Raw genomic sequence first — 107,423 nt, 5'->3', positions numbered from 1 at the left:
CCCATCCCCCTATTTTTTAGCTTAAAACATAAAAAATTCACATTTAAGTTAGATTTCTTAACGCTTCTCGTTAAGCTTCTTTAACGCTTTCTTTCATTATAGCCCTAGAGAGCAGTATTGAACCACATTTTTCGTATAGCCTATTGTTTGAAATACCAATCATAGATTCCGGACAACACACACCTACGACAGGCTAAGAAACCTAGGACAGAAAAGTGCGAAATAGTAAACCAAGCACCCCAAATGATAGGTTTCAGACAACTTACATCTACAAACGTTATAAAATCTAACTTAAATGTTAATTTTTTATGCTTAATTAAAAAAATGGGGGGATAAGCCCAAAGAATCGGAGGTTGGGTAGAGAGGACCTTCGAGGTTGAGGTCCTTGGTGGCTAGGATCATTGGTGGTTGTGGTCCTTGATGGTTCAAATCCTTAGCCATCTCAATAATCTCATATTGTATACTTGTTCATTCTATGACATGTAAAAAAAAGTTGAAATAAAATTATCATGTTAAATAAAATAAACTTCAAAAAAGTATAAAAAAATGGAGGATGGACCCCGAAAATTTGGAGGTAGGGGACCCCTTGGAGGTTGGGGAGAGGAGACCTTGGAGGTTGAGGTCCTTGGTGGATAGGGTCATTGGTGGTTGCGGTCCTTGATGGTTCAGTTCCATAATCAACTCACTAATCCCATATTGTGTACGTCATACAAATATAAATGATTTTAATCTTTTTGGTGGATTGTTTCATTTGACATGGTTAAAAAGTTCTCTAAACAATCTATGGGCATCCTAGAGTTAAACATAACCATGAAACTTAACCATCATAACATAGCCAACATTACCATCAAAAATAACCATCAATCAAAAAACAACCTAACCATCAAATCAAATAACCATCAAATCACATAACCAGCAAACAACATCAAACAACATAACAATCAAATCACATTAACATCATAATATAACCAACTTAACCATCAAATGACAACAAACATAACCATCAAACAACAGTCAACACTCATAACCAAGAAACAGCATATCCATCATACAGTATTATAAGTCCCTGATTGGCCTAGAAATAATATATCTTAATGAATAAAGTCAAACTGTTCTCACTCCTTGAATTCTATTCTCACACTAATAACAACTATAGCAAAAATCCTTCCCTATATTCACAACGATCTCGTCCCGTTCGTATTTCTGACTCCCTGATTGGCCTAGAAACAGATTCGTGATCCTGTCCTGTTGGACACGCTCTTATCTGGCATTGATGTAAACTTCCGTCTGTATCCATTAGGCTCAGAAACATCTATGGAACATCAAATCACATAACAATCAACAAAACATAACTATAAAACAACATCAACATAACATAACATAACCATCAAACTCTTATCTGGCAATTATGTAAACTCCCGTATGTATCCATTAGGCTTAGAAACATCAAACAACATAACCATCAACAAAACATAAACATTAAAATAACCAGCAAACAGGCCTAAAAAGGAACATGTGATCTTGTACAGTTAGACTGGTTATAGATGGCAGTAGACGGTCTTGTTCAAACCAATAGATGCATTTCTACTCCATTTTTAAGTGACCAAAAAATTGAAGGTCAACTTGGCCCTCTCCCGCGCTCATTTCTCCCCACAGTCAACCAATCAAAATTTTTAATAGCCATTTTGTTCAGCAATGTCGAAAGATCTAATACCTACGTCTTTGAGGATGAGTTAGTCCCCCACAGTTCTAAGAAATGGCTGCAAGTTATGAGCCCATTGTTTACATATAGTATTGGTTATTGGGAAGCATACAGACGTTTTCTGGAGGGATTTTTTTTAATGGGGAGGGGATCGGAGGAGGGGTAAAGTGGGAGGATCTTTCCATGGAGGATGTTTCCTTGGGAGAAGGGATATTTCTATGAAGGTGGTGCCAGATTTCCCAGCATTATTTAAAGACGATCAGAAATTAAATAAAAAAAGTTTTTTCAACTGGAGGTAAGGAGCAACATTAAAGCTTAAAACGAATAGAAATGATTACGTTTATGAGGGGATATGCCCCCTAGTCAATACCTCCCTCTTTACGCTAAAGTTTATTTAGTAATTTCAAAAGAGATATATATTCTAAATAAACGGCCTTTGTGATTCGAACAAAATTTAAACTTCAGCATAAACAATAAGGTATTAACTAGGGGGCAAACCTCTCCCTATATGAAACAATTTCTATTCGTTTTCAGATTTATTGTTGCTCCTTACTTTCAGTTTAAAAAAATTGTGTCTTTTTTTATTTAATTTAATAAAGGGATAAAAACCTACAAATACAAACACGAAAAAAACACCTAAAAATGTTCCAAAAATATTAACTATGTTCACAAACTATCAGTAATGGTAAATATGACTATAATAATGCAAAAATTACTAACCAAAATATTAAACGGACAAATTAATTTAGCTTGCTCTTTGTCAGGCTGGAGAAAAATCAACAATTAATGAGTGAACTCTCTTCTTAACACATTCCAAACCACTGTTTAACCTAGAGCCGTAAATAATTCTATGCAATATTGGAAAATCGAAAAAGAAAACTTTGCTCATGATTCATTGTAGAGAAAATCACCGAAAAGAACAAGGAAAAAGAGATATGGTACATAAACATATCCTAAAGTTGTATCAAATTGACCCTTAGTTTTAGCGTATAAATAATGAGATTTTCTTAAATTTTCCCTGTGAAGCGTGAAACTACCACAGATCAGCAGCGATAAATAAATGAAACCCAAAACGAACGGAAATTACAATAATTAACCGGGTCAAACTCCAAACGAGCAAAAATTAATATAAGCTGAGCTCAAAATCCCTATGCCTTCCCAAGGCCAGAACAAAATTTGCACTTTACTGAAAAAGTACAAATGAATGTGCATTGTCAGTTTAATATACATATACTGATATTTAGTAATCAAAATGTTTATATTATTTGATTTATTAAAGTTATAAAAGTAAAAACATTTATTTTTTCAGTAAAGTGCAAATTTTGTTGTGGCCTTGGAAAGGCATAGGGGTTAATAAAAATTAATCAGCATTTTAGGGATGTTTTGGGCAAAACAGTTTGAGACATTTTAGAAGATGATTTGGGTATGAAAAGGCCCCCCTCACCTCTCCCTCTCAGACCCGCAAAGAGCCCCCCACCCCCATTTTTAAATACTTTTTTTTGCGTACTTGAGACACAGAAGGGCCCCCTCCCCCCCCAAACTTTTTGGCACCCCCAAATATATCTTTTCAGAACAAGTTCTTTACGTAATGTCACTCATAAACCAATTTTACAACTTGAAGTACTGATCCTTTTCACCCACCACTTTGCATTATGGCTTTTTGAATACCCCAACACCAAGCAATACTTTTCAAAAGGCTTTATTATATCTTTTCAGAAAAAGTTCTTTTCTTAATATCCCTCCTAAACGTGTTTTACAAGTTGAATTACTCATCCTTTTCATCCACAACTCTACCTTACGGCTTTTTGAATACCCCAACACTAAGCAATACTTTTCAAAAGGCTTTATTATATCTTTTCAGAATAAGTTCCTTTCTTAATATCACTCTTAAACCAATTTTACAAGTTGAAGTACTCATCCTTTTCACCCACAACTTTACCTTAGGGCTTTTTGCATACCCCAACACCAAGCAATACTTTTCAAAGCGCTTTATTATATTATTTCAGAATAAGTTCCTTTCTTAATATCCCTCCTAAACCAATTTTACAAGTTTAAGTACTCATTCTTTTTACACACAAATTTACTTTATGGCTTTTTTTGCATACCCCAACTCCAAGCAATACTTTTCAAAAGGCATTATTATATTATTTCGGAACAAGTTCTTTCCTTAATGTCCCTCCTAAACCAATTTTACAAGTTGAAGTACCCATCCTTCTCACCCACAACTTTACTTTATGGCTTTTTGAATACCCCAACACCAAAATATTCATTTTAGTTTTAGTTAAGTGTCTTTGGACTTGTAGTTTAGTTTTAGCTAAGAGTTTTAGTTTAGAATTTTAGCCTAGAGTCTTAGCTTAGAGTTTTTCGTTACACTTTTAGTTTAGTTTAGTTTTAGTAAAGAGTTTTATTTTAGAGTTGTAGTTTAGTTTTGGTTAAGAGTTTAGAATTTTAGCTTAGAGTCTCGGCTTAGAGTTTTAGTTAGAGTTATAGTTTAGTTTAATTTTAGTTAAGAGTTTTAGTTTAGACTTTAGAGTCTGAGAGATAAATTAATATTCTATTTTTAAATATGGCTTCTCTGGTCTTTAGGTCCTAGAGATAAATATATTTTGCGCGGGAAATGGTTTCCTGGGAATTTCAAATGTGACAGCGCAGGGATGCCGAAACAAAGGAACACGCAGGAATTACTTTTAGGGGATTATTTGGGCGAAACAAATTAATTAACATTTTAGGGATTTTTTGGGCGAAAGAGTTTGAGACATTTTAGAAGATGATTTGGGGTGAAACTCTGTGGTTGTTACAATACACAAGTTCCATTTGAACAGTTTTGCAAGGTCCCCTACCCAAACCAAAAAGGGGCCCCCGCCCCAACTTGTTTGCCCCCCCCCATTTTTTACACTTTTTGGCACGCTTGAGACACAGAAGGGTACCCCTCCCCCCAGACCCCAAAGAGCCCCCCTCAACCCTCCCCCCGGGACCCCAAAGAGCCCCTCTCCCCCCTAGCCCCCTATTTTTTAAATGATTTTTTTGCGCACTTGAGACACAGAAGGTCCCCCCCCCGACTCTTTGGCCCCCCTGAATATATCTTTTCAGAACAAGTTTTTTACGTAGTGTCACTCATAAACCAATTTTACAACTTGAAGTACTCATCCTTTTCACCCACAACTTTACATTATGGCTTTTTGAATACCCCAGCAACAAGTAATACTTTTCAAAAGGCTTTATTATATATTTTCAGCACAAGTTCCTTTCTTAATATCCCTCTTAAACCCATTCTACAAGTTGAAGTACTCATCCTTATCACCCACAACTTTACCTTATGGCTTTTTGAATACCCCAACACCAAGCAATACTTTTCAAAAGGCTTTATTATATCTTTTCAGAATAAGTTCCTTTCTTAATATCACTCTTAAACCGATTTTACAAGTTGAAGTACTCATCCTTTTCACCCACAACTTTACCTTACGGCTTTTTGCATACCTCTACACCAAGCAGTACTTTCCAAAAGGCTTTATTATATTATTTCGGAACAAGGTCCTTTCTTAATATCCCTCCTAAACCAATTTTACAAGTTGAAGTACTCATCCTTTTCACACACAACTTTACTTTATGGCTTTTTTTGCGTACCCCAACACCAAGCAATACTTTTCAAAAGCTTTTTTATATTTTTCAGAACAAGTTCTTTTCTTAATGTCCCTCCTAAACCAATTTTATAAGTTGAAGTACCCATCCTTTTCACCCACAACTTTACTTTATGACTTTTTGAATACTCCAACACCAAGGAATACATTTTAGTTTTAGTTAAGTGTTTTTGGACTTGTAGTTTAGTTTTAGCTAAGTGTTTTAGTTAGAATTTTAGCCTAGAGTCTTAGCTTAGAGTTTTTCGTTGCACTTTTAGTCTAGTTTAGTATTAGTTAAGAATTTTAGTTTAGAGCTGTAATTTAGTTTTAGTAAAGAGTTTTAAATTAGAGTTGTAGTTTAGTTTTAGTTAAGAGTTTTAGTTTAGAGTTTAGAGTTTTAGCTTAGAGTCTTAGCTTAGATTTCTAGTTAGAGTTATAGTTTAGTTTAATTTTAGTTAAGAGTTTTAGTTTAGACTTTAGAGTTTTAGTTTAGAGTTTAGAGTTTTAGTTAGAGTTACAGTTTAGAGTTTAGAGTTTTAGTTAGAGTTATAGTTTAGTTTAGTTTTAGATAAGAGTTTTAGTTTAGAATTTCAGTTTGGTATTAGCTTACAGTTTTAGTTAGAGTTATAGTAGTTAAGCGTTTTAATTTAGAGTTTAGAGTTTTAGTTTAGAGTCTTAGCTTTGAGTTTTAGTTAGAATTATAGTTTAGTTTACTTTAAGTTAAGAGTTTTTGTTTAGAGTTTAGAGTTTTAGTTTAGACTTTAGAATTTTAGTTAGAGTTTTAGTTTAGAGTCTTAGCTTAGAGTTTTTGTTAGAGTTATAGTTTAGTTTAGTTAGGAGCTTTAGTTTAGATCTCTAGTTTAGTTTTACTTAAGGGTTTTAGTTTAGAGTTTATAGTTCTAGTTTACAGTTTTACTTTAGAGTTTTAGTTAGAGTTATAGTTTTAGTTTAGTTTTAGTTAAGAGTTTTAGTTTAGATATTGGAGTTTTAGTTTTGAGTCTTAACTTAGAGTTTTAGTTTAGTGTCTTAGCTTAGAGTTTTAGTTAGAGTTATAGTTTAGTTTAGTTTTAGTTAAGAATTTTATTTTAGAGGTGTTGTTTAGTTTTAGATAAGAGTTTATTCTGAAAATATATAATAAAGGCTTTTGAAAAGTATTGCTTGGTGTTGGTATATTCAAAAAGCCATAATATAAAATTGTGTGTGAAAAGGATGAGTAATTCAACTTGTAAAATTGGTTTAAGAGGGATATTAAGAAAAGAACTTGTTCTGAAAAAATATAATAAAGCCTAAATTCTCAACTTAAACTAAACAAAACTATAAATAGAACTAAAGCTTTTAGCTATAACTCTAAACTAAAACTCTAAACTCAATGGCTTGACAATCCTTTTGCTCCACATTTCCCCAATATTCATACTCTTGAGGAAAATGGACAAGGATGGTTTTTCGAAATTTATATTGAAATATCTGGAACTTCATGACAGTAAAGGACTTTGTTTTCCCCGGCATCAATAGACCGGTGCCTAGGGACTCGGTGAGTCCCTTTAATTTATCATTAGTAGAGAATAAAGGTGTGCATTGGACACCTTCAAAACAAAAGCTTATTACCGACCTGGAGCCGAAACGGAATATTGTCGTACACCACGTTCTTTTGCGGCGGATGCTTGCCAACGGTTTCAACGTCACAAAGATTCATAGAGCCCTCCAATTTTATCCAGAAACCTTACATGAAGATTTTTGGTGATGCTTTAGTCAACAAACGTTCTCAAGCGAAAACAAAGGTCGAAAAAGACATATTTAAGCTCATTTTAAATTCGGCCCTTGGTAAAATGTGTCAGATTGTGCGTAACAGGAGTCATTTTGACGTTGCTGATTGACCCAAAAGAATGTGCCCGAATCCTTTCAGATCCGAACTTCACATCGTTCATGATAATAGACTCGAATATGATCCCATTACATAGAAAAAAAGAAATGTATTCTTAAATAAAAACATTGCCACTGTCAGTGCCATTCTAGAAATTTCAAAGAAACTCATGTTGGAGTTTTATTACAATGTGTGTAAGCGCAAATGGCCGAGGGAGGGATAACTTCAAGTTTACTATGGGGATACGGATTCATTATTGTTAAAAGTTAAGACAGATAATTTAATGGAAGATTTGGAAAATGGAGAGTATATTAGCTCTCGGATGCATTACAAAAACTGGGATGAGTCCCGCTGTCCGGAGCTGGTGAAACGCCAGGCTCAAGATCAGTTGCATAAATTAAAATCAGAGACGGGAAGTGACTTGGTATCGCATGTTGTATTTCCCGGTGCAAAGGTATACTACGTGGAAACGCACAATGAGACTACCAAAAAAGTCTGTAAGGGGGTGCCATCACACTATGTAAAGAAAAATTACAACATGAGTGTTTATAGGAAGTGTGTATAGAGCACGTATGTCAACATGTTGAATATGCTCCAGGAAATCTGAAGGTATGCAATATGATTTGTATTTCGACATATAGGGGTCCATGTTAAATACATCGATTATTTGTTTGGTGTTCATAGCACCAAGTCTAATAAAACTGCTGTCAGGGGTAATTTTCCAATAGGTTTCAAATTGATTTAGCAAGATTAATTCAATGCTTTCCTCCAATAGTTTGGCAAAGGTGCACTCTATCCGCCCATTTCCCATCCAGACAATACTCATATCTTGAGTACCAGACAAATCCAATGCAATGATGTCATGCGTTTTCACAAACATTTCTTCAATTATACCATTCTCGAACAATTGAAAATCTCGATATTGGGATTGCATTGTTAATTCTGAGAGGGTCCCTTACGCTTTATCAGCGGATAAATTATAGAGCGGGATTCCATTTACTTTACATACAAGCGATGAAAGTCCAAACAGCTCAAATTTATGCGGGGAATTCGTCCATGATCCAACAGCGCTAGCACTTTTTACACAAGACAATGCCAATTTTGAAGATATTTCGCCATTCATAAAGGAATAATCGGTATAGGTACGTGTACCTGTAGCAATATGGCGCTGATTTGTGATTGTATGAGGCACGAGCAATTTGATATTATTTCCAGCAGATCTTAATTTTTCAATTGCCAAAGCCACAGAGCTAATAACTTGTTGTTTCCGTACATAAAGTATTGCCGACGTTAGAGACCCTGTTAAATCGGGTGCAGTGTCCAGTGCTTTTCACGTAATATAATTGGACGGTGCGAGTTGTAGTTTTGTATCAATCTTAACATTAGGAGGCAACCATTGAGGTATATTAAATATCTCATGATTTAGTTTCCCGACTAGATGTAAATCTTTAGTTGTCGCCTCTCTCAGAATATTGGTAGTATTAGTATTTGTTTTATATTCATATCCAATAGCCATACCTCTCAGCTGATTGTAGGACATCGGGGTCATTAATATGAATTGCATATAACTTGCATAGTTTGAAAAATTATTGCTCTTGCACACCAATGTTACATTTATATAGACGCTTTATTGTTGAATTAAATTATGTAGTACATAATTTACGTAGGATAGCCCCTTGGCGGCAGTTGGTTTTTCATTATTCGACTTTTAACAATAAAATTTAAATCTATAAATGTTGAATTCAAATCGATAAAGTAGTCTCCATTAGAATAAATTTGAAAATGGACATTTTCAGAGAGCAGTTGTTGCTGGTAAAATTGTTCATAGCATCCATGTTTTACACTGACATCTACATTTTCCGCATAGAAAATGTGGATGAGGTGACTGAAGGGTGAGAATCTTTATGTGCTAGATATGCCATTTTTATAGGAAAATAAATCCTTTTTGGATATTTTTACTTTCTTTAATGATCTACGCTTCCGATCTGACTTGAGACTGATGAGTGATGAGGTCTTTCTCCTCCTTTTTAAACATTTTCCCCGTAGTTTCAATCACTCGTCGAGGGATTGCGCGCTCGACCTGAGATTTTTACGAAACACTTTCTTGAATATCTTTCCCAGAGCCCCAATCATGCAATTTAGAGGACGCAAAATCCACTGCAACCGGTGCAATGTATTTTCTTGCCAAGGGTAGTGCAGAGTGAAAAAGCTTAGCAAACAAACTTTCGAGACCATGCCCGGAAATTGACCAATGACCCCTATAATAGTCCATTCCATGTCCCAACTGCCGTGGTCCAAGAGTAGCAACATAGCAATCAGTTTCAGGACATGCAAACTGGGTTCTATTAGCCATTTCACTGAATGCGTCGAAAATGACATGAAAATACAGCCAAACCTTTTGTTATTGCTAGTGGATCACCCAATTCGCTTCTTAATGTAAACTGGCAGATCTCCAAATACGAAGTGATGACTGGAATGTATTGAAGGTGCTATATATCTTAGTGACAAATATGGTCATTAGAGGTTTTTTGTTCAATAGCACGTAGGAAGGCATATGGGTATTACCAACTCTTTATCGCTCGACAAAGGAAGCGTAAAGAAATATACAACTGTCCGAGGAAAGGCGGGTGGACACTGCGAAAATGACACGATTCATGCCACTAGCGCTTCGTGTACTTTTACCGTTGAGTACATTATGTTTAAAACCAAGCACTTCTCTTAGATTATCATTTAGAATAACATTTTCTTCGTCAATGGGTGAACTAATGTAGATTTTACCCTCTTTCTTTGAATAATTAAATTGAAAGAGACCATTTTTACGATAGATAGATAGATAGATACCTGCCTGGAGAAAGAAACCTGCACAAGAACTATAGCGGGATAAGTTTAGGAAGTTCTATTAGTAAGCTATTTTGTAGAGTCCTTTCTAATAGGATGGATAAATGGTTGCATTATAAAGGTATATTAATTGAATGTCAGGCAGGGTTTAGGGAAAACTATATTACAATTGACCAAATATTTTGTTTACAGGCTTTAGCTAGTAAATATACGAGGCATAGGAAAAATAAGCTATATACGGCGTTTTTGGACACTAGGGGAGCATTTGACGAAGTTTCAAGGAGTTTGTTAAAAGCGGTGTTGGTGAAATTAGGATTGCCAATTAGGCTAGTAGAAGTTATAATGAAAATGTTGGAGGTGGTTAAAGTAGTAGTGAAGGTAGGTATTTCTTATTCTAGGCCAGTTTTAAGTAATATAGGCCTCAAACAGGGATGCACACTATCACCGCGTTTGTTTTCTCTTTTTATTAATGATATTGAGCAGTATTTTAGAAATAGAAATGTCCCCATGTTATAATTAATGTCGCTGGAGCTGTTTTGTTTATTATTTGCAGATGACATGGTATTGCTTGCGAAATCGGCTCCGGATTTGCAAAAGATTTTAGAGATTTTGGATAGTTATCTGGAGCGTAAAAAATTAGTTTTAAATATTGAAAAATCAGTTATATTAGTTTTTGGAAATGATGAAAGGGAAAATAATAAGTTTTATTTTAAAGGGAAAGAGATTGAAGAAGTTAAGGATTTTATTTATATGGGATGTAAGTTCACAAGTTCAGGGAAATGGAGTGATCAGGTGCAAATAGCGAGTTGGAAGGGTCAGAAGGCTTCATGGGTGTTATTGAAGAGTCCCCTTAGGCATCTAGGACCGGCAGATATTAAGCTACAGAAGAGAATTTTTGAGACGAAAGTAGGCCCAGTATTGAGTTACGGTGGGGAAGTTTGGGGTTTTGAAAAAGGGGAAAAAATAGAGAGAATTTATTTAGGACATTTCAGGAGACTTTTAGGGCTAAGCGGGAAATTTAATAATTTTGTGTTAAAGGGTGATCTAGGATTGTTTTCATTGAGGTTAAAAAGATTGGTTAGTATTATAGGATACTGGGAAAAGGTGATTGGTTTACAGAGTAATAGGTTAGTAAATGCAGCTTATCTGAAGGTGTTGCAGGATAGAACGAATTGTTCGTGGGCTTCCCAAGTGAAATCAATCTTAAATAGTTGTGGGTTATCAGGTGTTTGGAATGAAGGGAAGGAGATAGGGCTGGAAGTAGGAAATGTAGAAAAACTAGTAAAGGGAGTGTTTGAAGATCAGGAGATTCAGAAATGGCTGCGTGATGTCGCGGCCTCGGTGTCCCTCGGCGTTTACCGGCAATGGAAGGAGGTCTGGGGATATGATAATTATTTTAAAGCTGGTTTAAATAGTGAAGAAATTAAGTGGTATATATCAGGGAGGGGTAATTTTCTAGCACTTGGAGAAAGGAGGAAATATTTAGGGAGGGTAAGGGTAAAGGACGGTCCTTACTCATGCCCTGTGTGCGGAGAAAATGGTGAGGATCTGCTTCTTTTTATGGCCCTTTGTCCCGAATTACAGGATTTAAGGAAAGAATTATATTTTCTTAATGTGGGGACAAGTGAGTGGTTGGTTTCAGTAATGGGATAAAAAAATTATGGGACAATTAGAATGATAGCAAAGTATATAAAATTGGGTATGTCCCATTGAGATAGATTTTTGTAAAGGGGGTGGGGCGAGAGTGGAATGTATAGTTTTGTGTGTGTAAGTTGATTTCGTGTTTGTTATTTTTGTAGTCATGGCCCTTGATAGATGTAACATACATCCATCTATTTGTGTTAGTTTAATGGTATTGTGTGATTTATTATGTTTATGTAATGTTTTGTAATTTTCCGTTTTTATTGTTAGGTAGGCTACCATACCTTTCAGTGAGTGTTATAATCATCTGCTATTATTTTGTGTGATTTTCCTTTTTTTGCCATGGCCCAAAGAGGCTTTTATTGCAATAAAAATATTTATCTATCTGTCTATCTATTGTGCCAAAGAGGTAATTGATCGTTAACAATTGGCCAAAAATGGGGTGTAATTTTCATGTCATATGTACGACCGTATCTTGAGATATCATATGTATTTTTAAGAATACAATCTACAAGAGCAACTTCATATCTTCCCTCAAATTTAATGACCGGGAAAAGTTTTGTCCAAAAATCGCTCGTTATACTCAAATCGTCATAAAGAGGATCAGAAACATTGGACGTGAATGTCACATAAAAACCTTCAGATATTATGAACGTCTTCAGCGGGTATACACGAATCAAAATCAGAGTTGTATCCTAGCCAGCAAACAAGCAACTGTCGCTTACCCTGCCGAGGATGAGTCTTTAATACCTTTTTAATTTGATAAAATTCACTATTTCCAACTTTTTGTAATTCATAATCATACAAACCGTCAAGAACATCTTCAACTTTCATGTCACGAAGCGGATAGGTTATAGGTTTAGTATCTAGGATTTTTGATACTTTAAAAAGTTCAGTAGACCACGATTAATTGCCCTTTTCGAAAAAATTTCTTGTGTTATTGATTTGAACAGTATCATCAGCGTTATATTTTTTCTTCCCCAACGTTTCATTTGATTATTCTTCAAGAAAATATGCATTGTCACTATGATGAACTTCGTCAGGAATCGCACTGCACAGGGATCAATGAGGACGTTGAATATAAATCATAATGATTTTATCTAAATCATGAATAAATGCAGCCGCATTTTTCAATGTACAATACCTTGAAATTAAAAGTCGAATGGTTCGTAATAAACGTTCAGCCAATGCTACCTTTATAGGACTATGACTAGGATAATGCATTGTATTATATTTCAAAAGTACTTCTTTACATGGGGATTAACAAATTCACTTCCAGGGTCTGCTTGAATTTTTTTTTTATGAATCTAGTTCAAAGATGGATTTAAGGGCGTCAGCAACTTCATTACCTCTCTTTGACTGCAATGAAACTGCATATGCTTACTGACTAAAAACCCTTATTGCAAGTAAAATATACTTGTAGGGTTTATTATGATGTGTTTGAATTGCGTCTAGAGTCAAAACGTCGGCTTGCAATATATGCAGAGGGTAAAAGGCTTTTGTTTTTCGATAGTAATTACCCCTAGTCCTATGATTGCGACTATAAAAGTTTTTACAAAGGGAGTTTTCCCTTTCTAATAAACTTTTATAGTCGCAATCGATTTAGCAAATAGATTCAGCTAAATCTTCAATAATTAACTGTGAGTTTGGGGCAATACAAGTAAACACGTCAAGTCCTTGTATGAAAATTTATGCTTGGACCAATCTTCTTTATTTTAGCATAAGATTCTTGCCATATCCAATGTTCTAAAATATTGTTTCCAATGTTCTAAAATTGAAAGTAATCAAAAAAGAGCAATAAAAATTATAATTGAGACGGCCTATACTACATATGATGAAGGTTTCGCTAGACTTGAACTTACTACATTGGAATCAAGACGTCGCATCCTCACCATGAATTTTGGTCACAAGTGCCTTAGTTCTGACTGTCATCGATATTTTTTCCCTCGCTTTAAAGAGAATCCCTCAATCCTTCCTAATACAAGACTCAATGCTCGTAGATCTCCAAATACCCAACTGGACCTGTATCTCAAATGTTGATCTTGAGGCACAAAAACTCTTTTGTCCCCTATTTTGTTTCCCATTTTAATAATTGATATAACTTTTGTTTTATTTTCATCCCCTAACATCTGTTTTTTTATTCAATTTTTTTTATGTGTATCCCATCTGTTTTGTTATTGTAATTCTGACGTGCTTATGCTAGCTTTTGTGCTAATTTAACCAATAAATCGTATTTTATTCTATTCTATATACTATAGCAATAATTGATATTTTTTGGATTCTCTAAAAACATTTTATCACGGTTTTGAATTATTTTCGTTAAAAGTGCTGTTTTGCCGGACATGGACGGTTCACAAAGAAACGATCTGAAGAAATTCCCCTTGATGAAATTTCTTGGCATAAATGATCATGATTACGGGTTTTCGCAACCCTTTCATTAATTTGTTTCTTACAAACTCAACAAATGTCTTGATTTTTAATAGCCAACTCGTCCTCTGGTGATAGACTCATTGGATAGTGTGTACGGCGCAGGCGTGAACTTGCCTCATTTGCTGTTTTAATGAGAGCAATCATAGCTGTGACAACACAATCTTCTCAACCCAACATCTCACAAAAACTACCAAATGCATGGTGTTACTTGAATCTCTCCTCGCGTTCGCAAAAGAGATCATAATGGATTCATGTTTTTTCACATGATTCAAATTTGACGAATCAGACATATCCATGAGAGCACCTTCAATGTCCAATTATACCTTGTTGCTCTGCAACAGTGTGTTCTGAAAACTTTTGAACCGCAAGGTTCAAAAGCATTGTCCCCTGAAACCGTTTCCACTGACTGGTACCCATGACGCTTGCAGTGTCTCAAATGATTCTTTAATTTTAATTCGCTTCGGAGTCTTGAGAGACAAATTGGGCAGCAATAGAAGGTGACCTTCCCCGCTTTACCTTCACTTAAAACCCTACTAATATTTGGAATAGGAAAGAAATGTCCAGTAGATTCAGGATCTTTGGCAGGCTCGTAGAGAAGCCAAACCCAGTGTTTCACTGGTTCAATGGACGGCGACCTTACGGAATAAATTACCCCTTTCTTATGACTTAGTTCCTCATCTTCGTATTCTTCATCAAACTGTAAAACTGTAACCCCAAGCTTTAAATGTTCATTTGCCCTTTCAAAATTATCATTCCCCTTAAGCGTAACTGGACAATGTCCCTTTAAACAAGTAAAATCTATTTTCGGAAATTCAGAACCCTCCTCACCGCCATTTGCTGCCCAATCGCCCAATATTGTCTTACTAACGCCATCTCTCCGGGGCTAATGTCCTGCCACAAGGACGCAATACTTGAAACACTCCAATCCCGTGTCAAAACAAAAGTGTTGTAAACCTTTAGCGGCTTTTAAATTACTATTATATTTTTAAACTCCCCTCTCCCACCTCTTCGAGCAAATTCCTTTTTATATTTAGTAATATTAAGTTTTAATGTTTCAATAAATAAAACCGATAGCCCACATGGGTATTCCAGTTGGGTATTTGGAGCTCTAAGAGTATTGAGTCTTGAATTAGGAAGGATTGAAGGATTTTTTTTAAAGGGAGGAAAAAAATGTCGATCACAGTCAGAACTAAGGCACTTGTGACCAAAGATCATAGTGAGGATATGACGTCGTGATTCCAATGTAATAAGTTCAAGTCTAGCCAAACCGTCATCATATGTAGTATAGGCCGTCCCAAGTATAATTTTTATTGCTCTTTTTTGAATATTTTAAATTTTAGAATGTTGGCAAGAATATTTTAGAACATTGGATATGCCAAGAATCTTATGATAAAATAAAGAAGATAGATCCAAGCATAAATTTCATATAAGGACTTGACGTGTTTACTAGTATTACCCAAAACTCTCAGTTAATTATTGAGGATTTAGCTGAATCTATTGAACAATGGTCGCAGGAGATGATGCAATTATTCACGATCCGGCCCCATCAGAAAAAAAATTTTGTAACTATTGTTTCCCATAATCATTTTCATCAGAGTAAATGTATGAGAACACTTCCATTGAATTGTACCTACTATATCATCTATAGAGTTGTTTACGTTTCAAGTTCTCTTATTAATATAAAACAACAAAAAAAACCAGGTGAAATTAGATTTTGACTTTCTGAATATAATCAAAGCAACTAGTAAACCTTATGGTTACATATTATTGGACCTGAATCAAAACACGCCCGAAGAATTGCGTGTAGTCACTGATATTTTCGATAATGATTATTGTGTCTTGTGTATTATTGTGTGTTGTGTACGTTCTGTTTATCTTCTTTTCCTTCTAATATTGTATGACGGATTTTCAAATAAATAATAATAATAATTGAATCTGTAAGAAATATTAAGACATAATTAGCTTCCCTGGGCCTTTGATTTTATATTTTAAAGATAGTCTTAAAGTGGATCCACGGATCAATCAATTAGTAGTAACTAACTGTAAGAAGTTAATCTTGCCAACTGTACCGAAAACCTAAAAAATAGAATTTCTAAAAACCAACAGAGATAAATATCCCAGTGGAAAAAAAAACGAAAAAAAAAACAGACTGCGGCCAGTGGAGATAAAAGACGAAAAATTGAAAACAACGCGGATATTTCGCCTTTATTCAAACAAGGCGTCTTCAGCACGAAAGAAACACAAGAAGAACAACATAAAAAACCAAGCTGAAAATAAAATCAATAAAACTAATCCACTTAGGGAAAAAATAGTAGCATCTTATCCCTACGTGGATTAGTTTTATTGGTTTTTAGTTTTAGCTTGGTTTTTAGTCCTAGGGGTGTCCAGGTTTTTTCCCTATGAGTGATCATGTCGAAGTAAATGTCCTAGAACTACAGGAAAAGCCTCGTTAGAGTGGAAGCTGAATATAGCCCTTTTTAAGTTATAAATAAAAAACAAGTTTTTTCAACCAAAAGTAAGGAGAAATACTAAAACTTAAAATGAAGAAAATTATTCCATTTTTCTCCTGAATCCCCTCCTGAATCCCTCGCTCATTGCGCTAAGGGTTTTGGTGCTTTAAAACAGCTTTTTTATTCCAATTCAAAGGCCCTTGTGTTTCATCAGTCGTTCTTAAAAAACTGAGACAAAAGGTAAAACAAGCGTAAAGATCAAGGGATTAAGGTGCGTGCATCCCCCCTCATGTTCAGCATGATTTCTGTTCGTTTTAAGCTTCACCGTTGCTCCTTAATTTCAATTGAAAAACATTTTTTAAAATTTAATTTCTAATCCTTTTTCAAGTAATTATCTTGCCTAACCAAGATGTGATGTGGGCTACCAGCCCCGTAAACCTAAACCCCCTATTTCTTGCTTTCATATTGTATGCATCGGTAACTATAAATTGATTGGTAGCGATTCATCTCTTCAGTTTTTCTTTTTATGATTTAAAATGTTGGTTCATAACTAAAATTTTGAACTAAGTTTGATAGTTTGGTCAAAATTTGCAATCTACAACAGTTTTAGTTCTTATTAAAATTTTACCACAGAATTTAGGGCACACGAAAGGGGCATTATAATTTTTATAGATGGAAATTCTGCTCAACTTTTTATCGGGTACGCGGCTGAAAATATCGTGATCTCTTGAATCTGATGTTTAAATACACTTTGTACATATATTAAAATACATTGAAACATCGTATATAAATAGAAAAAGAGAAATATTATCATTTAAATTCTCTGAAAACGAAGCTCCTGGTTGCAGTTGCCTCCCCTTCTCCCAAAAAATTTCTTGGAAAGGCTCAAGGCCTCATCTTTTCCAGCTCCTTGACGCTAGCGCTAGAAATAAGGGCATACATTAAAATTTTTCCAGGAGTCAAAGAGGGATTAGATATTAATTTCAACCCTTCTCCCCGTCTCCAAAACTCATTCTATGTTTACCTGAAGGCTCATTCAAAATTGTATCTTCAGAGCATTAAAATTCACTCCTTGAGCCGTCTGTCCTCTCCCCCTCACCTACAAAATTACCATCTACCCCTCCTTCATAGTAGCTGATCCGTCCTTGCATATCGCTGTGTACAATCGAAGTTATAAATTTGAATAAAATCAGTTCAGTTAAATGAAGCTTTCAAATAAATCTCAGAAAAATTGTTTTGAAATAAGAAGAGATGTATCACCCCGCAGCATCCTTATTCGGGCTTATTCTAAATGAAAAAAGATAAGAGATCATCCCTCCGTACGCCATTCTGTATTTATCTGAAGGCTCTTGGACAGTTAGAGAATTTGAGTTTTGAAATACGTTATTTTAGGCATCGGACCCCCCCCCTCTCAACCTTAACATTAAACCACCGACCCTCCTTCATAATAGAGGTGGGGCAATTGTACCTCCGTAGACATAATTTCATGGTGAACCAACTAAATCAACTTAATTAAATTAAGTATTAAGATAAATATCCATATTAAGAATTTATCTTGAATAGACTGCATGACTTTTCAGAAACGAATGTGCCACCATGCGGCATGGTGGCAACTTCCTTTGCCACTGGAAGCTGCTCAATACATTGTTTTTTGATACTTTGAAATCGACTGACTATCTCAGAATTGCCAAAGAACGGCAGGAAATGCCACTTTCGCGTGGTACACTCTTTTTAGTCACTTCAAAGGATACTAAAACTTTTAATTCTAATATAAATCAGCCCTCTCCTAATGTTCAAGGACTATTGGTTCGATTCGATAACCCCTTGAAAAAAAAACATCCGTGATTTTTCTTCTGGCAAAAAAAATTTAAAAAGATCCACATTTTTGTAGAAAGGAACAAGAGACCTCTACAGTAAGGTTCTCTGATATGCTAAATTTCACGATCACTTGACTTTTTTGGTGGTGTTTCACCTGTTTTTCGAAAATCAGACAAATTGTCTCAGCTTTGTAGCTTTTGATGAGTAAAATCCTTATGAATCTTATGTATCTGGAATCAGCGTAAAGAGCCAATTTTTTCATGCATCAATTGTTATTAAAATTCATTTTTTAGAGTTTTGGTTACTATTGGACCGAGTCACTTCATACATACAGTTCGTTACCACGCAATATTTGATTAAAAAAGATTATACGACAGCATCGTAGCATTTTTTACCATCTTGTGGCTAAAACAATAATTTTTGCCCAAAACTCAAGTAAAAATTAGAGTATAGAGGCAGGGTATAGAGGCAGTAATGCCCCATGTTTGTGCTTTTGTTCCTATAGATGCAAATAGTCCACACAAAATAAATGATAAATATTGCCATTTATTTTAAAGCTTCAATTTACCAAGTTGATTAATTTGAGCCTCAATAAAATCGTGTTAAATGCTCTATGATTTTGCATTAGCTATTATAGAGGAGGACAGGTGAACCTTTGTGTAGATGGGGAGGGGGTTTTGGCCTAAACATTTAGAAAGTGCGTTTTACGCCCAGATTCTTTAAATCTCCGCGAGCCATCAGATAAATATAGAAAAAGGTTTACAGGTGTGGTGAGAGGGAGAATTGGAATCTAATCTTCCTTCATTTCTTTGAATATTTTAGGACTAAGCGTTTATTATGGGTGCTTTGGGCAATAACCCCTCTTATTGCAAAAACCAGCCCCCATTCTGCGTCAGTAGTGTCTTATATAAAGGTTTAACTAGCACAAGAATATACAGTGCAGTTTGACGAGCACATTGCAAAAAGCGACCAATCCTTTTATACTATATACCTATAAAGTGATCAAACACGTTTTGAAGCTGTAGTTGAGATTGTATAACGCAGCCAGATGGCTTTTTGAGACACTTTCATCATAACGTGTTTTTTTCAAACCAAAAACTATAAATTGTCAAATTGCGTATTTAGGAATGATTTTGTAGGAAAAGCTGTCGATCACCCATGCATCATCCACTGTTCCATTTCTTTGAAGCATGTGCTATCAGACTGGTTTCTGATTTCTTTGACAATTGCCTTTAGTCAAGACTAGTTTGTTAGGAATGTGTCGCTGCTAATTAAAGAATAGGATGCTACACTCAGAATTGATTGATTGGCATATGGTTTTATAAATTTGGAACAATATCAATTTATGAAAATGGTTAACAATGATAAAATGGTCTTGTGACTTGACATAGCTTTACTTCTTCGATATGTTCCGTATAATAAACAAGTGGCGTTTGAACAGTGTTGTCAATTTAAAATAGAGTTTAACGTTATAGCATACTAAAAAGTTGATACTAAGAGAGATTTAGATGTCAAGAAAAGAATTTTAATAATGAAATTCAGAACAATCCATAGTTATTGAACGGATCGTATGAAGGTGGAGAAAATAGGGTTAAACTAATTACCAGTTAAGGTAAGCCCGGAGGGCTTATTAACTCAGGCAATTTCTTATAAATTTGGAACAACATCAATCTATGAAAATGGTTAACGATGATAGAATGACCTTGTGACTTTACCTAGCTTTACTTCTTCGATGTGTTCTGTATAATACACATGTGGCGTTTGAACAGTGTTGTCAATTTAAAATAGGGTCTAATATTATAGTATACTAAAAAGTTGATACTAAGAGAGATGTAGATGGCAAGAACAGAATTTTCATAAAAAAATTCAGAAGAATCCACAGAAATCCTTACAAATCAAGTAGTGAGGTATACATGAGTATGAACCGTCAAGAATCATAAGCACCAACGACCCTAACCACCAGGGACTTCAACCCCCAAAGGTCCCCTATCCCCAAGATCCAAGGGGCCCCCCTCCCTCTAACTTTTTTGGCCACCTCCCCCCATTTTGTTTTTGAATTTTTTTTTGAAGTTATTTTTTTAACTTAATTTATTATTTTTTTAACATGTTAAATTTTTTCAACTTTTTTTTACACGTCTTCGAATGATATGAAACATACTTAAAACATTAGAAATCACATTTAATATTTTCCAAACTCAAAATGAGAATGGTATGGATATGTTAGTCATGACCTTTACTATTAGAAAAATAATGTTTGTAGTAGCTACTTTTTTTATTTGACAATTTTTTTTTACTTCGAAATTATTCAACTTTTTTTACGTATCTTAAAATGACATGAAATATGCTTATGGCTCTAACAATTGTACTGTATGCTTGCTCCGAGACACGATGCGACTTTCTCACTGGTACTTTATGGCGGGTTATCGACACTACCTAGTTTATTGCATGTGTTAAATCAGTATTTTTTACGCAGTGGAACGATAAACATAAGTCATATCCTTAAAAAAGTGAAGATGGAGCATTTTAATAAAGTGTGTTCACATGAAAATATTATTGTAGCATTGAATGCCGACAAGGAGAAGTATTTAAACTATGAAACAAGTACAAGTGGTAGCACTATTGGAAATGTTTGCATGCATTGTCATGACAGTAAGGAATGAAATTTCTTTGGAGTACCGAAAAAATTCAACTCTAATGTTGGTTGATATGTGATATTGAGATCTCCAGAAATGATTACACTCAAAGAGAATTCCAACATAAAAATAATCGTTGATGATAGAGGACAACTCCTTGCTACTGTTGCAGGTAACACATTACCTACTGATACATCCTATCGTCAACTTTCGGGTGTTAGCATTCAAAAGAAGGTCAAAAAAAGAAAGGCCTACTCTTCTACTAATATCATAAACCATATCTTGTCTACGTGCCGAAACTGTTACCTGTGTAAAAATAATGTGATAATAGACAGTGAAATTGCTAGAAAAATCAAAAGGACATTGGCAGAAAATATCACTATGGAATATAAAGATGAATCGATGAAAAACAAAGTACCAGCAAACGTTACTGCCATTGATCAAACAGTCAATGAATCAAATAATACCAAAGACGAAAAGCATATTGAGCCTGTTGATGACACACCAGTAAAAAATGTGTATGACTCAAAATGGAATAATGATTATTCTACTGGTTACGAACTAAGAGAAGACAATGGCTACAATATCAAGAAAGAACATGGTGAACTATTTTATGGAACAGATTCAAAATGTCCAAAGTTAATCATTGATATTAATAATGTATCATAACATATTTTTGAAATAATATTCTACATAGCATTATTTCATAAAAAATATATTATGCTTTACATTGTTATATTCATTATTTTTAGAGTAAAGGTAGCATATCAAACGCTTAGAATGCCTATTACAGCATCGGAGATGTAAGAAAAGGAATTTGCATACATCTATTGTCAGACACATGGGATAACATCGACAAAATCTGGATATCAGAATGAATAAATTCTTTATCAACACCCGTTGTTGGATATGTCACTATGAAAAAATCGTAAGTAAGTAAGTAACAAACTCTTTCTTTAATTCACCTCTTGGATACACAGTACAGAAATTTAATTAAGGAACTTATGAAAAAAAATTGTAAGTAAGTAACAAACCCTTTCTTGAAGTCACCTCTTGGATACACAATGCAGAAATTTCATTTAAGAAATTATGAAAAAATTGTAAGTAAGTAGCAAATTCTTTCTTGAATTCGCCTGCTGGATAAACAAAAAAGACATTTCATTCAAGAAATTATGACAAAATTCTAAGTTAGTAACAAACTCTTTATTGTTTTCACGTCTTAGATACATGATGCAGAAATTTCATGAAAGAAATTATGAAAAATTGTAAGTAAGTAACAAATTTTTTCTTGAATTCTCCTCTTGGATAAAGAAAAAGACATTTCATTCAATAAATTATGAAAATATTTGTAAGTAGGTAACACACTCTTTTTTGATTTCGCCAATTGGATGCACAATACAGTAATTTAATTCAGTAAATTATGAAAAAAAATTGCAAACAAACTCTTTATTGTTTTCACCGCTTGGATATACAATACAGCAATTTCACTCTAGAAATTATGAAAAAATTGTAAGTAAGTAACAAACTATTTCTTGAATTCTCCTCCTGGATACACAATACAGATATTTCATTCAAGAAATTATAAAAAAATGTAAGTTTTCACGTCTTAGATACACGATGCAGAAATTTCATTCAAGAAATTATGAAAAAATTCTAAGTAAGTAACAATCTGTTTCTTGGCGCGCCACTCTAAGCGAAAATAGATCAACCCAAAATTTTGGATATCTCTCTCACTATGACTGTGTGTCTGATAATTATAATACAGGGTTGGTGAGTGCTAGTGCCACTGCTTGTCATTGTTGGGTTGTAGCGAACCTATATCGAACCAACTTTATGGTCTGTATTGTGTTTCCAAGAGGAGAATTCAAGAAAGAGTTTGTTACTTACTTACATATTTTTTCATAATTTCTTGAGTGAAATAGCTGTATTGAGCGTCCAGGAAGCGATTTCAAGAAAGAGTTTGTTTTCAATTTTTTTCTTATTTTCCTGAATTAAATTTCTGTATTGTGTATTCAAACGCCGAATTCAAGAAAGAGTGTGTTACTTACTTGCGATTTTTTCATAATTTCGTGAATGAAATTTCCATATTGTGTACCCAAGAGGTGAATCAAGAAAGTGCAAGAAAGAGTTTGTTACTTACTTAGATTTTTTTTCATAATTTCTTGAATAAAATGTCTGTATTGTGTATCAAGGAGGTGAATTCATGAAAGAATTTGTTACTTACTTACAATTTTTTCATAATTTCTTAAATGAAATTTCTGCATTGTGTATCCAAGATGTGACTTCAAGAAAGAGTTTGTTACTTACTTGCAATTTCTCATAATTTCTTGAAGGAAATTTCCCTATTGTGTATCCAAGAGGTGAAAACAAAGAGTTTGTTACTTACTTGCGATTTTTTCATAATGTCTTGAATGAAATATCTGTATTGTGTATCCAAGAGGTGACTTCAAGAAAGAGTTTGTTACTTACTTACAATATTTTTTCATAATTTCCTGTGTTAAATTTCTGTATTATGCATCCAAACGGCGAATTCAAGAAAGAGTTTGTTACTTACTCACTTACATTTTTTTCCTAATTTCTTAAATGAAGTTTCTGCATTGTGTATCCAAGAGGTGACTTCAAGAAAGAGTTTTTTACTTACTTACAAATATTTTCATAATTTCTTGAATGCAAAATCCGTATTTTGTATCCAAGAGGGGACTTAAAGATAGTGATTGTTACTTATTAAAAATTTATACCTAATTTCTTGAACGAGATTTCTGTATTATGCCGACAAACGGCGAATTCAAAAAAAAGTTTGCTACATACTTAAAATTTTGTCATAATTTCTTAAATAATATGTCTTTTTTGTGTATCAAAGAGGTGAAATCAATAAAGAGTTTGTTACTTACGTAACATTTTTTTTTATAATTTCTAGAATGAACTTTCCGTATTGTGTATCCAAGAGGGGACTTCAAGAAAGAGATTGTTACTTACTTGTAATTTTATCATAATTTCTTGAATGAAATTTCCATATCGTATTGCGTATCCAAGAGGGGACTTCAAGAAAGAGATTGTTACTTACTTAGAATTTTTCATAATTTCTTGAATGAAATTTCTGTATTGTGCATGCAAACGGCGAATTCAAGAAAGGGTTCATTACGTACTTAGAATTTTGTCATAATTTCTTGAATGAAATGTCTTTTTTTGTGTATCCAAGAGGTGAAATCAATAAAAAGTTTGTTACTTACTTACCATTTTTTTCATAATTTCTTGAATGAAATTTCCGTATTGTGCATCCAAGAGGGGACTTAAAGAAATATATTGTTACTTACTTGGGATTTTTTCATAATTTTTTGAATGAAATTTCTTCGTAGTGTATCTAAGACGTAAAAACACTAAAGAGTTTGTTACTTAATAAGAATTTTGTCATAATTTCTGGAATGAAATATCCGTGTTGTTTATCCAGGGGGTGTATTCAAGAAAGAGTGAGTTACTTACTTGCGATTTTTTTATAATTTCCTAAATAAAATTTCTGTGTTGTGTTTACAGGAGGAAAATTAAAGAAAGAGCTTTCTACTTACTTAAATTTTTTTCATAATTTCTTGAGTGAAATTTCTGCATTGTGTATCCAACAGGTTAAAGCAATAGAGTTTGTTTGCAATTTTTTTCATAATTTACTGAATTAAATTTCTGTATTCTTCATCCAATTGGCGAAATCAAGAAAGAGTTTGTTACTTACTTACAAATATTTTCGTAATTTATTGAATGAAATGTCTTTTTCTTTATCCAAGAGGAGAATTCAAGAAAGAATTTGTTACTTACTTACAATTTTTTCATAATTTCTTGCATGAAATTTCTGCATCATGTATCTAAGACGTGAAAACAATAAAGAGTTTGTTACTTACTTAGAATTTTGTCATAATTTCTTGAATGAAATGTCTTTTTTTTGTGTATCCAGGAGGTGAAATCAATAAAGAGTTTGTTACTTACTTACCATTTTTTTATAATTTCTTGAATGAAATTTCCGTATTGTGTATCCAAGAGGGGACTTCAAGAAAGAGATTGTTACTTATTTAGAAATTTTTAATAATTTCTTGAATGAAATTTCTGCATCGTGTATCTAAGACGTGAAAACAACAAAGAGTTTGTCACTTACTTAGAATTTTGTCATAATTTCTTGAATGAAATTTCCGTATTGTGTATCCAAGAGGTGTATTCAAGAAAGAGTTTGTTACTTACTTACAATTTTTTTATAATTTCTTGAGTAAAACATCTGTGTTGTGTTTACAGGAGGAAAATTAAAGAAAGAGCTTTCTACTTACTTAAATTTTTTTTATTATTTCTTGAGTGAAATTGCTGTATTGTATATCCAAGAGGTTAAAGCAAGAAAGAGTTTGTTTGCAATTTTTTTCATAATTTCCTGAATTAAATTTCTGTATTATTAATCCAAATGGTGAATTCAAGAAATTTTGTTACTTCATTACAAATATTTTCATAATTTCTTGAATGAAATGTCTTTTTGTTTATCCAAGAGGCGAATTAAAGAAAGAATTTGTTACTTACTTACAAGTTTTTCATAATTTCTTGAATGAAACTTCTGCATCGTGTATCTAAGACGTGAAAACAATAAAGAGTTTGTTACTTACTTAGAATTTTGTTATAATTTCTTGAATGAAATGTCTTTTTTGTTTATCCAGCAGGCGAATTCAAGAAAGAATTTGCTACTTACTTACAATCTTTTCATAATTTCTTAAATGAAAATTCTGCATTGTGTTTCCAAGAGATGACTTCAAGAAAGAGTTTGTTAATTACTTACAATTTTTTTCATAATTTCCTTAATTAAATTTCTGTAGTGTGTATCCAAGAGGTGAATTCAAAGAAGAGTTTGTTACTTACTTACTTACAATTTTTTCATAATGACCAATCCAACAACGGACGTTTATAAAGAATTTATTCATTCTGATACCTAGATTTTGTCAATGTTATCCCATGTGTTTGACAATAGATGTATGCAAATTCCTTTTCTTACATCTCCGATGCTTTAATAGACATTCTAAACGTTTGATATGCTAGCTTACTCTAAAAATAATGAACACATAAGAATGTAATGCATAATATATTTTTAATGAAATAATGCTATGTAGAATATTAATACAAAAATATATTATGATACATTATTAATATCAATGATCAACTTTGGACATTTTGAATCTTTCCCATAAAATAGTTCACCCTGTTATTTCTTTATACTGTAGCAATTGTCTTCTCTTGGTTCGTAATCAGTAAAATAATCATTATTCCATTTTTAGTAATGCACAAATTTTACTAGAGCTTCATCGACTGGCTCAATATGCTTTTCGTCTTTGGTATTATTTGGTTCATTGACTGTTTGATCAATGGCAGTAACGTTTTCTGGTACTTTGTTTTTCATCGATTCATCTTTATATTCCATAGTGATATTTTCTACCAATGTCCTTTTTATTCTTCTAGCAATTTCACTGTCTATTACCACATTAGTTTTACACAGGTAACAGTTTTGGCACGTAGACAAGATATGGTTTATGATATTAGTGGAAGAGTAGGCCTTTCTTTTTTGACCTTCCGTTGAATACAAATACCCTAAAGCTGACGATGGGATTTATCAGTAGGTAATACGTTACCAGCAACGGTAGCAAGGAGTTGTCCTCTATTATCATCGATTATTTTTATGTTGGCATTCACTTTGAGTGCAATCATCTCTGGAGATCTCAATCTCACATATCCACCAACATAGGAGTTGAATTTTTTCGGTACTCCAAAGAAATTTAATTCCTTACTGTAATGACAATGCATGCATACATTTCCAATAGTGCTATTGCTTGCACTTGTTTCATAGATTAAATACTTATCCTCGCCAGCATTCAATGCTACAATAACATCGTCATGTGAACACACTTTATTAAATGCTCCATCATCACTTTTTTAAAGATATGACTTATGTGTTTATCGTTCCACTGCGTAAAAAATACTGATTTAATACATGCAATAAACTAGGTAGTGTCGATAACCCGCCATAAAGTACCAGTGGGAAAGCCGCATCGTGTCTCTGAGCAAGCATAGAGTACAATTGTTAGAGCCATAAGCATATTTCATGTCATTTTAAGATACGTAAAAAAAGTTGAATAATTTCGAAGTCAAAAAAAAAAAAATTTGTTCCAATAAAAAAAAGTGCTACTACAAACATTATTTTTCTAATAGTAAAGGTCATGACTAATATATCCATACCATTCTCATTTTGAGTTAGGAAAATATTAATGTCATTTTTTAATGTTTTAAGCATTTTTCATCTCATTTGAAGAAATGTAAAAAAAATGTTAAAAAATTTAACATGTTAAAAAAATAATTAAAAAAAAGTTAAAAAAAAACTTCAAAAAAGATTTAAAAAAATGGGGGCAGGGACCAAAAAGTTAGAGGAGGGCCTTGGAGTTGGGGGATAGGGGACCTTTGGGGGTTGAAGTCCCTGGTGGTTAGGGTCGTTGGTGCTTATGATCCTTGATTGTTCATAATCATGTATAACATACAACATGATTTTTAAGGATTTCTGTGGATTCTTCTGAATTGCTTTATTAAAATTCTTTACTTGCCATCTACATCTCTCTTAGTATCAACTTTTAGTACAGTATAACGTTATACCCTATTTTAAATTGACAACACTGTTCAAACGTCACTTGTGTATTATACAGAACACATCGAAGAAGTAAAGATATGTCAAGTCACAAGGTCATTTTATCATCGTTAACCATTTTCATAGATTGATGTTGTTCCAAATTTATAAGAAATTGCCTGAGTTAATAAGCCCTTTGGGCTTACCTTAACTGGTAATTAGTTTAACCCTTTTTTCTCCACCTTCATACGGTCCGTTCACTAATTATGGATTGTTCTGAATTTCATTATTAAAATTCTTTTCTTGCCATCTAAATCTCTCTTAGTATCAACTTTTTAGTCTGCTATAACGTTACACTCTATTTTAAATTGACAACACTGTTCAAACGCCACTTGTGTATTATACGGAACATATCGAAGAAATAAAGATACGTCAACTCACAAGAGAGTTTTATCACTGATTACCGTTTTACAAAATAGGCATTTTTCCCAATTTATAATATACATGCGATGAGTAAGCAACGCTGAGGGGGCACATCAGCTGCTAATCACTTTGACTCTTTTTTCTCCACCTTCATACGAACCCATTTGCAAACGCTATTTAGCTCTGTTTTTTTCCTATTATTCAATTAATATCGTTCGTATAGTCCAATTCGCAAATGCTATACCCTTTTTTGCAATTAGAGTTAGCTTTTAAGCAAAATGATATAAAACCATATGCCAATCAATCAATTCTGAGTGTAGCATCCTATTCTTTAATTAGCAGCGACACATTCCTAACAAACTAGTCTTGACTAAAGGCAATTGTCCAAGAAATTAGAAACCAGTCTGATAGCACATGCTTCAAAGAAATGGAACAGTGGATGATGCATGGGTGATAGACAGCTTTTCCTACAAAATTATTCCTAAATACGCAATTTGACAATTTATAGTTTTTGGTTTGAAAAAAACACGCTATGATGAAAGTGCCTCAAAAAGCCATCTGGCTGCGTTATACAATACCAACTACAGCTTCAAAACGTGTTTGATCACTTTATAGGTATATAGTATAAAATGATTGGTCGTTTTTTGCAATGTGCTCGTCAAACTGCACTGTCTATTCTTGTGCTAGTTAAACCTTTATACAAGACACTAATTGCGTCATGTTTAGCTACCCGCAAACTTTCCCCTGAACCCTGAAAGACATCCGACAAAATTGTAAGACAATCATTTTTTTTTTAAATAATCGAAAGGTCTAATAAAATGCCTCCAGGTACTTCATGCCCCCCTACTGCCCCTTGAGCAGGGCTGCAAATGTTTGATGTTGTCCATTGTGCACATTTAGGTTTCATTATTGTGAGGGTTTGTGTGTTTGATCATGATATCAAATAAAGTTCGTGGTACTGTGAAGCTTTCAGGGAGTGTTGAGGGGGAGGGATGTTAAACTAAACCAAAGGACACTATGTGCATGCAGGTTGTCAAAAAACGTATCTGAAATAACTCAGAAGCGTCCAAAAGTATTAAGTTAAAACACTGAGGGCATGTGTACTAAATCAAAAGACATATGAATCCAGGTAGCCAAAAGGGCGTTTCTACGATATCCTAAGAACGGCTTCATCTAATTTCGGGGATTGCTGAGGGGAAAGTGGAACTAAATGAAAAGAAACTATCTGCATTGATGTTACCGAAACGGTGTATCTCAAGTTTCTCAGGAACAGCTCGGAGTATTAAGTTGAAACTTTTAGTGCATATTGAACTAAATCAAAAGACGATATGTTCATCCAGGTTGTCAAAAAGGGTATTTCAGTAATATCTCAGGAATGGCTAAGGTTATTAAGTTCAAAATTTAAGGGATTTTGTGGAGGATGTTGAACTAAATTAAAAGATGATACGTGCATCCAGGATGTCCTAAGGCCGTATACGTATGGCATATAAGGCCGTATAGGCAGCTAAACCAGAGACACCACGTGCATATAGGCTGACAGAGTTATGTATCTGCAACATCTCAAGAACGGCTAAGCGTTACAAGCTGTAAATATATAGAATATGGACGGGTATATTGAGATAAATCAAAATACACTCTGTGCATTCAGGTTGTCAAAAGGCGTATCCGCAACCTATCAGAAACGACTAAGTATATTACTTTGAAAGTCTTGTGGAGTGTTTAGGAGGATACTCAACGAAATCTTAACACACTATCTGTATCCGACATGTAAAAAGGGCGTATGTGCAGCTTTTCTAGAATGGCCAAGGGCATTAAATACCGTTAGCTGTTCTTAAAATATTGCCAATACGCCTTTTTGGTGAACTTGATACACATTGTTTCTTTTGGTTTTGTCTAGCATACCCTCAGCGTTCTTCAGAGTTTCACCTTAGTACCCTTAATCTTTCAGACTCACCCAGAATCGACACATTCCCAGTTTTTATAATGAAAAATCCTGCATGTTAGCAATGGGTAAAATGCATAATTTAAAATTCTTGCCCCGGGATCGTGGGGGGCATAGCATCTCCGGATGCATAACTATTAGGCCCTTTGACTTTTGAACAAAATGGCGTTCTGAAAATTTCGATCAGTATTGAGGGGAGGGAGTACCTCACAAGCTGAGGTCTGGCTGTCCTCCAATCACTCTTCAACATCCCCTCAACATACCCTAAAAGTTTCAGCTTAATGCTCTCAGCCGTTCCTTAGATATTGCTGGTATTCCCTTTTGATAACTCACATGCACAGAGTGTAATTTGATGGTGTTTTCCATCCCTCTCCACATTTCCTTAAAGTTACACCTTAATAGCCTTAACTGTTTTTGAGACTCAAGATCAAACATACCCCCTTTTCACATTAAAAAGAACCTCATATAATAGTAATTGGCAACTTTCAGAACTTAGAGCCCTTGGCCCGGGGCTGTGGGAGGTTATGTCAACCCCGGAGACATGGCTCTCTCAAGATTTTTATCGGATATGTTTGGGGAGACAAAGGCGTGGAAGAGGGGCTTGTTGGCCTCAGATTACCTTTGACTCTGAAAAGGGCATTGGGGTATCAATTTGTAATCGCGAAAGCACCCTCCGACGTTTATATGAACACCTGTTCCATATGAAGTGGCTGTTGGAATATTGGAAAATAATAATACATTGAAGCCTTATGGCTCATTAGCATGGGCGCCCATATGGGGGGCAGGGGGGGCTCCTGCCCCCCCCCCCTGGCTGAATGATTCTGCCTTATTTTTATATTTTTTTCTGAGATTTTTATTATATAGCATTAAGTGCCAATTAGACAAAGTTTGCCCCCCCTGGAATTCAGCTTATGGGCGCCCATGCTCATTAGTATTGACAATGTGATAGCGTTGCCTCTGATTTTGCTATGGCTTGTCCTTTATTTATTTTTTATTTTTTTAAGATGTTCCCTCTCCCTCAACTCGTCATAAAATTGATTGTCGGAGACGCTTATTGTACCTATTAACTTTACAGTTAAATTTTTTTTAATTAAAATCAAGTTGCCATCAAGCCATGGCTAATTGGAGAAAAGGCCAAGACAGATAGTCTGAATGAGAGGCAAAGCTGACATGAGCCTTTTTCAAAATTGTATAAAATTGTATTTAAATTGTACGCATAAAACTATCTCTTGTTGATAGATAGTGAATCATCCATCCATCCTTGGGCAGAACTAAGATATATAGTCATGGAATAAGGATAATTCAAATAGTCTTTGAGTTTCTATGAGTCTTTGAGTTTTCTTTCATTTTATTCTAAAGTGGAATTTGTTTTTCTTTTTATCATGCTCTATTTTCATTGTTATTTTCTTTATTTCCCTTGATTTCTGTATTGTTTTTTTCCTTATTCTTTTTCTGTACAATATTTTATTATTTTTTATATTATTTTCTATCCTTTTATAGCTTCTTATTTTATCATTCACTTCTTTGATTCTTTGAATTCAGTAACCATTTTGTATTCGTTGCAAGAGCGTGGCTCTTCTTCGTTTTATTTTGTGTTTTAGTTTCGGTGTTCTTTTCTAGTGATTTTTATCATTTATTGGTCTGCTTTTATATGGTCATTCCCTTCTTTGTTTTTCTTCTTAAATTTGTACCAATGAAGACAGCTTGGCGGAGGCCCTGCCCAAAATATCTTATGTTTCTTTCTACATTTTGTTTCACTGAAGGAAAATCTACCTTTTTGGTTTTTATCCGTTGCCTTTTGTAGGTTCAAGTGGTTAATGATATTTATAAAAGGTAATATGCCTTGATTTTCTAAGTGGGTACCAGACTTTTAGGTTTATCTACGTGCCTGACTGCCTTCATAAATTGAAGCCGAGGGAATAAGTCATTGGATAAATTTTTCAAATAAAGACCTAATCGGACTGTGGTGTTGCCCACGGTGCAGCACGTCCATTAAATGAATATAAGTAGGGGAACTTATGAAAGATAATTTGCCTTGATTTTTAAGTTTTTATAAAAATATTTAGGTTTATCTACTTACCTGACTGCCGTCTTGCAATTGAAGTCGAGGGAATGGATTATTGTATGCATTCTTCAAATAAAGACCTAGTTGGACTGTGGCGCTGTCCATGGTGCAGCACATCTATTTCTTCCTTTATTGGTCGTTACTGCGTGGCTGCCATTTGTAATAAAGTTGAGGCATATTTTTTCCTTCGTCCTTTAAACACTTTAATTCGTTCTTAAACTTAAAGTGTTTAAAAGGATGATGGAAAAATAACACCTCAACTTTATTACAAAAGCCTGCCACGCAGTTCCTTGTGCCCTAAATTATATGAACTTCCCAAAATTCATAAGCCTAACCTACCATTACGACCAATTGTGTCAAGTACAAGGTCACCAAAAATTGTTTTGAGCAAGCGGTTAGTGTCAATATGTAAACCACTTTTGTCTAAACAAATTTCGTATATTAAGAATTCTTCGAATTTGGTTGAAAAACCAAAAAAAGTAGAAATATCTTCGATTTCTTTACTTTCAAGCTTCGAAATTGTATCAATGTACACAAATATTGATGTAGAAGCAGCTGAAACTCTTCTAGAAGGAAATCTGTTAGGAAATTTAAACTTGATTAGTGGCAAAACAGATTTGGAAGTTTCTGTAATTATGTATTTAGCAAGGCAGTGGAATAAGTTCTCTTATTTTTTTTCAATTCAGAGGGGAGTATTTCAAACAAATAAATGGTTTACCTATGGGGGCCTCTTTATCCCCTTTGTTAGCTAATATTTTTGCGGAGAGTATTGAAACAATTGCGTTAGATTCATATTTTTTTAATCATATTTTCTTGGGCCTGTATATGGATGACATTATTTCAGTTTGAGATTATGGGGAGGATGAATACAAAGATTTTTCGAACATTGTAATTTTTTGGGGGGGGGATTAAAAGTTGACTGTTGAATTAGAAGAGAATGGGAAACTTCCTTTCTTTGATGTTCTTCTTTTGAAAAATCAAAATAGTCTGGATTTTAAAATTCATAGAAAACCGACAAATAACAATAGATTCTGGTCTTGTAGTTCCGGTCACGCTCGCCAAGTAATAATTGGTTTGATCATCTTTGTAACTGATCAGATCTTTAGTATTTGCTCTCCAAAATTTTTTGAGGAGGAGTTGTATTTTCTAAGCAAAATAATAATAAGCTACATCTATCCAGAGTGGTTAATTGACCAGACTTTTTCAAAAAGAAGAAAAAGGTTTCTAGAGATTTCTAAGGAAGTCTTTGAGACAACTCGGGAGAAGGATGTTTCTTGTTCCTTACCATATGTACCCGGGTTAAGTGAAAAACTTAAAAGAATTTAACAAAGCAATGGTCTAAGGGTAGCTTTAAAGAGTAATAATAATTTGTGTAGTTTTCTAAATTCTGAGAAGGATCTAATTTCCTTGGGGCAATAAAGTGGGGTTTATCAGATCCCATGTACTAGCAGAAACTCATATGTGGGACGTACTAACCAGAGTTTGGAAAAGAGATTATTACAACATAAAGACTATATTTCTTCGGCTTTAAAGCAAGATTATTAGTCTGCAGATTTTACTTCAGCCCTTTCAGAACATATTTTCAATTTTCCAGACCATTTTATTTTGTTCAAGAATTTCTGTTTGATTTATTGAGATTGGGTTTTAAAGCAAAATTTTTGTGTAACTTTTGAAATAAAGAAAATCTTATTCAAGTAATATTGCTTTGAATCGGGATACAGGTGAATTCAGGCTGAACTCTTATTTATGATAATTTATTAAAATCTGACAGAGTAAAGTTCAAATCACCCAATCTAGTTGACCTTTGTCCAAATGTTAAATCATTGAACGCTAATGAACCGAATCCAAGAAGGTCAAAGAGGCTAGCTTCCGCCTTTGCTTTGAAAAGAATTAGAGATTTAAACAATATGTAGTTTTATTTGATTTCGTATATAAACTTTTGTTTTAAATTGTTTTAGTTTAGTTTTAACCTGATGACGGTCACTGTATATGTGACCTGGTATTTTCACTGTATATCTGGTATTTGTTTTGTGAATTTTCTATGCACTGTCTATTAAAAAAGATTTTATCCCTATTTTGAACTTTTATTTTATCGTCATGGAAATGCAGTGTGGTCTCCGAAATTATTTAATAAATTTACTGGTTTAAATCTATTTTAATTATTTTTTTCAAAATTGAATCGTAAGTTTTGCATCCTTCACTTGTTTTGAAAAATAAGTTTTTCATTCCTTTGCTCAAATTTCTAAATTTACTGCAAGACATTAGTAGCTTATAGAAAATAATGACTATATAGGACGAGAAGCTGTATTTTAACACCATTAAGTTTCCAGTTAAACTAGAAAAGAAGCGCGGAAAATTGGGGAGGGGGGATGATGTTTAAAAATAAAGGTTTAAAACTGCGCTTCCTGGAGGTAGTGCTTTTGTTTAATACAAATTAAGTAGTTTTAAATGAACCTAAGAAAACAATTAATGGTTTAATCATCACAATTAATTATTTCTCTTCTCTATTATTATTAGTTAATCATTATCTTTTGTTGAACAATTGTTTTTTTAATAATTAATTATTTTCTCTATTAATTATTTCTCAGTCCCACTAATTTTATTATTTAATTGATTAGAATCTAAAATGATTTGAAATTTTAATGGTCAAAATTAATTAGTTTTAACCGTCATTTTTAATTAATTAAATTAATATTTAAGATATGAATCGCAAATTCTTGTACACATGCTTTGAAATAATAGGTTCTTTGATTCTACTGTTCAAATCTCCAATACTATTGCAAGATGTTAGTATCCTATAGAAAAATTATGATTATATAACAATTATGATATATCATAATGTAAAATTATATGATATATAAAAATTATAAAATTATGATTGTATAGGAATACGAAGCTGCATTTTTAGCAAAATTAAGTTTCCATTTTAAAAAGAAAATAAATTTTGGAAAATGGGCATTTAAGCTGGACTTCCTGGAAGTAGTGCTTGAACCGAAATCTGATCATTCATTTCAAATCTGCAATATAATGAAGAAATAATTATTGGGTCCAATATTCTATAAAAACGGAAAGACAATGAGTTTACGTTGTCCATCTTTTTATTACATTAACAATTTTGTAATATATTTTAATTGGTGTTTTTTTTTTGTAATTTAAAATACAATTTCCAACCATTTTCAGTAGTTGAAGTAGGATAAACATGCATATTTATTGTAGCCCCTTATAGTTTTCTTTTCTTTTTAGGGGATTCAAATATGGCCCAAGCTGTATCTCGACTGAAAACTCAACTTAGTGGTGTAGTTAATAACGTTAAAAGGAAGAAGCAGGTCAAGTTTTTGCAGTCATGAGCGATGATATGTTTGAGCTCATCCATGTAAGTAACACATCTTCTAGCATATGAAATCAAAACTTATGTCTTTCCATTTCGATTTTCTTTCCCTATTTTTCTTGTCTGTGTATATATTTATGTGTTTATATTTTCGTGTATTTGTGTGTTAGTGTATTTACGTGTATTTGTGAATGTGTTTGTATATAATCTGAGTTTTTTTTTGTGAGTCCAATTCTTTGTGTGCTTGTGTAATTTTGGATGTTTGTGTGTTCGTGCTGCCAATGGAGGAGTATTTTAGGAAGTCTATGATCTGGCATACGGAAGGGGCAATTCACCTCCATCCCATTTGAATTCACCTCCATCATCATATTTGGTTTAATTTCTGCTCGTTTAGACTTTGACTCGGTTATTTATTGTATTTAATCTGAATAGGGTTCTAAACCCTTTGCTTTCTAAAAGCCACAATATAATTTGTACTTTACTGAGAAAAATTCAAACAAATTGCTGAAAAAAATCTGCATTGTCAGTTTAATATACATATGCTGATATGTTTTCCTTTAAATCTTAATTGATTTTTGATTTCTTAAAGTAGAAAAGTGAAAACATTTAAAAGAACTTTTCTCAGTAAAGTACAAATTATATTCTGGCTTTTAGAAAGCTTGGGGTTTAAAACCCTCCTCTTATTAATTTCTGCTCGTTTTGAGTTTGATTTATTTTAATTTCTGTTTGTTTTGGGTTTTATTTATTTATTGATACTGAATTGCAGTAGTTGTGTGCTTGGTGGATTATTTTATGATATTTTTGTTCATTTTTGGTTTAATGGAGTTCTTTACTTAAAACAAAACATTATTTTGTTGAAATTTTTTTTTTAATTTATTTTTTTTTTCGTTTTATATTGACATAGTCTTTTTCAGGAGAAAGACTGAGCCCCTTCTAAAGTGAAACAACCATCCCTTCCATAAAAACCTTAAATACCCCCTGGTCATAACTCAGAACCTTAGCCCCTAATCTCTGGGTATTTTTTCAACCCCAAAGGCCTTGTAATATGATAGACCATTTTGAATAGAATAGTTATCTCGAAATTTCTATTAGATGAATTTCGGGACAATACGACTTGTGTGTGTGTGGGGAAGGGTAGCTGCCCTCTGATCACTTTGACTCTTAAAAAGAAAACTAGAGCGTCGGATTACAGATCCAATGAGCCCCTTCTAAAGTTTATATGACCACGCTGTCTATAAAAATCTTTTATGTCACCAGGGTATAACTTACAACCCTTGCCCTGAGGGTTAGGGGTTTTTTTATCCTCCTCAAAGATATAATTTCTAGACCATTCTCATACGCTGAACAAAACGGCTATCTCAAAATTTTGATTGTAAATTTTTGGAGAAATTATGGGTGTGGGGGGGGGGGGAGTAGCCCTTTTATTACTTTCTACTAATAAAAAAGGCACTAGTCTTCTCAATTTCCAATCAAATGAGTCCTTTTTGAAGCATCTAGGACAAAACTTTCTATAAAAAAACCTATATTCCCCAAGGGCATAACTTACGACCCTTGTCCTGAGGGCTACGGGGGGAGGACTGTCATCCTGAAAGACATAATTTCTAGACCTTTCAACCACGCTGAACGAATTGGCCAGACCAAATTGTTGATCGGAAATGTTTGGAGAAATGATGGTCGTGGGAGGATTGATTGAATGTGTTTGGAGAAATGGAGGTTGTAAGAGGGGTTTAATTACTCTCCCCTCATTTTCGACTATTAAAAAGGGAAATTTCAATTTCAAATCAAATGAGCCCCTTTTGAAATTTCTAAAACAGCTTTCTATATAAACCTTATATGCCCCCAGGGCATAACTTAAAACCCTTTCCCCAAGGGTTGTGGGGGAGTGTCCTCCTCAAAAAGATATTTTCTTTCTAGAAATCAACTACGCTGTACAAAATGGCTATCTCAAAATTTTGATTGGATGTGTTTGGGGGAATAATAGGCTTGGGGGGGGGGCTAGTTGCCCTCCAATCACTTTCGACTATTAAAAAGGGCACTAGTCCTTTGAGTTTCCAATCGAATGAGTCTTTTTTGAAGTTTCTACGATAACGCCTTCTATAAAAACCTAAAGTATGATAACACAGAGGACAGAAACTTGAGCAAATATTTATTTTCAAATGCTGTATAATTTCAAAAGTAAAATACGTCAAACTTAAATATAGCACAAAAGAATACACAGAGGGAAAGAACCTTTGATTACAAACTTGACTAACAAATTTAAATGGATTACTTATAGCTCTTTTTGAATAACCTTCCCCCTCCTTTCCACGTCAAGGTTGAGTTTTCATTTTCTTTTGCGGTTATTCTAGTGGTTCTACTAGATTTACTAGCCTAAACGTTTTTAACCACTTAATACCTTCTCCTCCATCTCCCCTTCAAGGGGATATTTTACTAAAATTTTCACCAGAATTATATATATTTGAGTTCTCATTAAACTTTGAACAATGATTTTTTTTTAGCGGTTGTTTTTGTCATATTAAAAAAAAAAATTCCAAGGTCACAAAGCGTTACAAATTTTCAACAAAGATACCATAAACGAGTCACCAATTAATCATTTCTTTTTTTGAAAAACGTGACGATTAAAAGATAACATTAAAAATCACAGGAACGGGAAGCGGCAACGATAATTACTTACAGTATATCAAACGAAAAAAAAATAATAAGTGACTATGAGCAGTGGGTCTCTTATTGATATTCCGGCGCTTTATGTAAATATGGGCGTCAACGGGTTAATTACTTTCTTCGAAAATGAACAGAATCAGATCGTGTCAAACCATACTTTACATTCATCAACGATTATAGTCGATGGAAGCCACTTGATTCACAAATTGTGTGGAACGAGTTCTGACTCAAATGCAGCTTTTGGTGGTGACTATGATTTAGTCTATTCACGTATGGATGATTTTTGTGTCTTACTTGACAAATGTAACGTCAAACCAATCATTGTTTTTGACGGTGGGCTTTATGTTAGCAAAAGGAAGTTTAAGACACGGTTTATACGGAATAAAAAGCGACTTGAAAATGGAATTTCTTACAATCCAAACCGGCAAGTATCTCTAGTCCCACTTTTTGCATGGCATATTTTCCCTGTCGTTTGTCAAAAGCATAACTATCAAGTAGTTCAATGCGATTATGAAGCCGATGATGAAATCGCAATGCTATCGAAAATGTTAAATTGCCCTGTCTTAAGTGGCGATTCAGATTATATAATTTTTGGGATTGAACGTATTATTTATAATCCTCCAAGCGTTTCTTTCTCGCTTATCAATGTCAATGGACAACCTGCAATATCCTGTAAGATGGTTTATCCTGATCATTTTTTGAAAGGAATTGGCTCACTTCCTAGATCCCATCTACCCCTTGTTGGGATTCTTCTTGGCAATTACTACATAAATTTACAATCTATCCAGAGACTTTGGTCTGGCATGGTCGTACCAAAAAAAGAACGATTAACGGATATTCATAGAAACATATTGGAAGTTACTGCCTGGCTTCGAGGACAGGAAATCGAATCAGCTTTAGAAGAGGTATGGGTTTTTCTATTTTTAAGTAGGAATGCCAATGAAAAATTTTTTCCAGGATAAGTTTTGACACCGGTTGATGTCTGTAATTCTACTTTCTTCGTCCCTTGTCTGTCTACAGGGGTTTCCATCGAAGGTCATTCTCTCTGTCGAAACAGAAATTGTTACCCAACAATTTTCTCAGCAATTGCTTTTCCAACATCCAAGCAAAAACAGTTAATTTATGTTTTTAGAGAATTTCCCTAACAAATCAAATTAATATTGAAGAATTTCAAGCGCGATATTCGAAAATGTATAATGCAGTAAACAAGGGTATATCCAGGATTTTTTGGGAGGGGGGAGCAAAAACTTTAAAAACACATAAACAAATATAATTTATGTTCATTTTTGTTGTGTTTTTGCAAGTCAGACAAATATTTCGTGGACGAGGGATTAATCAATCCCCGTTACCCCCATCCCATCCATGGATATAGGCTTGCTGTAAAAAATCAGGAATCCTAGATTCTATGCTTGTAACTTCGATATAAGGCACAGGCCTGATTATTTTTGTCAAATTTGGGGGCCTCGGAGGGAGGGGGGTCCTTCTGTATCTCAAGCTTGCAAAAACAGTGAAAAGATGGGGGGGGGGTAGCAAAAAGTTGTGTGGGGGGGCCCTTTGGGTTGGAGTAAGGGACCATACATTACTGTTCAAATGAAACTTGTGTATTATAAAAACTATAGAGTTTCACCCAAAATCATCCTTTTAAGGTCTCGAACTGTTTGAAATGCCGATTACTTTGTTTCACCCAAATAACCCCCTAAAAATAATTTCAAAATGTTCCTTTCGTTTTGGCATCCCTGCGCTGTCACATTTAAAATTCCCAAACAAACTATTTCCCGCGTTAAATATATTCAATCTGTCTTCATCTCTAAGGTTTTCCTAGTTACACTATTAAGGTTTCGGAAGAATATTAATTCCAGAATTTATTTCTATGCCTAAAGAATTTTAAATTACATATCATGCAATTACATATTTTAAATTACTGCAAACGAAATGGTTCATCTCTTCCCCAAAGTGAAGCCATATGCATTCCCCTCTGTATAACAATTTACTAGATAAGTACATAAGTACGTATTACATCCTGGGAAGTCAGTGTTAAGATCACACCATTAGTGATTTTATTTTTTCATGTTTTGGCAGAGAATTTAAATTAAAAAAAAATCTGGTGACAACACGGAAAAAGATCGATCAAAATATTGCTTGATCAAAATATTGGTGAGCTTAAACAACTTCTTCGAATCAAGCAATAAGTATGGCCTAAGAAACTATCTTACAATTTGCAAAACAATTACCATTCTTTTTGTTGCAATAAATGACAGTTTTATGATCACATGGCAGTAAATTCGTCAGTTTTACTAGCTCTCTGCAATCATCCACTGAACACTACTCTCTGCACGCCTTTTTACATTTGTGACCACAATCGAGGACAGATGAACAGTTTTTAGCCTAAAATTAAATATAATTTAGTTTTAAAAAAAACTGAAGTTACAATAGCATATAGACCAGACACGCCTAAAAGATGAAAAATAATACAGAATCGAACCTCCTTGGCTAACTTCTCACCATAACATGAACAATCAACACCTTTTAACACAGATGACACAACATACAAACAAGAGCGAAGATTAAAAATAAACAAAAAAACTTAGCTGTGGACAAAGCTCAACTGAATACAAAACCTCATCAACTTACATATTTGAGACGCAACGATTATGACTGGTTATGACGCGATGTTCCTGCTTGTGTTCCTGCGATGTTCCTCCATTAACTTGATACGGACATCTTCCAAGGAAAATTTTGGAGTAAGAACTGTTTCTTTTTCTTTCTGTAAAATTTAACAGTTAATGGAGGAAGGGGGTGGGGTTGAACTTCTTGAAATTTTAAATTTTCCTGTATTATATACTTTCTTGTTTTCAGAAAACGGGTTTGTTTAGCCTAAATATAGATGAGTAGTGGCAAATATACAAAAGTGTGACATTCGTTTATATTGCCCCGTCTCCTTTTCAGTACCTTAGCCATATATTGTTACGGCTACAAATAGTCTGAAATTACACTCAGTTTGCTATAAATTAGTTCATATTTCACTTACTACCGTGAACAAGCGACAGATAGGTTTCGTCGTCAGATAAATTTCGAAGGTCTCATCTTCCATTTAAAGTAGTAGATAATAAAAACACAACTGGGAGACACAAGGCTCATTTGCAAAAATTGGGCTACCCACTGGCGGATCCAGGGGGCAAGGGGACCAGAAGAAACAACCGCAACGGATATTGCTAATGATAAATTTTTATCAGTCTTGGACCCAAGAGTCCAACAGTTGGGTCTCGATTCTTCAAATGTAGTTGTTTTTTGTGTTTGGTCTTTTGTTGGTGTCTTTCATGCTTACTCCCGCCATTTATCCGTGCTGCAGCCATTTAAACATTTGCCTCTCAATTACTTGGACTATCTGTCTTGGCTTTTCTCTTTCTACAATTAGCCATGTCTTGATGCAACCTACTGCAAAATACTTGATAACTTCATTTCAAAATCAAGAAATTACTGTTTGGTGGTTCTTGTTGTTCTGGTCCATCCAGGGGCGTCGTTTGTGGGGGAAGGGGGGTCAGTCACCCCCCCCCCCAATAATGTGAAAAAAATATTATATATCCCTTGACCCTGGACTATCCCGATATGAACCTCTCTTGCCCCCCCCCCCTCAGTAAAAATGCTGGAGATTCGCCCCTGGGTCCGTCTAAATTTTTATTGAGATGTTTGCCACTGAGGCGTGATGGCAGCCATTTATCTTCGGGGAGGTTGGTTAGTAATAGACGAATTTGTTCATTATTATTCACTGGTCAAGAGTGCAAGAGGAGAGAATAGCTTCAAAGTATAGATGAAAAAGACACAACTTAAATATGCTCGACAACACAAGAAAATAGAAAACCTTCTAGGTAAATGAGAAAGACACATATAATTCTATTATAAAACAAGCGATTGATAATGTATAGAGTCATTTTGTAATTTTACATTTTGATACAGTGAATAATATTTGCGAAATACTTTGTCATACTCTTTATTTTGAGGTCTTAACACAGTAGTTTAGTACAACAAATATATACAAAAATGTTCAACAAATTAGTAATAGCCTATTGGGCAGACCAGAGGATATACTTTTAAAAAATATTAATACTAAGGTAAATAATAATGATAAAAATTTTCCGTTTTTATATTGGACGGCAAAATTTCATAAAAATCCCCCGAAACCACGCTTTATTGCGGGTGCAGCAAGGTGCCCGACCAGAGTTGCGGCTACTAACTTGTCGTGTATTTTAGGAGAAATCAAAAATAAGTTTGAGGCATATTGTTCAGGAATTAAAAAAATTTCTAAGTTTAATCCATACTGGAGTGTTAATAATTCGCTGCAAGTAATAGACTCTCTTGCTTTAGTTTCAGCCAAAAGAGTGGACTCGTTTGATTTCACTACATTATATACAAATTTACCCATTAATTTAGTATTTATAAACTTAAAAAAGATTATTAAGAAAGCTTTTCTTTTGTCTAATTTGCCGTTTTTAAAAATTGATGCGTATAATAAGAAGGCGAGATGGACTAATTATTTTAATAGTACAACTAGCTCAAGATAAACAACAAAAGTACGAAGAACAAAAGGGAAATCTTTTTGTAAGACAGTGGAGATAATTTGAATGAATATTTCGGCCCTATGTCCAAGGGCCGTCCTCAGCAAGACAAAAATATATAAAAGAAAAAAGACTCACAACAACATGCGACCAATAAAACCAAAAAAGTGGAAATTTTTTCAAAACAATCCTAGCATCATTACTTCAGCGAAGTAATGTCTTATAAGACAAAAATTCTTGGAATCTTGCAAAATTGAAAATCTTATTCCCAAGTCTTTAAGATTCAGATTACACTTACATACCCGGAAAGAAGAGCAATTTGCTCGCACACTACAATTTAAAACATTAACACACATCAATAAAGACAAAACACAAAAAAGATATATTATGTCCTCTGAAAGGAAATAATTAAAAAAAATTTTATTTGAAATTTTGTCCTCTGTTGATTTTAGCCAGGTTGCTAGGTTGGAAAGAAATTTGTTTAGCCATGATTTCCGCTTATCAAGGGACCGACTTATTAAGAAATTGGACAACCTCAGATATGAATTTTCGACGGATACCCCTACTAACACTCCATGTTTCACTCCTGGACTGGCTGTTGTTAATCTATCCTCTAGAACGCTTGAACCAAAGGAAATTTAAGTTTTCAAAAAAGTTCCAAAATTCTCTTTTCTTCCAAGACATGTCCCTGTGGCAAATATAATTTCCTCTCTAGAATCCTCTGTACACAAATTTTATACATCTATACCCAACCCAGATGAAGTTAGGGATAGTCTTATAGATACCCTTTACAATAATCAAAAAAAGATTAATTTTCCCGCCAATAAAAAACCAGATAATTTGTATGACCTAAAAATACTATCTAATCTCCGTAAAGATTCATAAATTATCATAACTAAAGCAGATAAAAGCAATTCTCTGGTTGTCATAGATACGACAGATTACGATACAAAAATTTATTATCATCTAAATGACGAGACAACATATAGAACTAAAACCAACGATCATACTGATAAATTTGCAAACAAAATTATAAATGAATTAAAATGTTTAAAAAAAAATGGTAAAATTACTCCTCAGCTATACAATAAATTTTTCCCCCGTGGTAGCTTTTGCCCAAAGTTTTATGGTCTGCCAAAATTACACAATCAAGGCATTCCTTTAAGGCCCATAGTAGCTTGTACTAAAGCCCCCACATCCAATATTGGGAAATGGTTATTTACAGCCTTTAAACCTTTGCTTTACTCTCAAAAATCATATATATGTAATTCGGTAGTTTTAGTTTAAAAACTCAAAAACGTAAATATCTCAGAAAATACAATTATAAGTAGCTTTGACATTGTTTCAATTTATACAAATATTGATGTCACAGCATCTGAAAATTTATTAGAAAATAAAATCAATGAAAATTGTCACTTAATAGAAGCTTCAGCAGCAGGAATAGATTTTGATGTCTTAATGACCTTGGTTAAACTTTGTAACAAATACTCAATGTATTTCGAATTCCGTAATTCTTTTTACCAGCAAATTAAGGGCTTAGCGATGGGTGCTCCCCTCTCAGGGTTACTGGCAAATATTTATGTGGAACATATTGAAAATTGGGCATTAGATTCGTATTTTTTTAAACATATCTTTTGGGGACGGTACATGGATGACGTAATTTCACTCTGGAACTATGGTGAAAATGAGCTTACGGGCTTTTTAGATCACCTTAATACATATGATAGAAATTTGCAGTTTACCTTAGACATTGAAATCGGAAATAAAATCCCATTTCTAGATGTGTAAGTTATTCGTAGCTTCGAAAAACTCAATTTTACTTTTTTATAGAAAACGAACACAAAATAATAGATATTTGCATTTTACATCAAACCACCCCCTCAAGTTAAAAGAGCAGTCGTAATATCCCTCGTCGATCGCGCCCTAAATATTTGTTCTGATTCCCACATCACAGCAGAATTAAACTTTATCAAGGACATACTTTTTGGAAATGGGTATCCTATGTTATTTATTAATAGTGTAATTAATTGTAGACTGAAAAGACATTCCCGTAAAATTAATGGTAGTTTACCAAGTGAGATGTCTGACAAGCCCTTAAATATAATTTACCTCGCCTATATCCCAAAAATCACTACAAATCTTAAAAAAGTTTGCACAAAAAATAATCTGTATGTAGTATTCACAAATAATTTTAGAATCATAAATTTTCTAAATTCTGGTAAAGATAATTAAATTTGTGTATAGAGCATTTAGTGTATATTCCCCCAAGTCCCTATTTAATGAAATATTATTATTAATCTTAAGTCTGATTTCAATTGATTCTCGGACTACCTGCTTTATGCTTAGGTCATTGCTAATAAGAGTGGATTCATCAAAAAGTATATTGTGGCTAGGATTTTCAAAAATATGGCTGCCTAATGCAGAATCAGATGAAACAGTGGAAATATTAGAATTTAAAGCTTTGACAATATCATCTTTATGCTGTTGTATGCGCTTTTCTAAATTCTGGTGTGTTCTACCTATATAATATTTGCCACAATCGCATGGTATTTGATAGACCCCTCTTTGGCGAGTAACTGTGGTTTTATCTTTACCAGAATTTAGAAAATTTATGATTCTAAAATTATTTGTGAATACTACATACAGATTATTTTTTGTGCAAACTTTTTTAAGATTTGTAGTGATTTTTGGGATACAGGCGATGTAAATTATATTTAAGGGCTTGTCAGACATCTCACTTGGTAAACTACCATTAATTTTACGGGAATGTCTTTTCAGTCTACAATTAATTACATTATTAATAAATAACATAGGATACCCATTTCCAAAAAGTATGTCCTTGATAAAATTTAATTCTGCTGTGATGTGGGAATCAGAACAAATATTTAGGGCGCGATCGACGAGGGATATTACGACTGCTCTTTTAACTTGAGGGGGTGGTTTGATTTAAAATGCAAATATCTATTATTTTGTGTTCGTTTTCTATAAAAAAGTAAAATTGAGTTTTTCGAAGCTACGAATAACTTACACATCTAGAAATGGGATTTTATTTCCGATTTCAATGTCTAAGGTAAACTGCAAATTTCTATCATATGTATTAAGGTGATCTAAAAAGCCCGTAAGCTCATTTTCCCCATAGTTCCAGAGTGAAATTACGTCATCCATGGAGCGGGCCAACCAAATATGGCAAAAAAAATACGACAAGATGGACCACTAAACAAGATTGTCCACAGTAATATTCGGCAGTAACCCAGATTGTTGAGAACTCCTCGATAAGACATTAAGTTTATTGTCAATTTACTAAAGGACTTGGACCTGCCGTGAGTATTTGTTACATAGTTTAACCAAGGTCATTAAGACATCACAATCTATTCCTGCTGCTGAAGCTTTTATTAAGTGATAATTTTCTTTGATTTTATTTTCTAATAACTGTTCAGATGCTGTGACATCAATATTTGTATAAACTGAAACAATGTCAAAGCTAATTATAATTGTATTTTATGAGATATTTAAGTTTTTTAGTTTTTCAAATAAATCTACCGAATTACATATATATGATTTTTGAGAGTAAAGCAAAGGTTTAAAGGCTGTACATAACCATTCCCCAATATTGGATGTGGGGGCTTTCGTACAAGCTACTATGGGCCTTAAAGGAATGCCTTGCTTATGTAATTTTGGTAGACCATAAAACTTTGGGCAGAAGCTACCAGGGGGGAAAAATTTATTGTATAGCTGCGGAGTAATTTTACCATTTTGTTTTAAACTTTTTAATTCATTTATAATTTTGTTTGCAAACTGATCAGTATGATCGTGGGTTGTAGTTCTATATGTTGTCTCGTCATTTAAATGAGAATAAATTTTTGTATCGTAATCTGTCGTATCTATGACAACCAGAGAATTGCTTTTATCTGCTTTACTTATAATAATGGATGAATCTTTACGGAGATTAGATAGTATTTTTAGGTCATACAAATTATCTTGTTTTTTATTGGCGGTAAAATTAATCTTTTTTTGATTATTGTAAAGGTTGTATATAAGACTAGCCCTAACTTCATCTTGGTTGGGTATAGATGCATAAAATTTGTGTACAGAGGATTCTAGAGAGGAAATTTAATCTGCCGCAGGGACTTGTCTGGGAAGAAAAGAGAATGTTGGAACTTTTTTGAGACCTTGAATTTCCTTTTAATCAAGCTTTCTAGAGGATAGATTAGCAGCAGCTAGCCCAGAAGTAAAACTTGGGATTCAAGTAGAGCTATTGCTTGAACATTCATACCTGAGGTTTTCAAATTTCTTAATAAGTCGTTCCCTTGTTAAGCGGAAATCATGACTCAACAAATTTCTTTCCAACCTAGCAACCTGGCTAAAATCAACAGATGACAAATTTTCAAATAAAATTTTTTTTTAAGGATTTTCTTTCAGAGGAAATAGTATATCTTTTTTGTTTTTTGTCTTTAATGATGTATGTTAATGTTTTAAATTGTAGTGTGCGAGCAAATTGCTCTTCTTTCCGGGTATTTAAGTGTAATCTGAATCTTAAAGACTTGGGAATGAGATTTTCAATTTTGCATGATTCCAAGAATTTCTGCTGGTTAATGATAATATAGTGTATTTTGCATAAAATGATAAATTAAAATATATACTAGGTAAAGTGCTACCCATTAGCAAGGCGAAAATAGTAACGAAGACCACACTACCTTTCCATAATAAACAACAAAAGTACGAATACCGATAGGGGAAATCTTTGTGTAAGACAGTGGAGACATTTTGAATGAATATTTCCTCAGCAAGACTAGCCAAGATTCCAAGAATTACAACAGCATAAAGATGATATTGTCAAAGCTTTAAATTCTAATATTTCCACTGTTTCATCTGATTCTGCATTAGGCAGCCATATTTTTGAAAATCCTAGCCACAATATACTTTTTGATGAATCCACCCTTATCAGCAATGACCTAGGCATAAAACATGTAGTCCGAGAATCAATTTAAATTAAACTTAAGATTAATAATAATATTTGATCAAATAGCGAGTTAGGGGAATATACACTAAATGCTCTATACATAAATTTAATAAAAAATGATCTTACAAAATATATTAAAAAACCGATCGACATTAACACAGAACCAGTTACAAACAGGCCTTTGAGGTTAGCTGCCAAAAAGGCTGGAGTAGCAATAAGAACATGTTTTTAATTTATTTTCTTTCATTTCATTGAATCGTCTTGTTTTACCTTACTTTTTATCAGTCCTGGTTGAACTTCGCTGAAGTAATGATGATAGGATTGTTTTGAAAAAATTTCAACTTTTTTGGTTTTATTGGTCGCAGGTTGTTGTGAGTCTTTTTTCTTTTATATATTTTTGTCTTGCTGAGGACGGCCCTTGGACATAGGGCCGAAATATTCATTCAAATTATCTCCACTGTCTTACAAAAAGATTTCCCTTTTGTTCTTCGTACTTTTGTTGTTTGTGATGGAAAGGCAGTGTGGTCTTCGTCGCTATTCTAGCTCAAGATGTTATAGCCTAGATATGATTTTTGATCTACTAGAATTTGTTCTATTTAATACTTATATAAAATTTAATGGCAATCTATATTATCAATGTAATGGAATTCCTATGGGGGGTAATGCCAGTCCAGTTATAGCGGACCTATTTTTAAATTATTTAGAATACGATTATATGACGGATAAAAAGAATTCAAGTAATATAAAGTATTTGCTCTCAAATAATAAAATATATTTAGATGACCTTCTGGTGATAAATTGTTCAAATTTTTTAGAGACTGCAAGTAAAATATATCCACCAGAGTTAAAGCTGGAATCCAGTAATGGAAATGGCAAATATGACCATTTTCTAGATTTAGAGATTAATGTGATACCTAATAATACAATAAATTTTAAAATATATAATAAAACAGACGATTTTAATTTTGAAATAGTTAATTTTACATTTCCAAAAAATAATATTCATTCAAATATAACATATTCATCGTATTTTCCCCAACTATTTAGATATGCAAGAGTTTGTACTAATTACATCTATTTTATAAATATATGTATTTTACTTATCAAGAAGATAATCATAAGAGGGTTTTCCCCAATAAACTTGCTTGGCAATTTAAAAAGCTTTGTTTTAAGTATAATCAGATTTTACATAAGTATAATAAAAGTTATCAAGATATCTTGAATGATATTCTACGGTTGCTGGTTGATGGAGCAGGTTTATCTTCCCGCTTGTGGGGGGTTTTATTGCGACATCTGTGGTAAAGATTAGGGTGGAATACTCGGACTTTAATTCTTAGAATTTGAATGAAAGTGAAATTTTTCCAGGGGGAGGACTATTTTTATTTATTTGTGTATATTTAAATGGGTTGAAGTTCGGCTGTCAGTTTTATTTCAAGGTTGGTTAAGAATGTTTTTTGAAAAAATTTTTCTTGGATATATATTTTAACTTTTTGGATGTTTCTGATTTTGTTTATGTTTATTCAATTGGTGGCACTGTATAGGGGTATGCCAGATTATGCCATGGCGCGCTCAATTGCCTGGGTAATGAAATTTCAGCGCCAAAACCCATTTAGGCAATGAGTTTTCATCTGACGAGCCCCGATATATGGTGATCACCTTGTGAATATAATGTTTTTGTAGATTTAAGGTGCTATAGCTTGGTTTTGGAACATTGACGTATGCTTATTGATGCTGATTTTGCTCTATTTTGGACTTGATTTTCGGACTGTCGGATTGGTTATACTGTTTTATCCTGGGGAACTGGTTGGTTGAGTAGGGTCTAGACCTTTTTCAAGTGCTCATTTATTTCATTTAATAAAGTAGGAAGGAAGTTTTTTTTTTTTTTTTTTTTTTTGCCAGGTGATTACCGTAATACACTATATAAAAATGAAATCAACTTATTGTACAGTGGTTTTGAGCACATGGGACAGGGCGTCAATTTATAAAAATATAGAGGGGGGGGCTTAGCGTATTTTTACAAATCTATGAAGGCATTAGTTTTTTCAATGAAAAGGCAAATAAAGGTATTTCAAAATAAAGGTGGAGGCCGGCGAAACATTTGCCCTCCACCAACTGACGGCCCTGCAAAAGAACAGAACACCTAAGCATATATGAAAAATACCCAGCTTAAAAGCGGAAGAGAAAGGGGAAATGACCACTTAAGACTCAGTAGTCAAAAGAGGACAAAACCTTCAAGACAGATATGAGAAAATTCAAACTTAAAAGTGAAAAAAATAAACGAACAAAAGATGACTGCGCAGCTTATGGGTCTCAGATCAATGACCAAACAGACACAAAAGATTCAAGATAAGTGCTCCTACTATCACCGATTTTCTAGGCATTTTCCTGGAATTTACTGGTTTCCTCGAAAAAAATCAGTCACACCAAAAATTAAATAAAAAGATAAAATATTTTCAACGAATTCCATCAGAACTTGTTGTATTGGCAGCAAGAACATGTGCCTGTTGGCGCAATTTTGCAGTAAAACGCTTCAAAATATTAGGTGGTGAGTTACCCATAAGAGCATCCTTTTGGAAAGACAAGTTATCCTATTTTTTCATATTTATCCCTTCCAAATATTTATTCCAAAAGTATCACTTTTATTGCTTAACTTGTATCACATAAAAGTACAAATATTATGGCGGCCGGCGATTCCCCCCCGAAAAATACCCCCCCCCCCCAAGGAAAATAAGGCTTTCCTAATTTGAGAATTTTACTAGAGTTTTTTTTCCGTACGGAGAAGGAATTTTGGTACTTGTGTATTATGCGCCAGTCACTCAAGTTTACGCTATGTAAAATTTGAGAACTCGCCAGTTTTTTCGTTAGTTTCTTCGTTACTTTAGAAATAAATTTGGGTTATAGGCCTGCATATCAGGGAGGAGGGGGGGTGAAGTATAGCGGGTCTCCATGCAAAATGTGTTTGGTACAAGTATTCTGCGTATTAGATAGATATATCGAAAAGTGTATTTTAAAGCCAAATATACGGCCATGAACATAGTAAAATAACATAAATGAAAGGCACAGATAACAAACTTTGATCAGCGATCATCATAAGACACATAAATGAAACACTACATTAACCTAATAATAGTACTTAATACTTGGAAAAACGGTCATTAGAAAAAAAACATTTAACCCTTTGAAAAAACAATTAAATGAAACATTAGATTTAATATATACTTTTTTTTTTAGTTAACAAAATTTTCAGATACCTCGCTATTTCTCTGTAATTTTTTATTGGATACATACCTAGAAAAAAAAATCCGACTTCAAACTTTCCAAATACTTTACTAACCCGGAAAACACCGCCCCGGAAAATATCCCCCCCCCCCTCATGGAAAAGAAGGCTTCCCAAATTTGATAATTTTATTTGGGTTTTAATTTTATAATTTCCGTAGGGGAAAGGAGTTTTGGTACTTGTGTATTATGGGCAACTCACTCCAGTTTACGCTGTTTAAAACTCGAGAACAAACCGGTTTCTTCGCTAGTTTTTTTTTAGCTTAGCGCGAGACAAGACAAAAAGAAGTGACAGAATATATGGGAAATATATAATTTGGGCTATCTCTAGTTTCTCTTCATTCCAAGGAATATTTTGAGATTAAACCTGTAATATGAGGGATTCGGGGGATAGCTTACCTTTTTGCAGAAACTTTCACCTAATTTTAAAGTGCAATGTAAAATACTAGGCTTACGTTGTTATATGGCCAGAAGAGGAAGACATCGAGGGCATTATGAGCGTCCCTAGGAAATTTCTCAGGGTTTTAGACATTTTAAGTAATTTTTAATACCTTCTTGTTTCCCACGAGAATATTCACCACCTTCACCCACCCAATGTCGGCGTCCATGAAGTGAATCCCGATAAAATAATAGTTCGAATGAGTGCCCTTATATACCGTGAAAATAACGGCCGTAACATTCATTTTTGATATTTTAACCCCTTCCCCTCCTGAACAGTATTTGAAGTAAATATTTTCTTAAGGATGTTTATCCTGCTTGACGTAGTGCCATACGAATATTAAAGCTATACGTAAAAAATGGGGAGGGGGTTGAAGGAGGAAGGGAAGTTTTCTTCACATATAAGAGAGAATTGGATCAGATCAATGAATTTTAGTGCTGTTCATCAAAAGTTTTAGCAAATGGAAACTTATATAACTTTAACAAAAATGCAGTCCATAAAAAATTAACTGTGATTATAGACCATTTATCCAATAAAACTAACGAAAATAGAGTATCGCAAAACTGTACAGCATTTATTAGGATGCCGGCAAATAGATTCTTTATTGGGGGAGGGAGGTAACTAACATCTCGAGAACCCTCATGCCAAAAAAATTGGTAGGGGACAATGGCCCTGAAAACTAGGGCCAGAGTCTGTTTTGTTTAGATTGGCTTGCAACTTAAATTTAGAAGTCCTTGGATTAGGGAAACCTCAATTCGGAAAATAAACATAGATTGCATCCGCAAAATTGCGGCCAAAAGACAAAAAACTTTTTTCTCATTTGTTTGAAACTTTCAAAGATCATTGCTTCAGCTAAGGAAGCCACACAATTTTTGGGGAAGAGGTGTTAGGGGACCCTGAAGTGTGCCAAAACCTTATTGTCCCAGATCAGGTTTTGCAACCACAGGTCCCCAGATCAAGACTAACCTCAAATAAAATAAGAGATTTATGGGGAGTGGTCTCCCAGAAATGAGGCTGTAAATCCTAAATCGCTACTAAAAAAGCACAAGTTCACGCTACGACAATTTGAAATTAATAAAGATGAAAAAAAAAATGATTATATTCCTGACTCTCAGTCTTAAGTCTCAACACCCCCCCCCCCAAAAAAAAAACAGTCCGTACCCAAGACAGAAAGATGGCAAAAGGAATTGATAAAGACGAAAATTTGATAGTAATTTTGGCTTTATCGATTCGTGACGCCAAAATTGTACCTAAAATTTATTTCGTCTCTGATAGATTTCAAAATTACGGAGAATGTAGACAGGGTCGGGTAAACCTCAATGAAGACAAAGCAATTTAAATCTTCCTCATATCTATGCGTGACAACCGATGCTTCGCAAGGGGGGATCCCCACTGGTATTTACCGTACGTCTTATTTTAAAGTTTGAATAGCCTGGTGATACTATTGTTCTTTTTGTTGTTGATGTTAGAGTTAATATAAAACACATGGCCCAAAATACAAACTTATTTCAGAACAGAGTGGGGGTAATGCTCCCCCCTTCACAAGCTTTTTAAAGGTTTGAATGGCATTTACATTTAGTAAAAAAGATATGTATTTTGGACACTGTGGTTTTATTCTGTCAAAACATGTAAAACAAAAGAAAAAAAAAGAAGAAAATCACGGCGACAACGACAATTAGTTGTCTCTCAGGAGACAACTAATGAAAGCAGATTGATTGTTAAAATATAACAATGTCTGTTCCTCTAGGCAAGATTTTTTTATTTTTCAATGATAAATTAAAAAAAAGAAATTGTTTGAAATATGTTTGTTTTCAGCAAAACGCAAATAACGCTAAGGCCTTTAAAAGGTTGAGAGGGGTGGTAGCCAAGCCCTTGTTACCTGTAATTTTTGTTCGTTTTTAAGTTTGACTTGATTATTCATGTTAATTTCTGCCTGTTTCAGGATTCAACTATAAAAATGTGTATTATCTTTATCATTGACCTGTTTATTCATTAAAATTTCTGTTTGTTGTTGGTTTTTATTTATCAATTCATAGTAATTTATGTCCGTTTTATGTTTGAACTAATATGACTATTTTTTCTAGTTTTAGATTTTACTAATCACATTTAGATTTCCCTGAAAAACCTCTTTTCTGATAACCAGGGGCGCCATTTGGGGGGTGGGGGTGGGTCATTGCCCACCCTAATTTTTCTGGGGGTCCCAAGCTTCCTCCCAAAAAGGCCCTTTTTTCTTTTAAAAAATATGCAGGAATAAAATAACAATTAGCAATTAGTCAAAATTTTGAAACTGCTACATTTATATGTAGATTAACTTAGATAATAGTGAGATTAATAGTGTAACTGGGTCGTGCAAGGGCTGAAGTGACAGATCAGTTTCTGATTTTATTGATTTAACATCTTTCTTATGTGCTATCATGAGCAGTGTTTCCACTTCTACTTATTTTGGTAGTAGAATACTTATTTTTGGACTATTCTACTTCCAAATATTAAATCTACTTATCTACTTACTTTCTACTTATTTTTGGAGGCTTAAATTTTCGTGCCGGCCAGTCCTGGAATTAGAAAGGAGTGCTGCGACAAGATTGTCAGACTGGTATCGATCAATATCAAAGATAAGACTTCGATATGAATGTGTTCTGGCCGTACTTTCTGCAGTCAGCGAGGGAGCTGATAGTGAAGCTCAATCAGAAGCAGCTGGGCTCCAGAGAAAAATGGAATCTTTCACAGTTATATTCCAGTTGCTCTATATGGAAGCAATCCTGAGAACGACAAACTCCCTTTCTGAGCAGCTTCAGGTAGTTGATCTGGTAATATCTAGGTCAAACACCTTGATTCAAGCAACAAGGAAGGCAATAGCTGAACTGCACTCTGACACTTCATTTGCATCGCTTTTGGAGAAGGCAAAAGAGTTTGCTGAAGGTCTTGAAATTGAAGTACCTGACGTGAATGGACCCGCGACCAGATTCTCCCCTGCGGGTCAGAAGGGACGACCTAGAAGAACCCAATAAATTATCAAACACCAAAAAGAATTCATGACAACTTCGACGTTAGGAAAAAACTTTGTTGAATCCGACAATAGAGCTCCAACTCTAGCGGAAGAACTGAAAAGAGAATACCTTGAGACTGTAGATCGTCTGATTGCAGAATTCGATAGACGGTTTACAGATAACGTTCCAGTGCTCAGTACATTCGAAGCTCTGGACCCCAGCTCTACCAAGTTCATGGATGCAGGGCTCCTCAAGCTATTCTCTGAACTTTATTCTGAAATGGACATTGACCAGATTCTTCTTGAAGCCCAAACTGGTATTGCCAAGTGGTTTTTGCTCGAGGAGGAGGAGGCAAAGTCGAAGAACTTCATGGACGTCATCGATAATATCGAGACACTTCCAGTGGCCTATTCAGAAATTATCAAAGTTCTTCATATTGCTGCCACACTTCCTGTCATAATAGCCATCCATAAACGCTTGTTTTTTTGACTGGAATTCGCGAAGAACTATCTGTGCCAGACAGCATGAGACAATCGTCTTAGTCACCTGCTTTCGATCTTTGCAGAGAAGGTTTTAGTTAAAAGCTGGGATTTTAACAAGCTTGTTGGCGAAGATGAAACCACGACAGTTCCCCTTGTTGCCTTGAGTGTTCACTGATCTGTTTCAAAATTTTGCTGTATTTTTTGATTTTGTAAATATACTTGATCGAGCAAAGTTTTGCATCGTCATATCCGGAGCGTGACTCCGACTTGGACAAAAGTATTTACTGTAAGCAGCGATCTGAAGCATTACTTTAGAATATACTTTAGTCAAAGCGTGAGTTTCTACAGAGGTTCGGCTTTCGTCAAGTTATAGGTTCGGAAAAGTGGAAGATTCCCAAACGGCTGTTTTTTTTAACATCGCACATATCGTTCCCACTTTCTTCAGATATCTGGTTTTTTCCGAACCTATGGCATAAGAGCGATAGAAGGAAAGGCAAAGCAATTGAGACAATTTCCTTAATTTTTACGGTAACTTCCACGGAAGGTTTTTTTTTTTTTCGGATAAAGCTAGAGGCATTTTTTTTATAAAAGCCTGCTTCGGGGCCCATGTCGATTGCTTGCCCACCCTAAGGTTGGCTGAAATGGTGCCTCTGCTGAAAACATAAATTTTTTTAATCAGTTACAATAAAGAAACAAAAATGTAGCTGAATTATGATTATTCTCTCTCAATTGAAAATAAGTCTTTTATTTTCTAGTGAAAGGTGCAGACAATGCTGCTTTCGGCAGTTGTATTTTTTATCAATCATAATTAGCAATCACTAGAATTATATAATAAGTATAATTATGATTCTTGTTTTCACTGATCTGTCTGATAACTTCCCTATTTATCTATCACTTTTGTGCCTAAAACTAAGATTGCTGTGAATGAGCAAGCTGAGTATTCTTGTAGAACTTCTTTCTAGCTGACACCTTTTGCATGCAGAGCGCTATACTTTAGCCCATCGCATCCCCCATCCCCTAATGTGCAAATATATAGCCAAAATTTGTTTCTAAAACATTACATTTTCATCATATTTAGGTATTTTCATTAGGATTAACCTAATTTCACTTCTTGAGTGGGGTCGCTATAACAGAAACATTGCTAGCTTAGTTAAGGTAAGGCCAAAATAGCTTATCTCTATGGTAGGATAAGCAGACCTAACTTTTTCAGAGTCGTTTGAAAATTATTAATTTAACTCCTTTTTGATATCAGCCTAAGGCAAGGCTGAAAAGTTTGAAACTGAGTGAAAAAAAAAATAATTGTTGGTTCATACCGCCTAGCCCATTTACTGTTTGAAAGTTTTTTTAGAAACGGTGTAAATGGCTGCTTTTCAATACGTTACTCCCTCCATCTCCATTCTTAGCAGTACACTAGCTTTTAGAAATCAAATTAAAATTGAATCACTTACGTTAGAATGACAAAATCTGGAGCACGAGTGGCCACAGTCAAGCCGAAAATTGCAAGGAATAATACAATATTCATTTGGGCTTCTTGAACAGGGTACTTCACCCGTTTTTGGTTTTTTGCATTCTTCAGGTAAATTTTTCAAGCTCACCGTAAGTACAGAAAATGCGTCGAAGACCTCTTCAAGTAAGGAGTGTACTGAACATGCATTTTCAACTTCTTGCATCCAATGCGGCTTCATAGATGTAAAATTCACTGCGTTATGGAGAAATAGTCCATTGTAATGTGTCACCATATTAGTTTCAGGATACGGACGCTCTAGCAGCTGATTTAAAGTGATTGCGAACGAAAAAATCATTTGAAATTCAGCAAACGTGTGCACTGTATCTTTGTCATAGCCAATCGATTTAAAAAGATCTAATTCATACAATTTTTGAAGCTTTTTTTCCGTATAATGACAGTCTTCTATACGTAAATTGCAAGAAAGTTGACAAATACTGCGATCACTTGATTTAAAATTTCCTTTTAGCCATTCTGTTGTTTCGGCACTTTAGCGAGGAACTGCTTCAAACATCAATGCCATTAATACTAGGCTTCAAGCAGTAATAATATCGCGAGTATTTTAAGATTATTCACAGCCATTTCTACTCCAATCTATTTTGGAGTTGCAATTTTAAGGTTTCAGAATAAATATGATGCTGAATTCCGTGCCAATGGGTCATACATAAAACTAAGGGGGAGGGGAGTAGGTATTTAAATCCAGCTGATGTTAGCAGTTTTTATCTTTTTTTTCAATCCAACAACATTTTCTATCAACGAAATTCCCCTAAATCAGTCTTCACAATTAAACTTTACCATTAAGATTAATCTGAATAATGCTAATCTGAATCAGCTTCAAATGGCAGTATTTTTTTTATTTGAAAGTATATTCAAAAGTGTTTTTTAATTTTGGGTTCCTATGTGCCATGACTCGTCCTTTCTTAGGTTGTAGTCAACCATCGAAAATTCAAAACTACTAACATGTATTCTAAGGAATCGGAAATATGATAGTTTACAGGCCTATAGGTCAATTAACTACCAAAAAGTTTGTAGTAATAAACTGTAAGCAAAGCTTGAATCAACCCAATAGCAACCGAAACTCTTAACAAATAAAAATTTGATAATAAGGATAATAATCACTTGATTTCTATGAATTATGCGGGACTCTAAAGAGATAGAAATTCCATTTTTAAATATGGCTTCTCTGGTCTTTAGGCTTAGCGATAAATTCGGGAATTATTATTCTTTCGAAGTCTTAATCATGCAACTTGATTCTTGAATTCATCTCTCGGGTAACATAGATTTAAGATGTTTCTAAGCGCAACAGATACAGGGGGGAATGCATATGGCTTCACTTAGGGGAAGAGATGAACCATTTCGTTTGCAGTAATTTAAAATATGTAATTGCATGATATGTAATTTAAAATTCTTTAGGCATAGAAATAAATTCTGGAATTAACATTCTTTCGAAACCTTAATAGTGTAACTAGGAACATCTTAGAGATGAAGACAGATTGAATATATTTAGCGCGGGAAATAGTTTGTTTGGGAATTTTAAATGTGACAGCGCAGGGATGCCAAAATGAAAGGAACATTCTGAAATTATTTTTAGGGGGTTATTTGGGTGAAACAAAGTAATCGGCATTTCAAACAGTTCGAGACCTTAAAAGGATGATTTTGGGTGAAACTCTATAGTTTTTATAATACACAAGTTTCATTTGAACAGTAATGTATGGTCCCTTACTCCAACCCAAAGTACCCCCCCACACAACTTTTTGCTACCCCCCCCCCATCTTTTCACTTTTTTTTGCAAGCTTGAGATACAGAAGGACCCCCTCCCCCCGAGGCCCCCAAATTTGACAAACATAACCATGCTTGTGCCTTATATCGAAGTTACAAGCATAGAATCTAGGATTCCTGATTTTTTTGAGCAATCCTATATCCATGGATGGGATGGGGGTAACGGGGATTGATTAATCCCTCGTCCACGAAATATTTGTCTGACTTGCAAAAACACAACAAAAATGAACATAAATTATATTTATTTATGTGTTTTTAAAGTTTTTGCTCCCCCCTCCCAAAAAATCCTGGATATGCCCTTCTTTACTGCATTATACATTTTCGAATATCGCGCTTGAAATTCTTCAATATTAATTTGATTTGTTAGGGAAATTCTCTAAAAACATAAATTAACTGTTTTTGCTTGGATGTTGGAAAAGCAATTGCTGAGAAAATTGTTGGGTAACAATTTCTGTTTGGACAGACAGAATGACCTTCGATGGAAATCCCTGTAGACAGACAAGGGACGAAGAAAGTAGAATTACAGACATCAACCGGTGTCAAAACTTATCCTGGAAAAAATTTTTCATTGGCATTCCTACTTAAAAATAGAAAAACCCATACCTCTTCTAAAGCTGATTCGATTTCCTGTCCTCGAAGCCAGGCAGTAACTTCCAATATGTTTCTATGAATATCCGTTAATCGTTCTTTTTTTGGTACGACCATGCCAGACCAAAGTCTCTGGATAGATTGTAAATTTATGTAGTCATTGCCAAGAAGAATCCCAACAAGGGGTAGATGGGATCTAGGAAGTGAGCCAATTCCTTTCAAAAAATGATCAGGATAAACCATCTTACAGGATATTGCAGGTTGTCCATTGACATTGATAAGCGAGAAAGAAATGCTTGGAGGATTATAAATAATACGTTCAATCCCAAAAATTATATAATCTGAATCGCCACTTAAGACAGGGCAATTTAACATTTTCGATAGCATTGCGATTTCATCATCAGCTTCATAATCGCATTGAACTACTTGATAGTTATGCTTTTGACAAACGACAGGGAAAATATGCCATGCGAAAAGTGGGACTAGAGATACTTGCCGGTTTGGATTGTAAGAAATTCCATTTTCAAGTCGCTTTTTATTCCTTATATACCGTGTCTTAAACTTCCTTTTGCTAACATCAAGCCCACCGTCAAAAACAAAGATTGGTTTGACGTTACATTTGTCAAGTAAGACACAAAAATCATCCATACGTGAATAGACTAAATCATAGTCACCACCAAAAGCTGCATTTGAGTCAGAACTCGTTCCACACAATTTGTGAATCAAGTGGCTTCCATCGACTATAATCGTTGATGAATGTAAAGTATGGTTTGACACGATCTGATTCTGTTCATTTTCGACGAAAGTAATTAACCCGTTGACGCCCATATTTACATTCACAGGAATAGCTTCGTCTCTCAGACCTAAAGAACATATCAAATTAGAGTTTTAATGACATAAAAATCAATTCAATAAGGTACAATAAAAAAGTTATAAAATAACTAAGAAATACGGATTCAACAGAAGAACACCCCAAATGCTAAATTGTGAGAGAAGGAAAAACAGACAGAAACAACAAAGGTAATTTATCGATAATATTTTACTGAGACTGTAAATACGAATGATCAGCCTAAATCGTAAATTCCTTTTGTGTAGATTGACTAAACTTAATAAAAACATATGCGTTAGGGATTAGTGAAAAAAGAGAAAAACTTTTCAGCACAAAAAGACAGAAAGGAAAAATAAAGGGAAAAATAGCTGTGTAGAGTAATTTTTAATACTTTAATATCTATTCTAAGTGATGATATGACAGCTCTATGAGAAAATGATAGAATAATGTTATGCACTTTTTGTTTTGACGTTGTTGTTTTTCTTGGAGATATTTTTGTTTTCTGCGACACTGTTTTTTTTTTTGCTTTGTTACTTTTTTTTATTTGTGATATTTTGTCTTTAGTCTAAACGATCTTCTTCTTTCAAATCATTTTAAGACGTGAAAAATAAATTTTAAAAAACTTCAGTTAAAAAAAGAGGTCCAGAATCAAAAATAGTCAAGATTCGCCTCCTGGTCTAAGCTTGCAAACCATTCAAAGGCAGTGTTTACTCACTTTTTAGTTTTGAAATTGCTCTTTACCGCCCCTTGAAGATCCAGATTCAAAAATATTTCACGAATGGAATTAAAAGGTTCAAGAAAACCTAGTAAGGAGAGAAGTTTATTTAAAAAACTAAAGTTAATACATAATATAGAGACGCAAACAGTTCAATAGCACAGCAAATCCATGTAATTTATTGCTTAGAATGTATTTCTAAGAAAATAATAACATCATTGACTTGTTGATTCAGATGGCTAAAACATCATTTTTTAACCGCAGAAAATATCAGGCCTCACATTTGTAACATTTGTAAACACACAAAAAAACATTATAAACAAAACATTCCAGAAAAAAATATGTTTATTAAAAGCATTGATAGTTAAAAAAACAACGGCGTGAAAAATCACTGGCTGTCTGTATAAAAAGCATGATTGTAATTAAAATCATTGCAGCATGAAAGATCACGACTACCAAAGAAGCTTGACTATGATTAAAATCATAGCATCATGAAATACCATCTAAAAAAATAGTTTTAACATACCATAGCCAAGACTCGATAAAAAAACCATGTGCATCGAATAAAAAGCTATTAATTGCATTCACTGTTTAAAAGCAGAGAAATGATATGAGGGATTGGTAACTCCGTTAGCATATTGGGGAAGGGCTCTTGTTGCATCGCAAGGATAGGTATCTTGTTGTGTGATGATGGGGACTGTCCTCTTGTATGGTGGGCTATGTGTCTTGTTGTATGGTGGGGTATGTGTCTTGTCATATGGTGGTACATAAGGCCACTTGTAATAGGGCTTTTGTTGTTACAGGGTTTTTGTTGTATATATTAACACATTACTAATAGCATATATGTTGTGTCTCCTCTTATTTCTTTTTTATGGTTTCACCGACGGCTACAGCATCGTAAAGAGCTAAACGTGGTTCATATTAGCAGTTACAAAAAGGCACTGTGAAAAAATTTGTTGATGAGAAATTACCTTCTTAAGCTGATTCAGAAATGATAAGTATTATTTCAGTTTATACCAATAATGAAATTTTTTGTGAAAACGGATTTATGGAAAATATAAAAAAATTTTTAAACCCCTCGAAAATTACGGCGCATAAAAAGGAAGTTGCAATGTTAGAATCACCATTGTCGACGACTACACACAGTCAAATAACAGACCCCTATCTAGAAAAAGGCAAATCCCTTTTTTACATGAGGTAGAATTGATGAGTCTTTTCTTTTCCATCAAGACCAGCAGACTTCAACAACATTGTAGAGATATATATAATTGCTAATTTAAAAGCTTTTTTACCATATCCCCGTGATTATAATGAATTCGCCTCGAAAACACTATTAGTACTACATTGCACCAACATTAACACTTTAATGCAATATCGGGCATAGAAGTGCTGAATAACATAAAAAGGGTATGTTTTATTCTTTATCTTCGAAAACCTTTCAGTGGAGCTTTTGAGCCCCAAACTCAAAAAATGAGAAAAAAAAGCAAAGTGAATCTGAATACCGTAGTGAGTTCCTTGTTTTGTTATTCATATATCGTGGACTGACAAGAAAGACAATCAGACAACTGCAATATCGTAGAGACGTCTAGATTATCGCTTTAAAATTCTTGATCATACCTACTCGCTTTTAATTGATTTTTCTTGTCAAAATCAATCTAAAAAGTCACGTAAAACAAAAAAAGGCACCTTTTGGTACCATTTACGGAGTCGAAAGACTGGGAGGCAAGTAATAGTACTATCATAATCTCCTGGTCTAAAACCCTAAACTGGGGGTTTACCTGACGTCTTGGTAAAAAATTGCCTGATGAAAAAAGAAATGTTACAAGTTTGGTATTGGAATATCAATTATTAGTTATTTTTATCTTAAAATTAAAACTTAATTACGAAATAGGGTTTCCAAAATTTTTTAAAAAAAGTTTCGAAAAGGCTAATGTCTTTTTTCTATTTTTCTAGCACTAGTGGAGCACCAAAATATCATAGAAAGCTATCTAAGAGCTAATTTAGAATTAAATGCTTATGTATATGCAAGTACTGAGTCTGAATACCTATTGAGTCCCTAGTCTCAGTAGAGAATTCCTAATTCCACTCAGCATGTCCCCAGGTGAGGAATAAGGGAGCACCCTACATATATATCAGCTCCGTGCCTCCATTGAGTAGGAGGCACGGACAAAAAGGGGATCCAGTCCCTGTTGTCCATAGCTCATACTGGGGCACCCTCGTCTAGGGACTGTAAATATAGGTGGAATAGGAAGAGAACCCCACAAATCCACACTGAGCAGAGCTCTCTGGCGTGCGTAGATGTTCTATAAATTACAAACCTTCTCTCAGTAATGGGTTAAATTGAATAGTGAAACAAAGCACCGTCGTGGAAAAATCTTCAATGGGAGGAAAGCTGCGGCACGGTAGAGGATCCTGGTTTAAGGAATGCAGTCTATATAAGATGAAGGACAAAGGTGGCTTGCCAACACCATCCGCATAGTCAAGTGTGAAGTACTATTGAAAGAGGGGGACAGTGGAGCAGCTGTTAGAATGGTTCGCTACTTGAGCAAAAAAAGACACAAATGAACAATCCGGGACAAAGACAGAAAAGAGAATAGTGGTTCAAAGGTAGAACTTGAAAGATGACAAGAGCATTTAAACGATAAACTCAATCCATTGTAGCTGCTGACCTTGAAATATTACCCCCTCCCCTCTCCCCATGCCCAATTAAGAAATGAAACCACCAAACCTACTCAAATAAACTATCAAGTCGCTCAGACAAGGAAAAACTCATGACCTAGACAGTATCACTGCTGAACTCATCAACGTTGGACCAGGTGATGTAACTGATCTGTGGCACACCATTTTGTCTGCCGAGTGGTAAAGTGGTCAAGCACTACAGTGCAATGGTTCAAGGTTTCTATTGTCCCTATTCACAAAAGGGGGTCAAAGAAACAGTGTGAAAACTACTGTCCCCGTCAGTCTCATGACCCATCAGTCAAACGCTATGATAAAAGACCTACTTCAACGCATACAAGCTAAAACCATATTTGCTATTGAAAAGTGCCAGGTCAGTTTCCACCCTGGAAGATCCATAATCGATCGGATATTTGTCAATCGACAACTCGTGGGAGGACACATCGAATTCAATCTGATATATTGACACTGATAGCGTAATTTTCATTAGGATTTGGTGACCTTTGATGATCAAAAATCCCCTCCCTTGACTTTCTGTAAGTAACAAACTCTCTTGAATTCGCCTCGTGGATACAAAATAAAGAAATTTCATTCAAGAAATTATGAAAAATTTGTATATAAGTAACAAACTCATTTTTGAATTTGCCTCTTGGATACACAACACAGAAATTTCCTTCAAGAAATTATGAAAAAATTGTAAGTAAGTAACAAACTCTGTCTTGAGTTCACCTCTTGGATACACAATACAGACATTTTATTGAAGAAATTATAAAAAAAATTAAAGTAGATAACATATTCGTTCTTGAATTCGACTCTTGGATACACAATACAGAAATTTTATTCATGAAATTATGAAAAAATTGTAAGTGAGTAACAAACTCTTTCTTTAATTCACCTTTTGGATACACAATAAAGTAATTTCATTCATGAAATTATGAAAAACTGTAAGTAAGCAACAAGCTCTTTTCTTGAATTCACCTCTTGGATACACAATACAGAAATAGTATTCAAGAAATTATAAAAAAAAATTGTGAGTTGAATTTAGGTTGGAAAGGTTATAGATTGCAGCACAGCCGCTCAGACGCATACTCATAGTGATAGACATGCAAAAAGTTAGGTTAATTTAGGTTTACTTGGAGATGCCCACCACTCTAAGTGAACCTAAATTAACTTAACTTTTTGCATGTCTCTGAGGCAAGAAAATTGCCTCTCATTACAGGCAATCTATCTGTCTTATGTCAATTTTAAATTATTGGTCAACATGCCTGAGACTATAGGCAGGCATGCCTTTTCCAAAACTAACAAAAAAGTATATATCCAATAAGGGTCATGCATACTTCCGTCATTTACATGTTCCCTAGCCATTTAAACATTTGTCTCTCAATTACTTGGACAATCTTTCTTGGCTTTTTCTGTCTACAATTAGCCATGTCTTGATGCAACCTATGCAACCTACTGCAAAATACTTGATAACTTCGATTCAACTTGCATGTTTGCATGTCACTGCGAAAAGCAAATAGCCCGGTCCTGGCACACTGACACAGAGTGAGAGTGACAAAACCGCATACAAACACATAAATTCAGACATGCAAACCGACAAAGACATGTACAGACACTGGAACAAGCAAACAATCGCCCAGTCACACAGGGCTAGAGAGTGAGAGAGACACAAACACATGGAAATACAAAATTCAGACACATAAACTGACAGACATTGATACATTCAAACACCCGGTCAAACAAAGAGGCAGAGAGGGTGAGCCATCTATTTCCACTTAGATATAGATGGTAACACAACAGCTTTTGCACCTTCACCCAGGTACTTGCATTTTTTCAAAAAACTGCATTCAAATTAGGTTTACTTAGCGTGGTGTGCCACGCTAAGTCAACCTAAATGAACCTAGTTTGAATGGTAAGTTTTTGTAGGCATTTTCATCTCTATCATCCTCTGTGCCTGCGTGTTTGAGCGGGTGTTTGCATTTGAACATGTAAATGAAACCAAGCCAAAAGCTGTGTGTTACCCGGAAACGGAAAATGTGTCATGTCAAGAGAAAAATTGATCAATCATTCCATGGAACGAATTCTAAACATTCAATTTTTTATGATGATACGAACAAACATGTAATATATTACAAGCTAAGTTACGTAACCATTTCTGCGCTTCATTTGCATGCAATAAATACCGAGAGTTTTATGACATAGATTCAGACATATAAAGACAGGCACTCGGACGAGCAAACACCCACCCCAGACACACTGTCATAGAGAATGAGAGTACCAAAAACGCATGCAATAACAGACAAAAACAAACACTGGGACGAGCAAACACCCGCGTACAAACACACAGGCATAGAAAGTGAGAGAGACAAGAACACATACAAATACATAGAATCAGACATACAAATAGACAAAGACAGGCACCGCGACAAGCAAACACCCGCCCAAGTGATTTTGTCACTGGTATTATTGCGGTCATTAGAAAAAAGCTCTTCATGACATTTTTTTAATTTTAAAATGCTTTTTTCTTTGTAATTTTTTCAACTTCGAGATGCTTTTTTAACTCCCTGACTTTGTTTTAACTTAGAGACGTTTTTTTTAACTTAAAATTTATTTCTTTGCGGTTTCTTTTTAACTTCGAGATATTTTTCAGAAATCCTTAGAAAATGCTTAGTGACTGCTTTAGCAACATTACATAATCAAAACATTCACTGGATAGGAAAATATATTATTTAAACCATTCAAAAATTTATATCTCATGTGCCCACAGACTTTGAAAAACTTCAAAGTAGCAAGACTTCTAAAGATCTTTTCTAGCTTTATTCATTTTAAATCGATTCTATTTCTGATCGAATGAAATATTTGAACTTCCAGTTATTCAGACTCATGTGTCTGCTTTGAAGAAAATTTAAAGTAGCAAGACTTCGCAAGTTTTATTTTTAATACTTTATTCATTATGAATTGACTCTCATACTGCTGATTACGAACAAACTAGCCCTCAAAATATTATGTTCAAAGAAAATAAGATGAGCCTATTCTAATTTTATTTCTTATTTCAAAAATATCACTGTAATGTCGTTAAGAAAAAGTGTGATCTATTGTCTAAGAAAGTGTGCCCCTAACAAAAAACGAAACAACAGCGTGATGTAAAGGAACATTTTTATTCCAATAATGACACATAGAATATTACATCTTATCAATATCTTTGAATAAAAAAGTTCTTAATCTAACATTCTCTCGATTAAGAGCAGTACGTTCTTCTTGTGAAAGTAATGGTTGGGAGGTATATCTTGGTGATTGCAGACGAATATTACGCTAGTTTTGACTAAGGCTTCTTGACCCCATGTGTTAATCACAAATCTCTTAGCCTCCAGTTGAAGCACAAGGTTTCACTGGAATGTTTCCTCATCCATTCCTTTGACAAAAGAACATGTTTCAAAGTCCGTTTTGTGGTCATCTATAGGAAAATCACCCTCTTCCCAGTATCCAACCACATATGCACAAAAAGCACACTGAACATGGTCACTATGGTCAACAAACAAGAATCCTGCTCTTGCAAGTTCTTTGGGATCGACATAATCCCTTGACCACCTTCCATTAAACATCCTTAATCTAACATCCTCTTGTTCAAAACCCCTTAATATGTCTCTAACTCTAAAAGGGAAAAGCGAGACGAAACAAATACGTCTCGAAGTAAAACAAAAACGTCTGAAAGAAAAAACGTCTATAAGTTAAAACAAAAATTGTCATGAAAAAAAAAAATGTCATGAAAAACGAGAATGTCTCGAAGCCAAACCAAAAATACCATGAAGAAGCAAAAACGTCTCCAAGTTAAAACAAAAAAAAATCATAAAGAAAAAACCATCTTGAAGAAAAAAACCGTCTCAAAGCTAAACAAAACGTCTAAAAGTAAAAAAGAGGTCTCAATTGATAAAAAAAACGTCCCGAAGAAACCAAAACGCCTTGAAGTTAAAACAAAAACTCATGAAGAAAAAAAATTCGAAGTTTTAAAAAAGCGTTCCGAAGAAAAAAACATCTCTAAGTGAAAACAAAACGCCCCGAAGAAAAAAAACATCTCGTATTCGAATGCGTAATTTAGACGTAAAAACGGACAAAGAAAGACATTGTGACATCAAACTGGACACCGTTGCTAGATTATGTAAAAAAAATTGGGTTTGGATCTCTATAAACCCTTCAAAGATATAAACTCCTACGGTCATTTTTTGCCGTTACTGTAATAAGTCGACTGTTATCTCAAGGCAGAAAATGTGGCAAATGTCACTATAGTACCATTTATCTTTCCCTATTTAAAACCGAACGACAGAAACAACTACCAGGTTTACTTCAAATATTTCATTTGCTTCGATCTCTTAATTTATAGTCATAATAACAATATTTTTTTGTAACACAAGTGCTGCCATGTATTACCATTCGAGTGCTGCCATCTAGGAATATAAATTTAAGAACACTCAGTTAGACAAGCAGGCAATCTAGGGTGAAGTTATCAAGACTTCGGTAAAATGTCACAGGCATTGACACCATGACGCTGAATCTTGGTTCAAATTCACTTTTTGACCATCTGCCAACAAAAAACAGAATTTATCAAGGTTCAATGAGTGGATAGGATTTTTCAATAACCCAATGACTATGAAAAAATCCGATCCGATCATTGACCTTTGGTTTCCTGAAAGCAAAACCAGAAATTTTGTCGAAGAAAAAAAGCGGCCTTTTTAGGCGTCTTGTGACCAGGTTTGATCTCCCAAGACTGAAAAAAACGCCATAAAAACACAAAAATTAAATAAAGGTATCAATAGTTCATAGAGTCGACTCAATGGACCTCGAATGGGTGGGGCTCTGTCTGACCTGTTGTCGCCTAAGCACCTAATTTGATCAAGAATCGTGCCAATAGAAATGGTATAACGGGTACAGCCTCAATAGACTGACCAACTTTTTGTTATCAAGATCTGCCCCTAAATAATCAACAGCAACAAGCCAACAAGCCTCCTTGTCCGGTGAGATGAGGTCAGCCTGGCCCCCACCTCCCAAGAAGAAACAAACCAGAAACACTACCAGGAATCAATCCCCTAACCGACAAACAGGATGCACAACCAAAAATGCAATCCCCAAATATATGCTTATTCATTCTAAACTGTAATGAAGTTCAGGCCATGAACATACATCAACTACAGAAAACAAAAATCATTGCAGAATTGGCAAAAATCTACATCCCAGATGATATGCTCATCCAAGTAAAAAATATCTTGCTGTACTTTTAACAAGGTTGAACATTGATACACTGTCATATGAAGAATAAATCAACAACACAACATATATGAATACTCCAATGGAATGTAAGATCACTCACAGAAAATAAGGTAAATGAACTAATATCTTTTATGAATAATAACTCCATTAATATTGCTTACCTCCAGGAAACTCATTTAACCCAAAATCAACAAATTAAGTCTCTGGGATATACTATCCTCAGAAAGGATAGATATTCAGAAAGAAAAGGAGGTGGGGTAGCTTTATTAGTTAAAAATAATATAAAATTTTGTGGCATCAATTTTCCAGGTTTTGCAAATGATGTTGATGTAATTGGTATCAGTGTTTGGGTGAATAATTTAAAAACTTACATAATAAGCTTTTATAACCCTAATGGCCAAACTACAGATGCCAAGGAGTTCTTTAATTATATAAATAATTCTAATATGTTAAAAAATATCATTATTTGTGGAGATTTCAATGCCCACAGCCTTTTGTGGGGGAATAAACCATCAAATAAAGCTGGTAAATCAAAATAAGCTGGGGTAACATATTTCAACCCCAAAAGTGGCAGATTCTCCACAATTGACCTACAAATTGTGTCATTAATTTTTTTGAACAACATTTACATAAATAAAATTGATAGTCTATGTACTGACCACTTTGTTATAGTTTGCTCCCTAAATGAACCTGCTGAAACTTTATCTCATACCTCCAAATAAATCAACACTAAAGCAAATTGGTCTATGTTCCAAAATAAGCTAAATGATGAAATTACAAGTTTCACCCAAAGTTCATGCATTTCTAACACAACAGTTGACACACTTGCTGAAGCCGTGACATCTTTACTAATAAATAATGCAAATGATTCTATCCCCAGGACAACACCTAAAAAAAAATTCCCTAAACAAACTCCTAAAGCATGGTGGACAAATGACTGCCTAAATAAATGGAGGATAAAAAAGGCAGCTTGGACAGAATTCATAAAAAACCATCACCTACTAAATATTTAAAAAAAATTACAAGCAGAATCTAATCTTAAAAGGACTATAATAGATGCTAAATATGAATACTGGAATAATTTCGCAAATAATCTCTCCAGAGAAATACACGAGCCAATTATACATAAAGTCATAAGTCACATCGGTGGGAAAAAGACTTCCCCCAACCCACTCCTGTATGATCTTATACATAAAAATACCCATTATGACAATGATAATGAAAAAGCTAACCTATTTGCAACTCTTTTTGTTAATAAGCTAACATCAAATAATCAAAGCAAACTGTCCACAATTCCTATGAATCCAAGTTACCAACCACGCCCAGGATCTGAGTACATAACTAATCTATTTTCAATCCAGGAATTGAATAATGAAATACATCATGTTACGACCAAAACTAACGGCAGCTATGACAATATGTAACCTACATGGATAAAGAATCTCGCACCTTCATACAAACTGCTAAATTGTTATAATCACGCTTGGGCATCTTCTAGATTCCCCAATATATGAAAATGTTCGTCCCTCCTACCAATCCTAAAGAAAAATAAACCAAAAGATAACCCTGAGTCTTATAGGCCCATAATGATTACTCCTGTGATGGGGAAAGTAATGGAGAAAATGATCTATCACAGACTCCTCTGGTTTGTTGAAAAAAATAATATGATCCCTCACACTCAAACTGGATTCAGGAAACACCACTCCTCAACAGATGCTTTCATTTTGCTAACAAATGCAATCAATGAATCATTCTCAAAAAATAATGTCCTAGTTGCAACTTTCCTAGATTTTGAAGGGGCATATGACAATGTGAACCACCAAATCCTTTTAAACAAACTTGCAAACCTTGGAGTACCCCTTAAGCTAGTTTCTTATTAAATCCTTCATAGAAGTGCGAAGTTTCATCGTTTGTGTTGGTTCAGGCTCTTCACCCCAAAAGACAAATAATCGAAGGCCTACCTCAGGGAGCAGTCCTCAGTTGCTTCCTATTTGCCCTATATCTCTGGGACATGAACCTACACCACACGAATCTACAATATGCTGATGATCCGGTGCTATGGTCATCTGACAACACCTTTCAGATAGCACAGTCAAATCTGCAAAAGTCACTTTTCTAGTTTGAAAAATTCTCTCAACATTCAGATTTACCCATTGCGCCTACCAATTCAAAAATAATCCAATTTTACCGGAAGCGAAACCATGTTAATGCAAAACTAACTCTAAATACAACAACTATTCCAGAAGATAATCATATTAATTACCTAGGTCTCAAGCTTGACCAAAAACTTAATTTCCACCTCCACATTTCAAACACAATAAAAAAATGCTATAGAAAAACCAATATACTAAAAAGACTTCTTTCCACACCCTGGGGATGTAAGGAGAAAACCTTACTCCATTTTTATAAATTACATATAAGACCCCATATTGACTATGGGCTCATCGTCTATGGTGCATGTGCAGACCCAGATGCAAAAAATTGAAACAACGCAAAATGATATAATACGTCTGATATTTGGTCTTAGGAAACCCACAAGCACCAAGTTTCTGCTTATGGAGAGTGGATTAACAACAATAAGGGAGAGACCTAGGTTTCCCTTGACAAAACATCTTGCAAAAATTGAATCAAATAGCTCACATACATTACATAATTGGTTAAGAAATCCAACCATGTATAGAGGCATTGCAGATGAGTATGCCAATATTCAGAAGAAGTTCCCCATACCAGCAAAGTCTATTGCACCCACTTTCCCCCGATCCCCCCCCATGGAATTGGTCAAGTCCCATAATAAATAATGAAGTCTCAAAGTGGAATAAAGATTTAAACCCCATTGCTTTTGTCCAGAAAAAATTTGCAGAACTTTATACGATTACCTATAAAAATCACTTTCAAGTATTCATTTATTTATTGATGCTGATTTATGGTATTTTCATGCTTGGTAAATTATGTAAGTAAGTTTATTTATAACACACAATATAAAATAAACAGTATTATCCACAAGGAAATAATAAAAAAAACACAACATAAATAACATAACAATATTTATAATTCTCTAATCTGGAAGTCACTGGCACAAATCTTTTGGCACTAAGGGGGTCACTGGCACATATCTTCCTTGGAGTATTGGTCCTCAGGTCCTTAGCAATGTTGTCAAGCAGCATTAGAGGGTCAGTAAGTCTAAAATGAGAAATACTCTTGTTATTTCTGTACCACCTTGGTAAATATAGTAGTAATTTACAATATGTAAAATAGCCTCTCCTTAACTGAAGATGGTCTTTTTTGCGCATCAAAGGCTGCAAACCGGAAAGAAAAAGAATTGTAGGAGAACAATTACTATGGTAAAAATAACGTAAGCCTTGATAGCTGTACCTGCCTCTATTAGGCAAGATTTTACCATATGATAAGCTTGGTAGATTATTTGTTTTAACTTTTCCTCATTTTTGGTTTGATGGGGTTCTTTACTATTCTTTGAAAAATTTATTTTGTGGAAACATATTATTTTCATTAATATTCTATAAAAGAGTTGTTTTTTATTTTATTCTTTACAATTGCTAGATCTTAATTTCATTAAGAAACTCAGTCACCTATTTGTTTGGCTATAAATAACCTAATAGCCAAAATAGTTTTGGTTGCAATCAAACAGTCTAATCTGGAAGGTCACCTGCAAACCTCCAACATTTTCCTTACCTTCCAACAAATTTGTTTGAAACCTGATCGGAAATTCCAGTCTAGGACTCACATCTCACAGATTTTGGTGAGATATGACAGAAATTTAGAGATCTCTTCCCCTATATGTTTGTAAGATCCCCAACAGGGTACACAAGAACACTCATTCTTACTTCTGCAGAAAATTTTATTGAGATGCAACAGCTCCTTTTGCTGAATTTCTTAATTACCGGATCTCTTAAAAGCCCTAATTAGGACACTTGCTCTTACTTCCCTCAAAGTTTGGTTGAGATCTGGTCATCTTTTCTGGTAGATAGTTAAAGAATGTGGTAGAAAATTGGCAATTAAAAAATGTGTATGAAGAATTGGCATTTGGTTTCAAGGTAAAACTGTTGTTTTGTGTCCTTAAGTATACTAGCATTAATATGTTTTGATTATTATATAATAACTATTTAAAAAACCAAAACACCTAAGAAAAACGGAGTTATGCAAGCATTTTCTCAACCCCACTCTCCTCACTGCTTCACCCCTTCTGACAAATTTCTTATCTAATTAAAGAGATTGGAATATCCCCCTCCCCTACCCTGATCCTAGCTCTTTTTTGGCAATGAATCGTTTTACAAAAGAAACATTCAGTAAAAAACTCCATTTTGCATTTTAAATTCCTTAAAAAAATCTACGTTAGAAGTTATCACATTTGTTCATTAATTCATCTCTGAAGGTGAATTTTATCCAATAGTATCAGAGAAATAAGGTAAAACTTATTTAGAAAATTCCACCTGTTAATAAATCTAAATATTTTTAGATAATTTAGTGCCATCTATAATTAAGGCAAAGTTTTCCGCCAGGTCTGGTGACTTTCTCCTCCGAAAGTTACTGAACATCTGACAAAACTTTCGCCTCGGGCTTCAGATCTACTTCTACAGACACATTCTGTCAGACTACAGAAAGGAAATACTTGGGAGATCAAGAAATATATTAGAAATTTATCAGATGGGGAAGGTAAAATGATTACAAATATCTTTGGTAAAATTCTACTTTTGGCCATCTTGGAAAGGGGTTAGAATTGGAAAAAGAAACTTTCAAATGTGGGTCTACAGCCTAAAGTATGTCAGGGGAGGCATTTTGAGGTACCTACTTCCACTGCTTCTCACTCTAGAGGTTCCTGACCCTTGATAGCCTTTAGAAATCTTAGTGCTATTAAAGTGAAACCTTGCAAAATAGATCTTCTGCTTAAATGAAGTAGACTAGGCTACAACAAAGTTGTTTTCAGCTTCACCACTTTGCTCAATAGCTCAATCCCAATTTATAAGGTTTCAAAGATATGCAAATACATTTCCTAAATGTTGAAAAAAAACATTGATAGGCTATAGCTTAAAATTATAGGCTATTCAAAGAACAGGAATTGCATTTTCAGAATAAAAGCCATAGAAAAAGAAACTGATAAATGAAAATTGAGATAAAATGTTGTTTTCTCAAATTTTCAACATGTAGGCTATAGAACCGTCATGTATGGGAATTTCAGGACCCTATAGAGGGAGAAGGAGTGGAGGTAGATACTTCAAATTAGCCTACTTTCCTGGAATATACTTTAGCCTCTAGACCCATTCCTGAAAGTTTTATTTTCCTAACCTAACCCATTTCCAAGATAGCCAAAAGTAGCTAAAGTAGAATTTTACCATTTCTTTTGTTGCTTATAGAAAGGGTTTTTGGTAAATTTCCATGGAAATTTTTTTGTTATGCATATTATTGACTTACGAATAAATTAAACATTCCACTCAATGCTTTTTTATGCTCTTTCTAGATATAATAATCATTTTTGTTGGAAATTGATTTTACCCCCAACCCGTATATATACCAATTCAGGGTATATATTTGTACATTAGGGAGGTGGGGGGAACTTTACTTGCCTCTCATTTACATCAGAAATAAAATTTACCCCCCCCTAATGTGCAAATGTATACCCTGAATTGGTATATGGGGGTGGGTGTAAAATTCTTTTCCAACAAAAATGATTATTATATTTGGAAAGAGCATAAAAATGGCATTGAGTGTTATGTTTACTTTCTTCGGAAGTCAATAATATGATTAACAAAGAAATTACCTTTTCCACATTAGGCGGGGGGGGGGGGGTAAAGTTTAAAACCAATCATTTTCATCGGAGATAAAATTTACCCCCACCCCACCCCTAAGTTTCAAAAACATTCCATGAATTGGGATATATTGGAGTTGGGGTAAAATTCATTTCTGACAAAAATGATTATTATACTTGGAAAGAGCATAAAACAAGGATAAAATTCTACTTTAGCTACTTTTGGCTATCTTGGAAAGGGTTTAGGTTAGGAAAATAAAAATTTCAGGGATAGGTCTACAGGCTATAGTATGTCCCAGGAAGGCATTTTGAAGTATTTACCTCCACTCCTCCCTCTGGAGGGCCCTGACCTTTAATGACCATTTAGAATGTGTGTTATAAAAATGAATCCTTTCAAAATGGATCTTAAGAAGTATTACAAAATTGTTCTTAGCTTCAAAAATACATTTCCTAAATTAAGAAAAATCCATTAATATGGCTTAAAATTCTACTCAAATAACAGGAACTTTCAGTTTCAGAACTAAAGCCAGAGAAAAAGAAACTGATAACTGAAATAAACATCTCTGTAGTGAGGTGGCAATTCCACGTGCAAAGACACAGCAACATTTCTGAACTAACTTGCAACGGCAATATGTAAGAACTCTCACGAAGAGCCTTTGAATTAAAAATAGGCAAATCCTCATTTCCAATTTCAGTCTCTAATTGATCTTCAATTCAGAGCGGATTGCGCATAAATCTATTCAATTAAGAAATATTATTCATCATAAACAAAGAAATAAACTAATTTCTCTTTTCTGAAAACAAAGAAAAAAAGAATAGATCTTACTACAAAAAAAAAACAATAAAACAACAAACAAATTATAAAACATAAATAATAAACTTTTTCTAAGACACTAAAGGGTGTCAACAAGTGAGCAGATTTGTGTTTGGTGGCTATCACCCTACTCACGTTTGATCACGGCCATGATCGGACCACACGTTTCTTACACCATATCTGTCTCTTGCACCTTCGAAAACGCTTTTTTCGTTTTTTTAAGATATTCCATGATAAATACGCCCGATTTCGCCAGCTTTGATTTCGCTCTGAAAATAGTATACACCGTATTTTTAGTTGCAAATTTCACAATAACTGGCGCAACAGTCGTAGGTGTCTGGATATTCCGGGCATTGTTCAAAATTCTAAAATAGTTTACAGACAACAACTGTTATTTCTGGACATTTACACCCATTTTCTTCACTATATAAATAACAGTAGTACCCAGGGCATTTCCATGGTCCTGCTTCGCTAAAAAAAACAACTTAAAAAAAAAATCAAGTAAACGCTCCTGTTTGTAATCATCCAGCTTTTCCTCAATAGTAGCCACCCGAAGCTCTAATGACTGAATCTGGCTATCCAGAGAAGAAAACAGTTTTTCTATTTTCTCAAACTTTATGTTTTATTCTAGAGTGATTGAAACACAGCAACAGCAACCTTATAAGAAAATTAAAATATATTATTCTTGTGAATTATTGTCGCTTCTAATCAGCAGTTGTACCAAACCAATCCTGCTCAACTTATCCTCAGAGCTATACTGTGGTGTTTCTCCTCCCCATAATATAGTGCAGTCGGTTTGATATTATTCTCTCTTCCCTTCTTGTTTTTGTTTTTTTTTGTTTAAAGCTTTTTCCAATAGGCAATGTTTAAAAGTCCTCCAAAAAAAAAGTCCCCCCAGATCCCATATCAAGTTCCAGTGAAAGTGCCATAGTGAAAGACACCCATCTTGGCTGGTCAAGCACACTATCTCAAAGTTCAAATGATAGCTCCAATTCGAAGAATAGGACAATGATAAGTGTAGGGGCTAATGTATCCATAAATGATGATAATGGGTTTCAAAAGGTCCTCTAGAAGCTCTAAAAAAAGGAAAAAAATCTCCCCAATCAAAAGTATTTCCCCTCTCCCTGCGCAAGATCCTCCCTCCAAAAACTTAGGAATTTACCTTCAAATTACTCCTACTACCCCCTTTGAAATAAAAATGATCACTGCAATAAGAATTGCAATTTTTAAATTGCTAAAATCAATGTTCTCTTTTAATATTAGCCTTGATGGATCTCTGCTAATAGCTGTAGAAAATCAGAAATCAGCAGATACAATAATTAACCTAAAATCCCTTCTGAATACCCCAATTATTGCATCTAATTGGAACCCAAAACAATCACCAACAAAAATAGTTGTTTATAATGTTCCCCCATAGATATCCACTCAGGAGTTAAAAGAAGGCCTCTCAGATAGGGCTGGAAACACAATCCCAGTTGAGGATGTTACCCAACTTGGCAAACCTAACTTTAATGGCCTAAAAACTAGTAGATCCTTCTTATTCACACTGAAGGAAAAAATTAATATCCCAGAAAAATTATTCCTATTTGGGCAAATCAAACCAGACAAGGAATACAAACCTAAGCCTATCCAGTGTCAGAAGTGTCACGAACTGGGACACACGACAAACAAATGCAATGAAATTCTCAGAGAGTGTAGTAATTGTAAAGCTTTCCATCCTAAAGAGCTGACAACTTGCAACAACATACAGCCTACATGCATCAATTGCATAGGCCTGCATGAATCTACAAATAAATCATTATGTCCTGTATACAAGAAAAGAGCTCTAACACTCCAAATATCAACAGAGAAGGCCATACCATACCCCTATGCAGCAATGGAAGCTGCATAGGGGTCCCTATCACCCTTGTGATAGGGATTTGAGCTAGAGGGCTTAGAAGATGGTGTTTTATTTGGGGTACTTGATGCATTGGGGGCGTTTGACTTGGGGGTTTTGGTTGGTTTCATTACAGGCTTTATTTGGTATTGTTGGGCAGCATTTGCTTCCATTGCTGCAAAGGGGTATGGGATGGCCTTCTCTGTTGATATTTGGAGTGTTAGAGCTCTTTTCTTGTATACAGGACATAATGATTTATTTGTAGATTCATGCAGGCCTTTGCAATTGATGCATGTAGGCTGAATGTTGTTGCAAGTTGTCAGCTCTTTAGGATGGAAAGCTTTACAATTACTACACTCTCTGAGAATTTCATTGCATTTGTTTGTCGTGTGTCCCAGTTCGTGACACTTCTGACACTGGATAGGCTTAGGTTTGTATTCCTTGTCTGGTTTGATTTGCCCAAATAGGAATAATTTTTCTGGGATATTAATTTTTTCCTTCAGTGTGAATAAGAAGGATCTACTAGTTTTCAGGCCATTAAAGTTAGGTTTGCCAAGTTGGGTAACATCCTCAACTGGGATTGTGTTTCCAGCCCTATCTGAGAGGCCTTCTTTTAACACCTGAGTGGATATCTATGGGGGAACGTTATAAACAACTATTTTTGTTGGTGATTGTTTTGGGTTCCAATTATATGCAATAATTGGGGTATTCAGAAGGGATTTTAGGTTAATTATTGTATCTGCTGATTTCTGATTTTCTACAGCTATTAGCAGAGATCCATCACGGTTAATATTAAGAGAGAACATTGATTTTAGCAATTTAAAAATTGCAATTCTTATTGCAGTGATCATTTTTATTTCAAAGGGGGTAGTAGGAGTAATTTGAAGGTAAATTCCTAAGTTTTTGGAGGGAGGATCTTGCGCAGGGAGAGGGGAAATACTTTTGATTGGGGAGATTTTTTTCTTTTTTTAGAGCTTCTAGAGGACCTTTTGAAACCCATTATCATCATTTATGGATACATTAGCCCCTACACTTATCATTGTCCTATTCTTCGAATTGGAGCTATCATTTGAACTTTGAGATAGTGTGCTTGACCAGCCAAGATGGGTGTCTTTCACTATGGCACTTTCACTGGAATTTGATTTGGGATCTGGTGGGACATTTTTTTTGGAGGACATCTAAACATTGCCTATTGGAAAAAGCTTTAAACAAAAAAAAAACAAAAACAAGAAGGGAAAATAGAATGATATCAACCCGTCTGCACTATACTATGGGGAGGAGAAACACAACAGTATAGCCCTGAGGATGAGTTGAGCAGGATTGGTTTGGTACAACTGCTGATTAGAAGCGACAATAATTCACAAGAATAATATATTTTAATTTTCTTATAAGGTTGCTGTTGCTGTGTTTCAATCACTCTAGAATAAAACATAAAGTTTGAGAAAATAGAAAAACTGTTTTCTTCTCTGGATAGCCAGATTCAGTCATTAGAGCTTCGGGTGGCTACTATTGAGGAAAAGCTGGATGATTACAAACAGGAGCGTTTACTTGATTTTTTTTTAAGTTGTTTTTTTTAGCGAAGCAGGACCATGGAAATGCCCTGGGTACTACTGTTCTTTATATAGTGAAGAAAATGGGTGTAAATGTCCAGAAAGAACAGTTGTTGTCTGTAAACTATTTTAGACTTTTGAACGATGACCGGAATATCCAGACACCTACGACTGTTGCGCCAGTTATTGTGAAATTTGCAACTAAAAATACGGTGTATACTATTTTCAGAGCGAAATCAAAGCTGGCGAAATCGGGCGTATTTATCATGGAATATCTTAAAAAAACGAAAAAAGCGTTTTCGAAGGTGCAAGAGACAGATATGGTGTAAGAAACGTGTGGTCCGATCATGGCCGTGATCAAACGTGAGTAGGGTGATAGCCACCAAACACAAATCTGCTCACTTGTTGACACCCTTTAGTGTCTTAGAAAAAGTTTATTATTTATGTTTTATAGTTTGTTTGTTGTTTTATTGTTTTTTTTGTAGTAAGATCTATTCTTTTTTTCTTTTTTTCAGAAAAGAGAAATTAGTTTATTTCTTTGTTTATGATGAATGATATTTCTTAATTTAATAGATTTATGCGCAATCCGATCTGAATTGAAGATCAATTAGAGACTGAAATTGGAAGTGAGGATTTGCCTATTTTTATTTCAAAGCCTCTTCGTGAGAGTTCTTACATATTGGTCTTTGCACGTGGAATTGCCACCTCACTACAGAGATGTTTATTTCAGTTATCAGTTTCTTTTTCTCTGGCTTTAGTTCTGAAACTGAAAGTTCCTGTTATTTGAGTAGAATTTTAAGCCATATTAATGGATTTTTCTTAATTTAGGAAATGTATTTTTGAAGCTAAGAACAATTTTGTAATACTTCTTAAGATCCATTTTGAAAGGATTCATTTTTATAACACACATTCTAAATGGTCATTAAAGGTCAGGGCCCTCCAGAGGGAGGAGTGGAGGTAAATACTTCAAAATGCCTTCCTGGGACATACTATAGCCTGTAGACCTATCCCTGAAATTTTTATTTTCCTAACCTAAACCCTTTCCAAGATAGCCAAAAGTAGCTAAAGTAGAATTTTATCCTTGTTTTATGCTCTTTCCAAGTATAATAATCATTTTTGTCAGAAATGAATTTTACCCCAACTCCAATATATCCCAATTCATGGATTTTTTTTGCAAATTAGGGGTGGGGTGGCGGTAAATTTTATCTCCGATGAAAATGATAGGTTTTAAACTTTACCCCCCCCCCCGCCTAATGTGGAAAAGGTAATTTCTTTGTTAATCATATTATTGACTTCCGAAGAAAGTAAACATAACACTCAATGCCATTTTTATGCTCTTTCCAAATATAATAATCATTTTTGTTGTAAAATAATTTTACACCCACCCCCATATACCAATTCAGGGTATACATTTGCACATTAGGGGGGGGGGTAAATTTTATTTCTGATGTAAATGAGAGGCAAGTAAAGTTCCCCCCACCACCCTAATGTACAAATATATACCCGGAATTGGTATATATACGGGGTGGGGGTAAAATCAATTTCCAACAAAAATGATTATTATATCTAGAAAGAGCATAAAAAAGCATTGAGTGGAATGTTTAATTTATTCGTAAGTCAATAATATGCATAACAAAAAAAATTCCATGGAAATTTACCAAAAACCCTTTCTATAAGCAACAAAAGAAATGGTAAAATTCTACTTTAGCTACTTTTGGCTATCTTGGAAATGGGTTAGGTTAGGAAAATAAAACTTTCAGGAATGGGTCTAGAGGCTAAAGTATATTCCAGGAAAGTAGGCTAATTTGAAGTATCTACCTCCACTCCTTCTCCCTCTATAGGGTCCTGAAATTCCCATACATGACGGTTCTATAGCCTACATGTTGAAAATTTGAGAAAACAACATTTTATCTCAATTTTCATTTATCAGTTTCTTTTTCTATGGCTTTTATTCTGAAAATGCAATTCCTGTTCTTTGAATAGACTATAATTTTAAGATATAGCATATCAATGTTTTTTTTAAAAATCTAGGAAATTTATTTGCATATCTTTAAAACCTTATAAATTGGGATTGAGCTATTGAGCAAAGTGGTGAAGCTGAAAACAACTTTGTTGTAGCCTAGTCTACTTCATTTAAGCAGAAGATCTATTTTGCAAGGTTTCACTTTAATAGCACTAAGATTTCTAAAGGCTATCAAGGGTCAGGAACCTCTAGAGTGAGAAGCAGTGGAAGTAGGTACCTCAAAATGCCTCCCCCTGACATACTTTAGGCTGTAGACCCACATTTGAAAGTTTCTTTTTCCAATTCTAACCCCTTTCCAAGATGGCCAAAAGTAGAATTTTACCAAAGATATTTGTAATCATTTTACCTTCCCCATCTGATAAATTTCTAATATATTTCTTGATCTCCCAAGTATTTCCTTTCTGTAGTCTGACAGAATGTGTCTGTAGAAGTAGATCTGAAGCCCGAGGCGAAAGTTTTGTCAGATGTTCAGTAACTTTCGGAGGAGAAAGTCACCATACCTGGCGGAAAACTTTGCCTTAATTATAGATGGCACTAAATTATCTAAAAATATTTAGATTTATTAACAGGTGGAATTTTCTAAATAAGTTTTACCTTATTTCTCTGATACTATTGGATAAAATTCACCTTCAGAGATGAATTAATGAACAAATGTGATAACTTCTAACGTAGATTTTTTTAAGGAATTTAAAATGCAAAATGGAGTTTTTTACTGAATGTTTCTTTTGTAAAACGATTCATTGCCAAAAAAGAGCTAGGATCAGGGTAGGGGAGGGGGATATTCCAATCTCTTTAATTAGATAAGAAATTTGTCAGAAGGGGTGAAGCAGTGAGGAGAGTGGGGTTGAGAAAATGCTTGCATAACTCCGTTTTTCTTAGGTGTTTTGGTTTTTTAAATAGTTATTATATAATAATCAAAACATATTAATGCTAGTATACTTAAGGACACAAAACAACAGTTTTACCTTGAAACCAAATGCCAATTCTTCATACACATTTTTTAATTGCCAATTTTCTACCACATTCTTTAACTATCTACCAGAAAAGATGACCAGATCTCAACCAAACTTTGAGGGAAGTAAGAGCAAGTGTCCTAATTAGGGCTTTTAAGAGATCCGGTAATTAAGAAATTCAGCAAAAGGAGCTGTTGCATCTCAATAAAATTTTCTGCAGAAGTAAGAATGAGTGTTCTTGTGTACCCTGTTGGGGATCTTACAAACATATAGGGGAAGAGATCTCTAAATTTCTGTCATATCTCACCAAAATCTGTGAGATGTGAGTCCTAGACTGGAATTTCCGATCAGGTTTCAAACAAATTTGTTGGAAGGTAAGGAAAATGTTGGAGGTTTGCAGGTGACCTTCCAGATTAGACTGTTTGATTGCAACCAAAACTATTTTGGCTATTAGGTTATTTATAGCCAAACAAATAGGTGACTGAGTTTCTGAATGCAATTAAGATCTAGCAATTGTAAAGCATAAAATAAAAAACAACTCTTTTATAGAATATTAATGAAAATAATATGTTTCCACAAAATAAATTTTTCAAAGAATAGTAAAGAACCCCATCAAACCAAAAATGAGGAAAAGTTAAAACAAATAATCTACCAAGCTTATCATATGGTAAAATCTTGCCTAATAGAGGCAGGTACAGCTATCAAGGCTTACGTTATTTTTACCATAGTAATTGTTCTCCTACAATTCTTTTTCTTTCCGGTTTGCAGCCTTTGATGCGCAAAAAAGACCATCTTCAGTTAAGGAGAGGCTATTTTACATATTGTAAATTACTACTATATTTACCAAGGTGGTACAGAAATAACAAGAGTATTTCTCATTTTAGACTTACTGACCCTCTAATGCTGCTTGACAACATTGCTAAGGACCTGAGGACCAATACTCCAAGGAAGATATGTGCCAGTGACCCCCTTAGTGCCAAAAGATTTGTGCCAGTGACTTCCAGATTAGAGAATTATAAATATTGTTATGTTATTTATGTTGTGTTTTTTTTATTATTTCCTTGTGGATAATACTGTTTATTTTATATTGTGTGTTATAAATAAACTTACTTACATAATTTACCAAGCATGAAAATACCATAAATCAGCATCAATAAATAAATGAAATATAATTTGTACTTTACTGAAAAAATTGTAAATATTTTTACTTTTATAACTTTAACAAATCAAATAGTAATGACAATTTGATTACTAAATATCAGTTTTTGTATATTAAACTGACAATGCATATTCATTTGTATTTTTTTTAGTAAAGTCAAAATTATGTTCTGGCCTTGGGAAGGCATAGGGGTTTTGAGCCCTACTAATGTTAATTTCTGCTCATTTTGAGTGTCTCAGTTATTTATTGTAATGTCTGTTTGTTTTGGATTTCATTTATTTATCAATGCTGGTTTGTGGCAGTTTCAGGCTTGATATGTTATTTGATTTTGTTTTTGTTCTTTTTTGGTTTAAAAGAGTTTTTTACTTTTCTTTAAAAAACTTATTTGGTGGAAAGTTTTTCTTAATAATTTCTGTTGTTATATATTGACATAGTCTTTTCAGGGAAAAAGACATTAATTCTTTAAATCTTTTTGTTTAAAGACTTTTTAGTTTTCCTACTATATGTATGCTGGAGAAAAATTGTAAGCAATTTTTAAGAACATACACCCTTTTAAAAATCTGGACACAAATAGTAGTGTTTAATTTAGTTCCATACCTCCTCTATAAATTGGGACTGAGCATAGCTTTGAAGTTAAAAACAATTTTGTACTACTTCATTTAAGAAAAACATCCATTTTGCCAGAATTCACTTTTATAACACACATATTTTTCATGGTCATCAAAGGTCTGGACCCTTCAGAGGGAGAAGGAGTGGAGGTAGGTATTTCAAAATACTTCCTGGAACATACTGTAGCCTGTGGACCCAGCCCTCAAAATTTTATTTTCCTAACCTAGCCCCTTTCCAAGATAGCCAAAAGTAGCTAGGGTAGAATTTAACCTAAAATTCTACTTTAGCTACTTTTGCCTTTCTTGGAAAGGGGTTAGGTTGGGAAAATAAAACTTTCAGGAATGGGTCTACAAGCTAAAGTATGTCCCAGGAAAGTAGGCTAATTTGAAGTACCTAAATCCACTCCTTCTCCCTCTAGAGGGCCCTAAAATTAACCTACATGATGAGTCTATAACCTACCTATTGCACATTTGACAAAACAGCATTTACCTTAATTTTCATTTATCAGTTTCTTTTTCCCTGGCTTTTATTCTGAAAATACAATCCCTGTTATTTGAGTAGCCTAGAATTTTAAGCCATAGCCAATCGATCTTTTTTTCAAATTCTAGGAAATATATTTAAATATCTTTAAAACTTTATAAATTGAGCAAAATTGTGAAGCTGAAAACAGCTTTGTTGTAGCCTAGGCTACTTTATTTAAGCAGAAGATCTATTTTACAAGGTTTCACTTTAATAACAAAAAGATTTTAAAGGTCATGAAAGATCAAGAGCCTCTAAAGTGAGAAGAAGTGGAGGTAGGTACTTCAAAATACCTCCCCATGACATACTTTAGGCTGTAGACCCACACTTGAAAGTTTCATTTTCCTAGCCTAACCACCAGGGTGAAGTTATCTCCTGGCTCCCATCTCTGGGTTTATCTCCCTAACCTAAAATTACTTACCTTATAGTTCTTAAAATAGTTGCCCCCAATAATGTGGAGAAAAATTATTATGTTGCCCATGCCCCTTGACCATCCAGATATGGACCCTTCTCCCCCCCCCCCCCCAAAAAAAAAAATAAAATGCTGGAGCTATGCCCCTGGTCATAGAAGTATATGCCCTTGTAGAACTAACTTACAGAGGTAGTTGTGACTGGAGGACCACTCAGAATTCAGTCTTCGTTTAAAGATGTCCACAGATTCAGCAGTAACAGTTTTTTTCAGAGAGTTTATTCCAAGTGTTGATGATTCTTGAAGAAAAGAATTGAGCACGGACTCTGAATAGCGTAGGCTGCTTAACAAGCTTCAACTGATGACCTTTAATTCTTGAAATAGAACCAACAGTGGGAAATGATGCTGGGAGTGTATTAGCCCTCTTTAACTTACAGGTTAGAATGCCATCACCTTTATTTCTCCAGTATACAAGAGTTGGTAGTTTCAGCTTTGCTAGTCTTGCAGGATAGGAAAGTTCCTGCATGGCAGATATCAATTTGGTGGCATGTCTCTGCGCATCTTCCAACACATTTATGTCTTTTTTAAAATAAGAGGAGGCTGGAGACACCCCAACTTCAAGCTTAGGATGAAAAAGTTGAAAAAAGGATGAAAAAAGTCCCTTATACGGAAGACTGATGACTTTAAGGAAACAAGTGGAGAGAGCATGCTTAATCAGCCCAATGGTTGAATTAGCACCAGCAGCAGATTTATTAGCATGAGTGCTGAATTTTAGTTCCTTATCAATAGTGATTCCAAGATCTGACTCAGTATTTACAGAGAAAAGTGTGAGAGCTGAAAGACAATCATAACAAGAAGGGCTCAATTTGTCAAGGTGAATGACATGGCACTTGACAACATTAAATTTAAGAAGCCAAGCCTCAGCCCATTGATCAAGCAGTCCAATATTATTTTGTAGAAGGGTATGATCTTCACTGGACAAGGCTGGTCCAATGAGCTTCAGGTCATCAGCATTTTGTAACCACACAAAGAAGTTATAACCTAACATAACCTGCAAAATACTTGATTTTCAATTCAAACTGTAAAGGGGCCCCAAAAATATTTTTTTTTTTTTTGTAACCACACAAAGAAGTTGTAACGTAACCTAACCTGCCAAATACTTGATTTTCAATTCAAACTGTTTTCCTACCATTTCAAGCTTTTTAAATGCCATCAACAAAAATAGTGCTTAATTTTGCAATGGGTAAATTTCCAGTGGGCCATATAATTTACCTAGGATGAAAGTGAAAATATCATTTGATGCTTTTTTATGCTCTTTCATAATTCATGTAAGATATTTTCAGGGCCCTTTTAAGGGCTCAAGATGCTATTAGCCCTAGAAGTGATTATTGAATTATGAAATAGCATAAAAAAGGCATCAAATGATGTTTTCACTTTCATCCTAGCCAAATTATAGCACCACCTAGAAATTTATTGATTGATATATCTAATGATTTCAAAATTCTGTTTTTTAGAGTTTTAGTTAGGCTACTATTGAGTTGTGTTGCTCCTTATTTACAGTTTGTTAGCCTACCACATACTGTTTGATACAATTATTCTACTTCAAAATACTTGTTTTTAGTTAAATCTACCCAAGGTTGACTGTGTCTGTGATTAGGAATAACATGTGTATGTGGTTAGGAAATAACAATAACAATGTCTGTGATTGGGAAAGCATATATGTATATGCTTTATGATCATGTATCAAAGATTAGAAGGCATTTTCAGTAAATTTTTTGCAGTTCATATTATTGACTTATGAATAAAATAAACATACAACTCAATTCCTTTTTATGCTCTTTCCAAATATAATGATCATTTTTGCTGGAAATGAATTTTACCTCCACCCCTATATATACCAATTAAGGTATATATTTGCACATTGGTGGGGGGGGGGGGGGGGTTTGTGGGCAAAAAGTTTAAACTTACATCTCAATTTACATCAGAAATAAAATTTACCCCAACCTCGCCTAATGTGCAAATATATACCCTGAATTGGTATATAAATAGAGGTTGGGGTAAAATTCATTTCCAACAAAAATGATGGTAAAATTCTACCTTAGCTATCTTTGAGAGGGGTCAGGTTAGGAAAATGAAACTTTCAGGGGTGGGTCTACAGGGTAAAGTATGTCCAGGGAAGGTGTTTTGTAGTACATACCTCCACTCCTCCCTCTAGAGGGTCCTGACATTTGATAACCTTTAAAAATTGGTGTGTTATAAAAATGAAACCTTGCAAAATAGTTCTTCTGCTCATATGAAGTATAACAAAAAATTTTTCAGCTTCAAAAACTTTGCTAAATCCCAATCTAAAAGGTTTCAAAGATATATAAATACATTTCCTAAATTTTGAAGAAAAAAAAAACATTGATAGGACTTGATATTCTACTCAAATAACAGGAATTGCATTTTCAGAACTAAAGCCAGAGAAAAAGAAAATTATATCTGAAATTTAAGCTAAATTGTTTAAGGAAATCAAAATTGCCCTTTTTAATAGTCGAAAGTGAATGGAGAGTAATTGATCCCCCTCTCACGCCCACCATTTCCCCAAACACATTCAATCAAAGTTTAGAGCCATTTTGTTCAACGTAGTTGAAAGTTCTGGAAAGTATATATTTGAGGATGAAAACCCCACGAGAGCCCCCAGAGCCAAGGTTGTAAGTTATTTCTTGGGGGCATATAAGGTTTTTATAGTTAGAGTTGTCGTAAAAACTTCAAAAGGGGCTCATTCAATTGGGAATTGAGAAAGGGCTAGTGCCCTTTTTAATTGTCAAAAGTGGTTGGAGGGTAACTAACCACCCTCTCATGCATACCATTCCCCTACACAAATCCAACGAAAATTTTCCGATAGCCCTTATGTTCAACGTAGTCGAAAGTTCTGGAAATTAGGTCTTTGAGGGTGACAACCCCTCCCCCCCCCCAGCCCTCAGGGCAAGGGTTGTAAGTTATGCCCTGGGGGCATGTAAGGTTTTTATTGAAAGCGTTATCATAGAAACTTCATAAAGGCTCATTTGATTGGAAATTGAAAGGGCTAGTGCCTTTTTTAATAGTTGGAAGTGATGGGAGAGCAATTAACATCCCTCTCACGCCCACCATTTTCCCAAACACATCCAATCAAAATTTTGAGATAACCATTTTGATTAATGTAGTTCTCTACTGAGTTCTCAGTAGGGGCCTCCCCCAGGCCACTCAGCGCGTCCCCAAGTGGCAGATAGGGGAACGCCCTGCAGATATGTAGGGTACCTCATGGGTAGTGAGGCGCAGACCAAGGGGGGACCCAGTCTCTGGGGGTCTTGAAACATAGCTGGAGCACCCTCGTCTAGGGGCTTTAAATTCAGACGGAGGAGGAGGATGACCCCTCTAATGTGCACTGGGCAGGGCCCATCAGCATATGGATACGTCTCGTCAGTCACAAATCTTCTCCCAGCAATGGGTTAAATTGCTGGTGATGCGGGACACCAAAAGGGCGCACTATCAGTAATAGATACGGTCGGCTCCTGCTAGGGACAGAGAGGAGTGGCTTACCACTGTCCCGAAGCCAGCCAAGATACCCCTTCTTTAACTTTAATGATGAATATGAATAAGACATCAAATGTGAGAACCAGTGCTACCACGTCCGGGGTGACCAACGATAATGCGTTAAGAGCTACCACGTCCAGGGTAGCCGACGATTCGACAACCGTGAATCGCGCAAATACATCTACGTTGACAACTCCAACCCTGGAGGCTATTGTTTCTCCAAAAATAACTATGTCAATAGGTACCCTCAACACTAGAACCCCCGCTAAACAAAGAAAAATAGACCTGCTCCTAAGAGAGATAACACGGTACAGCTGGGACGTTATCGGTCTCGCCGAAACCCATCTTCCAGTCACTGGTGAAGAGAAACATGGAGATGTTACCCTTGTACTTTCGGGACGTAATGATGGGAAACATCGAAAAGATGTAGGTTTCCTACTGTCTAATAAAGCCAGAAAATCCTTAATATCTGTAACCCCCCTCACAGAACAGATCATCATGATACGCCAAAAAGGTTCACCCACCAACCTCACAATTATCCAAGTATATGCTTCGGATTCCAGCAGAGACGAAAAAGAGTCTAAAAACTTCTATCTCCAGCTTCAAAGTCTAGTTGATTCTGTCCCTAAAAAGGACACAATCTTTGTCATTGGTGACTTCAACGCCATCGTTGGAAACAACCACACAGGATACAAAGATGTAATGGGCAAATTTGGACATGGAAAAATGAACAGAAGAGGAGAACGCCTTATTGAATTCTGCAGAGACAGCGATTTAGTCATTACAAACACACTGTTCAAGCACAGACTTCGCTGTAAGACATCCTGCACCTCACCGGATGGAAAAACTTAATAGACTACATCCTCATGTCTAGATGTTGGAAAACGTCCGTCCTAAACCCAGTCACGCTAGCTGGTGGTGTTTTTGACAGCAACCACTCGCTTGTCATGTCTAGGTTCAAAACAAGACTTAAAACCACATTAAAGTTGTCTAAGAAATAAAAAATTTCGGAGCTCATGTTCAGCTCTCCAACTATCCTGTCTAAGGAAGATATTGAAAACCTGGTGACTAGCAGCACAAATATCATATGTGATGTCACTCATTCCACACTGGGTACCAAAAAAAACATTCAGGAATCTTGGATAACAGACGAGATCATCTCCCTCTGTGAAGAAAAGCACCAACTCATGAACAGGCAAGACAAAGAAAGTAGGGACCAATACAAGCAACTCAAACGAGCTGTTGAGAAAACCATCAGACGTGCTCATTGTGCTTTTATAAGGAAACCTGTCATCAATGTGAATCAGCCTTCAAGAAAGGAGACTCCCACAACATGTATAGAAGAGTGCGGGAATTGGCCAAAAAGAAGGACATCAAAGCGTGTTCCCTTCTCAACAAACATGGAAACCAAATACAATCCACAGATGGAATCCACTGTTGGTGGAAAAACCATTTTAAAAATAAACTGAATCCTGACATCCACCCAGACCCAACAATTCTCTACACTTTCCCCATAACCTTTACAGATCCAAGTCCTCCCCCTCTTCACTATGAAATAGAAGCAGCTATCAGAGACTTGAGATCAAACAAAGCTGCCGGCCCCGATGGAATCCAGCCCAAACTGCTGAAAGTAAACTGCAAACCACTCCTTGACCTTTACCACAAATTTGCCACAGCTGTTTGGGAAAAATGTCACTGCCCCTCACCCTGGTGCAAAGCCATGATAATCCCCCTGCATAAGAAAGGCTCTAAAGCTGTCTGCAACAACTACCACCCAATAAGTCTTACCAGCCATGCAGCAAAAATCCTCACAAGAGTCATGCTTGGGTGTATACAAGCCATTTTCTCAATGGTCATTCCAGAATGCCAAGCTCGGTTCTGACCTAATAGATCAACAATTGATCAGATATTCACTGTTTGGCAGATCATGGAAAAGCATAGTAAACTTGGCTGCAGCATCTACCACCTTTTCATAGACTTTAAACAAGCTTTCAATCGGATATGGAGAGAAGGTCTATGGCACATCCTTCTTCACTTTGGCATCCCATCCAACCTGATCTTGCTGATCAAAGACATATATAAGAAGTTAAGTAGCCGCATCATGACTGGAGAAGGACTTACCAAGAGCTTCAAAACCTCTACCAGAGTACTTCAAGGTTGCCTAATATCACTGGAGCTGTTCAATCTCTTCCTAACTGCAGCCCTCTCACTCACAGACAACCCACCTGGCGCCCTTGTCAGAGGAGTGGCGATAGACAAACTAGCATATGCTGATGACATAGACCTAATAGCCAAGTCCCTTCAAGAGCCACAATCTCAGCTAACAGAATTCACTCGTCCATCAACCTCTTTAGGATGGCCATCAACACCTCAAAAACGAAAGCCATACTTTGCTCACACAAGTTTGATTCACAGGTAAGTCTCAGCCTTCAGCTTGGTGGAGATGCCATTGAGTGGGTGGAAGGCTTTACCTACCTTGGGAGCTTACTTACTTCTGATAACAACCAACTCAAAGACATCAAGAGACGCCTGACACTTGCAAACTGCAGTTTGAAAGCTCTGATGCCCATCTTGAGAGAATAAGAACTTAACAACAACTCTCAAAACGAGACTCTTCTACTCCCTCATTATTCCAATCACCATCTATGCCTGTGAATCCTGGACACTTAGAACAGATGGTCAATGCCGCCTAGCTGCCTTTGAAACCAAATCCCTACAACGCATTGCTGGTATCACCTACCACAACAGAATCTCCAACTCTAAGCTTCTCCATAATCTGGAAGTCAAATTTACAATACTGGAAAAAATAAAATTACAACAACTCAAATGGTTTGGACATACCCAATGCATGGCTAGCACTTGTCTCCCAAAGATAACCTTTGATGGACGAGTACATGGTTCTTGCCCCAGAAGTTGCCCTCCAAAGAGATGGAAAGAAAACTTCTCACCCTACAACCTGCCACAACTCTGCCGCCTGGCCAACAACAGAAGCACCTACAGGAGGCATATCAATGAACTGGTTAAAGAAGAGGCCCCAAAATGACCTTCAAGGACGGATGGGACATAAGTCAAAGTAAGTCAAGTAGTTGAAAGTTTTGGAAATTATGTCTTAGAGGAAGACAACCACCCTCACAGCCCTTAGGGTAAGGGTTGTAATTTATGCCCTGGGGGATATAAGGTGTTTATAGAAAGTGTTGTCATAGAAACTCAAAAAAGGCTCATTCGATTGAAAATCAAAAGGCCTAGTGCTGTTTTTCATAGTCGAAAGTGATTGGAAGGCTTGAAATTTTTATAATAAAGATTGATGTGGGTATAATGTATGATTTTTTGTTGTTGTTTAGACCAGGGCACTTTGTATGGAAGGAGTTGTTGTAGGAACTTTGAAAAGGGCTCATTTGATTGAAAATAGAAAGGGCAGATGCCTTTTTTAACAGTCAAAAGTGATTGGAGGGCAACTAATCCCTCTCCCACCCCCACCCACCCAATTGCCATTATGTTTAAAAACAAAATTTTGCCTTAAGATTAAATAAAAATGCACTGTGTTAATGCTAATTCCCAATATGGCATCTCAGCAGTATCCCAAGAACAACTGACGGTATTATGTTTGAACTTTTGGGGCTACTTCTGTTCTTAAAATTTAGCCACGTCAAAATAGTGGAAGTGTATCAAAGCTATCAAAGAAAGTAAGCAGATTTTTTTTTGCAAATGGTAGGAAATTTTCCATTTCAGGTCAACTAGAGGAGGGATGAAACAAAATTAAACACTACTATTTGTGTGCCGATTTTTAAAAGGATGATGTTGTAGAAAATTGCTGATCTTCACAGGACAAGGCTGGTCCAATGAGCTTCAGGTCATCAGCATAGAGCATTAGTTTACTGCTGATAGCAAAGGGAGTATCATTAATGAAGATATTAAAAAGTGTAGGACCAAAAACACTACCCTGAAGAACTTCATTCAAAACATGTTTTGATAAGGAAAGAATGCAGCTGCCAGAGTCATCAAATAACTGAACACATTGAGATTGCATATAAAGAAAATCAAGGATCCAGAACAGGGTCTCCTCTTCAAGCTTGACACCATGTAATTTGATTGCAAGTTGTTTGTGACAAACTTTGTCAAAAGTTTTAGAAAAGTCAAGAAGAATCATGTCGGTAGGCACCCCTGCATCAAGCAACTTAGCAGTATGGTCATATGATTCAAGGAGATTGGCATTGATGGACCTTTCTGAACAAAAGCCATGCTGTGAGCTGTGCAAGACATTATTTGCTTCAAGACGTCTAATAGCTGCAGAATTGATTATTTTTCCAAGAACCTCAACAACTACTGATGTCATGCTGACAGGTTAGTTGTTTTCAGCAATTTCCTTTCTACCTTTCTTATATACTGGAATGATATGAGCAGCTTTCTGATCCAGAGGTAGTCTGGAAAGATTTGGAGATAACCAACAAGGATGAATACAACTTACCCAAGAAACAACTTCATGTTTCATGAGTTGTTCATAAAGAATCAGGGCAAAAGTCAAACTTTAGCATGAAGAACAAGTTATTGGGAAGGGGGCAGCCCTCCTCATATAATTAACAATTTCTATTTGTTTAAAGTTTTGATGTTGCTCCTTACTTTTAGTTGAAAAAAACTTTCTTTACTATTTAGTTTCTGATCGTTTTTCAATATCCCAGAAAATCTGGCTCCCTCTCCATGGAAAATTCCTTCTCCCCACAGTCAATACCTCCATGGAAATTTGTCCCCACATAAAATTCCTATCCCCCACCACAAAAAAATTGTACCAGACAATTCCTTGCAGACAGTTCCAGGTGAATTTTTTTTTTAGTGCACTTTGGTTTGGAAAAGACTTTCATTTGAAAAGACTGTTTTTAAAATTATTTCAGAAATCCCCTCCTCTATGGAAAAGTTATCCTGTAAATACCCTGTCCCCTAGTAGAAAATTGCTTCTGAAGAAAATTGTCTCTGAAGAAGAAAACTCCCACAGAGTGAATGTCTCCTGTGAAAAATCACTCTTCCTACAGAAAGATATTCTAATAACCACAACCTGGTAAAAATTTCCCCCCAGACAATTTCCCTCAACATCTCCACATGTAAAATTGAGTCAGCAAAGAGAAAGTAAGACTAATAAAAAGAAATTTGTATAGGAATTCTGGTAAATTCTCCCAGTGTAAAATTCCCCCTGCAAAGTTGACCCAACAGAAACTTCCTTTCTCCTGGAAAATCCCCCTAGCAGACAAGTACCCCCTCCACCCAAAAAATAAATGCATACTTCCCAATAACAAATACTATATATAAACAATAGGCAAATTTTATAACTAAAGACCTATCCCTAGGGCATGGTGGGGGGGGGTCATGTTATCTCCAAAGGTATAGTTATTGAACCTTTCAGCTATGCTGAACAAAATGGCTATCTCAAAATTTTGATCAGATGACTTTGAGGAAAAAGGGGGGGATGTGTTTCCCCTTTTTTGAAAATCAGGCAAATTTTCTCAGGCATGTTTGATATATGCATACATCATTTGATATATATTATATATATATAGATCAATAGGTAAATTTCTAGGTCATGCTACAATTTAGCTAGGATGAAAGTAAAAACCTCATTTGATGCCTTTTTTTATGCTCTTTCATAATTCAATAATTGCGTCTGGGGCTAGTTGCATCTTGAGCCCTTAAAGGGACCCCAAAGATATTTCATTTTTTGTAGCCACACAAAGAAGTTATAATGTAACCTAACCTGCAAAATACTTGATTTTCAATTCAAACTGTTTTCCTACCATTTCAAGCTTTTCAAATGCCATCAACAGAAATAGTGCTTAATTTTGCAATTTGATACTTTGCTGTCAAAACTTCAGGGTATATATTTGCACATTAAGAAGGTGGGGGGATAAAGTTTATGGTAAATTTGCAGTGGGCCATATAATTTACCTAGGATGAAAGTTAAAATATCATTTGATGCTTTTTTATGCTCTTTCATAATTCATGTAAGATACTTTCAAGGCCTCTTTAAGGGTTCAAGATGCAATTAGCTCTAGAAGTGGTTATTGAATTATGAAAGAGCATAAAAAAGGCATTAAATGTTTTCACTTTCATCCTGGCTAAATTATAGCACCACCTAGAAATTTATACAGTTTAAACTTACCTCTATTTACATCAGAAATAAAATTTACCCCAACCTCCCCTAATGTGCAAATATATACCCTGCATTGGAATATATAGGGGTTGGGATAAAATTCATTTCCAATAAAAATGATGGTAAAATTCTACCTTAGTTATCTTTGAAAGGGGTCATGTTAGGAAAATGAAACTTTCAGGGGTGGGTCTACAGGGTAAAGTATGTCCAGGGAAGGTGGTTTGAAGTACATACCTCCACTCCTGTCCCTAGAGGGTCCTGATATTTGATGACCTTTGAAAAAGGGTGTGTTATAAAAATGAAACCTTGGAAAATAGATCTTCTGCTTAAATGAAGTACAGCAAAAAAATTTCAGCTTCAAAACTTTGATCAATCCCAATTTATAAGGCTTTAGATATGCAAATACATTTTCTAAATTTAAAAAAAAAAAAAACATTGATATGACTTAAAATTCTACTCAAACATCAGGAATTGCATTTTCAGAACTAAAGCCAGAGAAAAAGAAAATTACATCTGAAATATAAGTTAAAATGTTTTTTTGTCAAAATTTCAATAGGAAGGGCCTACAGACCTGTCATGTAGGAAATTTCAGGACCATTTAGAGGGGGCAGAAGTAGAGGTAGGTTCTTCAAAATACCTTCCCAGGACATACTTTAGCCTGTAGACCCATCCCTGAAAGTCTCATTTCCCTAACCTAACCCCTTCCCAAGATAGCCAAAAGTAGCTAAAGTAGAATTTTACCGTTGTTTTAGCTCACATTTCATCCTCTATTGCTATCATAATTATAAATCACTGCTTACCTTATACAACTTCAGCTTTTAACCTTGTTCATTAAAGTATATTCCAAACTCCTATTTTCATTGTAAGCCATTTAATTTTCAACCCATGCTGACTTTGGTCATGGTATAATGAAACCGGGTTTGTTGTGATGTCACAACTTTGCTTTGCTTAGTAACCCCTTACCTTTAAGGGTAGCATCCAGGTGACAAACAACTCTATAGACATTTAACCTTTATTAATTAGGGAAAGAATTTGACAAGAGATAGAGGAGTAAAAATAACCGAATCGTTTTTAAAGGACAAATAATGTCATGGGAAAAGGTTTTTGAAATCCCCCTTCCCCCCAAACTCAAAATTTTCCAAAATTCTACATTAGAAGCTTTTCAAATATTTCTAAAGCACTAATAGATAGAGCGCTACAAATATCAGAATCAACTTTGGAGGACAATTTATGCCATGGGAAGATGTTTTCGAAATCCCCCTTCCCCCCAAACTCAAAATTTTCCAAAATTCTACTTTAGAATCTTTTTTAAATATTTGTAAAGCGCTAAGACAAAGAGCGCTACAAACATAAGAATCAACTTTAGAGGACAATTTATGTCATGGGAAGATGTTTTTGAAATCCCCCTTCCCCTCAAACTCAATATTTTCCAAAATTTTACTTAAGAAGCTTTTTGAAATATTTCTAAAGCGCTAAGACATAGAGCATTACAAGCATCAGAATCAACTTTAGAGGACAAATTATGTTATGGGAATATGTTCTTGAAATCCCCCTCCCCCCACTCAAAATTTTCCAAAATTCTACTTTAGAAGCTTTTTAAATATTTCTAAAGCACTAATAGATCGTGCGAAAAACATTAGAATCGACTTCAGAGGACACGTTATATCACGGGAAGAGCAATTTAAAATCCCCTCCCCCCAAACTCAAAATTTTCCAAAATTCTACTTTAGAAGCTTTTTAAATATTTCTAAAGCGCTAAGACATAGAGCGTTACAAAAATCAGAATCAACTTTAGAGGGCAATTTATGTCATGGGAAGATGTTTTTGAAATCCCCCTTCCCCCCAAACTCAAAATTTTCCAAAATTCTACTTTAGAATCTTTTTAAATATTTCTAAAGCAATAATAGATAGAATGCTAAAAAATTAGAATCGACTTCAGAGGACACGTTATATCATGGGAAGAGGTTTTTAAAATCCCCCTCCCCCCAAACTCAAAATTTTCCAAAATTCTAATTTAGAAGCTTTTTAAATATTTATAAAGCACTAATAGATAGAGCGCTACAAATATCAGAATCGACTTTAGAGGATAAGTTGTATCATGGGAAGAGGTTTTTAAAATCCCCCTCCCCCTCAAACTCAAAATTTTCCAAAAGTCTATTTTAGAAGCTTTTTAAATATTTGTAAAGCGCTAAGACATAGAGTGCTACAAATATCATAATCGACTTTAGAGGACAAACTATGTTATGGGAAGATGTTTTTGAAATTCCCCTTCCCCCTGAACTCAAAATTTTCCAAAATTCTACTTTAGAAGCTTTTAAATATTTCTAAAGCACTAATAGATAGAGTGCAAAAAACATTAGAATCGACTTCAGAGGACACGTTATATCACGGGAAGAGGTTTTTAAAATCCCCCTCCCCCCAAACTCAAAATTTTCCAAAATTCTACTTTAGAAGGTTTTTAAATATTTATAAAGCACTAATAGATAGAGCGCTACAAATATCAGAATCGACTTTAGAGGACACGTTATATCACGGGAAGAGGTTTTCAAAATCCCCTCCCCTCCCCAAACTCAAAATTTTCCAAAATTCCACTTTAGAAGCTTTTTAAATATTTGTAAAGCTCTAATACATAGAGCGCTACAAATATCAGAATCGACTTTGGAGGACAAATTATGGTATGGGAAGATGTTTTTGAAATCCCCCTTCCCCCCAAACTCAAAATTTTCTAAAATTCTACTTTAGAAGCTTTTTTAATATTTCTAAAGCACTAATAGATAGAGTGCTAAAAACATTAGAATCCACTTCAGAGGACACGTTATATCACGGGATGAGGTTTTTAAAATCCCCCTTCCCCCCAAACTCAAAATTTTCCAAAATTCTATTTTAGAAGCTTTTTAAATATTTCTAAAGCACTAATAGATAGAGCGCTACAAGTATCAGAATCTACTTGAGAGGACAATTTATGTCAGGGGAAGTTGTTTTTGAAATCCCCCTTCCCCCCAAACTCAAAATTTTTCCGAAATTCTACTTTAGAAGCTTTTTAAATATTTCTAAAGCACTAATAGACAGAGCAAAGATGTTTTTCATGTCATGGGAAGATGTTTTTGAAATACCCATTACTCATTGAAATTTTTACAAAATAACATTTTACCTTAATTTTCAGTTATCAGTTTCTTTTTCTCTGGCTTTAGCTCTGAAAATGCAATTTCAGTTATTTGAGCAGAATTTTAAGCCATATCAATGTTTTATTTCCAAAATTTAGGAAATGTATTTGCATGTATTTAAAACCTTATAAGTTGGGATTGAGCAAAGTTTTGAAGCTGAAATTAATTATGTTGTACTTCATTTAAACAGGAGATCTATTTTGCAAGGTTCCGTTACTATAACTCACAAATTTTTAAAGGTTATTCAAAGTTTTTGAAATCCCCCTTACCATTCATCCCATTCCCCCTTCATACTCTAAAATCTGGTTGATAATTTGAAATTTGAAAAGCCTTATTTTCCACAGGGGTATTTTTATTTGGGGGGAGGGAAATTTTCCGTGGGGGGGGGGGGGGAATTTCCGGCGGGTATTCGCCAAGAACCACAAATTTGATGGTATGAGTTTTATTACAATATTTGACTTTTAGGGGCTATTTTGCCCTTTTACGAAACTTAGACAAATTTTTAGACTGGCAATTTATCAACCAGATTTTAGAGTATTATTCCGGTGCAACACGTTGCAACGAAATGGTCAGCTTAGATTAGTATAAGCAGGGGCACCCGAGCAGGTTGCTGACCACCGCCCCCACCCTCCCACTCCCCCGCTATCAAATCCCCTTGCAGCTTGCACCCTCGAAAGAAAATTTTTATATAAGTTCCAGCAGTTTTTACATATTTTAAATCGTGGATGTAAAAAAGAAAAGCAAAATTTTTCAACATTATAGGATTAAGCTATTTGAACATGTTTTATGTGGTTACCCAACTCAAAATGTTATGGGGTTTCCAAAAAAAAAAAAAAAAAAAAAAAAAAAAAAAAAAAAAAAAAAAAAAAAAAAAAAATCAAAACGAATATAGATTATTCGGTACTTGTGCATTGTAAATAATCCACCGCTATAGATTGTACAAGGAAACCAGACAAATGGGTATTTGTTAGACAAATGGATCACAAAGCGTTATTTCTTATTGCATTTACAATATTAAAACTGTTGTTTTTTGGGGGGTTTAGGGAGGGAAAAAGGTACCTGGGTTAGGTTACGTATTTAATATATGCTATGATTTACCCCCCACCCCCTCAATGATCAAATATAAAGCACAAAAATGTTTATAAAATATTATATTTTCATCATATTTTATTTTATTTCACTAGCAGTAACCAAACTTAACTTCTTTCATGTATAGTGGTGGGTTATTTATAATGCACAAGTACCGATTATTCTATAGCTAAATATGTACTTCTGCCCCCTCTTTCCCCCTCCCTATGGACATTTTAATAACGTCTCTTAGCTTCAAGAATGAAGATTGCTACACTAAACTATTTGGAAAAAAACACTTGAGTTGCTTTAAAATTTCCGTTTTTTGATGATTTGGCTTCAAATACCGCCTCCAAGGGAGGATTTCATGATCAACAATGTTACTTGTTGTAAAAAAAACCTTTGTGGATTAGAAGCAGTTCTACAGAGGTTCTTGTGAGTTAATATCATTCAAACTCCGCTCCTTTGGGAGGAGAAGGAGTCATTGTTGAGATAGATGAAGCCAAATTTGGGAAGCTTAAATATAATCGTGGTCGTATTGTCGCGGGTAAATGGGTATTTGGTGGAATAGAGCGAGGAACTGGTAATTCATTCATGGTTTCTGTGCCAGATAGAAGTAGTGCCACATTGTTGGGAATTATCCAAAACCGAATCCTGCAAGGGACAACAATTATCAGTGACTGTTGGAGGGCCTACAATTGCCTGGCTAGCCAGGGTTATCAGCATTTATGTGTCAACCACAGCATAAATTTTGTAGACCCTGCAACAGGTGCTTACACACAAAACATCAAAAGACACTGGCGTGAAGTTTGAGACAATATACCCAAATATGGCAGAAGAACATATGGAAGGATATCTGGCAGAGCACTACTTAAAAAAAAAAAATATTCAATCTCCTCAAGAATGCACCATTTCATGAAAAATATATCGGAGCTTTATAACCCCAACTAATTTGTTTTTTATGGGTATTATTTACTAATTAATTTTAAAAACGTTGTAACAGAAAATTTGGCAATTTATGGTATCTAACCCCATTTGTTACTGATGTTTGTTCAAAAAAAACTTAAATGAAAGATTAAATTTACTTTATACAAGGATATTTTTTTTTTTTTTAGTTAACAACATTTCCAGATACCTTGCTATTCTTCTGTAGATCTTCCGTAACACATCTTCCCAAAATATTATTTGTCCTCTAAAGTCGATTCTGATAGTAGTAGCGCTCTATCTATTAGTGCTTTAGAAATATTTAAAAGCTTCTAAAGTAGAATTTTGGAAAATTTTGAGTTTGGGGGGAAGGAGGATTTCAAAAACAAATTCCCATAATATAATTTGTCCTATGAAGTCGATTCTGATATTTGTAGAGCTCTATCTATTAGTGCTTTAGAAATATTTAAAAGCTTCTAAAGTAGAATTTTGGAAAATTTTGAGTTTGGGGGGAAGGGGGATTTCAAAAAAATCTTCCCGTAACATAATTTGTCCTCTGAAGTCGATTCTGATGTTTTTAGAACTCTATCTATTAGTGCTTTAGAAATATTTAAGCTTCTAAAGTAGAATTTTGTAAAATTTTGAGTTTGGGGGGAAGGGGGATTTCAAAAACATCTTCTCATAACATAATTTGTCCTCTAAAGTTGATTCTGATGTTTGTAATGCTCTATGTCTTAGCACTTTAGAAATATTTAAGAAATAAAAGAAATAAAAGCTTCTAAAATAAAATTTTGGAAAATTTTTAGTTTGGGGGGAAGGGGGATTTCAAAAACCTCTTCCCCTGATATGACGTGTCCCCTGAAGTTGATTTTAATGTTTTTAGCACTTTATCTATTAGTGCTTTAGAAATATTTAAAAAGCTTCTAAAGTAGAAATTTGGAAAATTTTGAGTTTTAGGGGAAGGGGGATTTCAAAAACATCTTCCCATGACATAACTTGTCCTCTAAACTCAATTCTGATATTTGTAGCTCTCTATTAGTGCTTTAGAAATATTTAAAAAGCTTCTAAAGTAGAATTTTGGAAAATTTTGAGTCTGGGGGGAAGGGGGATTTCAAAAACATCTTCCCATAACATAATTTGTCCTCTGAAGTCGATTCTGATATTTGTAGAGCTCTATCTATTAGTGCTTTATATATATTTTGAAAGCTTGTGGAGTAGAATTTTGGAAAATTTTGAGTTTGGGGGGAAAGGGGATTTAAAAAACATCTTACCATAATATAATTTGCCCTCTGAAGTTAATTCTGATATTTGTAGCGCTCAATCTATTTGTGCTTTAGAAATATTTAAAAAGCTTATAAAGTAGAATTTTGGAAAATTTTGAGTTTGAGGGGGAGGGGGATTTTAAATTGCTCTTCCCATGATAAAATGTGTCCTCTGAAGTTGATTCTAATGTTTTTAGCACTATCTATTAGTGCTTTAGAAATATTTAAAAAGCTTCTAAAGTAGATTTTGGAAAATTTTGAGTGGGGGGGGAAGGGGGATTTCAAGAACAAATTGCCATAACATAATTTGGTAAAATTCTACTTTAGCTACTTTTGGCTATCTTGGAAAGGAGTTTGGTTAGGAAAATGAAATTTTCAGGGATAGATCTACAGACTAAAGTATGTCCTGGGAAGGTATTTTGAAGTAGCCTACCTACCTCCACTCCTTCTCCCTCTAGAGGGTCCTGACCTTTAAAATATGTGTGTTATAAAAGTGAAACCTTATAAAATAGATCTTCTGCTTCACAACTTTGCTCAGTCCTGATTTATAGAGTTTTAAAGATATGCAAATACATTTCCTAAATTTTGAAAATTAACATTGTTATGGCTTAAAATACTACTCAAATAACAGGAATTGCATTTTCAGAACTAAAGCCAGAGAAAAAGAATCTTATAACAGAAAATTAAGGTAAAATTTTGTTTTGTCAAAATTTCAATACCTGTCATGTAGGCAAATTTCAGGATCCTCTAGAGGGAGAAGGAGAGGAGATGAGTACTTCAAAATACCTTCCCAGGACATATTTTAGCCTGCAGACCCATCCCTGAAAGTTTCAGTTTCCTAACCTCACCCCTTTCCAATATAGGTAAAAGTAACTAAAGTAGAATTTTACCCATAATTTGTCCTCTAAAGTTGATTCTGATGCTTGTAATGCTCTATCTCTTAGTGCTTTAGAAATATTTCAAAGCTTCTAAAGTAAAATTTTGGAAAATTCTGAGTTTGGGGGGAAGGGGGATTTCAAAAATATCTTCTCATGACATAAATTGTCCTCTAAAGTTGATTCTTATGTTTGTAGCTCTCTATGTCTCAGCGCTTTACAAATATATAAAAAGCTTCTAAAGTAGAATTTTGGAAAGTTTTGAGTTTGGGGGGAAGGGGGATTTAAAAAACATCTTCCCATGGCAAAAATTGTCCTAAAGTTGATTATGATATTTGTAGCGCTCTATCTATTAGTGCTTTAGAAATATTTGAAAAGCTTCTAAAGTAGAATTTTGGAAAATTTTGAGTTTGGGGGGAAGGGGGATTTCAAAAACCTCTTCCCATGACATAATTTTTCCTTTAAAAAACATTCGGTTATTTTTACTGGTCTATCTCTTGTCAAATTCTTTCCCTATTAATAAAGGTTAAATGTCTATAGAGTTGTTTGGCACCTGGATGCTACCCTTAAGGGTAAGGGGTTACTAAGCAAAGTTGTGACATCACAACAAACCCAGTTTCATTATACCATGACCAAAATCAGCATGGGTTGAAAATTAAATGGCTTTCAATGAAAATAGGAGTTTGGAATATATTTTAATGAACAAGGTTAAAAGCTGAAGTTGTGTAAGGTAAGCAGTGATTTAAAATTATGATAGTAATATAGGATGAAATGTGAGCTAAAACAACTAGTAATGTGCAGTAATTTACCATTATATAGAGGGAGGAGGAGGAGTGGAGGTAGGTACTACGAAGTACCTTCCTGGGACATACCTTAGCATGTAGATACATAGGCCTACCTGAAAGTTTCATTTCCCTGACTCAACCCCTTTCCAAGATAGCCAAAAGTAACTAAAGTAGAATTTTACCAGATTTTGGTGTTTCATGCAAGAAAATGCATGTTCCACAAAGTTTAAGGTTCAGTTTTCTGCTCAAATAGAAATGCCTAGAAGCCATAGAATGCTTTCTTAACAAACTAGTTAGAAAAAATTGCAGTTAAAAAAAATGGCAAAACCATATGAGTCTTGGAAAGTATAAACAAAATCAAATTGAATATTAGGTATAGCCTAATGATAGGCCTATTAATTGTTAAAACATCCATCATTTCAAGATTTATTTTATTTTGCAATGGAAATAGCCTAGACAAAGCAAACAAGGCTTCCAGACAGGTAAGAGGAGTATATAGAGTAAGGCAAAAAAAAAACTTACCCTATCAATCATTTGTTTCAGGATAACTTATACTTTCTGTGAAATTATACAAAATTGCTGATTGCATGCCAGTACCTTCTTTTTTTCTAAATGTGGCTATAAAGAGATAGATGGTAGTGTTGGCACGTATTTTTCTTAAATAGGTGACAGGATGAATCCTGTTTTCTTCCCGTTGTGGGTCCACGAATAACCAAAACTAATGAAAATGGGACCTGTGTCAACTGGGATAATCCTTGGCTCAAACTGATGTGATTTCATCAAATACCTAACGGTTCACAGGTAGTACATGCCGGGGAATCACAAAAATGTTTGCACAGGAACGGTTCACTGCAGCCGATGAAGAGCAAAAACTAGTGTGGCATATTTCAACAGTAGAAGAATAGGATGAAGACATGATAAGTTTATTTTGCCCACTTAAATTATACAAAAAAGAAGCGGAGTATAGAAAAAAATAAAGAAAAATCAACTTCTAAACGAAAAAAATACAAAATTAACCCAAACAGCACACGTAAATAATGCTAAATGGCAAAAAATAAAGCAAACGATTTAGACTTCTCTTAAACACATCGTAGTTTAAGGAATCCACTACATCTACAGTGGCAAGAACACAAGATCCTTGCAAAATAAAACTATTCCTGTAAAACAGAAATAAAACAAACTACCACTGAAGTAAGACGTTAATAGTATCCAATAAAAGCAAGCTTATCAGGATCTTTTTAAAAAATACTGATTATACCTTCAATAATTTCAAAAGTCCTTGTGTACCAGGAGTAAAAGGCGATATATTTAAAATACAAGATTCTTTCCTTCTAAAGATGATTCGGGCAGAAATTAAACGTCCCCTAATTGAGTTCAAATACCACTTCCAACAGTCTAAATTTTTAATCAGCAAAAAGATAAATTGCATTCTAGCTTCAGTCAAACAACGACGCTAGTCGTTCGAATTTCGCTAAGATAATTAGTAGCAAAAAAATGCTATGCACGATATTTCTAAGAAGTTTAAATGGCAAAAAATCGTGTGAATGCTTGAATCATCAAAAATATTTAAAAGAGATTATTGGACGAGGATTCGCGTGCTTGTGCCACGTGAGCCAATGGCAAGCCAGTCCTTACAGCGTAGGACGAAAGAACTCCGTTTGGTAGTGGGGTAGATGTGCTTTTTAATTTTAATCGTAAGTCAGTATCAGGAGAATTCAGATAGAATTTTTTGGCCTTTGCAAGCTTGGCAACTCTTTCATGTTATATCTTAGTCACCATTGTTGTCGTTTGAAGTAACTCACTACTGTGCACCCGAATATGTAAGTCAATAAATCTATTGTATTTTTTATCTGTGTTTATTTCATTTTATATGTCTGGATCTAGCCTAATGATAGATAATTAGTTCGTAAGTCTCCAAGGTAAATACTCCCAAAGGAATCTGGTCTCCAGATAGCCCGAGAAGATGAAGCCACTTTTTTCATCCCCACAAACACCAAAAGTTGTCGTCGCAACAATTTAGGAAAAGTTTATAACCCCTGTTAGCCTATAGGTATTTATGTCTTTAAAGTCAGATCTAAGTGCGTCGTGGAAACAAAGCTTTTAGACGTCAGAAGTTCTAGTTCAATATTTCTTAATTCCTCGTAACTTTTGATGGATTAAATTAAATGAAATAATTCTAAGATATTCAAAATCAGCATTAAAATACAATTCGATTAATATGTATATTAGAGAAATTACGGCTTCCGGTTCAAATGTAAGAAATAACAATAGGGAAATAAACCTTTGCCATTCATATCTGACTTATTGAGAAAGTCGGGTTTAGTTTTTGATTAATAAGAATACGTTTGATTCAAATACTAATTTTTCTATCACAACCCATAATAACAACAAGCTTCTATTGCTACAAATGGCGCGTGTCGGAAATTGGAGAAAAACTGCGAACTAGTTAGGCTATAAAACTCTGTAATTTGAATTTAATTGTTGGAAAGATACAGACATATAAGAAAAGTGATTAGGCCTATAACCGCTAGGCTACGACAGCAAAACCTTTATATCTCATAGGAGATAATAGCCTCCCCCAAAATAGGTTAATTAAAGTTTTAAGTTGATATAAACGCAAAAAAAATGGATCAACTAACCGATTTATTAATAGTGCAAAAGTTAGTCACAAAAAATATAGAGATCGAAAAATCTATACCAGAGTACAGAGGTTAGTCGGACATTGAGAAAGTCAATATCCAATTGAACCAGTTTGTACAACTAACAAAAACAGACTTTAGAGAATTAAAAGACATGCTGCTTCTACGATTAAGAGGCCAGGCCTTAACCTTTCTAAAACAGGTCAAACATACTATAGGCAATGACGACAACTTGCCAATAACTACGTTTGATAAATTGTTAAAAAAATTCAAAGAGAGATTTATAGAAACCGGTTATATAAAGAAATTAATTTATAGATCAGCGAAGTTTGTTGTTTCAAAGAATATAAGCAACTATCTTGCCAATATATACATCACCCTAAAAGAAAAATAAAGGACTGGTTCTGGGCAACTGTATGAAAAAGTCATACGAAACACTTTTTTGCAAGGGCTACCCCCAAAACTATATAGGGTAGTAATATCCAAAAATATTCAGACGCTGGATCTCGCAGTCCAAGAGGTAGAGCGACTAATCAAAGTCGATAAAATGGTTGCTAATCATAGTAAAGCAAAAATAAATAGCCTAGGCGATTCTAAACGTGAACATAATCTTCAAGGGCGATCAGGCACCCCCCAATTTCTTTTCAAGGGATGACTCCCCAGTGACAAAAACAAACAAAACGCCAGAACCCACGAGGCAGAAAACAGTAAGTTTTTAGCCCATTAACCTTACAATAATGAGGTGTTATAATTGTAATCGTGTTGGCCACATAGCGAGAGAGTGCCACTATGTCCCCAATCCCATACCAAGAAATGCTGTCGGTAATACGCAAAATTACTTCAACAATATGTTCAGAAGAACAAATTTTAGCACCGGTCGTGCAATAGGCTATAGCCAGGGGGATTGCGCCAATCAATACCTTATAATGCGTACCAACCAAATTTTTATAACCCTCCCCCAATAGACAAATTAATTACCAATTTGAAAACCCAAATACCCGCCAAAGCCAATATAATGCAAGAATGCCATATAGAAATCACGAAAATTTGCCAACAAGAAATGAAAATTTCGTAAGCCAACGGTATTGGCAGTCAACGCCTGCAAACGGCACTGACACGAGACATCCACGTTACCATAATAATACATGGAGAAGACAGACAGAAGTAAATCCTTTAAATATGCCTACGGAACCCAATACGTCTGAATATCTATTACGGGCACCAACACATGAAAAAAAATCCTCAGGGAAACGTGTCGGGCCCCTCAGAAACATAAATTGGACCCAGAGGGTGCCAGGAATATTTAATAGGTCCAAGACAATATTAGTGCCTTGTTGTAGTGATATTAATAACAAGTTATCTATATTTAATGATTTTTGTGCAGAAAACGTTTACTTTACGGTCTTAATTAACAGCGGAGCTACTGTAAATATCATTAACACTTGCGTATTTAATATGTTGCCTTTGCAAATTAGGTAACAAAGGAACCCTAATAATCCCAATTTAACAAGTGTTACAGGTCATAAATTAAATGGAAAAGGGTCAATTTGCCTAAACGTAAAAAAAGAGACAATAGAACATTCATGACACATTTTATTATATGTGATAATTTCCCATATGAAGCTATTATAGGGGCAAATTTTCTAAGGTCTAATAGAATACTATTAGACGTAGCCAACGAGAAACTTATTTACCTAGCTAAGGTAGGGGAAGAAATTTGTACCTTAAGAAATCGTAACAGAGGTTACGAAGACAACATAACAGTAAACAAAATTTCTAGTGGTAAAATGTCGAAGTATTTTGAACCTCATGTCTCGCAAAGGCATGGCATAATTGGAAATTTATTCAATTACCCTGAGGGATATCGCAGAAATGAAGTATATTTAAATAATAACAGTATTGAAGCTGCGAAAATAAAAATAGGAAATATGCGACAGTACAGATCAAATGAAATTAAAAAAATAGCGGAATTATGGAAGAACATAATTAAACCCAACATGACGCCGCAAGATGCCGCAATGGCTTAGCATAGCGCCTGTATGAATCTAATAAACAATTAAAATGAAGAAAAATATTACGAATTTGCGATAAGGAAAACAAAAATTCCTCCCAAAACGATGCAAAAGTCCAAATATCACAGATGACTGAGCCAGTAATTAGCAAATCAGAAATATGGTTTGCGACACCGTCTGAAATACCCGAAAATCTGTTATGCGAGGAACAGATTATATCTTATGACAAAGGGGAAGTTTTTATTTGGGTAACCAATAATAACCATGAAAATGATACAGTTACAATTAACAAGGGGACTTGTTTAGTCCAAATCCAGGTTTTAACGGAAAATGATTTAAATAGATGGGAAAATTCTAAAAGAAACCTAGTTAACGGTATTGAAACTTCAAATAACGAATACCCCTTGACTAAATCGCAATTTTTAAACAAATTTAATATGGATTATATTACGGATATTGAACTTAAGAAAAAACTATGCTAATTATTATGGAAATTTAAGTATTTATTTTCTGCATGCGATTATTATAGCGGGATGATTCATTTTCACGAGAATTAAATTTTAACGACCGGTAATCCCGTTGCAAAACAGCCATATCGTGTGCCATATAAGCACAAAAAGTGGTTAAAAAATAAAATCCACGAATTAGAAAAAAATGAAATTATACGCCCAAGTATAAGTCCGTATAGCGCACCAGTGATCTTAGTACCAAAAAAGAATGGAGATATTAGACTCGTAGTAGACTATAGAGCCCTCAACAAACAAGTAGTTAGCGATAAATTTCTTCTACCAAGAATGGATGAAATCCTAGACTCAATTTCAAGCAAAAACAAGATTTTTACTTCTTCGGACCTTACCCGAGGCTACCATCAAGTGAAAATAGCCGAAAAGGGTGTCCATAAAACTGCATTTTCTGCATCCGAATATGGTTCTTATGAATACTTGAGAGTACCATTTGGGCTTAAAACAAGTTCAAGTGCGCTATGTAGACCCCTATTGCACCTGTTAAGTGGATTAAAGAATATAATTCATCTTGTTGATGATATTATATGCGTGGGAGAAAGCACTGAGCAACACTTAGCAACTTTAGCTAAGGTGTTCGAGAAGTTCAGGCAAGGCAATTTAAAATGCTGGCCTGAGAAAGTAAATTTATTTCAATCTAAGATTAAATTCTTAGGAGTAGTAGTAACCCAGGGAGAGATATCCCCAGACCCTGATAAAATAAAATGTGTTGAAAACCTCAAGCC

At 34.6% G+C, this 107,423-nt stretch overlaps 4 protein-coding genes across 6 annotated transcripts; 2 read left to right on the top strand and 2 right to left on the bottom strand.

Annotated features, from left to right (window-relative positions):
* Window positions 1–37,506: 37,506 nt before the first annotated feature.
* Window positions 37,507–102,128, bottom strand: LOC148939988 (single-strand DNA endonuclease ASTE1-like). Of its 3 annotated transcripts, XM_089106514.1 has the most exons (4): window positions 102,049–102,128; window positions 58,618–59,465; window positions 40,666–40,798; window positions 37,507–40,419 (listed from the first exon to the last, which is right to left on the bottom strand). In XM_089106514.1, the coding sequence occupies exons 2-3, from the start codon at window positions 59,428–59,430 to the stop codon at window positions 40,694–40,696; spliced, it is 918 nt and encodes a 305-aa protein (XP_088962640.1). In that variant the 5' UTR covers window positions 59,431–59,465; window positions 102,049–102,128; the 3' UTR covers window positions 37,507–40,419; window positions 40,666–40,693. The 3 variants fall into 3 exon arrangements, with proteins under 3 accessions (XP_088962640.1, XP_088962639.1, XP_088962641.1); XM_089106513.1 differs by having other exon boundaries at window positions 37,507–40,798; XM_089106515.1 differs by lacking the exon at window positions 40,666–40,798.
* On the top strand, window positions 38,082–38,996 carry LOC148939991 (single-strand DNA endonuclease ASTE1-like). Its single transcript, XM_089106049.1, has one exon. It carries the CDS (start codon window positions 38,082–38,084, stop codon window positions 38,994–38,996), a length of 915 nt encoding a protein of 304 aa, XP_088962175.1.
* Window positions 87,364–88,164, top strand: LOC148939990 (protein CFDP2-like). The gene has a single exon (XM_089106048.1). It carries the CDS (start codon window positions 87,364–87,366, stop codon window positions 88,162–88,164), a length of 801 nt encoding a protein of 266 aa, XP_088962174.1.
* LOC148939989 (uncharacterized) lies at window positions 89,080–91,645 on the bottom strand. Its single transcript, XM_089106047.1, has 2 exons — window positions 91,135–91,645; window positions 89,080–89,195 (listed from the first exon to the last, which is right to left on the bottom strand). Exons 1-2 carry the CDS (start codon window positions 91,643–91,645, stop codon window positions 89,080–89,082), a joined length of 627 nt encoding a protein of 208 aa, XP_088962173.1.
* Window positions 102,129–107,423: the final 5,295 nt, after the last annotated feature.

Source organism: Artemia sp. Qi Xiang Cuo, chromosome 20 (genome assembly GCF_049724085.1).
Source record: "Artemia sp. Qi Xiang Cuo chromosome 20, ASM4972408v1, whole genome shotgun sequence".
Lineage (NCBI taxonomy): Eukaryota > Metazoa > Arthropoda > Branchiopoda > Anostraca > Artemiidae > Artemia > Artemia sp. Qi Xiang Cuo.
The sequence above is the reverse complement of the archived record's forward strand: the minus strand, read 5'-3'. Positions and strand labels throughout refer to the sequence as shown.

Coding starts and splice junctions, on each gene's coding strand:
- LOC148939991 (XM_089106049.1), top strand. CDS start 38,082: ATGAGCAGTGGGTCTCTTATTGATATTCCGGCGCTTTATGTAAATATG.
- LOC148939988 (XM_089106513.1), bottom strand. CDS start 59,430: ATGGGCGTCAACGGGTTAATTACTTTCGTCGAAAATGAACAGAATCAG. Junction 40,799..58,617: donor TCGAATCAGCTTTAGAAGAG/GTATGGGTTTTT, acceptor TAAATTTTACAG/AAAGAAAAAGAAACAGTTCT.
- LOC148939990 (XM_089106048.1), top strand. CDS start 87,364: ATGAATATGAATAAGACATCAAATGTGAGAACCAGTGCTACCACGTCC.
- LOC148939989 (XM_089106047.1), bottom strand. CDS start 91,645: ATGACATCAGTAGTTGTTGAGGTTCTTGGAAAAATAATCAATTCTGCA. Junction 89,196..91,134: donor CATTGGACCAGCCTTGTCCT/GTGAAGATCAGC, acceptor TTGATCTATTAG/GTCAGAACCGAGCTTGGCAT.